Source organism: Ruditapes philippinarum, unplaced genomic scaffold (genome assembly GCF_026571515.1).
Source record: "Ruditapes philippinarum isolate M1 unplaced genomic scaffold, ASM2657151v2 ctg378_1_1_1_1, whole genome shotgun sequence".
NCBI lineage: Eukaryota > Metazoa > Mollusca > Bivalvia > Venerida > Veneridae > Ruditapes > Ruditapes philippinarum.
Window position 1 is genome coordinate 27978 of NW_026862585.1, and position 141834 is coordinate 169811.

The 141834-nt window shown below is 31.9% G+C and overlaps 6 protein-coding genes across 9 annotated transcripts; 3 read left to right on the forward strand and 3 right to left on the reverse strand.

Annotated features, from left to right (window-relative positions):
* Positions 1 to 54393: 54393 nt before the first annotated feature.
* Positions 54394 to 63372, reverse strand: LOC132719490 (tRNA (adenine(37)-N6)-methyltransferase-like). 2 transcript variants are annotated; one of them, XM_060703259.1, is made up of 4 exons: positions 63275 to 63372; positions 61737 to 61923; positions 60861 to 61018; positions 54394 to 55360 (listed from the first exon to the last, which is right to left on the reverse strand). In XM_060703259.1, exons 2-4 carry the CDS (start codon positions 61919 to 61921, stop codon positions 54525 to 54527), a joined length of 1179 nt encoding a protein of 392 aa, XP_060559242.1. In that variant the 5' UTR covers positions 61922 to 61923; positions 63275 to 63372; the 3' UTR covers positions 54394 to 54524. The 2 variants fall into 2 exon arrangements, with proteins under 2 accessions (XP_060559242.1, XP_060559243.1); XM_060703260.1 differs by having other exon boundaries at positions 61895 to 61923; positions 63275 to 63352.
* Positions 63373 to 63503: 131 nt separating this feature from the next.
* On the forward strand, positions 63504 to 80827 carry LOC132719493 (pentatricopeptide repeat-containing protein 2, mitochondrial-like). The gene is made up of 9 exons (XM_060703263.1): positions 63504 to 63644; positions 66659 to 66754; positions 69279 to 69408; positions 71161 to 71281; positions 72862 to 73035; positions 73366 to 73479; positions 74570 to 74659; positions 79847 to 79951; positions 80391 to 80827. Exons 1-9 carry the CDS (start codon positions 63581 to 63583, stop codon positions 80622 to 80624), a joined length of 1128 nt encoding a protein of 375 aa, XP_060559246.1. The 5' UTR covers positions 63504 to 63580; the 3' UTR covers positions 80625 to 80827.
* Positions 80828 to 84340: 3513 nt separating this feature from the next.
* On the reverse strand, positions 84341 to 96985 carry LOC132719492 (uncharacterized). 2 transcript variants are annotated; one of them, XM_060703261.1, is made up of 9 exons: positions 96839 to 96985; positions 92402 to 92497; positions 91966 to 92095; positions 90718 to 90838; positions 89369 to 89545; positions 88087 to 88200; positions 87109 to 87201; positions 84974 to 85078; positions 84341 to 84575 (listed from the first exon to the last, which is right to left on the reverse strand). In XM_060703261.1, exons 1-9 carry the CDS (start codon positions 96924 to 96926, stop codon positions 84357 to 84359), a joined length of 1143 nt encoding a protein of 380 aa, XP_060559244.1. In that variant the 5' UTR covers positions 96927 to 96985; the 3' UTR covers positions 84341 to 84356. The 2 variants fall into 2 exon arrangements, with proteins under 2 accessions (XP_060559244.1, XP_060559245.1); XM_060703262.1 differs by lacking the exon at positions 96839 to 96985 and adding an exon at positions 93031 to 93416.
* A 704-nt stretch (positions 96986 to 97689) lies between these two features.
* Positions 97690 to 119876, forward strand: LOC132719494 (probable ATP-dependent RNA helicase DDX49). Its single transcript, XM_060703264.1, has 11 exons — positions 97690 to 97861; positions 99826 to 100035; positions 101247 to 101368; positions 101800 to 101978; positions 105134 to 105274; positions 108362 to 108514; positions 113587 to 113684; positions 114080 to 114154; positions 118131 to 118219; positions 118828 to 118899; positions 119592 to 119876. Exons 1-11 carry the CDS (start codon positions 97750 to 97752, stop codon positions 119784 to 119786), a joined length of 1446 nt encoding a protein of 481 aa, XP_060559247.1. The 5' UTR covers positions 97690 to 97749; the 3' UTR covers positions 119787 to 119876.
* A 4604-nt stretch (positions 119877 to 124480) lies between these two features.
* On the reverse strand, positions 124481 to 128805 carry LOC132719495 (cartilage matrix protein-like). 2 transcript variants are annotated; one of them, XR_009624238.1, is made up of 6 exons: positions 128550 to 128805; positions 127332 to 127962; positions 127029 to 127109; positions 126156 to 126761; positions 124961 to 125804; positions 124481 to 124889 (listed from the first exon to the last, which is right to left on the reverse strand). XR_009624238.1 is itself a non-coding variant. In XM_060703265.1 (5 exons), exons 1-5 carry the CDS (start codon positions 128565 to 128567, stop codon positions 125209 to 125211), a joined length of 1932 nt encoding a protein of 643 aa, XP_060559248.1. In that variant the 5' UTR covers positions 128568 to 128805; the 3' UTR covers positions 124481 to 125208. The 2 variants fall into 2 exon arrangements, 1 of the variants encoding a protein (XP_060559248.1); XM_060703265.1 differs by having other exon boundaries at positions 124481 to 125804.
* A 4807-nt stretch (positions 128806 to 133612) lies between these two features.
* LOC132719496 (collagen alpha-4(VI) chain-like) lies at positions 133613 to 136834 on the forward strand. The gene is made up of 6 exons (XM_060703266.1): positions 133613 to 133762; positions 133882 to 133927; positions 134144 to 134544; positions 134841 to 135015; positions 135321 to 135935; positions 136253 to 136834. The coding sequence occupies exons 1-6, from the start codon at positions 133709 to 133711 to the stop codon at positions 136258 to 136260; spliced, it is 1299 nt and encodes a 432-aa protein (XP_060559249.1). The 5' UTR covers positions 133613 to 133708; the 3' UTR covers positions 136261 to 136834.
* The last annotated feature ends 5000 nt before the right edge of the window (positions 136835 to 141834 follow it).

The window sequence follows — 141834 nt, forward strand, 5'->3', positions numbered from 1 at the left end:
TCAAGTTTAAAATTTTCAACAATAAAAACTTACGTCGTATTGTGTTTACATCAGTGCCCCATTTATCATTCTTTTATGTATGAAATAACGTCAGCTTGTTTATGAATGAGTTGTTTAGGCCTACTTAGGATGACGTCATTACGCTGCTTTCGGATTGGCGCCGTTTTGTCAAATATTGGATCAAATATGTGGCGTCAGTGTATGTGAGATATTATTTCGGTATTGTATGAAAAGAAAACATTATCAGAACTAAAATATTTTTAAAAATGCTTTTTATTGTTGCTTTAAGAGGCTTTGTAAACTATATAATCGAGGATAAAAACATATAACAGTCGCATATATAAGTAGTCCCTTACCGGTGTTTATTGGCAGTTTAACACCGGTTTTTTTCCTTCTTTGTCTATAGTGACAAAATCACGTGGAGTGATAGAACTAGAAATATAAATACGAAGCGAGTATATACCTTAGTAAAGTTACAAATCTAACAAGTTGCGGCTGTAAGCAATGGACAAATGTCTTGCATTATATTGCTAGATGATAAATATTCCCCTAATTCCGGAGGTTTATTGAGTTATCTTCCCAATCATTGAAAGAACGCAGAATTCTAGTTTGTGGGTGAATTCTTCAACGTAATTTGTTCTTTGATTTATGTTGTCAGATGAAATGTGATTTCTCTCAAAACATAGAATAAAGAATTAATACACTGTTGTATAAAAATAGTCCTGTGTGAATATATAAGAACAACTGTTCCGATTCTTATATTTTATTAAGGCTAGATAAATAAGACTTTAAAAAGCCTTACATGATTAAATAATTAGCTTTGAAACACCATATTTAACAAATCAGTTAAAATGTCCTGCAAGAAATTGTGAAATACCATTACTAAACAGATATTTTTTACAAAACATAAGTTCTAAAAAAGTACAATTTGCATTTACTAATATCATATTATTATATCTACGCCCATGGGTTTATCTAAATTCACTGAAGTTATCAAATTCATCAAACATTTGACTAAAATAAAGTTATTAAATGATAAAGTGGTTCAGTTTTATACAGTTTTGTTAACAATTACTGTATATAGTAACAATTAAGTTTAATCCTCTACAAATGAAACAGTTAAACAACACTAGTTCCCTCCAAGGCAACATAAAAATACATAATATTCTACATAATATTATTATTAACATGATTAAAGGCAAGCAACCTAATCCTTCAAATTACAGAGGGATAACTCGAGATCTTGTTAATGTGGTAGCTCTATACGTTATAGCATTAATTTATTTTGCAAAAGTGGTAATGTTCTAGATGATAATGTTAAAAGATAAACACGTTGTACATTGTACTAAATATTGCATATTTTTCTTTAACGCAGTTATTCAAAAAGAATTGTCAAACAGTTCAAAACTCGTTTGTGCTTTTGTAGGCTGATTTACCTATTTATATTTTAATTTTTAATCAATCAATAAACTAGACATTATTTTATACTGTCATTCGTTATTTAAGCAAATATGCCATTCTTTACATGTAACCATCCTTTTTATACTAAGTCTTGTAAATGGTCAAAGGTATTGTTTATTCCAATAGACCTGAAACTATTTTAAAACATTCGTCGTAAAATCATAGTCAACACTATTTTGCTTAGCATCTGTCTCACCGAGTCGTTAATTTAATTTAAAAGAACTGTTAACAGTCTAATTGTAAAAACATACTTTGAATGTGACCATGTCTGTCATTCCATCAGTGTTGAAGTCTCTTAGTATGAATCCAATTACTGGAGGATTTACTAGACAATATTCTGCCTTCGATCAGATATGGAAGGCGTGTGACAATTTTCAGATATAGAAGGTGTTTGACAATTTTAATGTTTTCAAAATTAAATAGTTGCAGTCCTGGGTACATGTATTTCAATGACATTTTTCACGGCACTGTTTGAATTTAACATTTGTGGTAGTTTGTTCATGGATATTTATCAAATATTTCGTTCCATATATGTCTACTTTTACATTTATTTTATATTATTCAAACATTTTAATTACTTTTGGGAGTATTCCTAGGCAACTAACAATTATAATCATACATATTCCAATTGACAAAGTTTCATTTCATCAACAAGAACAACATTATAGCTGTTTATTCAACATGTTAGTATTACAATGTTGTCGGCTAGAAATTTTCTAACAAATAAATTGTTTATGTTGACATCAGAACATTTTAACACAATTCCGCGAACTTCGAGGACCATAGCATTTTAGTAACAAATTTATTGTTTTTAGTAGAAGCTTGCGAAAATTCTGTTCAATAGCGTTGAAAAAAAGTTGTAATAAATGAAAGGCAAAAAAAATTACGCATAGCATGTTATTATTATCAAATTTCTATTAAGTATTTTTCAACTTATTCGAAAACTTTAATAATTCGTTTTTAATGATATGATTGTGTAACACCAAATGCAAATGTTAATTTCTAATTTCACGTATAATGGACAAAGACGAACAGAAAGCTGGCCTCATCTATATATCATGCGTGTAAAAACTACGAATTATTTCGTTCTAATAGTATGCTGTAATATTCTTTTTATGAATTGTCTTGAGAAAATCTAAATCTGATCTGAGCAATACGCCATTGAATTTAAAGATATTATTTCAAGATTTCATAATAAGAAATCAGTGTTTGAGAATTAATCTTTACATACAAAACTTTATAACAGATGTTTAATATTAGTTGATTTATTACGTCAATTTCAGTAAATAATATTTTATTGGAGACAAAATACCCTAATGGTTAACAAGTGGTCCCTGTCGTCAAGCTTAGAATATTTCCTGTCTGTGTCGTTTTAAGTAAAGATAATATACAACCTATAGGTACAAGAATAGTCTAATGATACCTATATGGACATGTCTGTTCGACAACTTATAAAATACCTGATTCAAAAATAGCTTCAAATATCTAATGTTTTGATCGTATTGTGCCATAAAAAAACTTTACTACATGTAGCATGTTTAATATACTAAATAAAGATGATTGTGAAATCAATGAGACGATGGCATTAAACCAAAAACGAAATATTAGATAACAGATGAGCTACATATCTATGAAGAATTATATCAATTCAAAGTTGATAATAACAGACAGTACATATCATAGATTTATATTTATAAATCATCGTTAATGCAGTCTTTAATCTGAATCGTTCATATATGCTCAGTACATTCTGATTTAATGAACGACATTGGAATTATTTCCAGTTTATTTAAACCACAAACAACAGTATTTACTGTCGTATCTGACATTTCGTCTGATCATGAGGATTTAATATTCAATTTGATAGAATGGCAAAGTATAATCTTGTAAATAAGAATATAAAAATAGTTTGTGTATGGGAACAGTTATATTTCGGCTGTTGCACGTATCGTTAAAACGTTTATCATGTGTAATTGAGGCTAACAAAAATTTGCATAGTTCTTTTTGTTTTGTTTTAAGGTGCGCCAATACAATTTAGTGCATACGGCGCCGAGACAGGTAAGATGATTTTGGCCAAGTTCAGTTGTTATAAACTTAACGTAACACTAGTGATCAAAAGCAACTCGCCTGCTGGAACTAAGAGATGCATAGATTCCAATAATTCAAACTCATTCAGTCGCAGCTTAGACCACGCAGAAATTAACAGTGGATGCAAGTGGATGCAATCTAATGCCCTCAAATATTAAAGTCAATCCCTCAGCCTTAAAGGCTAACTTGCAAAGTAAAAGACACATTATAGCTTATGTTCTTATTGCATGATTATTTAAATGTCTTTTCCTTTTGCGTTTTTTTTGTTTCTCTTCTTTCAATATACCTTGTCAAACGTGTTTGAAACGCATGTTTAAACACATAGTTATATATGAATTAGTACGATTCAATACTTGGATATAAAACTGTGTCCAAAAAGCTTTCTTTCACACTTTCTCGTTCAAATTTGAATTGTCTAATGAATACTATATACCAAACATTATTTCAAAACTTTTCAAACCTATATATAGAAACTTCAAAAATGTGTTATAAATTATTACTCATACAACTAAATCGTTCATTAGAATGTTGAAGTGTAGTAGAAATCCCTCTAAAATACCCTTAAGCATTCAGAAGTAAAGTCTTACATTAATTATATAATGGTTTCCGTTTCACCTAACTATGGAAATGTTAGCTGTCTAGACAGATTGTTGTTAATTTATTAGAATGTTTGAAAGAAATAATCTTGCGAAACCTTCTTGAATTAATAAGCTTGTATAACAACATTTGTAGGGGAAATTAATGTCTGGATGTTAGCATATCTGTTTGTGCTTTGAATAATTTTGCTTCTAGAGCAGTCTTCTGAGTAATGTTCCTAAATGTAATGGCATCACTGCATCATAACATCTTTAACGAAACTAAATGAGTCAAAGAGTAGCAACAGTTATGAAATGTAACAAATAAATAAAGTGGTGTATTAATCTCAATTTTTTTTAAAGAAAATATTAACTTTGTGTGCCTCATCACCTCATTGCCTCATCAATGTCGTTCAGTATTATAAATAGACGGATTCAAGTTAATTTAAAATAACCATATCTCAAACAGTTTATTTTTGTCCAAGAGGTTCCATAGAAACAGCAAATATTTTCGTACCAGATATCAGAGAATACTGCTCCGACTTTCTTTAGGGACTGAACCAAGCTAAATCAATAATGGTTATAGGCTTAATAAGGGTCAATCCAACTTTTCAGGCACTGAAAGTACAGACTCCGGACAAGACCTTCCATGTCTTTAACTCACTGCGTAATCGCTATTTGAACTGATCCGAAGTAAATGAATAGCTAATAATGCAATTTATACTTTGAATAAAATATATATTTTGAATGGCTAATAGTTCTATGACCTTTACCATTCCGAGCACACTAATAAGCATTGTGTGGCTTTTTTCTATATAAACTTATGAAGATAACGGACAAAAAATAAAATACAAAACAAATAAATGTTCATCACAATATTATATAAAATACTAGGCAACAGACAAATTGAACTGAGTGCTTAATCTTCTATCCAACTTTAATACCAAGCTTTGCTAAAATTCTGTTTATTGTGTATTTTCCGAAAAATCAAAAACGAACATTTCTATGTGGTTGATCCTTTAACTTTTGTACAATTGTAGGTTGGTTTCTATTTATGCATTAATCGTGTGGAAAACAAATTAATTTGACTACGAATTTATTGATAGTACGCACTGATGAATAATTTATTTTCTTCTGTAAGTTTTATGAAATATCCTATTATTCATGGAAAGATATTATGTCGAGTTTGTATGCGTGTGAGGCATGTCAATATATCACTTTCATTGATGTTTGATATTAAATGCTGTCAAGGAAAACATCATCATTACAAAGGTTTTGGTAAAAAACGTTCAAACAAATTGTTGTCGTGTTCAATACATTGACTTTTACTGCTTACATTCTATTATTTGAAACATTTTGCTGAATTGGTTAAATGTTTGTGTTTAGTTCACAAATGTATGGAGGTATTTTATACGTTTAAAAGAAATTTAGCAAAGAAATAAAGTATTGTCTCATCCCACCAAATTGTAGTCTTGTTGAAAGATCTGAATTACGTAGAACGTTTGGTTGATATTTTTGTTGTTATTCATTGGGGGTGGGTCGTGTCCTTCTCCTAGATCAACACTTATACCCACTTTTTACAATGACAATATATAAGGACAGATTACAATCAAATGAATAACTAGTTGTCACTTTTCTGCCTTTGATATATTCTAAGCCACTTCATCATATTAAAGATTTGAATGACAACATGATTAACTCTGAAACAACTATATAATTTTATGACTTTGATAATTCGTGTTTTTACATTTAGGGGAGTTCCGCTAATTTAAAGACAGCCTTAACATAATAGCATCCATCCATCGGGCCAACATTACATAAAAAGCAGAATATTATCAATACGATTATTCTTATATAATATTTAATAAATAATATAATAATTTTCTTGGAATAAAGAATGACTGGGCGGATACGGCCTTCAAACTATACATTTTCAATAACCAGCACCTTTAATTTGGATGGATAGCGTCCTCACATAAAAGAATACAAAAAAAACAGAATGAATTGGAAATCATTGCTGTGGTGGGGGTGGGGCGGGCGTCTTTATAGCCTGATTACATATCCTATTTATCTACATACTAAACAAAAGAAAATCATAATAAGTACTGTAAGAAATAGCTAGACGTTAAAGTACATGTTTTCCCCCTAATTCAAGCGATTTACACGCCATACAAAATGACAAGTAAATCGATTCCTGTGCATTATCAATAACGCGATCATTATATCATACTACATTTTCAGACGCTTTGAATGACGAGGGAATCGTTGCTATATATTAAACCAAGAGCCTCTGTATCCGGAATCTAATGCGGCATTTTAAATTATCATTATCATTCCACGTGAATTAGATGGCGTGTTCAAATAATGACTTTAGGAATTAAGATAAGCCTGTATATGTAGAAAAAGACAAAGTTCAGTCGGTTGATGTTTAAAAGATTCAAGTATCTTTAGCTGTGAATAAATATTACATTCCGTCAGATTAACTGTCTCATAAATCTGACATGTGCTTTTAACTTCGTCTTACAAATGTAAATTAATTCATAGTATGACACACTTTCAACAAAACAATAAGCAATGAAATGTGTCATTTATCAGCACGTCATATCATTTTATTGAAAGCTTAAGAAAGATGTCGTACCATTGAATTAAACAGAAAAAATCTTTCAACAGAACTGCGTATATTTGTACCTCTCAAATTATTTTTAACATTTAATTAAAAAATGTCATTCTCACTTTAGTTACTTAAGATATGTAATATTTGAATATACAATATCTTGTTTTTATACGTTTTTACACAGTCACCTAGCTATAAATGTACGTTCATTTTACGGGCAATGCAGAAAACTTATCAGAGATTTATATATTGCGTGGACGGACCTTTCAATAAGTAATCGACAGATTGATATAAAATGGCAGTGTTGTTGAAATATCAAAGGAATCAAGTTTGTTATATTTCCAAAACATTTAATAGCAGTACTGCTATCTGTCTAGACCAGCTTCTGCAGCTTAATCAGGCAGTTATTAACAGATGATCTCATGAACGTATATAAGTTGAACTCGAAACTTTTAAATTTATGTCAGATCTTGACGTCTCCTCGAACATGATTCGCTCATACATGTTAGATATGCTGAAGATATTGCATGACTTTCAACAATTTTGGTTTTGAAATGATACTAGTTTTGAATAAGACAATTTACAAAATAATTACTTTATGTAATTTCATATTATATTGTTAAATATTTGCACTAGAAATATTACATAAGGTTAAAAGAATTAGTAAAGCACATCACATGTCTTGTTTGAACAGGCATGAAATTAAATATTCTAATAAAGTTTATGCTTAATACTCAATATATCTCTACATGTATATTTATTTGACACCCTATAAAATATAACTAATGCACTTTCAGTGGTAAAGAAATCACTATTGGATGCAATCATCAATTTAGCCTCGTTTTCAGAGTAAACGTCCGTATCAAATACATATAACAAGCCATCTAGCCCCGTTGTCGTTTTGAGAATCAAATGCATGTTTTAATTAGAGTGACAAAGTTTTGTCGAAATGCCCAAAATGAAAGTGTGAAATAAAAAAAATAAACACGCTTGGGAACAATTAATTTAATGATTCTGTAGCTGCAAAACCTATATAAGACACGGCGTTCGTCCAATAATGTTTGACAGCTGTGAACTTGTCCAACATAATTAAGTATTGCACTCAACAATACTATACTCATAATATATATCCTAGATCTCCTGAATATGAATTTCATGAATCTTGTATAATAGAAAAATATACAAGATCAGATTTTATCTCATTTTTACTTGCAGCAAATAAGATATTAAGCAAAAAAAAATATGTTATCTTACATAACTGCTTTTAAACTTACGATATATATACTTGCGAGCATATACCTCAGTATAAATAAAAATCTAACAACTTGAGGCTGTAAGCACTAGAAAAATGTCTTGCAATATATTGATAAATATTCCCCTAGTTCCGAGGGTTAATTGAAATATCTTCCCAATCATTGAAAGGACGCATAATTCTAGTTTGAGAATGAATTCTTCAACGTAATTTGTTCTTTGATTCATTTTGCCAGATTACATATCATTTGTCTCAAAACATAGAATGAAGAATGAAGAATTACTTCACTGTTGTATAAAGTTAGATTTGTGTGAATATATAAAAACATCTGTAACAGTTGCGAGACTAAAATTTAATGAAAGCTAGATGAATAAGACTTGAAAAAAGCCTTATATGGTTAAAAATTAGCTTTGAAACTCCAGTTAAAATTTTCTACAAGAAATTGTGAAATATAATTACCAAAAAGATCATTTTGTACACCATATATAAGTTCTAAAAAAGTACAATTTGCATTTACCAATATCTTATTATTATATTATGCCAATTAGTTTAATATCTTAATTCACTAAAGTTATAAAATTCATCAAACATTTGACTAAAGTAAAGTTATTAAATGATTTGGTTCAGTTTTATACAGTTAACAATAATACAGTAAAAATAAGTTTGATCCTCGACAAATGAAACAGTTTAACAACACTATTTTCCTAAAGGCTACATAAAAATACATAAAATTCTACATAATATTTTTATTAAAGGCAAGGAACCTAATACTTCCAATTTCAGTGGGATAACTAGAGATCTTGTTTATGTGGTAGCTTAGATTTATTTTCCTTTTAGTTATCGCATTAATTTATTTTGCAAAGGTGGCAATGTTTTAGATGATAATGTTTAAAGATAAGCACAAAGTGCAATGTACTACATATTGCATATTTTTGTTACATGGAATTATTCAAAAAATATTGTCAAACAGTTCAACACTCGTTTGTGCTCTGTAGACTGGTTTTCTTATTTATATTTTAACTTTAAATAAATATAGACATTATTCTATACTGTCATTTTTTATTTAAGCAGATATTCCATTCTTTGTATGTATTTGTGATATTTTGGCCATCCTTTTTAAATTATCTAAAGTATTGTTTGAAACTGATTAAATATTCGTCCTAAAATAATAGTCAATAATCTTTCGCTTAACATCAGTGAAAGTCATTAATTAAAAAAACTGATAACAGTCTAATTGTAAACAAAAATACTTTGAATGTGATCATGTCTGTCATTCCATCAGTAACGCAGTCTCTTAGAATGAATCCAATTACTCGATGATTTACCAGACAATATTCTGTCTTCGATCAGATATGGTAGGCGTGTGACAATTTTAATGTTTTCAACATAAATAGTTGCAGTCCTAGATACATGTATTTCAATGACATTTTTCACGGCACTGTTTGAATTTAACATTTGTGGTACGGTGAAATATTATTTGTTTATATCATTTATCAAATATTTCGTTTTATGTATGTGTCTCCTTTATTATTTATTTTATATTATTCAAAAATTCGAGTTATCTTTGATAGTATTCCCAGGTAACTAACAATTATCGACATACGCATTCCTTTTGACAAATTCATTCAAAAACATGAACAACATGGCTATTTATTAAACCTATATTAAATGCTGTCGAGCGACTAACTTTCTAACAGATAGTTTATATTGACATCAGAACATTCTAACACAATTCCGCAAACTTTGAGGACCATAACATCATAGTTACAAAATTATTGTTCTTTAAGTAGAAGCTTGCGAAAATTCTGTTCAAAAGTGTTGAAGAATTCGAAGTTTTAATAAATTATAAAAGGCTAGAAAACTTACACATAGCATGTAATTATTATCAAATTTTATTATCTTTTTTTTCAATTTATTCGCAAACTTAAAAAATTCGTTTTTAATAATATTTGTAACACCAACTTTAAATTTCAAATTTCACGGTATAATGGACAAACAAAGAGGAACAGAAAGCTGTCCTCATCTATATATCATGCGTGTAAAACCTACGAATTATTTCGTCTGATATATACGTTAAAATACTCTTTTTATAGATTATTTTGAGAAAATCTAAATCTGATCTAAGCAATTCGCCATTGGATATAAAGATATTATTTCAAAATTTCATAATAAGTAATCAATGTTTGAGTATTAACGTTTACATACAAAACTTAATAATTATTGTCTAATATCAGTTGATTTATTAAATCATATATTTCATATGTAAACATTTCTACATACAGCCTGTTTAATATACTAAATAAAGATAATTATGAAATCAATGAGACGATGGCATTAACCCAAAAAAGAAATATTAAGTAACAGATGAGCTACATATCTATGAAGAATTTTCATTCCAAAGTTGATAATTACAGACAGTAGATATCAGATTGACATTGGTGTGCATATTATTATCTCATTCAGGTCGGCAACCCGCCATACAAATAGACAAGTAAATTGATATTTATAAATCATCGTTAATGCAGTCATTATTTTAAATCATACATACCTCACTACATTCTGACATGGAAATCATTATTAAACAAAATATGTTAAACCACAAACAACAGTATTTGGTGTCGTATCTGACATTACGTCTGATCATGAGGATTTAATATTCAATTTGATAGAATGGCAAAGTATAATCTTGTAAATATGAATATAAAAATAGTTTGTGTATAGAACAGTTATATTCCGGCGGTTGCACGTCTCGTTAAAAGGATTATCATGTGTAATTGAGGCTAACAAAAACTTGCACAGTTGTTTTTGTTTTGTTTGCTTTTACGGCGCACAAACACAACTAAGTGCGTATGGCGCAGAGACAGGAAAAATGATATTAACCAAGTTCAGGTGTTACAAACTTACCGCAACACTAGTGACCAAAAGCATTCACCTGCTGGAACTAAGAGATGCATTGATTCAAATAATTCAAACTCATTCAGTCGCAGCTTACGACCACACATAGATTAACGGTGGTGCAAATATGATGCCTCAATCCTAAAAGGCAATCCCTCAGCCATAAAGGCGAACTTGCAAAGTAATAGAAACATTGCAGCTGATGTTCTTAATGCAGGATGATGTTAATTTCTTTTCCTTGTCTTATACGTTTTCATGTTTCTCTTCTTTCAATATTCATTATCAGCCTTTAAAACGTGTTTGAAACGCATGTGTAAATACACAGTTATATATGATTTAGTTAGATTCAATACTTGGAAATAAAACTGAGTCAAACAGTTACTAGCTTTCTCTCACACTTTCTAGTTCAAATTTGAATTGTCAAATAAATATTCTATCCCAAACATTATTTCAAAACTTTTCAAACTTATTTTCAGATACGTCCAAAATGTGATATAAATTATTACATACAGCTAAATCGTACATTTGAATGTTGTATTGTATTAGAAATCTCCCTCAAATACCCTTTAGCATTCAGAAGTAAAGTCTTACATCAATCATATAATAGTTTGCGTTTCATCTAACTATGAAAATTAAAGCTGTCTAGACAGATTGTTGTTATTTTATAAGACTTTTTTAAAGAGATAATCTTGCGAACTTCCTAGAATTAATAAGCCTGCATAACAACGTTTGTAGCGGACATTAATGTCTGGATGTTAGCATATCTGTTTGAGCGTTGAATAATTTTGTTTCTAAAACAGTTTTCTGAATATTGTTCCTACATGGCATCACTGCTGCATAACATCTTCAATGAAAATACATGAGTCAAAGACTAACGTCAGTTTTGAAATGTAACAAATAAATGTATTGATATATTAACCTCATTTTTGAAAAAAAGAAAATATTAACTGTGTGTGCCTTATCGCATAATGATGTGGGTGTGCATTTATACAGTTCTGTGACACGAAGCTATATTTTACATAACCTTAATTCAAGGACAGGTAAGAAACTATAACGTACTTTTCAAGTTTGACGGGTAACGGAAATAATGTGTGTACAGTTGTCAGCCTTATCTTTAAATTTTATTGGAAAAAGCGGCTTTCATTTTATATTGGAACTACCCTTAATGGTTACATTTATTTATTAAACCTCGCTTAAACACAAAAATGTACACCGGTTATATATATTTTATTCGGACGATTTTTGGAAGTATATTCGGATTAACTTTTCTTACATTAATTTTCTATTAATTTTAATATTGCCATTGGATACAAAATTACAATAATTAAATGCGAAACACAATCTCAAACTATTACTGTAATCATGGTTCGTGGAATGGCAGGAACATTTCAAAAATCACTGCCATATAAATTAATTTGCAGATGTTCCCAAATTCCTAGTGAGAATGTGTAATATTGCTTCAGCCGTTGCTGAAGAGCGATAGCTTGCAGGTACAAAAATGGTTCATGAACTATATGTAGCTCAATCAACATTTATAAATTTCCCGTTTTGGACGGGTTTTTTTGCATTGTTATATATAAACCTAGCTATTCCTTGTTTTATATTTCACTTATCTCCTATCATATCAAATAAAAATTTTAAAAAAACAATTCTGAATAACCTCATTAATCATTTGCTCTATAGATTTAACGAACAAATAAAACATTCTTAGTTCCAAATGTCCAAAAATAACTGTGTACTAGTTTATGCATTAACCTTCGCGATAAATTTCTAATAACGTCATTATAATACTTTTAATCGACATTGGCCAGAGAGATTTTAGTAAAACAATGAACATATTCAATACCAGCTATCTGGGATATCTGCGAGAATGAAAATGTAACGGTCAGTGCGACCCGACTTTTTACAAGGACATAACTAAACAAATTAAAATATCTTCTCCCAAACAATACTTTATTTTAACGTTTACTGAAAAAATGTACTAAGTGCCATACGTTTGACAATTCTGTGCACTTCCATGTCGGTCACTTTTATAAACGGATAAATTCACTACTTTAAACTTACCATATCTCAAACAAATTTCTTACTAAACGTTTGTCCTAGGGGTTTAACAGAAACAGCAAATATTTTCGTACCAGACATCAAAGAATACCGCTCTGATTTCCCACAGGGATGGACACAAATTAACGCACTAACGGCTGTAGACTTAATGAGGGTCCATCCACCTTTTCAGGCACTGCGAGTACAGACTATATGCCCTTAAACTCAAGCAACATCGCGTAATCCCTATTTGTATTTACCCGCAGTAAATGAATACAAAATTTCGATTGGCCATTAATGCAATCGTATGAATAAAAGAAATATTTTGAATCGCTAATGTTTCGAAGACTTTAACCATTCTCAGCACACTAATAATCCTTTTGTGATATGTGTTCATATATAAACTTATGTAGATAACGAACAAAATAAATACACAAAAATAAATGTTCATCACAATATTATATACAAAACAAGGCAAACACATGTTGAACTGAGTATACTTATTCTTCATAGCAACTTAAATATCAAGCTTTGCTAAAATTCTATCGTTTGTGTATTTTCCGAATAACCAAAATCGTGCATTACTAGGTTGTTGATCATTTTAATTTTATACCATTGTATGTTGGTTTCTATTTATGCATTACTCATGTTTACGAAATGGAGAACAATTTGATTTGGCTATGAATGTATTGATATCGGGCACTGGTGAACACTTTATATTCCTCTGTAAGTTTTATGAAATATTTTGTTATTCATTATTCACGTTTGTTTACGTGCGTAACATGTCAATATATCACTTTCATTGATGTCTGATATTGAATGTTGTCAAGGAAAACATCATTATTATCAGAGTTTTGGAAGAAACGCTCAAACAATTTGTTAGCGCGTTCAGTACATTGACTTTTACTGCTTACATTTTATTATTTGAAGCATTTTGCTGGATTTGTTAGAGATATCTGTGTTTAGTTCACAAATGAATGGAGGTAATTAATACGTTAAGATGAAATTTAACAAAGAATAAAGGATTTCCTTATCAAAACTAACCTTAAATACGTGTTGGAAGCTCTGAATTAAAGTACCGTACAACGTGCAGTTGAGGTTTTTGTTGCTTTTTGGGGATAGGTTGTTTTGTTTCTGTTTTTCTGTGTTGTTGTTTTTGTGTGTTGTTGGCGACTTAGTAACTCGTGGCCACGACATAGTATCTCGTGCGCACGAGATAAATAAAAACACACACATGTCACCTTTGTGCCACCGTCAATAATGATTCTATTGGACTCGAGCTGCAAAACCTATATAAGACACGGCGTTCGTCGAATATAGTTTGACAGCTGTGAACTTGTCCAACATAATTCAGCATTGTACTCAACAATAATTACTATACTCATAATTTATTTCTTAGATCTCCTGAATATGAATTTCATAAATCTTGTATAATGAAAAACTATAAATGATCAGATTATTTCTCATTTTTACCTGCTGCATATAGGACATTAAGCAAAAAATGTTATCTTACATAACTACATATAAACTTACGATATAAAGCGAGCATATACCTCAGAAAAAATAAAAATCTAACAACTTGAGGCTGTAAGCACTAGCAAAATGTCTTTCAATTTATTAATAAATATTTCTCTAGGTCCGAAGGTTAATTGAAATATCTTCCCAATCTTTGAGAGAACGCAGAATTCTAGTTTGTGGGTGAATTCTTCAACGTAATTTGTTCTTTGATTAATTAAGATGAAATATCATTGCTCAGTAAAGTAAGAATGAATAAGTAATACACTCTTGTATAAAAATGGTCTTTTGTGTTGGTTGATATATAAAGAAAAACTTTTTTATATTGTATGAAAGCTAGATGAATAAAATTGGAAAGAAAATGCCTTATATGGTTAAAGAACTAACTTTGAAACACCATATTAAAATTTTTAACAAATCAACAATGAATTGAGAAATAACATAAAAAATCATATAATGTTTTACTCCATTAAGTATTAAGACACATAAATAGGTTCTAAAAAAGTACATTTTGAATTTACTAATATCATATTATTATATTATGCCAACCAGTTTAATATCTAAATTCATTGAAATCTCAAATTGATTAAATATTTGACTAAAAATAAGTGATAAAATAATTAAGTGGTTCAGTTTTATTATGTAATGGTATGTTCTGTTCTGTTATTTTTGTTTGATTCATTTTTATTTCATTATTTCTTTAGAAATATGGTGACTTCTCATTTATTACATTTTTGACGAATGTTTCGGTCATTGATTTGGACGATAAATGTGTGATTTTTAATTAAAGCTAATTATTACACATTTTACATGAAAATAATGAGTCTAATGTTCAGTATAAGAAAGCAGAGTTCATAAATGAAATTCTATTCATATTAACATAATTACCTTAATACATTTTGGGTTTAAATTTAAATTAACAATGTATAATATGATATATATATCTTAACATAAAATTAAAAAGGCTGCCTGCTTTACAAGAATGATGCAGCATGCCCATTTATAAATTAACACATAAGAGACAAATCGCAGTGGTATCTGCACTATGTAACCGAAAACAGCAATAGTACAAAATCAGTTTTCTGTTAAAGGATATAACACCTTATATCGGCCTTAATCGTCTAATAACAAATTATTTGCACACAGATGCCTGAACTAATGGAATTGCCTTCCAAAGTTCTGTTCTAAATGAAAATAATTATTTCCATTTTCCTCATCTTATTTTGAATTTTACAAAGACATGATATTCAAGAGAGAAGTTTAACAATGATGTACAAAGGGTATAATATGAAGCGCACTATTGGCAGACACTCCAAATTGTGAGATGTGAGATGTATAATGATATATCTAAATTGAAAAATGGTATTAATTTTTCTTATCCATTCATTTTAATATTGCCATTGGATACAAAATTAAAATATTGAAAGGAAATAATTAAATGCGAAACACAATCTCAAACTATTACTTTAATAATTTTTCATTGAATGGCAGGAACATTTCAAAGATCACTGCCATATGAAAAATTTCAGATGTTTTCCTAAGGCCCTTTAATGTAAAATGGTAATATGCTTTCAGGTTGCGGAAAGGTTACATCGAAGGTTACAGAAAGCAGGCTCATAAGCTTAATGTAGCTCAGTCAAATTTAAAATATTTGCCGTCGGGATGTTTGTTTGCTGTATATTAAAGGGTACTAAAACGGTGAATAAATCTTACTACGTCATTTTAATAGCTTAATTAAAATGCCGAACGATTCTATTTTGAAAGTGTTATAATTATGATTTGTAATATATCTATTTCTGCATAATCCGTGTTAAGGCAATGTAGGGTAAAATCCCCCGTACATCTTTAATCTAGTATAATTACAAACTTAAATATCATTTTTTATGTTTAATTTAAATTTACTGGCAATTAAGGTACTTTAGTGGCCAGACATTTGAAGTTCCTGTCAAATTAAGTCGCACTTTAATAACGCGGCAGTTCAAACTTATCTAACATAACGATATCTCAACAAGTTTCTTTTGAAACGCTTGTCCAATTTTATAGATCGCAGATTTATTTTAGAGAACAGTTTTATTCTACTCAGGGGAATCAATGTTATGCACTACGGATAGTGCAATTGAAGTTGCATGTACCCCTAGTAGAAAAGTACGGACCCCGGAATTAACTTTCTTTAACTCAAAGTAATATTTTAATTCCGTTTGTGGGCTGACTCTATAAATAATCAATTCGATTGCACAGAATGCAATCCTTTGCCTTGAAATTAAAATTTCTTTGGCTAAATTATAAGACTTTTTACCATTTATATGTACACTAATAAGCATTTTGTGACTCTTTATTTAAAAATCAGTTGATATTTAATACATTTGTTATTTACTAAGTAGACGAACATAAGGTTTGAATACACTAATGAAGTTCATTTACAATATTATGTTCAACGGAAGCAATCCTATTTTGAAAATGAGTTATTATTCTTGTTCATGTTCTTTAAATTTCTTATCAAGTTTCAAAATTCTGTCTCTGTTTATATCTGAATAATCTAAAATTCCATTTTAATTAGTTCCGCCCTTGTTTTTCTTTTAGTACTGAAGTTTTTTATCTTGGCATTAAGCTTTTTCTGAGATTGATGAAGGCAATTGAAGTTCCTGATAAAATGTTGGGCACTGTGAACACTTTATATTCTTCATTCAAGTTTTATAAATATCCTTCATTCAATTGTTAAGTAACGTGAAGGTTGGTTGTACGTTTGCGCCATGTAATTATAAATCACTTTCATTGAGTCTGATTTGAATTTTGTCAAAGAAATCATTATTACAAGGTTTGGTGAAAAAAACGCTCTCAAACAAATTGTTGTCGTTGATCAATACATCGTCTTTTACTGATTGCACTTTCTGAACATTTGCAATAGTTGTCCAAGCATAATTTGCTAGTCAACAGTTAAAATTGCGTCCGATTATTTTATATTTATTGGTACTATAATAACCTTAAATCGTTAAGTTTAGTGTTATGATGGTGTTAATTAAGGGCAGGTCGTTTTATTTAGTATAATATTTGTTCATGTTCTGAATTTCATTGATAATTTTAGGTCGATGTCCCTTTAATAGCAAATAAAAAACTTAAAATTCTCTTTTAACAATTTCTATCGTACTAAGTGCCAACTTGAGAGTTTTTGTCTTACATGTGGGCACTTTTGACAAAAACAAAATAATCTAACATAAAGATATTCAAAAAGTTTTTTTTGAAAGTTTGTCCCACAGGTTTTCAGAAAAAGAATTAAAAATTTAAGAGAATCAGTTCTGACTTTCCTAGGGAGGGAAAACAAAAAGTTATCACTAATGATTTAGGTTAAGGGTTATCGCCCTTTCAGGTCTGAAAATACCCCCCCCGGACTTACCTTTCTTTAACTACGCAAATTAGTTTAATTCCCATTTTGCTGATCCAAATAAAAGATATAAATTTTGATTGGCCAAAAAACTTTTGCGTTAATAACAGTATTTTTTTTGGCTAAAGGGGTATAAAAACTTTTTCCATTTGATAACCCTTTTAAACATTTTGGACTCTTTATTTTAAAAATAAGCGATTAATATTGTAACGGCAGAAATAAAATACACTAAATGAAGGTTCATCACAATATTATATTCAAAACGGAAGCAACCATATTTTGAACTGAGTACTTATTCTTCTTCATGTTCTTAGTAACATTCATATCAAGATTTCCCAAAAATTCTGTCTTTTTGTTTATTTTCTGAATAATCAAAAATGTCCTTTACTAGGTAGTTGATGATTTTACTTTTGTACTACTGTTAGTTGGTTTCTATTCATGCATTAATCGTTTTTACGAAATTAAGAACAATTTGATTTGACTACAAAATTGATTTTGGGCACTGATGAACACTTTATATTCTTCTGTTAGTTTTATGAAATATCCTATCACTCATGGAAAGATATTCTGGAAGTTTGTTTACGTTTGCGCCATGTCAATATATCACTTTCATTGATGTCTGATATTGAATGTTGTCAAAGAAAACATCATTATTACAAGGGGTTTTGGGAAAAAAACGCTCAAACAAATTGTTGTCGTGTTCAATACATCGTCTTTTACTGATTGCATTCTATTATTTGAAGCATTTTGCTGGATTGGTTGGTTCCGACATGAATAGAGTTATATAATACGTTTAGGAGATTGTCTTATCCTACCAAATACTAGTCTTATTGGACGATCTGAATAACCTTAATACGTTTAGTTGTTTAGTTGTTGGGATGGGGTTGTTGTTATATAGCGGAGTAGGTCGTGTTTTGATTTTTGTTTTTTTTATTTTGGGCGTGTTGTTGTTGTTGTTTTTCTGGAGGGGGGTGTTGTTGTTTTTTTTTCTGTTTATGTTATTTTTTGTCCTTTGATGTTTCTGTTCTTTCCCTTTTATCAAAATTAAACAGGTCCTTAACAATACTGATTCAAACACAATATATATTTTAAATCATGAACTAACTTCTCCTAGATCAACACAATTGATTTGCACACAGATGACTGCACTAATAAATGGTCTTGCCTTCCAAGTTCTGTTCTGAATGAGAATAATTATCCTCATTTTATATCGAATTTAACAATAACATGACATTAAAGAGAAAAGTGTTTTATTTACAGACACTTCGAATTGTTAGATTTGAAATGTACAAAAGAACTTCCGACTTCCAAACCACACAAACCTTCCAAATTTTAACATATTTTATTTTAATCCTTTACATATTTTCAACTGTAAATATTACCAGTATGCTCGGGAAAATAAAATATTCGAAACCTTCTCAATAATATTTTAGTTTTAAGAATATTCTATTGTTTTTTAAATACATTATGTGCGCATAACAACAATTGTAACAAACGCCAATGTTGTGAAGAACAAGTTTTAGCAACTAGAAGATAAGTCACATAAATTGAAACAATAATCGTTTGTGCATTGTATAACAATTAGGGGTAATACTGTGGAGCACTCGCATTTCAATAATGTTAAACGCAACACAAACATTAAAATACCTACACTACAACATTAAAGACAATACCACTGAAACAGCTGAAATTTGGAGCTATATTAACTCATTGTTAAGAGGCAGCAAGTAGTGATATTATTTCTAACAGTTAAATAGCCACATTAACATGCTCACATGACAAGTTAAGAAAAACACAAATACAAACACTTATACACGTCACTGTAGTCTACTTGTTAATTATTGAACTGAGAATGGTTTTCTTCTAAACAATAGCTAAAGATTATCCTCTTTGTACGAGTTCCCGACAACAAAAGCTGTTGTGAGCACACTTCCTTGATTTGGCTTGATCAATGGCATTTAATAATAAACGAACTATTAAATAACAGATGAGCTACATATCTATAAATAATTATATAATTCCAAAGTTGATAACATTAGTGTGCATGTTATTATCTCATTCAGGTCAGAAACCCGCCATACAAATAGACAAGTAAATTAATATTTATCATTGTTAATGCAGTCATTATTTTAAATCATTCATACCTCACTACATTCTGATTTAATGGACGACATGGGAATTATTTCCATAAAAAATATGTAAATATGTTAAACCACAAACAACAGGTTTTGGAGTCGTATCCGACATTTTGTTAGATCATGGGGATTTAATATTGATAGAATGGCGACTTCTAATCTTGTAAATAAGAATATAAAAATATTTCGTATGGAATCATAGCGAACAGTTATATTTCGGCGGTTGCAAGAAGCGTTAAAAGGTTTATCATGTGTTCCGAAGGCTAAACAGCTTGCAACGTTTTTATTTGTTTGTTTTGTTTGATTTTAAGACGTACACACACAATTTAGTTTATATGGCGCCGAAACAGGAAAAAAATTTTGGCTAACCTCTGGTGTTACAAACTAAAAGCAACAGTGCTCAAAACCAACTCACCTGCTGGAGCCGAGAAATGCATAGTGTCCAATAATTCAAACCCATTTAGTCTATCTTACGATAACGCAAAGATAAGCGGTGGCTGTAATTCTGATGCATTAACCCTTAAAGGCACCCCTCAGCCACAAAAGTGAACTTGCAAAGTTAAATATATATATACATATTCAAACGCTTGTTGTTTAAAAGGCTGATAATAAATCTTGAAAGAAAAGAAACACAATAACGTAAAAGTAAAGGGATTCATTATCAGCCTTTAAAACAACACGCGTTAATAAACACATATTTGTTTATTATTTCGTCAGAGTCAATACTTAAAAATAAAATTGTGACCAAATGGCTTTGTTTCACACTTTCTCGTTCAAATTTGAATTGTCAAATGTATATCATATCACAAACATTTCAAAACAATTTCAAACCTATATTCAGAAACCTCGTAAACATGATGTAAATTTTGACAAATACAGCTAAATCGTGCAACTAAATGTTGTATTGTAGTAGAAACCCCTCTCTAATGTCGTTTAGCTTTCCAACGTTAAGTTCTAACAATAATCATATAATAGTTTCCGTTTCACTTATAATTAACTATGGAAATTTAAGCTGTCTAGACAGATTGTTCTTATTTTATTAGACTGTTTTAAACAGATAATCTTGCAAACCTCCTGAATTAATAAGCTTGCATAACAACAGTTGTAGCTGATATTAATTTCTAGATGTGAGCATATTTGCTTGTGCATTGTATAAATTTGGTTCTAGAATAGTGTTCTAAATAATGTTCCTAAATGGCATCACTGCTGCATAACATCTTTAATGATCATAAATGAGTCAAAATATGAAACACAAGATCATAGAAGGGCGGTGTTCAATGGATGCCACCCCTTCACAGCTCAGCAACATAGGACCAACGGCAAGGAGCCCAGCAGGACATCAAACAAAAGCAGGAAAGGGCACAAACATTTCCAGTTTGTCGGGTAACGAAAATAATGAAATACTTTTTACTATCTATTAGCTTAAAATGACATAGATTGTTCTGTTTAAATTCATAATTAACTCTGGCATGCATTCATTATTAGACATTTATGTAATTCAAATGTAGTAAAAATTTAGGGTCACATGTTAAAAAAATGCCGACAATTTTAAAACCATTCGAGCTAATAAAATGTACTTTGATTATAATGGGTAATGTACTGCTTTTAGCTGTTGTTGTTGTTTGTTTTGGGGGATTTTTTGTTGGGTTTTTTTTTGTCATTTCTTTTTGTAATATTTTCTTGGGTGAAAATGTGGTGTAAAGTGACCACTGATTAATCTTCACTTGAAAAGTAGCACCAGCAGTTGTAAACCTTAGCTTTTAGGTTGAAATAATAGTTAAAAAGCGGTGTTCATTTGATATTGGAACCGGCGCCCTTATTGTTTTTATTTTATGCATGAAAACTCTGAACCAGTGTAGAAGCACCTCGCTCATTTTAAATCAATTTCCATTCTTCCTAGTCAGCGAATGGTAAGTATAAACTTTTGTTGTTATTTCATGAGAAAATTACGATTTTATTACGAAGGGAAAGTGCACAATATATTCCTAATCAATATAGTCTGTCTATAAAGGATATAATGCTCTCCTTTTATGATATTCTAAAATTACTTATAAATGTGTTGCATTTCAGATATAAAATGTATTGCAGCGTGTACCGAACAGTATTACATATTCAATGTGCTATAAAATAAACCATTAAACACAAAAATGTACACCTGGTGTATATAATTGTTCTCGGGATATTTATAAGTTTATCCGTATTAACTTTTGTTACAGACATTTTCCATGAATGATAACATTGTCATTGAATACTAAATAATGCATAATATAAACAGAAACAATTAAATGCAAAACAACAATCTCACACTATTACTGCAATCCTTCGAAATATATATTCCAGGAATCAACTAATTTTAACAAAACTATCCTTGACTTATATTACTATAAAACTTATTGGCATTTCTTAGGTCACACTCATTACTTTACGTAGGGGCTATACGGCACTTTTCGTGGAATTGCACGAAAATGTCACTTAGAAGGTTTCAAGATCACCATTGTATGAACACATCTACGGATGTTTCTAAATTCCAAATTAATATGAAAATGTTTAAAACTCAAGCCAGTGCTGAAGAGTGTCAACAGTAGTGTGCAGGTACGAGTACAAATACCGTTCATGAATCAGCCCAATCAAACCGAGCGTGCAACATTTATAAATTTGCCGGTTTGGACGTTTTTACATTGTAGTATATAAACCTTGCTATTCCTTATTTTCTTACGTTTATGTTATACTTATCTCCATCATAAATAAACATTTTAACTATACAATTGTTAAAACCTTCAAAATAATTACATCAATCATTGCCCTGTAGCTTTTAATCAACTTTGACCCGAATGGTCTTACTTAAACAGAAAAAGACATGTCCTGTACCAATATAAAATACTCTTATCTTAAACGTTTACTGAAAAATATAAAACGTACAAAGTGCCAGAAAATTTAGATTTCTGTTCACTTCTGTATAAACGGAAGAGCCAAACATATTTAAAATAATAATATTTTAAACCATTTTTTTATTAAACGTTTGTCATAGAGGTTTCACACAAAACTAAATAACTAATGGCTTTAGGCTTTATGAGTGTCCATCCACCCTTGCAGGCACTGAAGGTACAGACCCCTGACATGTCCTTTAACTAACGCAACACTGTGTAATCCCTATTTGTACTGATCCGTAGTATTTTCAGGTGAATATACAATTTCGATTGGTCAATCATGCAGTTTATGCTTTGAATAAAAGAAATGTTTTGTTTGGTTAAAAGTTCTAAGATTTTGGCCGATTCTGTATAAACTTATAACTTATCTGGTGCCTTAAGTTTATATAAAAAGCGGAGACAACACATTTGAAACTGAGTACTTATTCTTCTTAGTAACTATGTTTCAAGCTTTGCTAAAATTCTAAATTATGGTTCATCACATACATGTATATCACATTTATATTATATACAAAACGGAGGCAAACACATTTAGGGTTGAGTACTTATTCTTCTTAGAAACTTTAATATCAAGCTTTGCTAAAATTCTGTTAAATGTGTAGAGGTAGTTGATCATTAACTTTTGTAAGTACTATTGTTAGTTGGTTTCGATTTATGCATTAATCATGTTTACGAAATGAGAAACAATTTGATTTGCCCACGAATTTATTGGAATTGCGCACTGATGAACACTTCCTCTGTTAGTTTTATGAAATATCATATTATTCATGGAAAGATATAACGTCGAGTTTGTTTACGTGTGCGGCATGTCCATATATCACTTTCATTGATGTCTGATATTGAATTCTGTCAGGGAAAACATCAATATAATTTTGGAAGAAACGCCCAAACAATTTGTTGCTGTGTACAGTACATTGACTTTTTGACTGCTTACATTCTATTATTTGAAGCATTTTTGGGTTGGTTAGATGTTGGTGTTTAGTTCACAAATGAATGGAGGTATTTTATACGTTTTGAAGTTTTTCAAAGAAGAGTGAAGGATTTCCTTATCCCACCTTACCTTTTTTACTTGTTGGAAGATCTGAATAAAATTACCTTAGAACGTTGAGGTTTTTTGTTGTTTTTAGGGGGTAGGTGTTTTTTGGGGGGTGGGGTGTTGTTGTTGATTGTTTTCTTATTTTGTTCTGTTTATGTTATTTTTTGTTCCTCTTCTTTCTTTTTTATCAAATAAAAACTGATTACATTTTCAAACAATATATTTTAGAAATTATGAACTACCTACCCCTAGATCAACTCTTGAACCCATTACAATGACAGATCTCAATCAAATGAATTACCAGTTGTCACTTTGATCTTGAATATATTCTGTCATTTCATCATATTTAAGAGAGTTGAATGACAAACATGATAAACAATGCTGCAGCTAATTCGTGTTGTACATTTAGGGGAATTTCGCTGAAGACAGCGTCAGTTGTATCCATTCATCGGGCCAACATTACAAAAAAGTGCTTCTTATATTAGCAAACTGATTAAAACATAATATTTTTGCGAGTTGAGATTTAAAGGCAGTTTGAGCTCTACGTACAGTATATATTATTAGACGATATTTTTCGTCGAATAAAGAATGACTGGGCGGGAACGCCTCTCAATAACTAGCACCTTTAATTTGGATGGATAGCGTCCTCACATGAAGGAATACAAAATCCATGATTGATGGATGGGGCGGCGTCCTAATCGCATGATCACGTATGTCCTTTTTATCTACATATTAGACAAAGAAAAACATAAAAAGGACAAAAAAATTAGCTAGACGTTAAAGTATATTTTTTTCTAATTCAAGCATTTGATATGCCATACAGAAAGATGAGTAAATCAATTTCTGTACATTATCAATAACTGGATCATTATATTATACAGATCATGTTTACTACATATTCTGACGACTTGAATGACAAGGGAATCGTTTTCTATGTTAAACCAAGGGTCTCTGTATCCGGAATCTAATCCGGCATTTCGATTTATCATTATTATTCAACATGAATTGAATGACGTACTCAAATCCTGAATATAAAAATAAAGATAACCCAGTAAGCGTGAAAAGGGACATAGATGTCTTACCATTAAATTAATCATAAAAAAATTTAAACAGAATTACACATAATTGTACCGCTCAAATTATTCTTAACATTTAATGATAGCAATGTTATTCTCACTGTTTTTTATGTAAACATATAATACTTGAAGATAGAATATTTTATTTTGGTATTCTTACACTTTTTTCCAGTCAACTAGCGATAAATATAAGTTCATCTTACGGACCCTGCAGAAACCTTATCAGAGATTTATATATTGCGTGAACATATATTTTAATAAGCACTGTAATTGACAGATTGATATAAAATTAGACAATGGTAGTGTAGTTGAAGTATAAGAGGAATCAAGTTTGTAATATTTCCAAAACATTTGATAGCAGTATCTTTAATTGTCTAGACCAGCTGCTGCAGCTTAATCAGGCTGTTATAAACTGATGACCTCGTGGACAGCCTTAAATTAATAAGCCTGTCATAGGCAGATATATCTAATTTATTTATGTCTTGATCTTAGCACGTCTCTTCGAACACTTTATTATTCCGTTCCATATATGTATACGGATCAGTTGACTGGAATGATATACTCATAATATATTTCCTAGATCACCTGAATATGAATTTCATAAATCTTGTACACTGTTGTATAATAAAGAAATACAAATGATCAGATTATTTCTCATTTTTACCTGAAGCAAATAAGATATTAAGCCAAAAATGTTATGTCACATAACTGCGTATAAACTTACGATATAAAGCGAGCATATACCTCAGTAAAAATAAAAATCCAAAAAACTTGAGGTGGTAAGCACTGGAAAAATGTCTTTCAATATATTGCACGATGATGAATATTCCTTTAGTTCCGAAGGTTAATTGAAATATCTTTCCAATCATTAAGAGAACGCGGAATTCTAGTTTGTGGGTGAATTCTTCATCGCAATTTGTTCTTTGATTTATTTTGTCAGACGAAATATCATTTCTCACAAAACTTAGAATGAAGAGTTAATACACTGGTGTATAAAATAGTTTTGTGTGTTAATATATAACATCAAGTGATGTGCCTTTTATATTTAATGACAGCTGGATGAATGAAATTTAAAAAACGGCCTTACTTTGAACGCAAATCTTTTGAAATGTAATGTTTTACACCATTAAATGTTAAAGAAACAGAAATATGTTCTGTCAATATCATATTGTCATATCCCACTAGTTCAAATTCATTGAAGTCTCAAACTCATCAACATTTGACTAAAATAAAGTGATTAAATGAAGTGGTTAAGTTTTGTAATGTTATGTTATGTTAAGTTATATGGTAACAACTGAATTCAATCCTCGGCATACCAATTACAGAACATATTAACATCGATCTACCAATGGATTGTTGATCTATTTTAATTTCTTAATTTCTGTGGAAATATGGAGACTTGTCATTTGTTACATTTTTTGCCAAATGGTTCGGTTAATTAATTTGTATATTAAATGTGTAACTAATTATCACACATTTTAAATGAAAAGAATAAGTTTAATGTCCAGTATAAGTAAATGGAATTCTATTCATGTAAACATAATTTCCATACTAATGAGTTTAGATTTCAATGAACAATGTATAATTTGATATATATCTTAACATAGATTAAGAAGCTGCCTGCTTCACTAGTATAGAAGTAGCATGCCTATTTATAAAATGTTCAACAGATAAGAACCAGAAACAATTTTACAAATCACAGTGGTATCTGTACTATGCTACTGAGAACAATAATTGTACATAATCAAATTTCTGTAAGAGGATATAACTTCTTATATTGTCGTTCATCGTCTCATAACAATTGATTTGCACACAGATGACTGCACTAATGGAATTGGCTTTTAAAGTTCTGTTCTGAATGAGGATAATTTACTTTCATTATCCTCATTTATATCGAATTTTATTAAAGAGAGAAGTGTATGATTTACAGACACTTCGTATTGTTAGATTTGAAAAGTACAATAGAACTAACTTGAAATTTTACACTCAGTCTAGCTTGGTTATATAATGGCTTCCAAACCTCACATAGTTTTTAACATATTTTATTTTAATCCTTTACATAATTGTAAACTGTAAATATGACCAGTATGCTCGGGAAATACAATATTCGAAAACTACTAAATAAAATATTTTATTGCTTTTAAAATACATTATGTACGCATAACAATTGTAACAAACGCCAATGTTGTGAAGAACAAGTTTAAGCAACTAGAAGATAAGTAACATAAATTGAAACAATAATCGTTTGTGCATTGTATAACAATAATGGGTAATACTGTGGAGCACTAGCATTTCAATAATGTTAAGAGCAACACAACATTTAAATACCAACACTACAACATGAAAGACAATACCACGGAAACGGAATATTCTGCCATTGTAGCAAGGCAGAGGCTGCAAATAGTAATTATAGATGAATATTATTTCTAACAGTTAAATAGCCACATTGACATGCTGACAATACTGGAGACACAAAGCAGAAATTTACTGGGCGGCTGTATCAATATAATTTCCAAGTTATTGCTCACATGACAAGTTATGAAAAACATAAATACAAACAATAACACACACGTCACTGCAGTCTACTCGTTAATTATTGAACTGATAATGGTTTTCTTCAAAATTAGCTAAAGATTATCTTCTTTGTACGAGTTCCCGACAAAAAAAATCTGTAGTGAGCAAATTTCCTAGAGAGCATATTTCCTTGATTTGGCTCGATCAATGGCATTTAATAATAAACGAAATATTAAATAACAGATGAGCTACATATCTATAAATAACTATATCATTCCAAAGTTGATAATCACAGACAGTACATATCAAGAATTGGCATTAGTGTGCATGTTATTATCTCATTCAGGTCAGCAATCCGCCATACAAATAGACAAGTAAATTAATATTTATAAATCATCGTTAATGCAGTCATTATTTTAAATCATTCATACCTCACTACATTCTGATTTAATGGACGACATGGGAATTATGTCCAAACAAATATGTTAAACCACAAAGAATAGTTTTTTGAGTTGTATCCGACATTTCGTCTGATCATGAGGATCTCTTATTCATAGCATGGCGAATTCTAATCTTGTAAATAAGAATTTAAACATATTTTTTGTATGGAATCATAGCCAACAATTATATTTCGGGGGTTGCAAGAAGCGTAAAAAAGTTTATCATGTGTTCTGAAGGCTAAACAACTTGGAAGGTTTTTTGTTTGTTTGTTTGTTTGTTTTGATTTTAAGGCACACAAACACATCCTAGTTTATATGGCGCCGAAACAGGAAAAATATTTTGGTGTTACAAACTTAAAGCAACAGGACTAAAAACCAACTCACCTGTTGGAGCGGAGAGATGCATAGCGTCCAATAATTCAAATCCATTTAGTCGCATCTTACGATCACACAGAGATAAGCTGGCGCTGTTATTCTGATGCATCAACCCCTCAGCCACTAAAGTGAACTTGCAAAGTAATATGTATATGTATATATATTCTTATTGCAGCATTACTTTTACGTTATTTTGTTTCTTTATTTTCAAGATTCATTAACAGCCTTTTAAACAACACGCGTTTGAAACGCATGCATAAACATATATTCTTTTATTATTTAGTCAGATCCAGTACTTAAAATTACAATTGTGACCAAATGGCTTTGTCTCACACTTTCTCGTTCAAATTTTAATTGTGAAATGCATATCATATCAACAATTTCAAACCTATATTCAGAAACCTCCTAAACGTGATGTAAATTATAACAAATACAGCTAAATCGTGCAACTGAATGTTGTTCCTCTCAAATACCCTTTAGCTTTCAAAAGTAAAGTTCTAACAATAATCATATAATGGTTTTCGTTTCACTTAACTATGGAAATTTAAGCTGTCTAGACAGATTGTTGTTATTTTATTAGACTGTTTTAAACAGATAATCTTGCAAACCTCTTGAATTAATAAGCTTGCATAACAACATTTGTAGCTGATATTAATTTCTAGATGTTAGCATATTTACTTGTGCATTGTATAAATTTGGTTCGAGAATAGTGTTCTAAATAATGTTCCTAAATGGCATCACTGCTGCATAACATCTTTAATGAAAATAAATGAGTCAAAGTGTAATGGCAGTTTTTAAATGTAACAAGTTAATGAATTGATGTATTAATCTCATTTTTTTTTAAATGTTAACTGCGTGTGCCTTATCGAGTAATGTTGGACGAATCGGGTGAATTTATGCAGATCTATAACACGAAGCTTCATTCTTACATAACTTTGATTCAAGGATTGACGTACTTTTCAAATTTGTCGGGTAACGGAAATAATGTGTGAGCAGTGGTCAGCCTTATCTTGAAATAATATTGGAAAAAGCGGCACTCATTTTATATTGTAACCGCCCCTAATGGTTACATTTTATTTATTAAAACTCTTAACCAGTGTAAATGGCAAAAGCAACTCGCTAAAACTCAACTATGTACACCGGTTATATATATTTTTTCGGAATACTTTTAGAAGTAAATTCTTTGATGTCTGGTTCGAAAATATTTGCTGTTTGTGCAAAATGAATTAATGAACATTTCACAGATCACTGTCATATGAATTAATTTGCAGATATTTCCAAATTCCGTGTTAATGTGAAACTGTGTAATACTGCTTCAGCCGTAGCTGAAAAGCGATAGCTTGCAGGTACAAATATGATCCAATAACTACGTGTAGCTCAATCAACATTATAAATTTGCCGTTTTGGACGTTTTAACATTGCTATACATAATCCTAGCTATTCCTTATTTTATATTTACTTATCTCCTATCATATCAAATAAAATTTTAAAAAAAAACAATTCTTAATAACCTCATTTATAATTTGCTCTTTAGATTTACGAATTAATAAAACATTCTTAGTTCCAAATGTCCAAAATTACTGTGTACTACTTTATACATTAACCTTCTCGATACATTCTTACAGCGTCATTATAATACTTTTAATCAACATTGGTCGGAGAGATCTTAGTGAAACATTAAAACATATTCAATACCAGATATCTGAGATATCTGCGTGAAAGAAAAGTTTACGGTCAGTGCGATCCGACTCTTTACAAAGACATAGCCAAACAAACTTAAAATACCTTCTTCCAAACTAAACGTTAAGTGAAAATGTACTAAGTGTCAGACATTTGAGAATTCTGTCCACTTCTATGTCGGTCACTTTTATAAACGGATGGATTCAAACTTATCTAAAATAACCATATCTCAAACAATTTACTTATTAATCGTTTGTCCCAGGGGTTTTACAGAAACATCAAATATTTTTGTACCAGACATAAAAAATACCGGTCTGATTTTCCACAGGGATGGACACAAATTAACGCACTAACGCCTGTAGACTTAATGAATGTCCATCCACCGAGTACAGACTACGTGCCCTTAAACGTACTGATCCGCAGTAAATGAATACAAACTTTTGATTGGCTAATAATAATGCAATCTTATGAATAAAAGAAATATTTTGAGTCGCTAATATTTCGAAGACTTTTACCATTCTCAGCACACTAATAATCCTCTTGTGATCTTTGTTCATATATAAACTTATGTAGATAACGAACAAAAATAAATGTTTATGACAATTTTATATACAAGACAAGGCAAACACATGTAGAATTGAGTGCTTATTCTTCTTGTCAACTTAAATATCAAGCATTGCTAAAATTCTATTTTTTGTGTATTTTCCGAATAATCACAATCGTGTATTACTAGGTTGTTGATCATTTTTAATTTGATACTATTGTATATTGGTTTCTATTTATGCATTACTCATGTTTACGAAATAGAGAACAATTAGATTTGGCTACGACTTTATTGATATCGAGCACTGGTGAACACTTTATATTTTCTCTGTAAGTTTTATGAAATAGCCTATTATTCATTATTCACGTTTGTTTACGTGCGTGGCATGTCAATATATCACTTTCATTGATGTCTGATATTGAATGCTGTCAAGGAAAACATCATTATTACAAGGGTTTTGGAAGAAACGCTCAAACAATTTGTTGCCGTGTTGAGTACATTGACTTTTACTGCTTACATTCTATTATTATTATGTTAAACCAAGAGCCTCTGTATCCGGAATCTAATGCGGCATTTTAAATTTTCACTATCATTTTACATGAATTGAATGGCGTGTTCAAATGATGACTTGAGGAATAAAAATAACCCTGTATATGTAGAAAAAGACAAGGTTCAGTCGGTTGATGTTTAAAAGATTCAAATATCTTTAGCTGTGAATAAATATTTCATTCCGTCAGATTAACTGTCTCATAAATCGGACATGTGCTTTTAACTTCATCTTACAAATGTAAAGTAATTCACAGTATGACTCAATTTCAACAAAACAATAAGCAATGAAATGTGTCATATATCAGCATGTCATATCATTTTATTGAAAGCTTAAGAAAGATGGCTTACCATTGAATTAAACAAAAAAATCTTTCAACAGAAATGCGTGTATTTGTACCTCTCAAATTATCTTTAACATTCAATGAAAAAAAATGTCATTCTCCCTTTAGTTATTTAAGATATATACAATATCTTGTTTTTATACGTTTTTAAACAGTCACTACTTACAAATGAAAGTTCATCTTACGGGCAATGCAGAAAACTTTTCAGAGATTTATACGTATTGCGTGAACGGACCTTTTAATAAGCACTGTAATCGACAGATTGATATAAAATTGTAGTGTTGTTGAAGTATCAAAGGAATCAAGTTTGTAATTTTTCCAAAACATTTTATAGCAGTACCTCTATCTGTCTAGACAAGCTGCTGCAGCTTAATCAGGAAGTTATAAACAGATGATCTCGTGAACAGTCTTGAATAAATAATCTTGTCAAGGGCAGAGGTATCTAGGATATTAATGTCTAAATCTTAGTACGTATCCTTGGACAGTTTATTATTCCGCTCCATATCATGTATGCGGATCAGTGGGCTGGAATGATTTTGCATGACTTAAATGTATCTTTCTGAATTTGAAGCTTGAATTATTACTAGTTTTGAATGAGACAATGAACAAAATAATTACTACATGTAATTTCATATGCTATTGTTTATAGAAATATTTCATTTGGTTCAAGAAAACATTTATTATCTATACGGATCAGTGGATTGGAAAGATATTGCATGACTTTCAACAATTTTTGTTTCTGAACTTGAATTTTGAAATGATACTAGTTTTGAATAAGACAATTTACAAAATAATTACTATATGTAATAAAAAAAATGTGTAATACTGCTTCGGCCGTTGCTGAAGAGCGCCAGACAATAGCTTATAAGTACAAATATTGTCCATGAACTAGCTCTATCAACCATACTAACTCATTAATGACTATAGGCTTGATGAGGGCTTATCCGCCGTTTCAGGCACTGAGAGTACATAACCCGGACGTTAACTCTATTTAACTCACGCAACCCATTTTAAGCCCTATTTGTGCTGACCCGCAGTAAATGAATACAAAATTTTGATTGGCCAATAATGCAAAATTATAAATAAACGAAATATTTTGAATGGCTAATATTTCTAAGACTTTCTATCGTTTGTGTATTTTTCGAATAATCAAAATCGTGCATTACTAAATTAACTAAAACTAAGTTGATCATTTTACTTTTATACTATTGTAAGTGGTTTCTATTTATGCATTACTCATGTTTACGAAATAAAATACAATTTGATTTGGCTACGAATTTATTGATATCGCGCACTGATAAATACTTTATATTCTTCTGTAAGTTTTATGAAATATCCTTTTATTCATGGCAAGATATTATGTGGAGTTTGTTACGTGTGAGACATTTCAATATATCACTTTTATTGATGTCTGATGTTGAATGCTGTCAGAGAAAACATTATTATTACATGGGTTTTGGAAGAAACGCTCAAACAATTTGTTCCCGTGTTCAGTACATTGACTTTTACTGCTTAGATTCTTATATTTAAAGCATTTTGCTGGATTGGTTGGATGTTTGTGTTTAGTTCACAAATGAATGGAGGTATTTTATACGTTTAGAAGAAATTTATCAAAGAATAAAGGATTTTCTTATCCCACCAAATACTAGTATTGTTTGAAGATCTGAATTACAGTAGAACGTTTTGTTGATGTTTTGTTGTTATTTAGTTGGGGTTGGTCGTGTTTTGGTTTTGTTTGTTGTTTTTTTTTGGGGGGGCGGGGGTTGTTGTTTCTAAGGGACGTCGTTGTTGTCGTTGTTGTTTGTGTTGTTTTTTCTCTGTTCTTTCTTTTTTATCAAAATAAAACAGGTCCTTATCATTACTGGTTCAAACACAATATATAGTTTTATTTCTGAAATCATAAAAAAACTTCTCCTATATCAACACTTGAACCCTTTACAATGACAATACTTAATGACAGATCTCAATCAAATGAATTACTAGTTACACACTTTTCTGCCTTGGATATATTCTATGCCACTTCATCATATTTAAGAGTTGAATGACAACATGATTTACTATGAAACAACTGTTTAATTAAATGACTTTGAAAATTCGTGTTTTACATTTATTAGAATTCCGCTAAAGACAGCACTAACATAATAGCATCCATTCATCGTGCCAACATTACATAAAAAGCAGAATATTAGCAAAATGATTACTCTTATATAATATTTGATAAATAATAATAATAATAATTTTATTGGAATAAAGAATATTTGGGCGGGAACGGCCTCCTAAATATACATTCTCAATAACCAGCACCTTTCATTTGGATGGATAGCGTCCTCACATGAAGGAATACAAAATTCCTGATTTAATTGAATTACTGTGATGGGGGTGGGGCGGGCGTCCTAATCGCCGGATCACAAATCCTATTAATCTACAGATTAGACAAAAGAAAAACATAATAATTACTATAAGAGTAAACTAGACCTTAAAGTACATAATTATTGTGTTTTTGACCTGCCGGAGTTATGTGTCATGGTGGTCAAAAGCATTAAATTTGAAATTTAAAATACTTAGAGACATAAGTTTGTGCTGGAAATTGATATACTAGTGCATAAATATATGACCTTGGATTGGGAATATTTCGGAGGTAAGTAAGTGAACAGTACTGCAGAATTTAATGAAGTAGCAAAGACAAAGGGATTTATAGCTTCAGGCGCATTGGCGCGTATACGCTGTAGATGTAATAGTATTGAAGTGGTTATAAGTGGATAATAGGCTTAATATATAGGATTTAGTCAGATTTGTGGATTTATTTCGCAGTAAATGGTATATCCATTTTGATACATTGACTGATTGATTAACTGTTTTCAAACTAACATCGCCCTTCGGTCTTAGTTATTTTATGTAAAATTGGACAATTTTGATTATCGCTCACCTCCCTCTGTCCGGTGGATTCGTCACGCTTGAATGATTTCATACTATAGTGGTATTCAAAGCGAAATCCAGAACAAAATATAATAGATCTATATTATAAAGGGATTTCGATCCGGCAATCATTACTGGTTCACAATGGCTCAGACAGACAATTCTAATTTGACCCGGAAATCGATAGATGACGAGACACAACTGCCCCAGGACATGGCTAGTCGGGACTACGTTTCAGATATGAGTAACCAGAGCGTTGCTATATGTACCGGCGCGGATAAAGCTGCGCAGTCGCAGTCATTGATATCCGGCGAATAAAGGCAGAAAACGGCGTATATCGGCGGATAGTTCCAAATCTCAATGCGTGAATGTCAATGAAAATGAGTGTGTTGTCAAGGCGACAAATCGACTCGCGAACGAAATGTCAAAAATGACAAAAGGAGTGTGTGAACTCCAAAAATAGAGTCTAGTTTTGAGCAGAAAATCAAAGAGAGTGTACACAAAACAATGTCACCCGAAATAGAGAAAGTTAAGAAAGAATAAAGAAATTCAAAAAGTTTGATCTGAAATTTAAGACATGCTCTTAAAAAATAAAACAAGTTCCGAACACGAAATGGAAATAGACTCAACAACTGATCTTCACGACAAGTCACTGGATATTGTCATAAGAAATTTTCCAGAAAGAACGCCCAAAAATACAAAACAACTCGTTGAAGACATGTTCGAAGACGGAATGAATCTTAGAATCAACGTAGAAAATGCCGAGCGTAAAGCCCAAATCTCAATAAGAGATACTGGAGTAGTTATTGTGCAATTAGGTTCAGAGGAAGATAAAATGGCAGTTATGAGAACTAAGAAAAGTCTGCGAAACGATAGAAAATGCAAAATTGTGTACATTGATGAGCTCAGGTCGATTGAAGAAAGGAATATAATCTCAAACCTTAAGGCGATCGCAAGTGTTGTAGGTAGAGATAGGTTGTATGTGAAGGGTGATAGGATCTACGCATATGAAAGTGTAAGATCAAATAAGTACCGTGAGGATGATTGGCAAGATGTTAGGTACCGTAACCGTCGTCTGACACAACGAGACATATTAAACGAGCACAGAGATTATAGAAGATAGTATAGAGAATACGACGAGTCATATGGCAGGAGATCACATGATACCAATAGTCAACGAAATGGTAGATTTGAAAGAGATATAAACAGTTATGATTCCCGCAGACCAGATCGCTTTTATGATAGATACTAGGTCAGGTGCGGGTTTTGGAACCCGAATAGTTTTAGCAAAGATATGAACTCAGAAAACTATATATTGAGAAAACAGTGTCTTGATCATCTGAAACTAGACATGATTCGCATCGCTGAATCGCATTTAAAGAATAATGACATCTTCCATATTGACGGCTATAAATGGTACGGAAATTACCGGAAATCAATACACAAACGAGCACCACATATTAGGATGTTTTTGAAGAAAGCTTTATATGAGAGATAAAACATTGATATACTTGACAATGAAACTGAAGATATACTTTGATCAAATTTGAAAGACACAATGTCGAATGAAAACATGCGAATATATGTATATTATCTTCCCCCGTCCAACTCGACAAGAGCAGTGAATGTAAATGAATTTTTCGACATATTACTAAGCCAAACATATGAATATCACGATGGTGTTTTATTGACAATTGGCAATTGTAGGTGACTTTAATATTCGTATTGGCGAGCATGAAGACTACATAGCCGGAGTTGACAATATTCCCGAACGAGATGTTGTTGATTACAACTCGAGCCAGTACAGTGTCGCGCTAATTGATTTTCTTCTTATCAGTAATATGTGCATATCCCAGAAACTTTACCCGGAAAGATTTTACAAGTGTATCTTCAAAAGGATTGTCGGTAGTCGATTATTGTAAAAAAAATTGCACTGAATGCAAAAATAAGTATAAACGAAAATTACTGAAAGAATATGTTCAATCAAGAAAATTATTCGATAAAAATGTGCAGAAAAGAAAAAAGGAATATTGAGAATATTGGTATGAAACGCAAGAAAAAATATTAGAATCTAGCAAAAGTTAAAGCTCAAAAGACTTTTGGGAAACGATTGGCAAGGTTGGAATCGCGTCAGAACGAACAAATACGATTCCTATGGAAATTGAACGAACTGATGGAGCATATAGCACATCGACTCAAGAAGTCCTAAACAAATCGAAAAATGCGTTTAAAGACTTATTCAGTGGCGAAAATTAGCCAACTAACTATTCTCCAAAATGAAAATTCATTTACAAATACTCATTCAAAAATTAATGACGGACAATGCCTTAATGAAGGAATAACTATAACAGAAGTTGAAAATGCTATCAAGTCACTCAACAAAAACAAAGCTGTTTGACAAGACAATGTCTCCGCAGAGACCATACGAAATTTGCCCAGCATCGATTTACTTCACAAGCTGTTTTGTGCGTGTTTTGCATCAGAAAAAATACCAAACACGTATCACTCCCGTGCTTAAAATCCCATCCGCAAACAAAAGTAATCCAATCAATTATTGCGGAATTACAGTGACCTCAGCAGTATATAAGGCATATTATTCGGTGTTGAATAATAGGCTCGTTGAATGGTGTGAAAGAAATGAAGTTATATCAAACTCACAAATCGTATTCAGCCAAAATAGGAGTACAATTGATCAATGATCTACCTGAAAGCATTATTAGTTGCAGGAAAAAAAATAAAAAATCAACTTTTATGTTACGTCGATTTCAGTAAAGCCTATGATATAATCGATAGACAAATGTTATGGAACAAAATAGAAAATATGGGAATCAGAGGAAATATGCTAAACGCAATTAAATCATTATATAAAAACGTGAAATGCGCCGTATGAAACGTGTCAATAACTATACCATGGACTGGTTCAACGTTGATATTGGTTTAAAACAAGGATGTCTCCTATCTACGACGGCCTTCAACATGTACATAAATGACTTGAGTGTAAAGCTTGATCATATGAATAGAGGAATAAAAGTCGATGGACAAAAATATATGTCACCTATTATACGCCGATGATTTGGTGTTTATCGCTGAAAATAAAATAGAACTTCAATCGCTTATGAATGAGCTTGCAAACTGGTGTATTGAGAACAGAATGTGTGTAAACATTGACAAAACTAAAGTCATGCATTTCCGTAACCTATCCATCCAGAAAACAGAGTATAAGTTCACCTTAAATGGTAACGAATTAGACTGTGTAGCGCAATATAAATATCTCGGATTGATGCTCAATGAATCTTTAGATTACGCCAAAATAGCAAATTACGTTACTCAATTAGCTACTCGTGCTCTCGGTCTAATTATCAGTTAATTCAAACTAATGGGTGGAATGCCGTATGCAGTTTATACTAAATTATACGACAGTAGTGTGTGGCCAGTGATCAGTTACGGAGCAGCAATATGGGGAAACCGAGAATACTCATGATCAACGCAGTTCAGTTCACCATCGTGTCTGCAGATTCTTCCTTGGTGTAGACAAATATACTCCGAACGACGCATTTACAGGCGACATGGGATGGCTCCCCCTCGGATAAGACAATGGCGATCTACACTGACTCGGACATTGATTTAGGTTAAATAATATGCAATCGACAATACTAATTAATCAGGTATTTAAATGGTCATATAATATACGAAACAAAATGAAAAATTGGTGCTATGATATAGATACAATTACACAAAAGTGTCTTGATAAATCTTTAATATTAAACAAATACTATAGTCAGTCTGAGAGATCAAATTTAATGAACTCATTGCAAGACAAACTGTTTCTGGATTTCAAAAATGATTAGTCAACGAGAATAAATTCAACTACTCGTGTTAGCGGATGAACAAAAGGCAACAAACAAAGACAATATAAACTATTTAAGAAAGAATATAAAACTGAACACTATGTACAGTCTGAAATAATAAAAAGACATTATAGCGCATTATCCAAATGTAGATGTGGAGTTGCTCCTCTAAAAATTGAGACTGATCGTTATGAAGCTTTACCAGTTAATGAGAGAATATGTATTAATTGTAGTAATAACATTGAAGATAAGCTACATGTCCTTGTTTAATGTCCACTTTATTCGCAAATAAGAGAGGCGCTTTATATCGACATATGTTAATTAATGACAGATTTTTCTAATGTATAGTGATAATGAGAAATTCATATATTTGCTATCTAATGAAAATATTGATAAATATTCTGCCAAAGTCTGATTTGATATATTATTTGTGAGGCGCAATTTACTATATAATGGCTAATTTTTACTCTGTACATATGTATCATAGTCAAAATCCGAATAATAGTCAGTATGCATTTGTTTTATATGTGCAATATATGTTTAATTGCCACCACATATTTCAGCTTTTAATAATATTTTAATATCTTAATATTGTTTTTAAATGGTTTTTTTTTATTTATGATCATGTTCTTAGTCTCTCATAACTCTTTTAGAGTGGTTTTGTACACGTATTTCTTTTATAGCTTTGTTATATTTGTTAATGTTTGTACAAAAGTGAGACTTAAATAAACATAAACAAATTGACTTGACTTGTTTCCCCCTAATTCAAGCGATTTACACACCATACAAAAAGACATGTAAAAGATTCCTGTACATTATCAATAATGTTGATCATCATGATATCATACAGATCATGTTTATTACATTTTCTGACGCGTTGAATGACAAGGGTATTTTCTCATATGTTAAACCAAGAATATCTGTATGTATTTGGAATCTAATCCGGCATTTCTAGTTATCATTATTATTCAATGTGAACTGAATGGCGTGTTCAAATTCTGAATATAAGAGTTAAGATAACCCAGTAAGTGTGGAAAAAGAAATAGTTCAGTCGGTTGAATTTGAGAAATTTCAAGTATCTTTAGCTGTGTATAAATATTACATTTCGTCAGATTAACTGTCTCTTAAATTTTACATGTGCTTTTAACTTCATGTTACAAAAGTAAATTAAGTCACAGTATGACTCAATTTGTACAAAACAATAAACACTGAAATGTGTCATATATCAACATGTCATATCATATTATTGAAAGCTGAAGAAAGATGTCTTGCCATTGAATAAAACAGAAAACAGAAATGCGTATAATTATATCTTCCAAATTATTCTTAACTTCTAATGAAAACAATGTTTTTTCGCAGTTATTATGTAAACATGTAATACTTGAAGATAAAATATTTTATTTTGGTTTTTCTACACTTTTTTCCACAGTCAACTAGCGATAAATATAAGTTCATCTTACGGACCCTGCAGAAACCTTATCAGTAATTTATATATTGTGTGCGCAGACCTTTTAATAAACACTGTTATTGACATATTGATATAAAATTAGACAATGGTAGTGTTATTGAAGTATAAAGGAAATCAAGTTTGTAATGTTTCCAAAACATTTGATAGCAGTACCATTATCTGTCTAGACCAGCTGCTGCAGCTTACTCAGGCTGTTATAAACAGATGATCTCGTGGACAATCTTAAATTAATAAGCTTGTCATAAACAGAGGTCTCTATGATATTTATGTCTAGATCTTAGCACAGCTCTTCGAACACTTTATTATTCCGCTTCATATCATGTATACGGATCAGTGTGCTGGAATGATATTGCATGACTTAAATATAATTTTCTGAATTTGAAGTTTGGATTACTACTAGTTTGAATGAGACAATAAACAAAATAAAAACAACATGTAATTTCATATGATATTGTTTAATAGTTGTTCTAGAAATATGTCATTTGGTTCAAGAAAACATTAATTAAAACATATCACAGTTCTTTTTTATAAACGAGTATCAAATTAAACATAATAATGATAGTATGCCAAAGACTCAATAAAATATTATCTACATGTATATTCATTTTTTACACCTTATAAAATAAAAGCAATTTCAGTATTTGCTCCCCAACGATGTTCCAATATCACTATTGTATACAATCATCGGTTTAGCTTCGTTTTCATTTCCAGAGTCCAAAACGTCCAAAGGTTCATATAATGATAACTTCTTATTCTTACCTCTAGTATATAAGATATAAAACAAAATAAGTTGTAAACTTAATGCTTGCTGTAAACTGCTTTTAAACAGGAAATATAAATATGAAGCGAGCATATACCTTAGTAAAGTTACAAATCTTACAACTTGAGGCTTTAAACACTGGAAAATGTCTTACAATATATAGCTAGATGATAAATATTCCCTTAGTTCCGAAGTTTAATTGAATTATTAAAAGAACGCAGAATTCTAGTTTGTGGGTGAATTCTTCAACGTTATTTGTTCTTTGATTTTGTCACATGAAATGTCATTTCTCTCAAAACATAGAATGAAGAAAAAATTCACTGTTATATAAAAATAGTCTTGTGTGAATATATAAAAACAACTGTTGCGATTCTTTTATTTTTTAAAGCTAGATAAATAAGACTTGAAATAAAACCTTATATGGTTAAAGAATTAGCTTTGAAATATTATATTTAACAAATCAGTAACAATGTTCTGCAAGAAATTTTGAAATACAATTACTAAACATATTATTTTTTACACCATATATAAGTTCTAAAAAAGTACAATTTGCATTTACCCATAACATATTATTATATTATGCCCACCAGTCACTGAAGACTCAAATTCATCAATCATATCAATCATGTGAATAAAATAAAGTTATTAAATGATAAAGTTGTTCAGTTTTATACTGTCATGTTATTATTACAATTATACAGTTACAATTAAGTTTGATCATCGACAAATGAAACAGTTTAACAACACTAGTTCCATCTTGTAAATGTGGCAGCTTAGATTTTTTTCTCTTTACGTTATCGCATTAATTTATTTTGCAAAAGTGTCAATGTTTAAGATGATAATGTTAAGAGATAAACACGTAGTACAAAGTACTACATATTTTTGTTGCACGCCGTTATTCAAAAAGTATTGTCAAACAGTTCAAAACTCGTTTGTGCTTTTGTAGACTGATTTACTTATTTATTTTTTAATTTTCAATCAATATAGACATTATTCTATACTGTCATTCTCTATTTTAGCAAATATTCCATTCTTAATATGTATTTGTGATATCTTGGTCATCCTTTTTATACTTGTAAATGGTCAGAGGTATTGTTTATGCCAATAAACCTGAAAACTGATTAAATATTCGTCTTAAATTCATCGTCAACACATCAGTCTCACTAAGTCGTCAATTAAAAAAACTGACAACAGTCTAATCGTAAAAAATACTTTGAATGTGACCATGTCTGTCATTCCATCAGTGTTGCAGTCTCTTAAAATGAATTCAATTACTCGGGGATTTACCAGACAATATTCTGTCTTCGAACAGATATGGAAAGCGTTTGACAATTTTAAGATATGTAAGGCGTTTGACAATTTTCAGATATGGTAGGCGTTTGACAATGTTTATGTTTTCAACATTAAATAGTTGCAGTCCTGTGTACATGTATTTATATGACAGTTTTCACGGCACTGTTTGAATTTAACATTTATGGTAGTTTGTTCATGCATATTTATCAAATTTTTTGTTCATATATGTCTACTTTCACATTTATTTTATATTATTCAAACAGTTTACTTATCTTTGGGAATATTCCCATGCAACTAACAATTATAGACATACATATTCCCATTGCCAAAGTTTCATTTCATCAACAAGAACAACATGGCTAGTTTTTTTTTTCAACACGTTAGTATTACAATGTTACCGGTGAGTTATTTTCTAACAAATAAATTGTTTATGTTGACATCAGAACATTTAAACAAAATTCCGCGAACTTTGAGGACCATAACATCACATTAACAAAAGTATTCTTTTAGTAGAAGCTTGCGAAAATTCTTTTCAATAGTGTTAAAGAAGTTTTAATTAATTAAAGACAGGAAAACTTACACATAGCATGTACATGTAATTATTATCAGATTTCTATTAACTTGTTTTTAATTTTTTCGCAAACTTTAATAATTCGTTTTTAAGGACATGTGTAACACCAACTTTAAAATTAATGTTCCTTTCTAATTTCACGGTATAATAGACAAAGATGGACAGAAAGCTTCCCACATCTATATACCATGCGTGGAATAACTACGAATTATTTCGTTCTAATATATATGGTATAATAGTCTTTTTATGAATTGTTTTGATAAAATCTTAATCTGCTCTAAGCAATACGCCATTGAATATAAAGATATTATTTCAAAATTTCATAATAAGTAATCAGTGTTTGAGAATTAACGTTTACATACAAAACTTTATAATAAATGTCTAATATCAGTTGATTTATTACGACAATTGCAGTGAGCAATATTTAATTGGAGAAAAAATATCCTAATGGTTAACAAGTGATCCCTGTCGTCCAGCCAAAATATTTCCTCTCTGTTTCGTTTTAGGTACAGATAATATACAACATATAACTATAGGTCCAAGAATTGCCTAATGGTACCTACATGGACATATCTGTTCGACAACTTATAAAATGTCTGATTCAAAAATAGCTTCCTGTAGTTTATGTTTTGAACTCAGACGAGATTGTATTGTTTCATATAAAAACATTACTACATGTAGCCTGTTTAATATACTAAATAAAGATAATTGTGAAATCAATGAGACGATGGCATTTAACCAAAAAAGAAATATTAAATAACAGATGAGCTACAAATCTAAAAAGAATAATATCATTTCAAATAATAACAGACAGTACATATCATATTGACATTGGTGTGCATGATATTATCTCATTCAGGTCAGCAACCCGCCATACAAATAGACAAGTAAATTGATATTTATAAATCATCGTTAATGCAGTCACGCGCATTATTCTAAATCATTCACACCTCACTACATTCTGATTTAATTAACGACATGGGAATTATTTCCAAACAAAATATGTTAAACCACAAACAACAGTTTTGGGAGTTGTATCTGACATTTCGTCTGATCATGAGGATTTAATATTGAAAGAATGGCAAAATTCTAATCTTGTAAATAAGAATATAAAAATATTTTGTGTATGGAAACAGTTATATTTCGGCTTTTGCACGTATCGTTAAAACGATCATGTGCAATTGATGCTAACAAAAACTTGCATTGTTGTTTTTGTTTTGTTTAGTTTTACGGCGCAACAAAACAATTTAGCATATGGCGCCAAGACAGGAAAGATGAGTTTGGCCAAATTCAGGTGTTTCGTACATAGATGCATATATTCCAATAATTCAAACTCATTGACCACGCAGAGACTAACGGCGGATGCAAATCTGATGCCTTAACTCTTAAAGGCAATCCCTCAGCCTTAAAGGCGAACTTGCAAAGTAATAGAAACATTACTGGGGTCCTACATATTACCGGACAAAATATGAAGTTTTTTATCTGTAACTTTAATTTTGAATAATAAAAAAGAATGGAATTTTACCCAAATAATTTTGTAAAAAAATTGTGTTGACAACTCAATTTACCGGACATTGTGTTTCAATTTTTTTAAAGACGTGAATTGAAATTAATCTTTCAATAACCAGCAAGGAAACTACCACTATTGAATGGCAATGTTAAGATATTTGAAAAGCCCAGTATGTCACTAGAAATAGACATGGCAGTCATGCCTGTTATGAAGAGGCCAATATATAGGGTGAAAATGAAATTAACACTATTAACTCAATTAACGTATTGATCCTTCATGATCCTTAAAAGTATGAAACATTTTAATATTCAAATGGCATTCTTTTCTTCTGTTCTTTGTCAAACAGTTTCCTTTTGGTCATCATATGTAGCATGTTACAAAAGCCATAAAATCAATTTCATTTACATTTTATGTATAATTTCCTCCCATGGGCGACACCCGTTTCCTTAAATGTTTTTTTAAATTTACACTTCTTTGTAAAAGACAACAACGAGATACTGTTAAGACTAAATTTAAAATTACTTTTATCATTTAAATATGTAACGATTGTCTCTTGAGGTAACATTGAAAAGAATTAAAAGAAAAACCTATCTAAAAAAAAACATTAAGGGTCTCCATACTTGGGATTATTCCCCCGCATGACCAAGTCATGAAATAACTAGTAAACAAAAGGGCATGTTAGGAGATAAAGAACTGAATCAACAATATTTACCTGAGAGTGGTTTTGTTGTTATTTACTTTGAAATAGAAAGTGTGTGTACAATTCAGAATGTATGATTTTTTAATCGAAGCAAAAAATAAAGCACTATTCAGCAGTAATAGCTTTTGTCCGGTAAACTGATTGTCCGGTAAATATGTCGGACCCCAGTACAGCTTATGTTCTTAGTGCAGGTTGATGATTATTTCTTGTCTTATACGTTTTTGTGTTTCTCTTTTTTCAATATTTATTATCAGCCTTTGAAACGTGTTTGGAACGCATGCGTTATTATATGATTTAGTTAGATTCAATACTTGGAAATAAAACTGAGTCCAAATAGCTTTCTCTCGCACTTTCTCGTTCAAATTTGAATTGTCAAATGATTATTATTTCCCAAACATTATTTCAAAACTTTTCAAACCTATATTCAGAAACGTCCAAAATGCGTTATAAATTATTACTCATACAGCTAAATCGTACATTAGAATGTTGTAGTGTAGTAGAAATCCCTTAAAATACCCTTTAGCATTCAGAAGTAAAGTCTTACATTAATCATATAATGGTTTCCGTTTCACTTAATTTTGGAAATTTAAGCTGTCTAGACAGATTGTAGTTATTTTATTGGACTATTTGAAAGAGATAATCTTGCGAAACGTCTTGAATTAATAAGCTTGCATAACAGCGTTTTTAGCGAATATTAATGTCTGGATTTTAGCATATCTATTTGTGCTTTGAATAATTTTGCTTTAGGAACTGTTTTCCGAATAATGTTCCTAAATGGCATCACTGCTGCATTACATCTTTAATGAAACTAAATGAGTCAACTAGCAACGACAGTTGTGCAATGTAAAAAATAAATGAATTGATGTATTAATCTCAATGTTTTAAACAAAATGTTAATTTTGTGTGCCTTATCGCATAATGTTGCACGATCCGGATGCATTTATGCAGTTCTATAACACGTCGCTTCATTTTTACATAAAATTAATTCAAGGATTAGTTAGAAATTATAGAAGTACTTTTCAAGTTTGTCGGGTAACGGAAATAATGTGTGTGCAGTTGTCAGCCTTATCTTTAAATGATTTTGGAAAAAGAGGCGCTCATTTTATATTGTAACCGCCCCTAATGGTTACATTCTATTCATTAAAACATTAAACCACGGTAAATGGCAAAAGCACTCCACTTAAACATAAAAAATGTACACCGGTTTTGTTGTTGTTGTTGTTTTTTTTTTCTTTTCTTTTTTTGTCGGAATTATCGGAAGTATATCCGTATTAACTTTCTTACATTAATTTTCCATTTATTTTATCATTGCCAATTGATACTAAAATAATATTTGACTGAATAATTAAATGCGAAACACAATCTCAAACTATTAATGTAATATTTTTTGTGGAATTGCAGGAAATGTTCGCAAAGAATGTTCAAAGATCCCTGCCATATGAACAAATCTGCAGATGTTTCTAAATTCCAAGTAAATGTGAAAATGTGTAATACTGCTTCAGTCGTTGCTGAAGAGCGCTACACGATAGGTTGCAGATACAAATATGGTCCATGCTCAGTCAAAATTAATAAGTTTGCCGTTGTCGACGCTTTTTACAATGTAATATATAGAAACAATAAAACATATTCAATACCAGATATCTGAGATATCAGCGTGAAAGAAAATGTTACGATCAGTGCGACACGACTTTGCTGTGTGGCAGCTGTAAAAAGTTGCCCCGTACTTCACTTCAGTGTTGTTATATTTTTCTGGTCTTTCGGGATCATTGGTGCCAGCACTATTAGGTGTTGAGAATTGAGTACCGCTCAAGCCGGTGCTAGGGGACGTGAGGGATGTTGCACTTTACATTATCCCTCAGGTACAGACTTAATCAAACCGAGTCTGCAATTCTCTTGTAATTTTGTTATGATTAATGCTTCCGAGGGATCACTTTGCATCCAGATTTTTATACAAGGACATAATCAAACAATCTTAAAATATCTTCTTCCAAACAATACTCTATCTTAAATGTTTACTGAAAAAATAAAACGTACTAAGTGCCAGACATTTGAGATTTCTGTCCACTTCCATGTCGTTCACTATTATAAAAAGACGGATTCATATTAATTTATAAGAACCATATCTCAAACTGTTTTCTTTTGTCCCAGAGGTTTCATAAAAAACAGCAAATATTTTCGTACCAGATATCAGAGAATACTGCTCTGAGTTTCCTTAGGGACTGAACTAAGCTAACTCAATAATGGCTATAGGCTTAATGAGGGTCCATCCAACTTTTCAGGCACTGAAAGTACATACTCCGATGTCTTTAACTCACTGCGTAATCCCTAATTGAACTTATCCGCTGTAAATGAATAGCTAATAATGCAATCTATGTTTTGAATAAAAGATATATTTTGAATGGCTAATAGTTCTATGACCTTTACCATTCCGAGCACACTAATAAGCATTGTGTGGCTTTTTTCTATATAAACTTATGTAGATAACGGACAAAAAATAAAATACAAAAAATGAATGTTCATCACATTATTATATACAGTACAAGGCATTTTGAACTGAGTACTTATTCTTCTAATCAACTTTAATATTAAGCTTTGCTAAAATTCTGTTGTTTATTGTTTATTTTCCGAAAAATCAAAAACGAACATTTCTAGGTGGTTGATCCTTTTACGTTTGTTCTATTGTAGGTTGGTTTCTATTTATGCATTAATCGTGTGGAAAACAATTTAATTTGGCTACGAATTTATTGATAATACGCATTGACGAACACTTTATATTCTTCTGTAAGTTTTATGAAATATCATTTTATTCATGGAAAGATAATATGTCGTTTGTTTACGTGTGAGGTATAATAATATATCACTTTCAATGAAGTTTGATATTGAATGCTGTCAGGAGAAAAAACATCATAATTGCAAACATGTAATACTTGAAGATAAAATATTTTATTTTGGTTTTTCTACACTTTTTTCCACAGTCAACTAGCGATAAATATAAGTTCATCTTACGGACACTGCAGAAACCTTATCAGTAATTTATATATTGCGTGCGCAGACCTTTTAATAAGCACTGTAATTGACAGATTGATATTAAATTGGACAATGGTAGTGTTATTGAAGTATAAAGGAAATCAAGTTTGTAATGTTTCCAAAACATTTGATAGCAGTACCTCTATCTGTCTAGACCAGCTGCTGCAGCTAAATCAGGCTGTTATAATCAGATGATCTCGTGGACAGTCTTAAATTAATAAGCTTGTCATGGGCAGAGATCTCTAGGATATTTATGTCTAGATCTAAGCTCGTCTCTTCGAACATTTCATTATTCCGCTCCATATCATGTATGCGGATCAATGGGCTGGAATGATATTGCATGACTTAAATATATTTTTTTCTGAATTTGAAGTTTTGGTTATTACTAGTTTTGAATGAGATAATAAACATTTTTAATATATTGTTTAAAATTTGCTCTAGAAATATTTCATTTGGTTCAAGAAAATATTCATTAAAACATATCACAGTTATTTTGTATGAACGAGCATGAAATAAAGCATATTATTTTCATAGAATGCTAAAGACTCAATATATCTACATGTATATCCATTTTTCACACCTGATAAAATAAAACCGATGCAATTTCAGCATTTGCCCCACGTGATGTTCCAATAGAATACACTTTCTTCGTTTTCATTTTTCGGAGTCCACAACGTCCATATAAAATCCATATCGCAATTCTTATAGCATGTGTATAGCCTCATTGTCTTTCCAGAGTCCAACAGATTCATATCCATACCACACCCCATCTAGCTTCGTTTTAATTTTTAAGTGTTCAAAAATCCATATCAAATTCTTTCTGCTAAACCTATATCAGACTCGGATTGCGCCTCGTCCAATATAGTTTGACAGCTGTGTACTCGTCCAATAGAATTCAGTATTGTACTCAACAATGTTTAGTAACCTCATAATCATAATGATTATGTTTCTTAGATCTCCTGATAATATAAATTTTATAAATCTTATAAACAATAAAATATAATGATAAGATAACTTCTCTGTCTTGCATCCAGCATATAAGATATTAAACAAAATTAGTTGTAAACTTACTGCTTGCTAAACTGCTTTAAACTAGAAATATAAATATGAAGCGAGCCTATACCTTAGTAAAGTTACAAATATAACAACTTGAGGCTTTATGCACTGGAAAAATATCTTGCAATATATTGCTAGATGATAAATATTCCCCTACTAGTTCCGGATGTTAATTGAAATATCTTCCCAATCATTGAAAGAACGCAGAATTCTAGTTTGAGGGTGAATTCACGTAATTTGTTCTTTGATTTATTTTGTCAGATGAAATATCATTTCTCTCAAAACATAGAATGAAAAATTAATACATTGTTGTATAAAAATAGTCTTGTGTGATTATATAAAAGCAAATGTTGCGATTCTTGTATTTTATGAAAGCTAGATAAATAAGATTTGAAAAAAAAGCCTTGTATGGTTAAAGAATAAGCTTTGAAACACCATATTTAACAAATCAGTTAAAATGTTTTGCAAGATATTGTGACACCATATTTAAGTTCTAAAAATTTACCAATATAATATTATAATATTATGCTCTAAATTCACTGAAGTTATCAAATTCATCAAACATTTGACTAAAATTTAGTTATTAAAATTTTAATGATAAAGTGGTTCAGTTTTATACTGTAATGTTAACAATTATACAGTAAAAATAAGATTTCATTCTCGACAAATGAAACAGTTTAATAACACTAGTTCCTTCCAAGCTACATAAAACTACATAATATTCTACATGAAATTCTTATTAAAGGCAAGCAACCTAATCCTCCAAACTACAGAGAGATAACTCGAGATCTTGTGTTAACTAATGTGGTGGCTTAGATTTTTTTCTCTTTATATTATCGCATTTATTTATTTTGCAAAGGTGGCAATGTTTTAGATGATAATGTTAAGAGACAAAAACGAAGTACAATGTGCTACATATGGCATATTTTTGTTGCACGCCGTTATTCAAAAAGTATTGTCAAACAGTTCAAAACTCGTTTGTGCTTTTGTAGACTGATTAACTTATTTATATTTTAACTTCTAATCAATATAGACAATATTCCATACGGTCATTCTTTATTTAAGCAAATATTCGATTCTTTTATGTATTTGTAATATCTTGACCATCCTTTTTATACTTGTAAATGGCTAATGCCAATAAACCTGAAACTGATTAAATATTCGTCTTAAAATTATAGTCAACATTCTTTCGCTTAACATCAGTCTAAGTCGTTAATTAAAAAAAAAATGGTAGTGGTCTAATTGTAAAAGATATACTTTGAATGTGTCCATGTCTGTCATTTCATCAGTGTTGCAGCCTCTTAAAATGAATGCAATTATTGGAGGATTTACCATTCGATCAGATATTGAAGGCGTTTAACAATTTTCAGATATGGAAGGCGTTTGACAATTCCAATGTTTTAAACATTAAATAGTTGCAGTCCTGGGTACATGTATTTCAATGACATTTTTCACGGCACTGTTTGAATTTAACATTATTGGTAGTTTGTTCATGGATATTTATCAAATATTTCGTTCCATATATGTCTACTTTTACATTTATCTTAATATATTATTCAAAAATTTCAACAAGAAAAACATGGTTGTTTATTCATCATGTTAGTATTACAATGTTGTCGGCGAGTAATTTTCTAACAAATAAATTGTTTATGTTGACATCAGAACATTTTAGCACAATTCCGCTTACTTTGAGGACAACCATAGCATCATAGTAACAAAATTATTGTTTTTAGTAGAAGCTTGTGAAAAATGCTCTTTAATAGTGTTAGAGAATTCGTAGTTTAATTTAGTAAAGGCAAGAAAACTTACACATAGCATGTAGTTATTATCAAATTTCTATTACCTGTTTCATTTTATTCGCAAAATTTAACACCAACTTCATTTTTTTTCTAATTTAACGGTATAATAAACAAAAAACTCCTCTCCATTTATATATTCTGCGTGTTATTACGAATTATTTCGTTCTGATATATGCTAAATATCTGCTTTCCTTCTTGGTTTAAACTACATGTATTTTGAGAAAATCTAATCTGCGTACAACAATACGAAATTGAATATAAAGATATTTCAAGAGTCCATAATAAGCAAGCAATGATTGTTTGAGAATTAACGTTTACTTATAAGACTTTATAGTCATTCATCAGTTGATTTATTACGAAAATTTCAGTAAAATAACATTTTATTGGTCCTAAAATATTGAAGAAAAAAATCACCAATGGCTAACAAGTGGTTCCTGTCTTCAAGCTCAGAAAATTTCCTTCCTTTGTTTCATTTTAGATACAGACAATATGCAACCTATAATTAAGTGACATTGTAGGCTCGTCCAAGAATAGACTTTTCTACATGTAAACTGTGCTAAATAAAGATGATTAAAGAATCGTTTTAGAGACGACGACCTAAAATGGGTACATGTTTCTGATTTTTACTTTAGAGCAAAATAAATCACTGGCATATTGTTTTAATACTTCGTATTCAATTGAAACATACCGTACTATTAAAATATGCTGCAACTCTGTATATATCGCTTCACTGTAATACTGTAGAAGGGAATAACCTTAGTTATAATAACTCTAAACAGTGTGGGAATTAACTTCCCTTTCATTTAGAAACTGATGAAGTTTGAGAGTTTAAAATGAACAGAAAGTGGTTTCATATTCACGTTAGACGGTGTGGCCTTCACCTTTGATCAACATAGTCAAATACAATAAGAGAAATTTATCCGATAAGGGTAATCAAAGCCATGATCTTTGATGTCTCTGTTTCAACAAAGCCAATGTGTACTTTATCTTTATTATTCATTACTTAATTCTTTTTTATCTGCAATACTTTTTCACCTTGCACATTTTTATCTCTTTGTCACAACTAAGCAACTCGTTATATCAACAGATCGATAAGCTTTCCCTCGATATAGTAATAGTAACTACATATGTAGTTTATAATAGTATACACATGAAACACAGGGCGGTATCCAGAAATTTTTGGCTGTGGCGCCTATGTTTAAAATGGCCAAACTCCCTTTTTACGTGTGGTCTGGGGGTCCTCACCCAGGAAAAAAATTAAAAACTGCATGTTAAATGGTGGCTTCTGGTGCATTTATGTGCACATTTTGAAATGGAAGTGTCTACATACTTTGTTTAACAGATAATAACAAGAGGGCCATAATGGCCTTACATCCCACATCTAAAATCAATTGTGGGAAGAGGTCATAATGTTTTAAACAAGCTTTCTTGATGTCCATTAGACATCCTATTTTGACCATAAGTGGTCTACAAAATATCTTAGCGGTAGGATTTACAGTTATGGAGAAGAAGATTAAAATTTTAATGTTTATCCTATTTAAATCTCTGTAAAATCAATTGACATATGTGACCAGTCAAGTTTTGCCCCTAGGGTCACGATCTAAACAAACAACGTAGGAAAGTACACCTTTTGTAGTTTTAAAGTTATGTCGCTGGAAAAAATTCAAAATGCAATAATTCCAAAATTAGGCAAGGCAGAGTTACTGCATGTTCTTTGCACTGCACTTCTAATCAATACAATCAATAAGCCTACAAAGTTTCTTGTTGATACCTCTTATAGTTTCCGAGTTATGTCCCGGACAAAGTTCAAAATGTAAAAATGAAAAAAGGGCAATAACTACAAAATTTGGCAAGGCGGAGTTCAAGTGCACTGCACATCTACCCATTGAGATCCATCTACCTACAAAGTTTCATGTTGATATCTTTTGTAGTTTTAGTTATTTCCCGGACAAGAATTTTTTAAAAGGGGAGATAATTAAAAAATTGGGCTTAATAGAGTTATAATTCTTTTGCACTGCACTTCTACTTAATGAGATCTATCTACCAACAAAGTTTCATGTTGATATCTCTTATAATTTTAGAGTAATGTCCCAGACAAAGTTCAAAAAGTAAAAATAAACAAAATGCAATAACTCCAAGATTTAGCAAGGCAGAGTTATGATTATTGTGCACTAAACATTTACCCATTGAGATATATCTACCTACAAAGTTTCATGTTGATATCTTTTATAGTTTTACAGCTATGTCCTGGACAAGATTTTTCTAAAAGGGGAGATGATTAAAAAATGAGGCTTAATAGAGTTATGGTTCTTTTGCACTGCACTTCTACGCAATTAGATCTATCTAGCTACAATGTTTCATCTTGATATCTCTTATAGTTTTAGAGTTACATTCTGGACAAAGTTCAAAGTGTTAATATTAACAAAGGGCAATAACTCCAAAATTAGGCAGAAAAGAGTTAGGGTTCTTATGCACTGCACATCTAGCAATTGAGATCTATCTACCTACAAATTTTCATGTTGATATCTCTTATAGTTTTAGAGCTATGTCCTGGACAAGATTTTTCTAAAAGGGGAGATAATTTAAAAACTGGGCAAAATTGAGTTATGGTTCTTGTGCACTGCACATCTACCCATTGAGATCTATTCACCTACAAAGTTTCATGTTAATATCTCTTATAGTTTTATTGTTATGTCCCGGACAAGATTTTTCTTTAAGGGGAGATAATTCAAAAACTAGGGAAATATAGAGTTATGGTTCTTTGACACTGCACTCCCCCTCATTGACCTCTACCACTGTATGAAGTTTAAACAAATTATCTCCAAGGGTTTTCAAGTTCTGCTCCTAACGAGACAACGGACGGACGGACAAGGTGGCGACTTAATGCTCTCCCTTCGGGAAGCATAATAAAAGTGATCCAAGTTTTACCCTCTTATATTTAAATTGTGACCTTGTCACAATTTAATTATACGAGGAAGATATCCACTAGACAATCAAATATCTAAGCTCCAGCAGGCCTCAAAGTTAGAGAGAACATTCTTATAGATTTTGCTTTTGGTTGTAATGGCAACCAGACTTCTGCATGGAATGGAACGACTTAGATAGGGTTTTATGGAAGGAACGTTCCTGCCAAATTTCATCAACATTGGACCAGTTATAACAGAGAAATTGTTTAATAGACTTTTTTAATGGAGGTATGACATACCACAGAAATCGAATGGTAGCACTCCTTAAAGCTCACTTTGGCACTTTGTAGAAGTATGTAAAGGCCCCACAATGTACATTATTCAACCCAAAAGGTTAAGAAGTTCTCTGTACAGAAGTACATGTACATAATTGGGTCATATTGGGGTTAAGGCATTTTTGACTGAGCTATAAGTCATACTACTATATTAGTGGTTCCCAGACTATGATATGTGCAAATAAATTAAACTCAAGTTCATCTAGATTCACACAAAATAATTAAATAAAATGTGTTTTCTAAAGTATAAACTTAGTGGCCTTCATGGAAGGTCCGATACCAGCCCTACATTTAAATTTTGTTGAAAGCTGCAAGGTGACAATACTTGCCAACTGTCTAAGCTCTGGGCATAGAAAGTTATGAGGAAATTTTGTTAAAGTTAGTTTCCTATACAAGTTTTATTTAAGAGATCCCTAGAGTTGGGCAACTTTTTAACTAGGACATTGATTTTTGTTACTTTTGTCTACACCTCATACATGTAATAGACAATGTGATATGTCAGTTATCTAAGCTCTATGACACAAATTTCATATGAACAGTTTTAAATGCATTCTCTTGTACAGGTCTATGTTAACTAAGTGACCTTCAGTGCACAATCTATTCTGAACACAGTAGCATTTAACATTTAAGTAATTATTTTTGCAAAGGACAATACATGTAATTCATACAACCTGGGTATTTCATACATTCTATTTGAAAGACCCTGATAAAAGCAAAATAGTTTAACTCTGTGCATTGTTACAACTGTAGTTTTTGAGAAAAAAAGAATTTTAAAGATTTCATTTTTTAATGTGTATCATACTGTAACAATTAATATAAAGTTTGTAGCAGTTCATCAAAAATAAAAACAACGATATTAAAGAGCAGAATAATATATTAAAGAACAAAATGCCTGGTTTTCAACTTTTCAATTTATCTACCTGTCCAACAGGTTTAATTCTAACAATTTCAACAAGATTTACATCAAACCAACATGTTATATGCAAAACATCCAATGTAAAGTAATATAAACTGTCCGAGCACTGTTTCCGTCTATATGTTGATCTTGGATCTTGATGTAGGATGTCAATTATCGACTGTTTTGCTTGAGAGAAACTCTTCAAACATTGAAATTTAAAGTCTGTATCAACATCTTCACAGCTGAAGAGCTTCAGTTGTTCTTCTGCTGATGGTGTAAATCTAACTTCCAAAGATGTAACTGGTGAATTTGTAATCCAATCTGCAGTGCAACATTTAATATCAGACCTTTCAGTCCCACTATTTTGTTTTTCCTGTCTAGGTTCCTCAAGTTTACTAGCAACATTTGTATTTCGATTCTTTATCACTTTATTACCATCACTTTCATCCACAGCTGTAGGACAGAGTTCTTGTTCTTTATCTATGTTTAAGCAATTATTTTCAAACTTATGTAAATTCTCAAGTTCTTCACTAGCTCTAATTAGGTTTTCTGAATCTCCAACATGACAGTTTAATTCATCATGAGAAAGTTCTGTCTCAGCTGGTTTATCTTCAGGTTCCATATTATCAAAGTCTTTTCTGTTCTCAGTTTCATCTTTTATTTTGGTTTCTGACTGCTGACTTGTCATACAATCGTTTACTCTACCTTGTTCAGACACAGTTTCATCTATCTCATGTGACAGTAAAACTGGATTATCATACATTGGTATGAAGGGTTTCAAATCTATAATTGGTGTTCCATCTAAAATATCTATTCCTGATACAGTTACAGTTGATCCTGAAACAAACAAAACACAATAATTCTATAATAAACATATTAATATATTATTAACAGGTGTTTCATTATAATAATATTAACTAAAGGTGTTCTATTTAATTAATACCTGCTACACGATGTTATTTGTATTCATTTTCAAGTCATTATGACCTCTATAATTGCAAAGAAGCCCTTAATCTAGGTATTTCAAAATCATAAGTTACTTAAAAATTGAAACAGAACATGTCATGATTTTCAGAAATCTCCCAACTAAAAACAATTTCTACCAGAGACAATATCATAATTTGTACAAAACATAAGAAGGTTATTGGGTCACAAACATCAAATTTGGATTTCATACACATGAGTTATTGGTGGTCCAAATTTTAAGATCGTGAAAATGAGATTTGTGTATACATACATGCCCCTGAATGCATGCAATTTAATAAACACCATCCAATCAATCCACATAATTTTAAATGTGTAATTTATTATCTAAAAGAAACAAAAATTTATAAATAAAAACACTGTTAAAACTAAAACAAGAAACATGGCAATGCCATGAAACCAGGTTTTCAATTATCACCATTGTAGATAAATATGTTGTATTTGAAATACAAATACAAGCAACAAACAATGTAACTATGTGCAATGTAAAACATGAATAATGTAGGAGGAATTGCCACAGAGGAAGTGTTCACTATAATTATATTCTGTATAAGGAAAAAAAACAAAGGGCCATAATAAAATAAAAAATTATTCAATCCCAAAACCCGACAATATGCTCCAGGGCACTGGATAAAAAAGCTACTGTGAAAGTTTGAACAAAATCCGTTGAGAAATGTAGGAGTTCAGCACAGAAGAATTTTTTCACTATAAATTCTGTATAAGGAAAAATAACAAAGGGCCATAATTAGGTCAAATATTATCCAATCACAAAACCCCGATAATGTGCGCCAGGGCACTTGATGACAAAGCCTCTGTGAAAGTTTGGTCAAAATCTGTTGAGAAATGTAGGAGAAGTTGCGCATGGTAAAAATTGTTCACTATATAATCTGTATAAGGAAAAAAACAAAGGGCCATAATTAGGTCAAATATTATCCAATCACAAAACCCCGATAATGTGCGCCAGGGCATTTGATAACAAAGCTTCTGTGAAAGTTTGGTCAAAATCTGTTGAGAAATGTAGGAGAAGTTGCGCATGGTAAAAATTGTTCACTATATAATCTGTATAAGGAAAAAAAACAAAGGGCCATAATTAGGTCAAATATTATACAATCACAAAACCCTGACAATATGCCCTAAGGCACTTGATGACAAAGCCTCTGTGAAAGTTTGGGTCAAATTCCGTTGAGAAATGTAGGAGGAGTTGCGCACAGAAAATCGTTCACTATATATCCTATATTGGGGAAAAAAACAAAGGGCCATAATTAGGTCAAATATTATCCAATCACAAAACCCCGACAATATGCGCCAGGGCACTTGATGACAAAGCCTCTGCGATAGTTTGGTCAAAATCCATTGAGAAATGTAGGAACAGTTTGGCACAGAAGAAGTTATTCACTATATATTCTATATAAGGAAAAAAAACAAAGGGCCATAATTAGGTCAAATATTATCCAATCACAAAACCCCGACAATATGCCCCAGGTCACTTGATGACAAAGCTTTTGTGAAAGTTTGGTCAAAATCCGTTGAAAAATGTAGGAGGAGTTGCGCACAGGAAAAAATTGTTTACGCCCGCCCGCCCGCCCGCCGTCCGCCCGCCGACATACCTCAATCTAATAACCAGTTTTTTCCTTCGGAAAACCTGGTTAATAAGTGTAATGATTGGCTTAGATCACTCAGCTTTATTTCTAGAAATGGTCATAATTCTCCAAAGTAATTGGGTCAGATTAGGGCTTGGTCCATTTGAAAATGCAACATGCAAGTTCAAAACATTGTAATATCAGAGTATATCATTTTTACTGCCATTTTTGACCTTGACTCTTGACCTCAATCTCAATAGAGGGCACCTACCAGTGAAATCTTTGGACTGTGTGAACAAAGACAGACAACAGGCCACCACAAAAAAATATTTACAACTCTTTTTCGCTAAGGAAACAGCACCTTCAGCACAGTTGAGTTGAAAATGTTAAACAAGAGGGCCATGATGGCCCTAAGGTCGCTCACCTGTATATAGCCCCCACACACCCATAAGAAGATGTTCGATGCTAAACATCTAAGCTCTAGCTCATTGGGCTTTTTAAAAGAAGATTTTTTTAAGTTTTTACTATACACATATAGTTAAAAACAATGACACCCCTGGGGCGGGCCAGTTTTGACCCCAGGGCTTTTATTTGAACAAACTTGGTAGACACTTACTGGAAGATGTTTCATGCTTAATAAATAAACTCTAGCTATTTGGGTTTTTTCAAAGAAGATTTTAAGTTTTTGCTATACACATATAAGGAAAATCAATGACCCCCGGGGTGGGGCCAATTTTGACCCCAGGGCTTTTATTTGAACAAACTTTGTAGACACTCACTAGAAGATGTTTCATGCTTAATATCTAAACTCAAGCTATTTGGGTTTTTTCAAAGAAGATTTTTTAAGTTTTTGCTATACACATAATTATAAGGAAAATCAATGACCCCCGGGGCGGGGCCAATTTTGACCCCAGGGCTTTTATTTGAACAAACTTTATAGACACCTATTAGAACATGTTTGATGCTAAATATCTTAGCTCTAGCTCTCTGAGTTCTTTAAAAGAAGATTTTTTAAGTTTTTAATATATGCATATAGGGAAAATCAATGACCCCCTGGGGCGGGGCCAATTTTGACCCGAGGGCTTTTATTTGAACAAACTTGGTAGACACCCATAAGAAGATGTTTCATGCTAAACATCTAAGCTCTAGCTCATTGGGCTTTTTAAAAGAAGATTTTTTTAAGTTTTTACTATACACATATAGTTAAAAACAATGACACCCCTGGGGCGGGGCCAGTTTTGACCCCAGGGCTTTTATTTGAACAAACTTTGTACACACTTACTAGAAGATGTTTCATGCTTAATATCTAAACTCTAGCTATTTTGGTTTTTTCAAAGAAGATTTTAAGTTTTTGCTATACACATATAAGGAAAATCAATGACCCCCGGGGTGGGGCCAATTTTGACCCCAGGTCTCTTATTTTAACAAACTTGGTAGACACTCACTAGAAGATGTTTCATGCTTAATATCTAAACTCTAGCTATTTGGGTTTTTTCAAAGAAGATTTTTTAAGTTTTTGCTATACACATATAAGGAAAATCAATGACCCCCGGGGCGGGGCCAGTTTTGACCCCAGGGCTTTTATTTGAACAAACTTGGTAGACACTTACTGGAAGATGTTTCATGCTTAATATATAAACTCTAGCTATTTGGGTTTTTTCAAAGAAGATTTTAAGTTTTTGATATACACATATAAGGAAAATCAATGACCCCCGGGGTGGGGCCAATTTTGACCCCAGGGCTTTTATTTGAACAAACTTTGTAGACACTCACTAGAAGATGTTTCATGCTAAATATCTTAACTCAAGCTATTTGGGTTTTTTCAAAGAAGATTTTTTAAGTTTTTGCTATACACATATAAGGAAAATCAATGACCCCCGGGGGGGGGGGCCAATTTTGACCCCAGGGCTTTTATTTGAACAAACTTGGTAGACACCTATTAGAACATGACTGTTTGATGCTAAATATCTTAGCTCTAGCTCTTTGAGTTCTTTAAAAGAAGATTTTTTAAGTTCTTAATATATTTTTTTATGCATATATAGGGAAAATCAATGACCCCCTGGGGCGGGGCCAATTTTGACCCCAGGGCTTTTATTTGAACAAACTTGGTAGACACCCATAAGAAGATGTTTCATGCTAAACATCTAAGCTCTAGCTCATTGGGCTTTTTAAAAGAAGATTTTTTTAAGTTTTTACTATACACATATAGTTAAAATCAATGACACCCCTGGCGCGGGGCCAGTTTTGACCCCAGGGCTTTTATTTGAACAAACTTTGTACACACTTACTAGAAGATGTTTCATGCTTAATATCTAAACTCTAGCTATTTGGGTTTTTTCAAAGAAGAGTTTTTTTAAGTTTTTGCTATACACATAATTATAAGGAAAATCAATGACCCCCGGGGCGGGGCCAATTTTGACCCCAGGGCTTTTATTTGAACAAACTTGGTAGACACCTATTAGAACATGTTTGATGCTAATATCTTAGCTCTAGCTCTTTGAGTTCTTTAAAAGAAGATTTTTTAAGTTTTTAATATATGCATATAGGGAAAATCAATGACCCCCTGGGGCGGGGCCAATTTTGACGCCAGGGCTTTTATTTGAACAAACTTGGTAGACACCCATAAGAAGATGTTTCATGCTAAACATCTAAGCTCTAGCTCATTGGGCTTTTTAAAAGAAGATTTTTTTAAGTTTTTACTATACACATATAGTTAAAAACAATGACACCCCTGGGGCGGAGCCAGTTTTGACCCCAGGGCTTTTATTTGAACAAACTTTGTACACACTTACTAAAAGATGTTTCATGCTTAATATCTAAACTCTAGCTTTTTTGGTTTTTTCAAAGAAGATTTTAAGTTTTTGCTTTACATATATAAGGAAAATCAATGACCCCCGGGGCAGGGCCAATTTTGACCCCAGGTCTTTTATTTGAACAAACTTTGTAGACACTCACTAGAAGATGTTTCATGCTTAATATCTAAACTCTAGCTATTTGGGTTTTTTCAAAGAAGAGTTTTTTTAAGTTTTTGCTATACACATATAAGGAAAATCAATGACCCCCGGGGCGGGGCCAATTTTGACCCCAGGGCTTTTATTTGAACAAACTTGGTAGACACCTATTAGAACATGTTTGATGCTAAATATCTTAGCTCTAGCTCTTTGAGTTCTTTAAAAGAAGATTTTTTAAGTTTTTACTATATGCATATAGGGAAAATCAATGACCCCCTGGGGCGGGGCCAATTTTGACCCAGGGGCTTTTATTTGAACAAATTTGGTAGACACTCATTAGAACATGTTTCATGCTAAATATCTTAGCTCTAGCTCTTTGGGTTCTTTAAAAGAAGATTTTTTAAGTTTTTACTATATGCATATAGGGAAAATCAATGACCCCCTGGGGCGGGGCCAATTTTGACCCCAGGGCTTTTATTTCAACAAACTTTGTATACACTCACTAGAAGATGTTTCATGCAAAATATCTAAGCTCTAGCTATTAGGGTTTTTTAAAAGAAGATATTTAAAGATTTTTCTTTCGGTTGCCATGGTTCTGCATGGAATTAAATTCTTTGAACAATTTTTTAAGGTGACCACCAAAGGAACATTCCTGTGAAGTTTGGATGAAATTGGCCTAGAGGTTTATGAGGAGATGTCATTTAAAGTAAAAGTTTACGGACGACGGACGGCGGATGGACGGACGCCGGACGAAAAGCGATCACAAAAGCTCACCCTTTCACTTTGTGACAGGTGAGCTAAAAAGCAATATCAGAAACAAACCTTTTACACCTTCAATCTTTGCAAGGGTGAGTCCAATATTATTAGGTCTGTAAGGCGACCTTGTTGAGAAGACACCTGTTTTCTTGCCATTCATTCGAGGTGGCTTTACCTTTGCTTTTGAATGAACATTGCTGTTTTTGTGAAATATGAACATTATCCTGAAATAAAGTTCAAAAGATGCAAAATGCAATAAAAATATATTTTTCCAACAAATTATGAAAACATTTTATTCTTAAAAGAAGTTGTTTTGTAGGAAGTTTTTTCTGCAAATAAATGCCATTTAAAGTTAACAGAAACTCAGAAAGCAATTCTTAGCCTCCAGTTATAATTACCTTACACCTTTAACAACTAAAATGATATGGTTACATTTTATAACTTGTGACATTTCTGGCTATCAAATAATTATTAACAGACATTCTATTTATATAAGATCATTTCTAAATATCACCACTGCACATTTGTCTTAGGCACATGTAGGCTAAGAAAAAATCTATAGATGTACCACGGTAAGTTTGTCTTATGTACATGTACATGTAGGTATAGACAAAATAATATGGATGTTCTACTATACATGTACATTGCATAGAAAAATCTATAGATACACCACAGTAAATTTGTCTTAGGCACATGCAGACAAAGACAAATCTATAGATGTGCTACTGTACATTTATTTTAGGCACATGCAGGTAACCATATAGAAAACTCTATAGATACAAGCATTAGCTGAAGGTATGTTTCTGAATCACCAGTAAATAATCATCAAAATTATCACTAAAGGAACAATTATAATTAATCCAATATATACTTGTTTGTGATTTTTCTATTTTAAAGTGGTTTTCTACAAAATAGTAATTTTATATAGTAACATATTCATACCACACATGACTAAATTGCTCAAGTCCTTCAAGGGAATGATCAGGGTTGTTAAAGACATTTTTGTCTATTGTAATCTCTCCAGTGACATGAGGACAGATAATTGGTTGTCTTGGAGTTCCATTTTTGTACAAAAATGGTGATCTCATGTAACCAATTACCTTTAATCTGTAGCTTTCTTCTGCCATTTCTGAAACATAAATGTGACTATTTATAGCGAGCTTTACGTAACGTGAGTACCTGCTAGATATTGATGGTTTTGAAAACTTTTGTCCGAAGTACCGAATTGACACATTGCAACTTTTCGAATTACAAGATAATGATAAAAGCCGAGGTATTCTGATTGAAAACGGAAGCATAGACTGGTGTCCTGCACACTTATTTGGGAACCATAATAGGACAGGGAGCCAGAATAAACAGAAGCAGTGTATAAAATACCGAATGACAATTTTAAAACGGAAAATGTAAAATAAAAATGAACGATTATTATATACTATTTCATGGTAAAAGTAAATCGAGCTCGCTTTGAGGCTTTGCCTTTTTCATATTATCAATTTATGTTATTGTTATGTTATTGTTGTTGTTTTTGTTAGTTTGTTTTGTTGAGATTGAATCCCACCATAACAGACAGAAATGGTCATATGAGGCATATTCTGGTACCACTTGGTGCCGCCTGAGGAATTACAGGGCCTTTTTACCCTTCTTTGCTGTAGCCTGTATCAGGCTACTTCCCCAAGCCAAATTACTACCTTTTTTCCCCAAAAAACAGTCTAAAATTCCCCTTCTGGCAAATATTTCCCCTTTAACTGAAGAATAAAACTTGTAAACAAACTTTCTTGTTTAAAAATAGATAATTGTTTTGTCCAATGAAAGCTAATAATTCAATAACGCAATACAGTGTAAACTGATAATAATGTACCCTCTGAATCAAACCAAGAACCCTCACATGACCAATGTAAAATACTATAAATAGGAAATATGAGTTAATATAAAGGGGCAATAAATTGATCTGTAAAAAATGTCTTTTACTCCTGTTGGACAGAAAGCTTAGTACTATAGTAAACCTTACATGTGATTGGAGGAAGATATGCAAATAAATTATGATATTCCTCTGAAATGTGTGAAAATATGATATTTTCCCCAAAAGTGTGAAAATCACGCATTTTTTCCCCACAAAAAGGGCTAGGGCGCCTTCCCCAAAACTAGTGAAAAGGCCCTGAATTATTATCGCCATGCCAAAAATTGTCATTTTGATCTTTGGAAGAAACATTGTGATATTGTTAGACAAATCAATGTTCTCGTAACAGTCATCTTACTTTTTGAAATAATAAAATTAAAAAAAATATATCAAAATCTTAATGAACTTAGAAATAACTGCGTATTTAGTACTGCAAAACCTCTTAAATTTAAAGTCAAATTTGTTCTGACAAACATTCTATTTTTTACATATCTTTTGCAATATAATTGCATAAAATAGTCATCAGAACAAAATCACTTCAGATATATAATTTTACAAACAAAATATGATAATAAATAATAACCTTATAATTCTCATCTACATTTCTTGCGATCTTCACAAAACATACAAATTACAACTGTCCGTCTCTAGTTGAGGTCAGACTAATCTATTGATATTCTCTGAGACACGCTTAATAAAAAATCGCATAAAATATACCCAATGAATATTTTCATTTGAAATGTGTGATATTTCTATTGTGATGATATGACTGACTTATTAGCGTGATAAGCAAATTTTTGTTTTGTTTTTTTTCTACACAAAATGACAACGCGACTCAAAAACGTCCAAAAATTTAGATTAGTCTGACCAATATTTTAAGAGCTGAAAGATGTTAAAATTTTGTCGGCGTATCCTGTATTCATGGACGTTTATAACACCATCACATAACAATGGTATTATCATGACCCAAATTATTTATTCTTTCCTAGCATATTTGATTCCTTATTTCTTTTTATTTCGTGACAGAAACTATTTGTTATACATTTTCGCGACACTGAATATGTAAAAATTCTAAGGTCAGATCACTGCATCGATTTTCCCGTAGTCCTGAATCACAGGTACTTGAAACAAACTATTTTTTATGTTCTATATAGGCTATATACTATAATTAGTCTTATTATAGTATATAGCCTATATAGAACATTAAAAATAGTTTGTTTCAAGTACCAGTGTCATGAATCAGATTGCTATATTTCCGTACAGTTACATTATCATAAATGCCAAATATTCCTTTAATATATGTTAGAATTGAGTATTTATGCTCTAGATTACATTTAAACATCACATCCAATTTGTCATCGCATTGTACAGATACTTGTAATTAGTTTGACTACACATCATACCACCTGATGTCCCATTTGAAGTTTATTTTTCCCTGCACTTTTTGTAAGAAGTCAGTAGCAATTTCATTATTTGTAAATATATGTGTCAAATAAAACTATCCAATTGATTGGTACTGAAAGTCATTTTGGCCTAAGTAAAATGGTAAAAATAAATTTGCATAAAATCAAACTGTATGTTAAATTGTCATAAAACATTAATATGAAATTAGGCAAAGCCTATGAACGGGGAAGTCGTTAAAAAATCCTTTCATTCTTTCCGTTTTAAAGGTGTCATTCGATATTACATACACCGCTTCTGTTTTCACTCGAAACACTCGACGATTATTACTAATCCGAAAAGTTGAGATTTGTTCCGTTATGGGAATACCCCGCCTATTATCATTGACATACATTGTAAATGGCGGCGCCCGACTAGAACTGACACTGAAAATTTTATTGATAGGTATAGAATTCTATATATTTTTTAAATGTTTTTTATTTGATTTTCTTTTAAATATTCACGTGTAGTCTATAGCCGGGCAAGCCAAAGCCCGGACCCGCTTCGCGGGCCCGGTCTTTGACTTCCCCGTATGATTAGGATGCATACAGTTTGCTCCTGAAACTGCCTCTCACACATCAAACATTATCCCAGAAGAAAGTAATCCTATAAATATGATAATGCTTTGAGATATTTTTGCTTCTGGGAAAAGCAGAAGTTGGCCTTGACTTTTATAAACTATAACAATTAGCCCGTAACGTCTGATATATTGGACTAAGAAAAAATTATATACCCAGGCAGTAGGACTTCTATATAGTGGGGGAGAATGTCCTAGTATAGTAATGTTAAGCAAAATCTGTGCTAGGAATTAAGTCCCCTTCAGACTGCAACTTTTTTTCTAAACGTGTTTTCACAAGTTATTATTACTAAAGTATTATTGTTATCAAATATACATCATTTTTGTGCCCCCACTTTAGTGGCGGGCATTTAGATTTACCCTTGTCCGTCCGTCCGTCTGTTCTCTTTTGTGTCGCACGTAACTCAAAAAGTATTTGACCTAGAGTCATGAAACTTTACAGGAATGTTGATCAGCATGTGTAGTTGTGCACCTGGGTATTTTCGTCTGGATATTTTTAGTATTTTTAGAGTTGTTGCCCTTGACTTAGTAAAATTTTGCAATTTTCAACTTGTGTCGCATGTAACTCAGAATGTATTTGACCTAGAGTCATGAAACTTTACAGGAATGTTGATCAGCATGTGTAGTTGTGCACCTGGGTATTTTCGTCTGGATTTATTTAGTATTTTTAGAGTTGTTGCCCTTGACTTAGTAAAATTTTGCAATTTTCAACTTGTGTCGCATGTACATGTAACTCAAAAAGGATTTGACATAGAGTCATTTAACCTTACGGGAAGGTTGCTCAGCATATTTAGTTTTGCACCTGGGGTTTCACTTGTGGATTTATCCAGTATTTGTAGAGTTATTTCCCTTGACTTAGTGAAAACTGTTTCATTATGTTGTTATTTGTTCCTTGAGTGCTTGAGTTAGAATCAACCAACTTTACAGGAATAATGATCAATATCACTAAATTACAGGAATAATGATTCACATCACTGTGAAACCTATGCACCTGGGACTTTGCATGTGGATTTTTTTCAGTTTTGTTAGAGTTATTGCCCTTGACTTACAGTAGTATAAATTTGCAATTTTCAACTTGTTCATGCATAGCTCAAAAAGTATTTCACTTGTAGGCCTGAAAGTTTACAAGAATGTTGGTCAGCATGTGTACTTATGCACTTTGGGGTTTGCTTGTGGATTTATTCAGTATTTGTAAAGTTCTTGCCCTTTACTTAGTAAAATATTTTTAGTTTTCAAAAAATATTTGACCTAGAGTCATGAGATTGGCAGAACAGTGGCACAGTGGGGGCACCCATGTGCTATGGACACATTTCTAGTTTAACCTCAATCTCAATTACACAATGCAATATCTGTTTACTCTGAGGCCCAATCAACTTATATTTGGTTAATTTGACTTCACAGAGATACAGTGGTGCCTATTTGTCTTATTTTGGAAAAGATTTTACTTTAGACCTGTCTGCCTCTAGGGTCAATATGACTTGCTACCCCAGAGACATGCTTTATATAAACAATGCCCCAAACATTAAGTCTTTTATTGTGAAGTTATGTTTTGCCAAATCCATCATCTCAAAAAAATATTTTATACCTAGATGAGGGGATTTTTTTTTCTACAAATGAAATTTGCCTTAAACATGTAAAAGACAATGATCTAGAAAAAAAATGTTTTCCTGATTATACATAGTCCTACTGTCAAAATAAAATATTAGTTACAAGTTGTTGGTAGTTTTCTGCCCTTGCTAATAACACAAATAGTTAGATTTTACACCTGCATGTGTTCCCTGCAGCACCAGAGACTTGCTCTGTATGATATTTTAAGTTATATTAAAACAAGACTTATCTCATGTTCATATATCATATTTAGCAACATAAACTTTTGTTGATGCTTTTTTATAGTCAATCTGAAGCCAAATTCTGCATGTTGAGAGTGTATTTAATATTTTTACATTTCAGTTATAAAAAGATACCTTATTAGCCCAGGTCCATTAGGCCTTGTTCAATTTGATGAAGATCGAAGGCTTTGTAGAAAGAAAATTTATCACATGAAAGGTATTTATGCTTGTTATTTATATCTTTTTAAAGCTACACTAAATAAATATGTAAAATTATTTTGCCGTCGGCCTAAAAACCAAGCATTCTACAGATTCATTAACCTTTTTAACAGTATTGTTGTAAATCTCATCAAATGTTGTTCATAAATAAGGATTTTAAACGGAAAACCTCATGGTAACACTAAAGTTTGTATATGAATTTTAACATGCAAATGAAGATTATAATCAGCTTGTGTATGCGCTACGTCACAGTGTTATAACTGCTGTCCGGAACACAACAAATATGAGATTTTCTTGTGAAAACACATTTTAACCGTTTAACTTCACGGTGCACTAGGCCTGAGGTTCAGTAAAAAGTAATCATCTCATAAAAAAAGATTGAATTTGAATAAAAACATCCGTTACAATGCGGAAATATACCGTTAAGTTAGGACTGCTACATATAGTCATGTTTGTTGATTTAATATTGATGTACGGATGATTTGAAGGCGGAGTTTATCATGCAAACAGATATTGTACTTCCGATTTTGCCACAATGAGGTTGTCCATTTTTTTGTGCCCCCACGTTAGTGGCGGGCATTTAGATTTACCCTTGTCCGTCCGTCTGTCCGTCCGTCCTTCCGTCCGTCCTTCCGTCCGTCCGTTCACTTTTGTGTCGCACGTAACTCAAAAAGTATTTGACCTAGAGTCATGAAACTTTACAGGAATGTTGATCAGCATGTGTAGTTGTGCACCTGGGTATTTTCGTCTGGACATTTTTAGTATTTTCAGAGTTATTGCCCTTGACTTAGTAAAATTTTGCAATTTTCAACTTGTGTCGCATGTAACTCAAAAAGTATTTGACCTAGAGTCATGAAACTTTACAGGAATGTTGATCAGCATGTGTAGTTGTGCACCTGGGTATTTTCATGTGGATATTTTTAGTATTTTCAGAGTTATTGCCCTTGACTTAGTAAAATTTTGCAATTTTCAACTTGTGTCGCACGTAACTCAAAAAGAATTTGACCTAAAGTCATGAAACTTTACAGGAATGTTGATCAGCATATGTAGTTGTGCACCTGGGTATTTTCGTGTGGATATTTTTAGTATTTTCAGAGTTATTGCCCTTGACTTAGTAAAATTTCGCAATGTTCAACATGTGTCGCACGTAACTCAAAAAGTATTTGACCTAGAGTCATGTAACGTTACAGAAATATTGATCAGCATGTGCAGTTGTGCACCAGGTATTTTCGTCTGGATTTATTTAGTATTTTTAGAGATATTGCCCTTCACTTAGAAAATTTTTGCAATTTTCAACTTGGATTTGACATAGTCATTAAACCTTAAAGGCAGGTTGCTCAGCATATTTTAGATTTGCACCTGGGGTTTTGCTTGTGGATTTATCAAATATTTGTAGAGTTATTTCCCTTGACTTAGTAAAAAGATTGAGAGAACAGTGGCGCGGTGGGGGCACCCGTGTCCTATGGACACATTTCTAGTTATGCTTATAAAACTCATTTTGGTTGTCTGGACACCAAAATAAGATCTGGAGTCGATATGAAACCCAATTTATTAATGAAATGTCGCTATTTCTGTTTTTATGAAATTTATTTAATGTAACTTTAAGTCAAACTATATTTTAGTTTGTATTTTACTCTTCCATTTTATTTATTAATAGGCAGTAAACAGCTAAAAAAAATGTCTAACAATATTTCTATAAACTTTCTTTCTTTCTTTACAATAAATGAATGGATAGATACATTTTATCAATTATGAAATATGAGATATTAAATTACTGTAATTACTGTAAGAAACTGGTCATAAATGTTTGTATTTCAGAAGTTAAGAAGGATCTGTAAGCCTTATAGAGACTTCACTTTTTACTAAGTCAATAGGATGCCGGGGCTTAAGATCTCATACTTGAATTTACATTACCTGACTGTATTTCTGACAATCTTCATTTTAGATTAGTAATACATGTACTTGTTAAAATAAAATTGTTAAAGTTCTCTGCTCATGCACTATAAATGCTACTTATTAAATTTGTTTAATTAACGTCTTGTGATATGATAATAGACTAACATAAGTCATTAAAATTGTTGCCTTGCATACTTACAAGGATGTAAAAGAAGATATGCTTTCAGTACAAAATAAAAATATGCTTTGAGTGTCATGTCCTTAACACTGTAGATTTTAATGTTTGAAAAATGTTCCATGTGTGGGGCTGTATAGAAATAAGGATTGCTAAAGTTATTCCAGTCTGCTTAACAAGATGGCAGTCTGAGCTAAATATTCTTTAAATGATTTTTCATCTGCAAGGCAGATTCTGTTGATACTTTATATAAATGGTTCTTATTGGTTCTGTATAACAGAAGCTCTTTTCTTCCTCTCTATTGTTAGTACACTGAAAATGTTAAACAATAATACATCTCTTCATTGGACAAGCGACTTTGAATCATCATCTTTTTATTGTTTTGTCTGGTTGTTATACTTTTAATATTTGACAATATCTTAAATAACAGCCTTTTCTTTTACTCTTTTAGATCAGTTTTTGAGAAATTTGGGTGAAAAACTTGGTGATGGGGAGTATATATTCAAAGAAGACGTAGCAGCACTTTTGTATTTGACAGATAAAAATGATGATTTTGATTTCGTTTCAGAAGTTATACGAAGGTACATTTTAATTTCTCTTTCTTGAATTTTATACATGAAAGTATATTTGCTACATCCTTTAAACTGTTAAGTGTATAAGCAATAATGAATCTGCTGTAAGAATGCATATTATTGTGTATTGCTAGATCAACCAATTTTTCAGTTCACCTGAGATGGTTCAGCTGAAATAAGGCCCAGTAAATTTCAATAAGATTCTTTCCTTTGGTCCTTTATACTTGCTTTGTTATTTACTATCTTAGGAGGCACAAACCTGCAAAATGATTTCAGATACTGAAATAACTTGTTAGAATAAAAAGCATCCTGAAGATTGTTGGTTCTCCCTATATACAGTACCGTGGGGTATCAGTAGTCACAATATTATATACCAGGGGTGCGTTTCACTAACGTACTTACGTTATCGTAACTCTAGTTTGAACATAACTTTTTGCGTAAGCAGAAGTTACATATTTATTTGAGTTTCACTTAACTTTTGTAGCTATGTTTTTGCGTAGGATTAAACGTAAAGTTACGCTCACTTATTGCTGGCATAAATTGCACGTTCTGTTAAGTGAAACACAACTAAGGTAAATTTACGTTTTGCGTAAGTCCAAATTTACGTAAAAAGATATGCTTAACTTACGGAATATTAGTGAAATGCTTGCCAGATCGGTAAGTTAATATTTGACTTTGAAAGTTTCCAGATCCTACTCTATATAGCTCCAAGATCAAGGTCACTTCAGAGACAAAAATTTAAAGCTTGGAGTCTATTTTTCATGATGGTTCCATAAATGAATTATTTGCGGATACATTTTGAAATTATTTAGTAGAAATGTCATAGATAATGTGTTACAATTTAGACCCAGATCTTTATGATGACATTGACATGTCTGTCACATAAATCTTGTTTCTTTGTCCATGTCCATGTCATTATGGATGGACATTCATGTCTCATGAGTATCTATAATTTCTTCTTTGGACAATTGTCGTATGAATCAGTTTTACATTTACATTTGTATAATAATATTATGTATTTAATACTTTGAACTCACTTAATTTCATGGGCATGAAATTTTGAAATGGCTTTTTCCTGGTTTCTTAAATTTGTGCATTGTTTATTTTTGCAATAAAAGTAAAATGCAAATTATGTAATGCAAGATAATATTACAGCAAATGAAATGATTTTTTTTTTATCTAAACTATCGTGGGTTAACCTAACCACACAAAACTATGAAAATTATAGGCCAAAAATAAGTATGATTTTGCAGGATAAGTTTTGATATAAGACTACAAACCATTTGCTTCTAGCATAGAGAACCGCCTCCATGGTCGAGGGGTCAGAGTCGATGACTTCTAATCCAGTTACCTCTCTGGCGTGGGTTCGATCCCCGGGTGATGCTTTGGTAGTTTAGCGCGGAGGATTAGGTAGTCTAGTACTGGTGTAACTCCAGGAACGATGGTGAGGAAACTACCAGCCTATATGACTGAAATACTGTTGGGAAAAGGCCTAAAATGAAACAAACAAACAAACAAATCTAGCATAGAGAAGGTTGGTGGTTATAATCAGATGCTTGCACAGAAGAGAACTTTAGGTCTTCCTCCAGTATCAAGCTGAAAAGTCATCATCAGACATGAACAAAAATTAAACAAAACATACAATATAAAAGCCACAAAAGTTGTTTTGTCCATGTTATTTTCCTATTTTTGAAGTGCTATAATGACATGAAGATGAAGGAAATTATTAAAAAAATTTTGTAACATAATTTTATAATGCAGGTATCAAAAGCTTGTGAAGAAGAAAACATTCATTAAGGAGTATCCGGTTGGAGCTGTGGTGCTGCAAATGTTATATATTAATGAAAGGGAGGATCTTGCATTTAAAATGTTTTTACATGAAGTAAGAAACTTTAGCTTTTCTAATTTCAGTTTAAAGTCGAATATCATTTATTGAAGCTAGTTAGCCAAGGGATAGGAAATTAACATGTTGAAACTTGAATTTTGTTTACCTATCAATTTCAATTTGAATGATAAATTGAAACAGGACTGAATATAAAAAAAATGAATTGTTAAATATTATTGATAATTTAAGTATCTTTTATCATTATGACTTACAATTTTCACTCTGCTTTTCTTATGCACATCTTCATAGGGATATTGTCACTGCTTTGATCATCTAAGCAATGGGACCAAACTAACAAGGGGACCATCTAACAGGGAACAGAACAAAATAACAAGGTCATGGTCCTCTGTACAACAAAAGAATGGCCCTTAAGGCAACAGCCCATTCAAGAACCTAGATTAGATTTAATATCCATATAATGGTAATAGAAAAAAGATTCATTTCATAACAGGAGAATAAAAGGGCATGTTTTTTTTAAGTTTAACAAAAGTAAATAGCCAAAGTAATTGTCTCTAGGTCCATTTTAGAAGAACTTATATCTTTAAGTATGTCTGTCACTAAACTCTCACTGAATTAGCATTCTTTGGCTTGAATTCATGTAAAATTTATAATACTACCAAGAGTAGCTGTGTATATTAGTAACATTTTTCACAAAGTGATCGAGGCCACTTTTATTCATTTTCAACTGTAAATTTTATCAGCATTATTTCTCAGCATTCTCAACTGATTTTGATTGAAGCTTCAGTTGAAGCTTAGCTTCCTGTAAGGAATGTGCATATTGCTGCTGTCTTACTTTGGTTAAACTTTTGCACGGAAGTTGATGTCTCCAAAAGGAAGTCAGTGTCCAAGACTCTAGTATGGATTTTGACAGAATAATTGCCCTTTTTGAACATGAAAAATTCTACATTATCCAGGTTCTTGTTTTACTATGAAGCACTGAGAAAAGTCTAGCATGTTGTCCTACTGATAGCTCTTGTATTATTTAAAATTTCATTAGATTAGTTTATACAGAATTTATTTTAGTTTGATTTTGTAGGAAGCTTTTAACTTATTGATGTACTTTAGGTTCTGTTCCTGAAATTAATTTGTGCTAAGCAGTATATGTAAAGTTTCCAGCACAAAGAAACAACAGCTTGTCCCTGACATGTTAGAACCAATATGACCAGCAATCCCTAACATGTTAATATTTTACTACAAACTTTTAATTGTGTGGCCAAATCATCAAGTATGATTTTTCTTCAGAATCATTTTTCCAACAATTAATTGCTTTAGTTTATAGTTTATACCAATTTATTTTAGTTTGGTTGTGTTAAAAGCTATAAGTTTATTGAAACACTCTCAAATCCATTCCTGGAACCAACTTGCACAAAGCAAAATGTGTAAAGTTTCTTGCTCATTGAAAAAACAACAGCTTGCCCTTGACTGCGTATGAACCCACACATTCAGCAATCCTTAGATTACTAGTCCCTCTTGTAAATTACACTGCCACCACAATTAATTGCTTTGCCTCTACAAATATTGAAATGAGAAAAATGTGAAATAAATTTATATAAAAATATTTTATATATACTTTTCAGGAGAAAAGTATTAATTCATTGTATAGACACCGTGAATGTTTCATGATAATGATGGACATGCTGTATGAAAAAGAACAATTTGAAGATATCATCTCATTGATTTACACATGTGAAAACTACATTGGAAAAATGCCTGAGATAGTTAATATAGTGCTGGCTTCCTTCTACAGGATGGTATGATATTGATTTAACTAATTTCCATTGAAACTACATTTGTAGTTCCCATATAAAAATCACAGTTACTTTAAATTACTTTTTAATAAGGTGACTTACCTTAAAATAGTTCAAAGTTGTTACACTCTGCCCAAATGAATGGGGGATTGATAATGAATTTGGTTTTAAATGCATTACTTTCCATAGCAGAACACCTTTTTGATAACTGATAAAATAATAGTACATGATTAGATGGCTTCTCGTACACACTATTGATACTTGAAGTGCACATTATGTTTATTCCATTATGTTGTGCATAGTGTATTCACCAAACCAGATACTTTCTTTCAGAATTCAAAGGAATCTTTGCAGCAGATGTTGAATTATCTAAATGAGTTGACAAACGACCCTTGGCAGTTGTCAAACAGATGTGCCATGTTATGTTGTATGTTAGCTTACAAGCAGGTAAATAATTACAATAATTTATTTAAAAAAAATTAATTTAAGGTGTATTTTATGGGCCAAATCACAACCTTGTCCATTAAACTAAAGTTGCTGAAATTCTTTCTTCTGGCAATTTTGTGTTTGAATTCAGCCATGGTCTTCTGTAACAAGTAGAAGGTCGCCTACAGAAGGCGGCACCATTGACAGCTGCATTTAACAATTGATTGATTTTATTGTACCGAGTCATTATGAATGTATATGATAGTCATAGGAAAAAATTCTCATGAAGAACTTATAATAAAGAACCTATTATGAAGAATTTAAGAACTCATTATGAAGCACTTATCATAAAGAACCTATTATAAAGAACCTATTATGAAGAATTTAAGAACTCATTATGAAGCACTTATCATAAAGAACCTATTATAAAGAACCTATTATAAAGAATTTAAGAACTCATTATGAAGAACTTATCATGAAGAACTTATTATAAAGAACCTATTATGAAGAATTTAAGAACTCGTTATGAAGAACTTATCATAAAGAACCTATTATAAAGAACCTATTATGAAGAATTTAAGAACTCATTATGAAAAACTTATCATGAAGAAGTTATTATAAAAAACCTATTATAGCGAACCTATTATGAAGAATTTAAGAACTCATTATGAAAAACTTATCATAAAAAACCTATTATAGAGAACCTATTATGAAGAATTTAAGAACTCATTATGAAAAACTTATCATGAAGAAGTTATTATAAAGAACCTATTATAAAGAACCTATTATGAAGAATTTAAGAACTCATTATGAAAAACTTATCATGAAGAGGTTATTATAAAGAACCTATTATAAAGAACCTATTATGAAGAATTTAAGAACTCATTATGAACAACTCATCATGAAGAACTTATTATAAATAACCTATTATGAAGAATTTAAGGACTCATTATTAAGAACTATTCATGAAGAACTATCAGAATTCACTTGTACATTATCCCCCTGTTTATGATGAAATGTTCAGTTTATGATAACTATAGTTAATCCCACTAGTAACTAGAGGCTGGACTGTGAATATGCTTTTTTGTTTACCTATATTTTTATTTTGAAGGGAGAAATAGAATTAAGTTTAGAAATGATACAGTTGCCGATCTTTGAAGTCAATCGGAAAAAATTAGTCTCTCCTATTGATAATATAAAGGTAAATTTTATTCTTACTATTTGTTTTATCTCTCCATGAACTGTGAATTAAATAATTATTATATGCCAGAAGGCAAATGTTATACTCTGTAACTGATTGTTTATCTGTCAGTCTGTCTGTTTTGTATCTGTTTAAGCTCAAGGTTAATAGTTTGAACAAGTGGTTTTGTGTCCCTTTGATCTGTATCTCTCAATTTTTTTTAAGGAAACTTTAAAGTTTTTCATTGTCACAGTATTTATAAAAACCATATTTCAGTCTCCCACTTCTTAAGGGTTGAGTTGGTGCTGGTATGGTACCACAAAATCCGAACGACCATCAAATCTTGAAAGCATCTAAAACACTTGATTTAGTGTTTTTCTTTATAAAGTGGTTGATAATCAAACTGTCAGGCCTTATTTTGTGTCGCCTTGAAAAAGGCGACATATAGGGGTTACTTTTGTCGGCGGTGTCGGCGTCGTTGTCGGCGTCCCCTAAAGCTTGTCCGGAGCATAAGTCAGTCATTATAAGTCGGATTGACTTCAAACTTGGTATGCATGCTTCTTATAATGACCCGAAGTGCAGTGCACAAGAACCGGTACTCTGCACTTCTTATTTTTTGAGTTATTGCCCTTTGTTAATTTTCATACTTTATTTTTGTCCAGGCCATTTCTCCTAAAGTATAAAAGCTATGGACTTGAAACTTCATAGGATGATAGATCTCATTAAGAAGAAGTGCAGTGCACAAGAACTGGAACTCTGCATTTCTTATTTTTTGAGTTATTGCCCTTTGTTAATTTTCATACTTTATTTTTGTCCATGCCATTTCTCCTAAAGTATAAAAGCTATGGACCTGAAACTTCATAGGATGATAGATCTCATTAAGAAGAAGTGCAGTGTCCAAGAACTGGTACTCTGTATTTCTTTTTTTTGAGTTATTGCCCTTTGTTAATTTTCATACTTTATTTTTGTCCAGGCCATTTCTCATAAATTATAAAACCTTAAGACTTGAAACTTAATAGGATGATAGATCTTATTGATAAGAAGTGCAGTGCCCAAGAACTGGTACTCTGCATTTCTTATTTTTGAGTTATTGCCCTTTGTTAATTTTCATTCTTTATTTTTGTCCAGGCCATTTCTCATAAATTATAAAAGCTTTAGACTTGAAACTTAATAGTATGATAGATCTTATTGATAAGAAGTGCAGTGCACAGAAACTGCTGATCTGCATTTCTTATTTTTTGAGTTATTGCCCTTTGTTGATTTTCAAATTTCATTTTTGTCCTGGCCATTTCTCTTAAAGGCCTGGGAACAAGTATAAAAGGCAGACAAGCAGAAAAATGGCCACTGCTGTTGAACTCTGTATGCTGTCTGCTAGCATAATCAGAGAGAGATAGAAAAATGAAATTTCAAAATTTAGAGAGACATACCTCATATTATTTGCTATAAATTGGCACATCACTTCTTTATCATGTAAGCAAAATTCCTTGAAAGTTACAAATCTCTGTGATACTTAGAAGTACTACTTTTAAAAAATCTTTTTTTGAAAACAGTTAAAAATTCAAATTTCCCAGTGTATTTGATTGACAGTTGCACAGAGGTTATGACCTTTCTCTCAGCCAACTACATCTCTCTTGGTATAAACATTCTCACAGTAGAGTTTGACAGATGGCCGGGAAATAAATACTAGGGCAATAAATACTACCAGAGAAATACTATGCAAGCAATGAATTTGAATTTTTATTTATTGGTTGTGTTATATTCCATCCCTACAATCATGAATTTATTAACTTGAAATGACATCACTATAAGTTAATTGTTGATATATTGATAGTTTTGTAAAAGAAACATTCAAATTTTTGTATCACCCAAATGTGCATTACTGTCTATTCCCACAGGTAAACGTTGCGTGGCCATGACTTACACTATAAAAAAAAATTATGAAAAATATAATTTTATAATTTTTTTTTAGGGTTTTGGGTTGTAGAGGGGGAACGGGGGTTTAGTGTAAGTCATGGCCACGCAACGTTTACCTGTGTCTATTCCCACAAGTGGCCCATGTATGGTTCACCAACTGGATTCGGGAACCACTCCCTCACAATGTTTAAAACACATTTCGGTATAATATCACGCCTGTGCCACACATATTTTCTAAATCGCCTGTCCCCTTGTAAATATAAATATATGGATACTATCTACCGGCTGCGCAGAGTAAGACAACAACATAGGCAATAAATAAAACAATATACATTGTATTCAAACTAATGGATCATAAGTGATTTGTACATATTATGTGAAAATAACGATAGGTTTTGTGTACACTGTTTCCTAATAGAATTCATTGAAAGTGAAAATGAAACAAACATTTAATATTTTTAACTTACTTTTCATAACCAAAATTTAGTTCAAAAATAAGTTTTGCTTCCCAAAAAAATAAAAGAGTCAAGTGGACAAACAGCTAAATATAAGTTATATTTTTTTTTATATATTCAAGGCATTTCTAAACAATTAGTATTTACTGTTTTTATTTACTGACTATCACCAATTTCATAAATTATACTCTTCATTGTAAAAATATGTAACTGCAATATACATCCTGACAGCACTGCTATTACCTTTTCATCAAATTGAAAAATCATTACCCCCCAATAAATACACAACTTCTTTATCTCTTCTGAATGCTGAACTCTCCTATACTATTGCAGACCACATGTTTATATTTACAAGCATGCTGACCTCAGGTCATGATAATAAAACCCTGCCTCTTGTACCTAATATGCTTAATGGCCATCCATACGGATATCTGAGTTCACACTCCCCGGCCTTTAAACTATATTGTTCACAAGGCGACACATCTGACTCGCGGAGTTCTAGTTTTATTATATAATCAGTTGAATTACTTTTTATGTTTTAAACTTAATGTTTTTAATTATGTCTACTACAAAAACATTTATGTTGAAATTCTGATGTAAATGAGTGCAATACCTGACCTCTTTCATTAGCTATAATCATTTGCAGAGTAAACGATACAACTCTCAAAATTTCAGCACATGCTGCTGGAATATTGCATATTATGTTGAAACGAAACAAATTTAGAACAACCAAGCAATTATCTGGATTGAATTCAAATAATACATATCTGTCAGACACATGGTACTATAGCGAGGACAATTTAGGCATATCCCTGTATTGACCTCAAATACAAGTGGCTACAATTGAATAAAAGAATTGAGTACAAGAATTGAATACAAGAATTGAATATACACATGTAAACTAGTTCTTCAGTTTTTAGTAAAACCTAGCATTACTAAAGTTCAGGGTATCTAGCTTTAAAAGTGTGAAATTTGTATGGAAAAATGTTCAAATTAAGTGTCCAATTGATGGCCCCTGACCAGTATCATTTTTAGCTCACCTGTCACAAAGTGACAGGGTGAGCTTCTGTGATCGCTTTTCGTCCGTCGTCCGTCCGTCATCCGTAAACTTTTACTTTAAATGACATCTCCTCATAAACCACTAAGCCAATTTCATCCAAACTTCACAGGAATGTTCCTTTGGTGGTCACCTTTAAAAATTGTTCAAAGAATTTAATTCAATGCAGAACTCTGGTTGCCATGGCAACCTAAAGAAAAAATTTAAAATATCTTCTTCTAAAAAACTAAAAAACCCAAAGAGCTAGAGCTTACATATTTGGCATGAAACATCTTCTAGTGAGTGTCTACCAAGTTTGTTCAAATAAAAGCCCTGGGGTCAAAATTGGCCCCGCCCCAGGGGGTCATTGATTTTCCCTATATGCATATAGTAAAAACTTAAAAATTCTTCTTTTAAAGAACCCAAAGAGCTAAAGCTAAGAAATGTAGCATGAAACATCTTCTAATGGGTGTCTACCAAGTTTGTTTAAGTAAAAGCCCCAGGGGGTCATTGATTTTCCCTATAGGCATATAGTAAAAACTTAAAAAAATCTTCTTTTAAAGAACCCAAAGAGCTAGAGCTAAGATATTTAGCATGAAACATGTTCTAATGGATGTCTACCAAGTTTGTTAAATAAGAGCCCTGGGGTTAAAATTGGCCACGCCCGGGGGGTCATTGATTTTCCTTATATGTGTATAGCAAAAACTAAAAAAATCTTCTTTGAAAAAAACCAAATAGCTAGGGTTTAGATACTAAGCATGAAACATCTTCTAGTGAGTGACTAACAAGTTTGTTCAAATAAAAGCCCTGGGGTCAAAATTGGCCCCGCCCCGGGGGTCACTCATTTTCCTTAAATCTGTATAACAAAAAGTTAAAAAATCTTCTTTGAAAATTTAACTCAAATAGCTAGAGTTTAGATATTAAGCACGAAGCATCTTCTAGTGAGTGTCTACAAAGTTTGTTCAAATAAAAGCCCTGGGGTCAAAATTGGCCCCGCCCCAGGGGACATTGATTTTCCTTATATGTGTACAGCAAAAACTTAAAAATCTGCTTTGAAAAAACCCAAATAGCTAGAGTTTAGATATCAAGCATGAAACATCTTCTAGTAAGTCATTGATTTTCCTTATATGTGTAAAGAAAAAACTTGACCAGCTAGACCTTAGATGTTTAGCATGAAACATCTTCTAATGGGTGTCTACAAGGTTTGTTCAAATAAAAGCCCTGGGGTTTAAACTGGCCCCGCTACGGGGGCCTATAGACTGTACAGGTGAGCGACTTCAGGGCCATCATGGCCCTCTTGTTTTGTAAGAGATATTATTTACTAGTAAATGAATTCCACTGATGTTCAAACCTGGCAAAAGCCTAAAAACATGAAATTTATTTTTCTAATAGATCAGCTGGAACACTTTAAAATAGATAGATAAATTATGAATAAATGAAAAAATATACTCAAAAATGAATTGAAAATAATAATTATTGAGTGAAAAGTGTTGCACTGCTTTTCAATTTTGTGTCATTTTTTTGCAGAATAATAATTTTTGAAAAATGGGATGAGAGAATTATCTGAATTTTTTACAAACAAGACAAATATGCACTTTTCAAACAAAAGCTGTTGTTACAGCAAATATTTTTTAACATTTCCCCAGAAAAAACACACTTTTGCAAACATATATGATTGCAAAAGGCCACTTTCTGTCAGTCACAAATTGATAATAATGCAAATAATATCCTCAGACAGTAGTGAAGTTGTACAATTGACCAGACAATGTTATAGCTATATAGTGATTTCTATCTGTATTTCAGATACTTGCCTACATTGAATTAGGGAGGGTTGAAGATGCTGTAGAAATTCTGAAGGATGCAATGATCAATTACCCACAACCTGCCAATCTTTTCTTTGATGATGTTGTAAGTACTTATCATCTGGAAATGTTCATGTAAATATAGTATACATTGGCTCATGTGAGTAAGTGGCAATGTAACTGAGTCGTTAACATGTCAGACTAGTAATCTAATGATTTTGGGCTGCATGGGTTCCCACCTCATTAAGGTTAAGTTGTTGTTTCCTTAAGCAAGAAAGTTTATACTCATTGCTTATCGCTGGTTGATTCTTGAAATGGATTAAAGAGTGTGTGTTTATAAGCTAATAACTACTTATACAATAGAACTAAAATAATTTCTGCATAAACTAAGAGACATTGGAAGGAAGTTATTTGAATTGTTAATAGTTTGTATAACTAAGTTTATTTCCTGTACAAAATACTGATAATAAAAGAAAGTCCAGATTAAATTTGAATGTAAAATTATTGAAAGATTGGTTAGTGATAATTTCCACTTTTATTTTCAGTTAACAGTTTTGGAGACAGCAGTTCATGAACTGGGTGATAAAGAGTTCGAAGCAACATACCAAGAAATTTCATCTTCTTTAAGAGGATCTGGATTTGTTTTTCCATCACTCCTAGAACATTACATACTTCGGCCAATCAGTTTTAAAGAATTTAGTAGATTATGTGGTGCTAACAATATTTATATGAAACACTATAGGCAATCTAAAGAGCGGAGTTACACAGACTTAACCTGATGTTGTTATCTTTGCATGCTTTAATAACTTGATAAAATGTTATATTTTAAGCTTTATTGACAGCTGAAAGTATTGAACATCATGGAAAAAGTGTCCACAAGCCATGCACATTTTGTAATTTTGTGCATCTAGCTCTTGTTAGCTCATAAAAAACAAAGATTCGGGGTGAGCTATATATTAGGGGAGATGCTTTGTGGTTTGTTGTTATGTTCTCATCAAAGTATATGTAAATTAAAAACTGTGTGGCAGCTGTTTAGAGGTGCCACAAACTTTATCTCAGTGTTGTTTTTTTCTCTGTCCTCCAGTCCATTTAATATGTATACTTTACAGAAAAACACAGTCTATTATGTGAAACTACAATGTCTAGAGGCTTAGATATTTAGCTACAAAATTGACATTAATAAATGCCCCCTCAAGGGTCATCTGATTTGTATTGACTTGTATAGGAAAATCCATAAAAGACATATTGTGTGAAACTATAACGCCAAGAGATAAGATATTTGATATGTAGCCAATGTCTTGTGAACCTTCATAAAACTGATTAATCATGACCCTAGGGTCAATATTTGCCCCACTCAAAGGCCACTTGATTTATAGAGACTTGTAAGGACAAAGACATTCAAGTCTTATTGTGTGAAACTTCAATGCCCTAGCTAAGATATTTGTCATGAAGCGTTGTCTTATGGACCTCTACACAACTGTTATAAACTGTTCCTTTTAGTTAAAATTGGCCTCTTCACTGGGGCCACTTTAATAACAGTTATATAAAGGAAAATACATTTAAGTCTAATGCTGTGGAACTATTTGGCATGATGCATTGCCCTGTGGACCTCCACAAAACTGATATGGATTAATCATGCCCATTGGGTCAATAATGGCCCCACACCTGGGGTCACCTGAATAATATAGACTTCTGTAGGAAAACTCATTTAACTCTTATTGTGTGAAATTACAATGCACAGAGCTTAGACATTTATCATGTACCATTGCATAGTTGACTTATACTAAAAGTTCTTTGAAATATGATGCTGGGATAAAAATTAGCGCCACACTCGTCGTCACTAAGTTAATGTAGACTCATATTATAAAAAATATATCTTTAAATTTTTTACTTGTAAACTTAAAAAGCCCCTTACCAAAGATATTTTGGGATGTTGCATCAATTTGTAGTCATCTACATTTATAAGTTATATTTATCATTAGAATCATCAACAATATGAAAATTTAAATTATTAAAAGACAATCATCACTATGAGAAGCAGCAGTATGAAAACCATACCAAAATCATCACAATCAATGTATTTCTGTTTATCATTATCATCAATTACAGCTATGTTGTCAATAATAAAGATGACCAAAGAACCCTTTTTCTTTTCAATATTAACAAGAGCTGTCAGTAGGACAGCACGGTCGACTATTCTAAGTGCTTGATAGTAAAAGAGCCTTGATAATGTTAAATTTTCTAAGTTCACCAAAGGGCTAATCTTTTTTTATAAATTCATGTTATAGGCCTTAGAGAGAGTCTAATTATACAGTATTGGCTTGACTATTTGGAAGGTAATGTCATTAGGGTGTTTTATTGAGTATAATAATACTAATTACCTATGAATACATAAATTTGACAGAAAAGGTACAAAGGCTTATTATTAAGATGTTTTATCAAGTAAATCACTGCTTTATTATTATGAATGCATAAAATTGTCCCAAAAAAGGCACAAACCCTTCAGTAGTTATGGAGATAACAGCTTACAAGTAAAACTTTATCATAAATTTCTAAGTTGAAAAGGGGAAGAAAAATCAACCTAAATGCAAGATAGAATTATGGATCTTTGTCAGTGACCTACAATTCTGACCCTAAATGCATATGTGAAGTTTTAAATAAATATCTTTAATAGTTATTGAGATATGTAAAACTTGCATGTAAACATTAACCAAGAGACTAAGTAGAAAAGGGGATATGAATCAGCCTTAATGCAAGATAGAGTTATGGAACTTGGTCAGTGACATACAATTATGACCCTCAAATTATGACCCTAAGTACATATGTAAAGTTTCAAGTAAATATCTTTGAAGACCTTTAACCAAAATTTCTAAGTTTCAAAGGGGCAAATAATTCTGCAAATATTGCAGACAGAGTTATGCAATTTTGCAAAATCATGTACATTGTTACTATAAAAAAGTGTTGTAAATTTCAATTGAATATCTCAAGGAATAATTGAGATATTTGACTTTACAAAAAATATTTAACCAAAATTTCTAAGTTTCAAAGGGGCATAATTCTGTCAATATTGTAGACAGTTATCCAACTTATCAATCTGATGTACCTTGTTACTATAAATAAGTATTGTAAGTTTCAATTGAATATCTCAAGCAATAATTGAGATATTTGACTTTACAAAAAACTTTAACCAAAATTTCTAAGTTAAAAAGGGGCATAATTCTGTCAATATTGTAGGCAGAGTTATCCAACTTGTCAATCTGATGTACCTTATTACTATAAATAAGTATTGTAAGTTTCAATTGAATATCTCAAACAATAATTGAGATATTTGGCTTTACAAAAAACTTTAACCAAAATTTCTAAGTTAAAAAGGGGCATAATTCTGTCAATATTGTAGGTAGAGTTATCCAACTTGTCAATCTGATGTACCTTGTTACTATAAATAAGTATTGTAAGTTTCAATTGAATATCTCAAGCAATAATTGAGATATTTGACTTTACAAAAAACTTTAACCAACGCAGACACGGACGCCGACGCCGGGGCGACTACAATAGCTCTCATATTCTTCGAATAGTCGAGCTAAAAATGACCATCATTATCATCCTTGCAATCAGTCTACTTTTTTAAATAATAAAGATAACCATTATCATCATTATATGATGCAACAGCAGGATGACATTCATAATCATCGCAATAATCACCAAGTGTGAAAGATGGTCAGCCGGACCTTTTCTTGAACCAGGGACCCTTGATATTCTTTGCTGTGAAATTTCACTAATGACTCTTTCTTGTCAAATTACCAATTGGTTTTCAGTCGATATAGAAACCACAGTGCTGCATTGAATGACATGTATGCCACTTATAAATTTTCATGCAAGGAAATTCAAAATTCCTTTCATTCATTGATAGATTTTAGAAGAAAAAAAACTTTGTACAAGTGTTCAACATTAATTAAGGTAACATGTAGCCCACAAAAATAAGATTTCAAGATGAGTAAAAAAAATAACGCTGCAAAAAGTCAAAACTCAAAAGGGACAAGATACGTTTGTGAATAAATAGTTGCTTTCTTATAAACAACATTGTTAATATTTCAAAATACATCCGTGAATGGCAGAACACAGCCATTCATGAATTAAGATAATATATTTTGGTTAAAATCTTACTTTGGCTTTGACATTTGGGCTGCAAACCTGTGTCTTGCATGCAACACATTTTTTCAATGTGTCACACATGTATACAAAATTCTTTCAAAATCCATCAATTAATGAGAAAGTAATAGACTGAACATAACTATCTTTTCACAATTATATCACAATTATATCATCACTTGATATACAAGTGTGGCTTTGACCTTTGAGATACTGAACTGGCTCATGGAACTGGCACAACCTCTTAATGTTGCCCACAAGTATGTTGAGTTATTTTATCATCAATTCATGAATGACAAAAAAATACATTGTCCTGTAAAATTGTCATGTTAAAACAAACTAATACTATAAGTACATTATATTTAATTCTTAAAATCATTTACTTTTAAAATATTACTTTCCCTAATATCATTATTACATAAGAAATCATATTCTTTAACACTTATATTGTTAAATAAATATTGTTCAGTGGTAATTTTCATAGCATATCCAGATGCTTTCAATGATCTTGTAATTTCTGCGCATTTCCTGTCCAATAGTTTATTTCCTGCCAATTTGGTTTGTGTTGTCAATTCGTTTATCTGAAAAAAGAAAAGTCATTCATGCTTTAAAAGACATTTTCAATGACTTTATCTTCTATAAATACATTTGATCATACAACATGATATAATGAAAGGAAAACAGATTTACAAAAAAATCTAACAGTATAATTAATTAATGAGCTGTTCTAATTCTTTAAAAATTAGTATTGAAAATCAGTTCTCTTTTTGCTAATTTACAAAGTTAAGAATGTATTCTCAAGACTTCCGTTTCCATCACAAACCAGGTTCAATGTTAATCTGGATTTACTTGCAGTTATACAGGTATTTTTTACATAGGATGGATGAACAACCTATAGCAATTTTACTTCCAATAAATATCTGTTACTCACGCTATCCAATGTATACTTTAAATATACTTCAGAAACTGTTATACTTACAACATCATCAAAGATAACTGGGAAAGCATTCTTGTACATGCCAAATATACTCTCAACCATGCCAACAGCCTCTTCAATCCTCCCTAATCTAATGTAGGCAAGTATCTAAAATAAAGAAGAAAAAGTGTTAGTACATCCACAAGGGTATTAATATCCAAGGTTTAATTCTGATAGTCTCTCAAGAAACTTCAGATCATTTTATAGTATGCAAATCCAAAAGAGCCATATTTTACCCAATGAACATACTTTACATAAAAACATGAAGCTTCAGACAAAAATTTAATTGCCTTGTTTTACAAATTATAAGATGTAACTACTAAAACAAAGTAAGCAGTCAACCTTGTCATAGCTAAAACATGAGACTCATGACAGCCCTTTGCTGCTCACCTAGGTCTGTGCAATTTTGGCCCAAGGTTTGTAATTTCTATTACTTTTCTATTACTTTTGTAGAGGACCATAAGATATTACAACACGCCAAATGTGCCATGTCTAACCTTTGCAGCTTCTGATGAGATTTTAAAAGTTTCCATTTCAATAAAATAAAGTAACTCTTGGCAACACTGTTTTGTTCTATATAAATTTGTAAAGAAACAGAAGGTTATGCTACATACCAAATATCTCAGTATAGGCATTGAAGTCTGTGAGAAGAAGACATTCTATAGATTTTGATTTTAAAGTCAATTTTTAAGTACTATTACTGACTTAAACCATTTTTGTACATGTAAACACATTTTGCAGAAGACCTAGGGTTTTTCCTGCGAAATTAGGTCAAAGTTTGAAGATCCTGTATGTTGTAATTGAGGTTGTATACCTTGTGTGTATTTGAGTTTATTTATACTTGCCACCGGTTGCCCATATGGGCGAGTCCTCCAGGAGAGCATTAGTCATTTTATACTTTTGGAGGATAAAGCAAGATACAGATACAGAAAGAAGCCTAATTCCAGAAGCTTCCCCTGGTTCTTTAACTGCTAAGTGTTTCAGTACTCATACACAGGACCTCGATTTAAATTCTCATCAGAAAGACTGATTAGTAATTTTTAGTTGGCCAGCCAGGAATATTGTTGTATAACATATGAAATTATATATATGTATATAATTATGCTTATAAAACAATTTTCAAACATCGAAGAATATGTTAAATATGCACTGCAAATATTTGTACGCATAATATGTAATCATTAAAATATATGCATTCATTTCTTATTGAAAAATTTGACTAAGACTTCATTGACAATAAATTTTTTATTACATCCCTTTATTTACATGAACTGTTAAATTTGGTTATATCTTTATAAATAATTCTTTTTGGAACTTACACAAATGATAAATCTTAATTTGAGCATCATATTCATGATATAAAACCATAAAACAAGAGCGATCAGTGATCACATGTGTCGCCTTATGATGGCCAATTTCATGTTGGGACAATTTTTGTGACAGACAGACAGTGCACAACTAGACTTGGTACTGATTATTCCTGTAAAGTTTGGATAAAATTGCACCAGTAGTTTATGAGGAGTAGTCCGGACAAGCTTTCGAGTATCTGGCAACACACAGAAAAGAAACACCTTTTTATCAAAGGGCCATAACTCTGCCAAAAATCATTCAACCGGAAAACCCGTGCAATATGCGCAAGGACTTGAGCTACAGATCAATCCTGTAAAGTTTCATTGAAATTGCATTAGTGGTATAAGAGAAGTAGTCCGGACAAACTTTAAAAATAAAAATTATTAAAGGGCCATAACTCTCATTGAACCGGAAAATGCTGACAATATGCACAACTAGACTTGATACTGATCATTCCTGTAAAGTTTGGATGAAACTGCACCAGTAGTTTATGAGGAGTAGTCCGGACAAGTTTTGTGACGGACGGACAGACAGACGACGGAGAAGTGATCCCTATATGTCGCCACTACTCCGTAGAGGTACGACGGAGAAGTGATCCCTATATGGCGCCACTACTCCGTAGAGGCGACACAAAAATGTGTTGCATCTTGTAACATGTAATTATAAATTAGGTCATGATGTAAGAAATTATAGATGCAAGCAAAACAACAGCTGAATCATGCACCTTTTGTGCTGAGGTGAGCTAAAAATATTAAGGAAGGGGAGATAAATAAAACATAACAATTTACCTTCACATTTATTATATGAGATGTGTAAAATGATTCCTGTTTGACAGTAAAGATTGGCAGCTTTATCATTTCCAGCATTACTTCTATTTCTCCCTGTAATATAAACATAACAAAATTATTCGTTGACTTGGTATCCACCTCTGTATAACACAAACAGCTGTCAGTAGGAATGAGTGTTCAACTGTTCTCAATGCTTGATAGTTAAACAAGAGCTTGAATAATGTAAAATTTCCAAAACTCTAAGGTGGCCATAATTCTAACAAAATTCTTGTTAGAGTTATAGCCCTTTGTTACTGAACTCATATTTTGCTCTCAAATGAGTGTGTGAAATTTCAACCCATTCCCTTCAGCAGTTTTGGAGATACAAATTAGCATGCAAAATCTTAACCAAAGCTTGGGAGAGCACAATGGCCTCTACCTATTCTTTGAGTAGTTGAGCTATAAGCTAGGCTGATGCTATATAGTATTGTTGACCTCTAACCTTAAAATTGTAGTAGTACATATAAATCAATACATATACAGCATATACAATGTTGTTTCTTTATTTGTAATAAAACATACCCACAAAGCTGAGGTATTGGACATAAAACAGCTTTTACAGTAAACGATATTTATAAAATAGGACGTTAAATTTATCAGTAACTGTTGGTCATTCATCATAAATGTATGCTGCTAAGAATTATAATTACATGTATTGATGTTTAATGTTGTAATACATACAATTTATGCTCTAATTATTACATTCATTGAATCCAATTAGACCATGAATGAACATACATGTATATATAGTTAAATTCTACATCACTATTAATAGGACCACCTCTATAAAGGCCATTTTTCAAAAGCAACTAGAGATAAGGACCGCTAATTTGATGATGTACACAGAAAATCTAAAACTTGTGAACTTTTTAATTCCATTCACCCCCAAAATATATACAAAATATTGTTTGTGATTAATTGTATAATGTAATAATTTACCTGTTGGTAAGCTAACATACAGCACATTAAAGCACATCTGTCTGTTAACTGCACACTGTCTTTTGAGAGTTCACTCACTAATGTCAACATCTGCTGGAAAGATTCTTTTGTATTCTGAAAAAAAAAGGAAAAAAATAAATCAAAGATTCAATGCAGCAGAATCAGAACTTGTGTAAACTTATTGCATGCATTTGCTGCTCTAATTTTAATATTAAACAAGAAAATATGTTTCTTAAACATATTTGTTCCACAAAAGCATAAAATCATTGCCATCCAGCAACTGTTTGATAGTCTTTATCATAATTAACACAATGTAAATATGTAAAATTTGAAGTCTTAAGTACGAGTAAAATTTGTGCATTGTTCCTAATTGCAATTTTTGATGAATAGAAGATCATGGCCCTCAATTTTCTTATGGAATGAATTATTTGTTTTGTTTACAGTAATAACCACTAATCCTAATCTAGTTGCAGGGAGCAACATAGTGACAGATGATCGGTCATGATCCAGTCATTATATTACTTGTGCAGTAATGGAAAAAGTCCTTCTAAACTCAATAGGAGTTAATTAGTTATTACACAAAGGTGACATATATGTCTCCCTTCATGGACATGATAACCAATTCAGACATAAATTCAGACATAACTACCTTCACGTTTTTTTTTATCAAGATTTGTCAAACTTTCCTGAAAAGCAGTCTTTATCAAAGATGTAGATAACAGAGATAAGCAGCTCCTATATACACCATTGAAATATCACTCATGTCTATCAAAAGGTGAAAAATTAGGCATTTTGTAGCAAGTAAAACTTAATGGATGTACATTTGATCCTTTTATATTATACACCATGTTTAAGTTAAATCTTTTATCTATGGCTGCATGTTAAAATATTGGTAACTTTCCAGGCCCTTAACTTAGAAAAACATAGTACAACATACCCACTGAGCCATTTTAAATATATTAATTTACTGATTTTGATATGTGGTTAATAAGTTTTACTTGCTACAAGTTTTAAGTTTAGCAGGCACGCATGATATCTTAACTGGCTAGGAAGTCGCCTATCTCTGTTATCTACTGTATGTCTCTGTCTTTATTGACAACTTTAAAACAGATCCAATATTATTACTGTTTTGAGACAAACTGATGGTTAATGAAATTTAAGAAAGAAACAAAATAGCTACAGAACTATTTCCTTGCTGATTCCTACTAACATATGGTCCCACTCCTGGGATGTCTACATAAGACTGTGACCAAGGAAAGGGAGAGAATCAACAATATCTTACCATTTTGTAGAGTGCTGCCAGTGCTAGTAACATTAGCTCCGGGTATTTTTTGTCCAGGAAATTTTCACAAGTCAAAATCAGGTTAACAACTTCTTCATATAAACCACATTCAAATAGCATGTCCATCATGATCAAAAAACATTTACGAGATCTACACATAGGGTTTACAGTATTTTTCTGAAATGAAAATAAAATATCCAAGTAGCTAACACTTAAATGTATCTGAGAATACTGCATGTCTGTAACGTTGATTTTCATTGGATAATTGTGGTGTTTATATAGTTTTATACATACATTATGTACAGCTGCTATCAATTCATTAAGAGATCTTACTTTTTCCCTAAAAAAGTTTGCTTAATTTGTTATATATATTCCAAACAGGTAATAATATGGCGGTATATAGACAGTTGTTTGCAATGTAACTCTCACCTTTGACTCGGGTAATATTTTCAAAATACCATTTATATAGGGCTGAAGAACTTGTCAAAAACTTTATAACTAACAATGAATTACATTGAGATTTTTCAGATTACAAAACAATTTGGCCATGATGATGTTAATTAAAATGGCTCACCTGAGACCTTTTCTTAGTATGGATGAAAATTATATGTACCATTCAGTAGCACATGGAAATATTTAGGGATGTCCATAGTCAAAATTGATTTACAGAAATATTTAAGGTTCTGAGGAAAATATTTTAACAGGAAGGTATTTTAACAGTCATTTTTCAATGGAAGTCTAGATTGTATTTCCCAAAGTATACCTCCGTTCTTTTTCATTCAATTGCATTTTTTGTACATATATTCCAGCATACAAGCATATTTATTAAGTGACTACATTTTGCCAAGAATGATCCTGAACTCTCATAGAGTCTATAAACATTGCATATTCATATATCCATTAATTATTATTTTACAGTCAAGGCATCTTAATGTACAAACATCTGATGTGAATCTCTACAGGACACTATCAATCACATCATCCATGATTTATTTAATTCTTCATACCATTATTGTCATGCAACGGCAACACTGGAATCTGTTATTCATATAATGATTAATAATTTATATTGTTATATACAGTCAGTCCTATTTCAATGTCAACCAGAGAGCCATGTTTGCCCTAAATTGTTCACCTGAGTTCCTGGATAAGATTTAAATGCTTAAATGCAGAAGAAGGTCACTGGGATATACTCAAAGTCATCTATATATCCATTTTTGATATTACACATACATGTGGTTAAAAAAAAAGTGGGTTCCAATCAGAAACGGACATCATGAGATCAAGAAGCTTATCAACACTTTGAACTCAAGTAAGGTAAAAATAAGAAAGAAGATAAATTTTCTTACATCATTTAAAAACCATTTAAGTGCTAAATCCTCCTTCTCAACAATATATAACATTTGTAGCATCTTAATTCCAAGTGGGAAGCGTATCTTTAATTTGGCCTTTTCCTGGAACTCCTGATACCTGCAAAATACAATTTTAATTTACAAATTTATATGATTATAAAACAAATTTAGTCCCACAACTCCTATGTTAAACCCTATATGCCAAGTTACATGAACATCTAAAATTCACTTTCAATAAGATCATGGCTTATAGAAATATCCCTCAGAAAGTTCAAAAATCAAAGCAGATGAATGATGGCTCAAACCACTGACCTACCTTTAACTGTGACCTTGACCTTAGTTAAAGCAGAGAGCCTGTAATATACATTCACTTGACCTAAGCACCATGACCATTTTTGAAAAGGTTCAAATATTTGAGAGCAGATTAAATTTGCTTGCTTAAACCTTTGACCCTAAACTCTGACCTTGACTTTCTGAAATATGTGTTCTGCGCATATTATATCAAAGAGATAAATATTTGAACCAATTATCATTTTCACCCCTTAAGCAGTTCAAAAGTTAGAGAGTAAACTAAAATTTGATCTCTCTCAATCTAGAGAGTAAACTGAAATTTGACCTCTCTCAATCTTGAATCTGACAACATGTAGGCTCTGTCCTAAATGAGATAAACATTTGACACAGGTATCATCAATAATCCCTCAAGTTGTTCAAAAGACATTAATTGCTATTTTCAACTTCTTACCAAGAGCTGCGACAATCACCTAGAAGTTGGGCACCGAAACCTGTGACAAAAACACTAATAAAATACTTTAAGAATTTCAAAAGGTTCAAAAGATATAGAACAGAAATACATGAATCACAATTTAACATCAACTGCCCACCATATTCAAATTTCAAGCCCAGTGAATTAAAGACAGTCAAGGTCATTGTAATTCCAAAAACAATAGGGTTCATCTACTGGTCATGACCAATCTCCATACCAAGTTTGAAATTCCTAGACCCAGGGGAACTTAAATTATTGATGGGCTATGGATCAACTAGACAGACAGACATGTGTAAAGCAATATACCACCTCTTCTTTGTAAAGGAGGCTTTAAATAAAAGTTTTGGTGGGGAACCTATTTTGGCATACAAAGTATTTGCGATCTTGACCTTTTACCCCTTGCTCCAAAAATCAATTGGGGTCATCTAATGGCCAAGACCAGGCTATGCACTTGTGAAATAGAATAGGAAATTTAAATATACCTTTGTACAACTTTAAGCACTAAATCAAAGTCATCATCTGGTTCTGTTAGATACAAGAGTGCTGCTAAGTCTTCAGTGAGTATATACTGCCCATGATTAACTTGTGCTCCCAAACGATTCAAAAGCTGACCTGGTTTTGTAAAAACAAACGTTGTCAACAACAAAAATTTAATCAAAGGTTTTCCACAACAAAAAAAATAATCAAAGGTTAAAGTTATATCAAAGTGAAAAAAGTAGACCATGATGACCCGGCCTATATGTCACTCTTCAAATTAAATGTATGCTTTGCATACTATGAACTTTACAAAAAAACGTCAATAAAAAACAAAAAAATTAAAGCCATTTACATGCTCTTTTGATGGAATTATATAATATTGTTTATTTTGAACTAAAATACAATAACTGATAAAAAAAAACAACTATTCAGTGTAATTACCTTTCTTGTGGTAACTATTCTTTTTCTCTTTCATTCGCTCAAGGTTAAAACTGTCAAGATCTAATGTCTGTGCATTAAATAGATATCTTCTCAAAACTGAAATGTAAATATTTTTCTTTAAACATGCAGCAAATTTTTTTGTTGAATCCACAATATCCCCAGCAGTAACTCTTACACATGTACATCTCAAATTCACAGGAACACAGGAGAGGAATGTCATATGGCAGCACATATTCAGATCATCTACCATCTAAAGTTACACATTGTAAGTCACATCTTAATAGATATCTTTTTATATTATGGATGTAACTTAAAAATATTATCTTAAATTCCACAGAATATGCTTGTATAAAAATCAGCCTAAGTATTTTTTTAAATTCTATGCATTAAAGCCATAAAATTACTTAATCTAGTAATATAGGTCAAAATTCTGATAATTAAATAATTTTTCATCGCATTGCCTTCTTATCTGTACACCGTAAGGTGGAATTAGTGGAAAACCCTTTAACAGGCCTCACATGTTAGTATTTTTGCACATGTGCACAAGGATGGAATCTTCCGAACTAAACAAGGTCACATTTTGACAATGCACAGGTGAAATGATTTAAAATGAAACTTTTTATATGTACTGCCGACTGACATTTAGATTTTGTCTCGTTTATGCATCTGCTTGATTTGATATCAATTTGAACAATGCAAGTAAAAATCATTAGTGTTTAAACCAAAATATGGGTACTGCTTCTGTACGGAAACTGCTAGCATGCCAGTATGGACTTCAATGCAAATTGAATTTGATGTAAATCATATTGCCTTAATTCTTTAAACTATCCAGGCTTTATAGTACTCCCAGCTGGTACCCGCAGTGTCCTTGCCCATTCCGGTGTAATCAGAAAATGTGTTTCTTTACGCACTGAACACCACCAATTATCTGTTGAAAGTGGAAGTGCTGCCTTTTGAATTAGGATAGAAATAGCTAGAAATATTTTCATTTCAAATAAATTTCTGTCATTGATAGGAAAATCCAAAGCTGCCCGCATGTGTTGAAAATACTTCTTTATTTTACCCAATATTTACCAATTTAAACTGATAATTACATCTTCGGACAAGTGAAGGTCGTCTGCGGAATCTGTAGTGACGTCATTTTCTGATAAAATAAAAATACTAGGCAAGGACACTGCGGCTCTACCGACTGAGCTATCCGGCCGCTTATCACACCAATTCCCCTTAATAGTGATCAGTTCTGAACCTTGACATACTAGCTAGTACATGTATTATGACTCTCAAATTTTTTATTTCAACATAAAAACAAAGTAGATATTTTTATCACTCTCAAGTGTTAGAATTTCGCCATATCGACAGAATGTATGTAACAACATTTGAGAGACATAATACTTATATCTTGTCTATATGTTGAAATCCCAACACTTGAGAGACATAATACATAATACATTTATATCTTAATATCTATATGTTGAAATCCCAACACTTGAGGGTCAGTATATAAAAATATCTTGTGTTGACATTTAAATCCCAACACTTGAGAGACATAAAACATATATCTTGTCTATATGTTGAAATCCCAACACTTGAGAGTCATTATACATATATATTGTTTATGTGTTGAAATCCCAACACTTGAGAGACCTCATACATATATCGTGTCAATATGTTTAAATCTTAACACTTGAGAGACATAATACATATATCTTGTCTACATGTTGAAATCCCAACATTTGAGGGTCATTATAGAAATATCTTATCTAGATGTTAAAATTCCAACACTTGAGACATAATACATTGTGTCTATATGTTTAAATCCCAGCATTTGAGAGTCATAATACATATATCATGCCTATATGTTGAAATCCCAACACTTGAGAACACTTAATGAGTCATTATAGACGTTTTTACAAGACATATATGTTTGTTCAGCAAAATAAAATGTAAATATAAATGTAAGTATTTAATTATACTTCGTTTCTAATAGATTATTTACAACTATATCGCCAGTGTTATTTTACTTTATGCTTTTTTGTCCGTTTTCTTTCTTTATCGTCCGTGGGTGTCCTATATATGCATGTAAGAATAGTTTAAGATGAAGACGTAAAAAGTCGAACTACCCCTACCATTTATTGCAATATTTATATGAAGAAAGTTATTTTTGAAGGATAATGGAGAAACAAACATGAATTATCATATAAAATATAAATGTATCTATAATAAAACGTAACAAGAATTTGTAACAGAGTTACCAACGTCCCCCGCCCCGGGAGTTTTATATGAAGCATAAAATTGTGCTATTTCAAAAGATTGAGGTATGGATGTCAGGACATTCAGTTCAAAATTATGATCAATGCTAGATCTGCAAATCTAACAATATCTAACAATAAATTTGTTAAAAAAATAAAATGAAACACGGAATTTAAAAATCTATCATGTTAAGCTTTGACCTCTAAGTGTGAACTTGACCTTGGAGGTAGGGGAGCAGGTGTTGTGCATGACATAACGTCTTATTATTGTGACTATTTGTGCCAAGTTATTTCAAAATCCCTTGAACTATGAAGAAGTTCTAGATTCAACACAAAATATACCCTATAACAGACTATGTTAATTTTTGACCTCTAAGTGTGACCTTGACCTTGGAGGTAGAGATGCAGGTGTTGCGCATGACACATCCTCTTATTATAGTGACTATTTGTGTGAAGTATTTTCACAATCCTTTGATCTATGAAAAAATTATAGACCTGACACAAAATATACCCTGTAACACACTATGTAAGTATTTGACCTCCAAGTGTGACCTTGACCTTGGAGGTAGGTGACCGGTTTTTGCTCATGACACATCATCTGATTATTGTTAACAATTATGGCAAGTATTTACAAAAGTCCTTCATAGATAAGAAAGTTATGGACTGGACATGACATATACCCTCAAATAGACAATGTTGACCTTGAATGAACAAGTACGACCTTGACCCTGAAGGTACGGGTCTGGTTGTTGCGCATGACACATCGTCTTATTATAACAAACATTTGTGCCAAGTTATCTCAAATTCCTTTGATAAATGGCAAAGTTATGGACCGGACACGAAATATACCCTGTAACAGACTATGTTAATATTTGACCTCCAAGTGTGACCTTGACCTTGAAGGTAGGTGACTGCTTTTTCCGCATGACACATCGTCTGATTATTATGAACAATTATGGCAAGTATTTACAAAAACCCTTCATAGATAAGAAAGTTATGGACCGGACACGAAATATACCCTGTAACAGACTATGTTAATATTTGACCTCCAAGTGTGACCTTGACCTTGAAGGTAGGTGACTGCTTTTTCCGCATGACACATCGTCTGATAATTGTGAACAATTATGGCAAGTATTTACAAAATCCCTTCATAGATAAGAAAGTTATGGACCGGACACGAAATATACCCTGTAACAGACTATGTTAATATTTGACCTCCAAGTGTGACCTTGACCTTGAAGGTAGGTGACTGGTTTTTGCGCATGACACATCGTCTGATTATTGTAAACAATTATGGCAAGTATTTACAAAATCCCTTCATAGATAAGAAAGTTATGGACCGGACACCACATATACCCTCAAATAGGCAATTTTGACCTTGAATGAGCAAGTGTGACCTTGACCCTGGAGGTAGGGGTCTGGTTGTTGCGCATGACACATCGTCTTATTATAGTAAACATTTGTGCCAAGTTATTTCAAATTCCTTTCATAAATGACAAAGTTATGGACCGGACACGAAAGTGTGACGGACGGACAGACGGACGTTCTCACAGGACGTGTTTGTGGGGTTATTCCTTTGATCTCTTAACCCCACAAGAGCAAATTTTTTAACCCCATAAGAGCATTTTTAACCACATAATACATGTCTCTACGGAATGAACCCCATACAGAGTGCCTGTACATAAACCTAAACCTCATAATGTAGCTCTCGTCTGCTCGGACAGACGGACGGACGGACAGACGGACGGAGCCTATTTCTATATCCCCCTTTTTTCTTCGAAAAGGCGGGGGACAATAAAAGTGACATAAAATTAAATCTTTTTTTTTTTAATTCTTTCAAAGCACTATTAACTAAATTTATCAGATTTCGATTATCACGGATTTTAATTGTAAAATAAAACACAAGCTACCATCGCCAAATTAACCATCTGCTATTTATATCGTCCGTGTTCGCTCTTTCTCTATAATTATTGTGAGTATTTAGACTGTGCCATTGTATACACTCAAGTGTTGGGAGAATTTGTTCCTGACGTGTTAAGATATAGCCAATTCGGTGCAAGTCTATGGAAAAACAATAGGTTAGTCTGACCAGGATGCCATACCCTCGCGAAAACATATTTCAAATCATTCTGATACATATTAAAATTTTACAGGTCACAATCGGCTATTTATAAATGAATGACATTACCTAACGTCAAGGAGGTGTAATGTCCAGAAACCGTTTGCATACATCCCTTTGTCCCTAAAATTAAAACATTCCGGCCAATTTTCCACATGTCTATGTGTATGTTTACATTTGTTTTCGGTCTCCCTAATTACCGACAAGAACCGCCAGGAACCGACAAGAACCGACAAGAAGTAAAAATGGGAAAATACGAATTAATTTCACTTATTCATCATTTAATAATAACAATTCCTAATATTTTTTAACATAAAAAACATAATAAACTCGTTCTGAACCATGTTTATAGGCAAATTATGAAATATCTATACCGACAAGAAGTCAGTCTCATTTTCTCACCGTCAAGAACTCGGTCATCTTCGTATTATTGATATTACATAAAGAATTTGTGTATCAGTGTTAAATCCTAATTTATTTTTATTAAGTTTATGTTGTATTATGAATAATAATTATTATGTTAAATGTATTCTAATTCAATTAAGAATATCATCATTAATGAATGACCTTATGATACCGACAAGAAAGTTTCATTATTGCTTTCAATGGCGTAGGTTTTTAAATGTGTTCAAATAATTTATTGTCAGCCTATATTCAATAAATAATTTTAAAACATTTCGTTGTCATTGATTTCAAAATATCCTGCATATAATTTAGGCAATATGGGGGGTAATCCTCTTTGAAGTCATTTTGCAAAAAATTTGGTTGGCTACCACTATAACAGGACCATTTTTATGTGTCAGGCATTTCATTCTGCTAGAAAAATCACCTCTTTAGCATGAAAACTCAATTTTAAGGTAGGATTAGGGACCATTTCTTATAATGTAAGTCTATGGAAATATCAATGTGAGTGTCTGACCTGAAGAACAATAACTCTGCAGGGAATGGTGTACACGCGGATGTAAACAAAATAGAAAAAAATGGATTTCGAAGACTTAGGACTACACGACTGGTTATCCAATCAGTGTAAAACAATGGGACTTAAAAAACCTTCCGGAATCCAAGAAAATTGTATTCCTCACATATTGAAAGGTATGCATTAAAACAGTTATTTGTATAAATCATATGATTTCGCGACTTGTTTTTTTTTTTTTTGTTTTTTAATCGACTTTCTCACTGAGACGTTTGACGCCCAAGTTTTTCACTACATTGTGACATATTTATGTCAATCTGTTATTCAATAAATTTGCGTTATTGGGCATGGCATAAAAGATTTGAAAGTGGCTAGCCGTACGGGCCCGTACTAAATATATCCCGGGACAACCAATATTCAATCAGTTAAGCTGTTGGAAGGGGAAATTATACTTTAAATTTATTTTAGCTATTAATGCATCTATTAACACTTATTCATTTTCAGGTTGGTACATTTTCAACAAGTCTTGATCTTTCTTAGAAATTCAATAAAAACAATATGACCCACTCGGGTTACTCCCTGGAATATTTTAACCCAAATTCAAACAGCAGGCTAATCACCATGGAAAATTTGTTAAAGATAAATCAGGGCCACTAAAAATTGTATAAAACTTCACGATAGTCTATTCAACAATTTTCAACAGTTTTTTCAAGATTTTAAAAAAACTTACACTAAATGTTATAACATATGTACAGCACAATGCATTGGTATGACTAGTGTTAATGTGTTTAAAAAGGCAGTTAAAGGTGTCACTTCTTAGTACACTATTTGGGGTGCAAAATGATAAATGCATCCAATCTTTACAGCTATTTTACCTTCCCCATTTTAAAATATTAGCAAATATGGAAACTTGTCTAGATCTGCCGGCTGGTATCGCTTACAAAACAATTATTCTACAATCATCACATGAAAAAATTTGATAACAATATAAGATTTTATTAATAAGGACCCCGTGTAAAGTCTGATGAATATTTAGTGGTACATCATATAAATAAATGTTTTAAATACACCTAGGACTGAGGTACAAATGGTAAAACTCTTTAGCCAATACTTTATAAAAAATTAACTTGCTTAGAAAAAATTTTACCACTATTTTAAACAAGTGACTATATTGATATAGTGAAAGTTGGACAATTTATATTGTGTCACTTAAAACAAACAGTTTCTTATTGTTTTTCTGAAAACATCTGACAATTAATCAAGTGTGGCATTTCTGCAAGTTTTGAAGTTAATACAACATGTGACTTTATGCAATTTAGTCAGGCATGACATCAGTGCCACAGAATTAAGAATGTGTTTGAATTTAGGTTGTGATTGAAAATTGGTTGTTTCGGGATATATTAGATCTATATCATTTTTTTATTTTTTGTTTGAGATGAAGGTAATTGAATTAAAAGCATGTACTAACTATTAACACATGTTTAAAATGTAAAATACTACAGTTTACATGGTTTTGAGAGCTAGGAGGGTTGTAGAGTGGGTGAGGGGGAGTGGGGTTGGCCCGGGGGTAGTGACCAATCAACGCGCCGAACACCTATGATTGTGAGAGCCTTACCATAATTAACCATATTGAAACTATACATGTTAGCAGCATTACAATTTATGCATCACCGGAAGACGAAATTTTAACACACTAAAATTTGCATATGCAAGTTAAAAAGAGTAAAGAATTTGTCTTATAAATTTAGTTACAACAATCTTTCAATTGGCACAAGTACTGCATAAAGATCTGAGATTGTATGGGATTTCAGATTTCTGAAACTAATAATGGCACTAATATTATATAAATATATATAAAAGGTAAAATAATATCAAGTAATTTTAGGCTATTTTTCTTTGTTTCAAAAATCATACATCGATTTCTTTCACAAAATGCTTTAATGCCATCATACTGCCATTTTTCCAGGAAAATATGATGTCATACTGTACAACACAGTATGTTGTTCATTTTCTATCCCCAAAATTAGTGGTGCACCCTTAACAGAAACACATTTGATAAATGTATCTCTAGATTTATTCCATTTACTCTTTATAGAACAATTCATTTGATAAGATCATGATGTCTTTGTATGACTGATTGCAGGTGAAGACTGTATTGGATGTGCTAAAACTGGAAGTGGTAAAACTGCAGCATTTGCTCTACCAATCTTACAGAAATTGTCAGAAGATCCATTTGGAATATTTGCTCTTGTGCTTACACCAACTCGTGAACTGGCATTTCAGATTTCGGAGCAGTTTAATGTTCTAGGAAAACCAATTGGTGTGAGGGTATCTGTGATAACAGGTGGTCTAGGTAACAGTATTTACTGTAGTTATAATAATAAAATAGATGTTTGTCCTGTTATAGCTTGGATTTAAAAATTATATACAATAAAGCCTTTCTTGCATATACAACTTGATTTTCTAGTGCTTGCAATAATGAAGGAAATGGTACAATTTTGCCACGATAATGAATATTTGTACATGTATGTCCTACTAAAAGAAAATACAGCTTGATCAAAGATGTTGCATTTTTACTCTATTATTAATACATGTAATTATGTGACATGGCCAGAAAAACAATCATTCGCTGGCTGCAGATTCAGAACAGTATCTCCTGCTGTCTTTAATTCAGAAGAGCCTGGTAACATTAACCATTTAATTGGCCTTAAGTTGGATATTGTCTGTAAGCAGCTGTTGTCAATATAGCCTTAAGAGACTTAGATTTTGAAGTTGAAGTTTTCATTATCCTATAAGCATGATCTATCAAACTCTAAGGTCAGTAATTTTCTTTTATATTCTTTATTTTTAATGTCAAATTGAGATTGAATTTGATGCATATTTGACAAGAATATACCCCCCCCCCCCGCCCCCCAAAAAAAAAACACAAAAAAACAACAACAAAAAAACAAACAAACAAAAAAAAACAACATTGGCATTGTCTGTGAATATGAAATATTTACACAAATCTCTATCAGACTTAGTACAATCAAGAGGATAACAAATTTTGGCATTGTAGGATATATACAGGCACGTGGAATGTGATTTACCTGTAGGATATACGGCAGGTGGAATGTGATTTACCTGTAGAATATACAGCAGGTGGAATGTGATTTACCTGTAGAATATACGGCAGGTGGAATGTGATTACCTGTAGGATATACAGCAGGTGGAATGTGATTTACCTGTAGGATATACGGCAGGTGGAATGTGATTTACCTGTAGGATATACAGCAGGTGGAATGTGATTTACCTGTAGGATATACAGCAGGTGGAATGTGATTTACCTGTAGAATATACGGCAGGTGGAATGTGATTTACCTGTAGGCTATATGGCAGGTGGAATTAGATTTACCTGTAGGATATATGGCAGGTGGAATCTGATTAACTTGTCCAAAGCTACAACCTAGGAAGAAGTAAGTTCGTCCAGCAATTATCATATTTGTAAAAGCTGCATTCTAAAAGTATAACTCATGTAATTGAAATGACTGAAATGCTATTTAGTTATTAAGTTTTAAATTTCAGATATGATGCAGCAAGGATTAGATTTGGCTGTGAAGCCACACATTGTTATATCTACACCAGGTCGGCTTGCTGACCATCTTGAAAGCTGTGATACATTTAGTCTGAAAAAAATTAAATTTTTGGTATGTATCAATAATGTATAATTAGGCAAAATTTATTAATAGTTAAAATTCATACTGTCTAGTAAGGTTTTAGATAACATGTCTGATTTCAATACCTCGCAAAATTTAAAATGTCCTAAAAAAATTCCTAATCTTATTAAAAGTCCATCCAAAATTTTTGTACTAACAAACAAATCTTTGTTTGTTCTGAAGTTAATTGATTATACTCGATTAGTGGACACTATTATCTGTACCATTTCATTTTCAAATACATCTATGTGATTTTTTTGTGTATGCCTTCCAATTAGATAGAGGATATGTTAAGCATATCAATATTAGTTTCTTGCCTTATTGGCATTTCTTACTATGATACATGTTAGAAAAGCTTGGGTATCAATATTTCTTAATTTATCTTACTATATACAGCCTTGTATATTTTGTGATGGTTGCAGGTTTTAGACGAGGCAGACAGATTAATAGAAGATGACTATGGTGAACAATTAGAGACAATATTTAAAGTATTACCACGGAAACGTCAAACTTTGTTGTTCAGTGCCACAATGACAGACACATTACAACAGCTCCAGGAAGTTGCTCTTAATAAACCTTTCTTCTGGCAACAACCTTCAGAGTAAGTGCTTGTTATCAAAAACTGCCAACTTACAAAATGTACATGTATCTTCAAACTTTTTGAAGCTGCAGACCTCAAAATAAGGAAACAAAAGTTAGAAAATAAATCTTCACAAAAAAGAATTGAGAGCTTGTACCTAAGAGAATAAACTTTATACTAGAAATTTTGAATGTCACCATCTAAATGCTAATTACATGTAAAACTTAGTTAATTGAAACTGTGCTGTGAAAAGAATATAAATGTAGGACCATGCACTTGATAAACATACTTTGCCCTTTTCCAAACACCTTATGAATTGGTTGTTCATCTCTAAATTTTTCTGTAGCAGTAGTAAAATGATGTTTTATTCTTCTTGATCCCCTTTCTGAGCATTGCTAAAGGTTTACGAAGACAATCAAAGTATGACTACCAAGGTATTTGTCAGAAATGACATGTTCGTACATGTAGTGAACTGTTTGTTTATTGTGTCGCCTCTACGGAGTAGTGGCGACATATAGGGATCACTTCCATGCGTCTGTCTGTCCGTCTGTCTGTCCGTCACAAAACTTGTCCGGACTACTCCTCATAAACTACTGGTGCAATTTCATCCAAACTTTACAGGAATGATCAGTACCAAGTCTAGTTGTGCATATTGTCAGCATTTTCCGGTTCAATGATTTTTGGCAGAGTTATGGCCCTTTAATAATTTTTAATTTTAAAGTTTGTCCGGACTACTTCTCTTATACCACTAAAGCAATTTCAATGAAACTTTACAGGATTGATCTGTAGCTCAAGTCCTTGCGCATATTGCACGGGTTTTCCGGTTGAATGATTTTTGGCCGAGTTATGGCCCTTTGATAAAAAAGGTGAATTTTTCTGTGTGTTGCCAGATACACAAAAGCTTGTCCGGACTACTCCTCATAAACTACTGGTGCAATTTCATCTAAACTTTACAGGAATGACCAGTACCAAGGGTAGTTGTGCATATTATCAGCATTTTCCAGTTCAATGATTTTTAGCTCGACTTTTCTATGAAAAGGGGAGCTATCCTACTCGCCCCGGCGTCGGCGTTGGCGTCACACCTTGGTTAAGTTTTTCGTACCACCCCACTTTATTTCAGAAGTATTACAAGTATGGCTTTGAAACTTACCATACTTGTTCACCATCATAACCTCCATCTACAGACAAGAGTACATAACTCTGTCAAGGTTTTTGACAGAATTATGGCCCTTTTTTGACTTAGAAAGTGTATTGAGCTTGGTTAAGTTTTTTGTACCACCTCACTTTATTTCAAAACCATTGGAGGTATTGCTTTGAAACTGACCATACTTGTTTACCATCACGACCTTCATCAACAGACAAGAGGACATAACTCTGTCAAGGTTTTTGACAGAATTATGCCCCTTTTTGACTTAGAAAATACATTGAATATGGGTAAAATCCACTTATTGCCTTAACCCTTTGAGATATTGCTTTGAAACTTTTAATGCTATTTCACATCATTACCCCCATCTGTACGCAAGAGAAGGTAACTCTGTCAAGGATTTGTTTTAAAAATTAAGGCCTTTTATCGACTTAGAATCTTGGTTAAGTTTTTAGTACCAGTCCACTTTTTGACTGAACTGTTTGAGATATTAATTTGAAAGTTGGAATACTTGTTTACAATCATGATTCCCAAACATGTCCAGGAGAAGGTAATTCTGTCAAAGATTTTATTTGAATTATGGCCCTTAACTGTCAATGTTTTGTATTACTGCAAAAACTTTTTTTATTGGCAAGCAATAAAAAAGTCGAGCGCGCTGTCTTACGGACAGCTCTTGTTGTCAGAGTTATGGCCCTTTAATAATTTTTATTTTTAAAGTTTGTCCGGACTACATCTCTTATACCACTAAAGCAATTTCAATGAAACTTTACAGGATTGATCTGTAGCTCAAGTCCTTGTGCATATTGCACGGGTTTTCCGGTTGAATGATTTTTGGCCGAGTTATGGCCCTTTGATAAAAAGGTGTTTTTTCTGTGTGTTGCCAGATACGCAAAAGCTTGTCTGGACTACTCCTCATAAACTACTGGTGCAATTTTATCCAAACTTTACAGGAATGATCAGTACCAAGTCTAGTTGTGCACTGTCCGTCTGTCTGTCCGTCTGTCACAAAATTTGTCCCAACATGAAATTGGCCATCATGAGGCGACACATGTGATTACTGATCGCTCTTGTTATAAACCAATATTTTTTCACAGTATGGTTACAATCTACTAAGTATACTGTTACACTCTGACCCACACATCCCTCACTGCTACTCAGCATGCCCATTCACGCACTACAGTGCATAATTCACGCACAAAATTCTAGATGCACGCATAAAAATTGTAAGTAGGGGGTACATGCACGCAAAGTGAAATCGTCGGAATGAATGTTTGGGATAGCCTAATTTGCATATCAACTAAATGTTGTTGCCATCTACCAATGGTTAGGAACAGTCTAAACCCGGTCATAATTGCATGTCTGCTTTCAAAGTCATCTCAGTCTGATTCGGAAATATTTTAGTCATGTTTTGATGTCGCTGTTCTGTCTTAAGAAAAAAGTTTTGGATATTTACAACTTCCAAAAAGTATTTTGTGTTCTCTAATGATCAGCAAAAAGTTATTTACTTTATTTTTTAACAACTACCTTCAATTGTGTCATATTGAGATTTTGAAATAAATGTACATAATTTCGGATATACAAAATTTTGTTTATGGGTAATAATCGTATGGACTTAACAAAATACCAATGATTGTAATGGCTGTTATATTGCTACCTTAAGTGATGGGTTTGTGTCTGTGTTAGTGGGTAGTAATACTTAGAGAAACAGCTGTTCATTAATATCATGTTGACTAAAACGTTCTTACAAACAAAAACATGTTTAAACATATGACTATGTGTACCCCCAGATTTTGAAAACTACCCCCAATTTTCAATAACAGGGGGTTCAAGTACTCTTACGTTTGAAATTGAGTGGGCATGCTGGCTACTGTTTGAATTACTAAGCTTACAGTAGGACCAGTTTCAAAAGACATCTTTGTAACAGAATGTTATATAATAGAACAATTTGACTGTATATTTTTGCCAAACATTTCACCAATATATTTCATAATGATATTGTGGTGATATGCCTAATAAATTCATGTATTATCAGAATTGCGACAGTTGAGCAGTTAAAGCAGTATTATGTATTGATGTCAGCTGATGTAAAGGATGCCTACATGATGCACGTGTTAGACATGTACTGTGAGGCCCACCCTAAATCTTCAATTATGATCTTCACATCAACATGCAAGTAAGTTTGATAAAGTTGTAGGTAATTTGTTTCACCAATATACTTTTTATGAATTAACTTTTAAATTTGATAATGATCTATTATCGCAACTCAACCGTATTTACTTTCACCCGGATGTATAGCTTAAAAAGTGTTGAAATCGCATATAAGGCCACTCTTAAAAAATTATCTGTTTGCTATTGCCGGCCGACCTTGCGAAAAAGCCCCGACTCAAAAGTGTTTTTTTTTCAGCTTAAAAAAATCAGAATTTTTCTTATTTCCGCCAAATCAGCCAAGGCATTCGACCCAAAAAATGCCCTCGAAAACAAAAATAAATTCGGAGGAAAATCACACATTTAATATGTAAAGTAACGAGTGATCATTCACGAGGGCATTCTGTGCATAAATTAGGGTGTTACTATTTAAAGTATTTACATAAATAGCAACCAACCAGGAAAGGATATTTTCCTTAAGTCACGCAGTACTGCATGTGCGCGGCAATTAAGTTGAATTTACTAATAGTAGAACGTTTCAAATTAAGGTGTGGAAACTGGATTAAAAATAATGTTTGTTCAATTAATGAATATTTGTTAAGCATTTATATGGTCACTAGTTTACCATGTGGTAATTTTAATGTGCTTTGGGGTACATGTTTGTTTGTTTATGACTGCAGACACAGATTAAATACTTCGCCCAAGCAATAAAACATTTCTGGTAGCAGCGGGGATTCTGTCATAAAATTGACCGAAAAAATAAATTTTGGAAGCTGTAGTCCTTTCATATGCATTATTGTTTTGATAGCAGACACAAGTATTGCACAATATCTTCAAGATCATAAAAATGTAAATAAAATATCACAATCAAAATGCTTTTACGATTCGATTAATAATATGTCAATAATTGACACAATAAATATCCAACATTTTTTTTTACTTGAGCAATAATTAAACATGTGTAATCATTCCTTGACAAAAAGAAATGACAGTTTTTTTTCTGATATATAAAAAAGACGTAGAAGTCAATTGAGTGTCGGCACTTCTTTGATGATTCGGCAACAACTACAGGTGTGTAAACATCAAAGATTCTTCAGAAGAGCCGACCAGTCATTTGTCAGAGGTCATTACGTGTGTAAATTTTGTATCTATCATTTAACAATGGAAACATTATATTCCTTTTATTTATGGATGCTACTTTTTGCGCGAGTGTTTATGTGTCTTTTAGCGTTATGGAATTTCAACAATCGGCGATAATTTTCGGTAACTAACAATTAAATATTTTAACATTTCTAAAACAGGGGTGCAAATATCTGCCATTCAGATATTATAGGAGACAAATCTTGGGTGTGTAATTTTTTACAGACGTGTGATTAATTGAGTAATGATCAACCAAGAGAGTGAAATGTCCCGGTGATCCACTATAATTTTTCCAGGTCAACTGGAATATTTACGCAGGATTAGTTTATCACTTCGGTAATTTGACCATGCTTTAATTTATGTCCACATAGTCATTTTTTTATTTCATGTTATGATCCCTAGTGAACATGTTTTTGATTGTTTTTGACTGTCTTTTACATGTCAGTTTTGTCGTCGCCGATGATGATAGTGTGTTCCAAATTTCCACAATCTGCTACAATGTACTAAGCGTATTAACTTACGTTTCGTAAAAATCATATATATAAAAAAAAAGAGAAAAAAAAAGTCCTCATAACTCTGGGTCGGCAATAGCAAACATATATATTATTAAGGATGGCCTAACATATGGTCATTGATGCTTGTGATTATATTTTTATATACAATTATGATTAGTTATCTAGACTCAACTAAGCACAAATTATTTTCACCCTGATAAAATATACATAATTATACAGTAAGATTTGTAAAATGTAAGGTATATTTTTACAATGAATTCCACAAATTTTCATGTTTGCAATTATCTTCTACTTTTCTATTGGCAATGGAGAGTGTATTGCGCTAAAATGTTCATGATGTTATTCTTGCACATTCAAATATGGATTAGCTTCAGTGAAATAATAATTTGATGGTAAAACGATAAAAAAAAATCACAGTCTACTTTAAAGTATGCGGTAAAATATGACTGGAGTGCTCAAGGTCAAGTGGATAATGTAGCTGACTTTAAAGAACTTACCCCTCACCACTGTAGGTTTGAATCCCTCTTTCATTTATATGAGGAAGCTATCTAGCTTGCTTACAGAACATCCGTAATTCTACATGGGTGCTGAAATAATGCACAGAGGGAGGACACCTGAGGTCTTCCTCCACCAGTAAAGCTGGAAAATCACCATATGACCTTAGCTATGTTGGTGAAAAGTGACAATACCCCCAACCCCCAGAACAAAACTATGTTGGTGAGAAATGACAATACCCCCCATACCCCCAAAACAAACTATGTTGGCGAGAAATGACAATACCCCCCAACCCCAGAACAAAACTATGTTGGTGAGAAATGACAATACCCCCCATACCCCAAAAAACAAAACTATGTTGGTGAGAAATGACAATACCCCCCCCCCCAAAACAAAATTATGTTGGTGAGAAATGACAATACCCCAATACCCCAAAACAAAACTATGTTGGTGAGAAATGACAATACCCCCCATACCCCAAAAACAAAACTATTATGGTGAGAAATGACAATACCCCTCATACCCCAAAACAAAACTATGTTGGTGAGAAATGACAAAACTCCCATACCCCAAAACAAAACTATGTTGGTGAGAAAATGACAAAACCCCAAACCCCCAGAACAAAACTATGTTGGTGAGAAATGACAATACCCCCAACCCCCAAAACAAAACTATGTTGGTGAGAAATGACAATACCCCAACCCCAAAACAAGACTATGTTGGTTAGAAATGACAATACCCCCCAACCCCCAGAACAAAACTATGTTGGTGAGAAATGACAATACCCCCTATCCCCCAAAACAAAACTATGTTGGTGAGAAATGACAATACCCCCATACCCCCAAAACAAAACTATGTTGGTGAGAAATGACAATACCCCCATACCCAAAAATCAAAAAATGATCAATCTTGATATCATATAGATTTATATTATAAGGTAAGTCTACTTTATTTTCCTGTTTCAGATATACACAGATACTGGGCATGATTTGTCAGGAGCTAGGGTTTGATTGTGTAGTTCTCCATTCTTTAATCAGACAGAAAGAACGTCTTGCAGCTTTAGCCAAGTTTAAATCAAACCAAGCAAAGATTCTTATTGCAACTGATGTTGCCTCCAGGTATTGTACTTCACATGGTTTTTGTGTCACCTCTACAGAGTAGTGGCGACATATAGGGATCACTTCTCCGTCGTCCGTCCATCTGTCCGTCACAAAACTTGTCCGGACTACTCCTCATAAATTTCTGGTGCAATTTCATCCAATCTTTACAGGAATGATCAGTACCAAGTCTAGTTGTGCATATTGTCAGCATTTTCAGGTTCAATGATTTTTGTCAGAGTAATGGCCCTTTAATAATTTTTAATTTTAAAGTTTGTCCAGACTAGTTCTCTTATACCACTAATGCAATTTCAATGAAACTTTACAGGATTGATCTGTAGCTCAAGTCCTTGCGCATATTGCACGGGTTTTCTGGTTGAATGATTTTTGGCCGAGTTATGGCCCTTTGATAAAAAGGTGTTTTTTTCTGTGTGTTGCCAGATACACAAAAGCTTGTCCGGACTACTCCTCATAAACTACTGGTGCAATTTCATCCACACTTTACAGGATGATCAGTACCAAGTCTAGTTGTGCATATTGTCAGCATTTTCCGGTTCAATGATTTTTGTCAGAGTTATGGCCCTTTAATAATTTTTATTTTTAAAGTTTGTCCGGACTACTTTTCTTATACCACTAATGCAATTTCTAAGAAACTTTACAGGATTGATCTGTAGCTCAAGTCCTTGTGCATATTGCACAGGTTTTCCGGTTGAATGATTTTTATGCTCCCCGAAAAATTTCGGGGGAGCATATAGTCGGCGCCTTGTCCGTCTGTCCGTCCGTCCATCCGAGCAAACATTTGATTATAATGAGCTTCATTCCGTAGTTAAAGAAAGAACAAAAACTCATAAAATTCAAATTAAGAGCTATTTTTTTGTTTTTATGAGCTTATTTTGCTTATGGACGTTGGTCCAGGTGGTGTTTATGAGCTGATTTGCCTCACAAACATCAAAAGTTGGTACGTCCGTCCGTCTGTCCGTCCGTTGTCTTGTCCGGAGCATAACTTGAAAACCCTTGGAGATAATTTGTTGAAACTTCATACAGTGGTAGAGGGCATCGAGGGGGAGTGCAGTGTCAAAGAACCATAACTCTATTTTGCCCGGTTTTTGAATTATCTCCCCTTATAGAAAATCTTGTCCGGGGCATAACTCTAAAACTATAACAGATATCAACATGAAACTTTGTAGGTGAATAGATCTCAATGGGTAGATGTGCAGTGCATAAGAACAATAACTCTTTTCATCCTTATTTTGGAGTTATTGCCCTTTGTTAATTTTAATACTTTGAACTTTGTCCGGAACATAACTTGAAAACCCTTGGAGATAATTTGTTGAAACTTCATACAGTGGTAGAGGGCATCGAGGAGGAGTGCAGTGTCAAAGAACCATAACTCTATTTTGCCCGGTTTTTGAATTATCTCCCCCTTATAGAAAAATCTTGTCCGGGGCATAACTCTAAAACTATAAGAGATATCAACATGAAACTTTGTAGGTGAATAGATCTCAATGCGTAGATGTGCAGTGCATAAGAACAATAACTCTTTTTGTCCTAATTTTGGAGTTATTGCCCTTTGTTTATTTTAATACTTTGAACTTGAACTTTGTCCGGAACATAACTTGAAAACCCTTGGAGATAATTTGTTGAAACTTCATACAGTGGTAGAGGGCATCGAGGGGGAGTGCAGTGTCAAAGAACCATAACTCTATTTTGCCTGGTTTTTGAATTATCTCCCCTTATAGAAAAATCTTGTCCGGGGCATAACTCTAAAACTGTATGAGATATCAACATGAAACATTGTAGGTAGATAGATCTCATTGAGTAGAGGTGCAGTGCAAAAGAACCATAACTCTGTTAAGCCTTATTTTTGAATAATCTCCCCTTTTAGAAAAATCTTGTCCAGGACATAGCTGTAAAACTATAAGAGATATCAACATGAAACTTTGTAGGTAGATAAATTTCAATGGGTAGATGTGCAGTGCACAAGAATCATAACTCTACCTTGCCTAATTCTGGAGTTATTGCCCTTTATTTATTTTTACTTTTTGAATTGTCCAGGACATAACTCGGAAATCATAAGAGATATCATCAAGAAACTTTGTAGGTTGATAGATCACATTGATTAGAAGTGCAGTGCAAAGAACTGTAACTCTGCCTTGCCTAATTTTGGAATTATTGCACTTTGAACTTTTTCCACGGACATAACTCTGAAACTACAAGAGGTGTACTTTCCTGTGTCCAAAACCTATTCGGGGAGCATCACCCGGCTCAAACCGGGCTCTTGTTGGTTGAGTTATGGCCCTTTGATAAAAATGTGTTTTTTTCTGTGTGTTGCCAGATACGCAAAAGCTTGTCCGGACTACTCCTCATAAACTACTGGTGCACTTTTATCCAACTTTACAGGAATGATCAGTACCAAGTCTAGTTGTGCACTGTCCGTCTGTCACAAATTTTGTCCCAACATGAAATTGGCCATCATGAGGCGACACATGTGATCACTGATTGCTCTTGTATTTAATAAAAGCTGTGATTGTTGCTGAATTTAGGTAACAAATTTGTTTTGTTTAGAATTTGGAAATGTCACTTGTTACTTTTATGGTGTTATTGAGCAGTAAATAATAAACAGCCAGATTCGACTACACAAATGTGTATCAATACTGCTGTAATGTCCAAATAATCATTACTGCTAATATTTTTAGAAGATGTAACAATATTGCTCTTGTTGTTAAGTAGAGACAACAACATTCAGTCTTCTCACTTTTGTTTGATAAATTTTTAAAACTTTAAAACTATGTTCTTTGTGTTATTATCAGCGATTTAAATTAAATGCCATTTGGAGCTGTCATCAGTAGAAACAATATTGATGTATTGTTGATATGCTCTGCACTGAATCAATGACAGCTCTGATTTCTTCTACAATGGGTGTTTTAAATGCTTTAATATGTATAGAATGAAGTGTTTACAAATGGTTGATACTAGAATAAAATCTATGAACTTTCTCACTAGTAGATTTCTGTAAAGTAAATAAAGTGTGCTGTAGTTAAGTATAGGAATAATGATTGTTTAATGTTACATATTGTTGTATGTCGGAATTATATATGTCCTGTTTTTGTTGTTGTGTAAACTTCCAGTAAGTTTAAAAATGATTTATGAATGTTGAAACAATATAAGTTCATCTACAGATATTGTAGAATCTGATAAAAAGATTTGCAATATTTACTTTCATCATTTCAAGTATAATATTACTTATCTTTTAATAAGTTCTTATACTTGTTATTGTTAAAGTGACATTACGCCCATTTTTACAATGTCACGCTGAGCTAAATTAGTTGTATTTTTCAAAGTTTGATATCATAAAAGCGATTAAACAAAAATTGAACATTCTAACACTATCGTAAATTTTTCTATATAAACAAAGAAGGCCCGAAGCATGCATTATTCTACAACAATGCACTCGCCTTTATTATTATCTCCCTGTGTATTCTCACATTGAGGGCGCCATTTTGTTTGAAAAATCTGATAAATAAAAACAATTTTTTGTCGAATTTTGTTGTTAAAACTATCTAGAATGAAAGAAAATGGTCTAAGAAAATGAATCCGAACACCAATATCTTTAATTCAGTCATAAACGCTGTACAGACGTTTAAAGTGTTGTTTACGTGACGTCACAGTGTAGCGCCAAACAGCACGTGCAAAACAATCAAATCAAGTACGCTATTTTAATGTCGCAAACCAGTTAAGTTTGACATTTATTTCACTTTTAACCGCCTCCGTGGTCGAGGGATTAGAGTCGATTACATCTAATCCAGTTACCTCTCTGGCGTGGGTTCGATCCCCGGGAGATGCTTTGGTAGTTTAGCGCGGAGAAAGGTAGTCTAGTACTGGTGTAACTCTCCAGGAACGATGTTTAGGAAACTACCCGCCTATATGACTGAAAGACTGTTGGGAAAAGGCGTAAAATGAAACAAACAGACAAACAAACAAACTTTTAATAATTTGTTTTTCGCTTGAAAAATTATAGTGTGAAATAAAATAAACAAACAAAGTTTTATGAAAGTTTTCAAAATTAGTTATTCTCAAAATGTTTCTACACATGGTAGATTTAGCGACAGTTTTTTTCAACCCACTGGAACAGCCTTTAAAGAAGGTGAAAAAAAAAATTTAACCACCAAACATAAAGTCCAACTTTATAATAACTTTATGATAAAAAATCTATTTTTTCTTGATGTGTTAAAATGGAAATAGATATTAATTCTTTGTGCATTATTGTATAATAATGCACGTTTTTCGTTCAAATGCTTTGTAATTAATCACATAGGCCTATCGGCCTTCGTGATTATATTACTACGCATTTGAACTCAAACTGTGCATTATTCTACAACAATGCACTCAGAATTGATATCTATTTCCTAATTACCAACATTTAGGATAATATACAAAAACTGCCTAAAATATTAAATTACTGCCCCACTCTTTTTATAAACTGAACATTACTGGTAATTTCCGAAGGATGTTTATAGAAAGTTTTGTGTGTCACGAGGGTTATTAATTCGAGGGTTATTGCTTATGCAGGTTATGTTTAGTATAAAATTAGAAATAAAAGTGACAAAATGTAAGGTAACTGTATATTATATGAATACTCACCATTTACCCTTGAATGGACTTACTGTCACTTTAATGATTGTTTGTAGACTTTGTAAAGATTACAAAACCATGTGGTTACTGTGAATACATGCACTTCTTTATTAAGATACATACATCTGAACCAGGGTAATATGATTATCGAAGTAAATCAAATTTTAGCATTTTTCATAATAAAAAACATAATGCTGCAATAAGTACAAAAAATCATTAAATTTTAGTGTGGTAGCATGGCCAAGTGGTTAACTTATTGGACTAGTAATCAATGGATTGCTGGCTGCATGGGTTCAAGCTCATCAGGGCAAGCCATTGTTTCCGTGAGTAAGAAACTTTACACTTGTTGCTCAGTACTGGTTGGTTCCAGGTATAGATTCGAGTGTTTCAATAAGCTAATAACTTCCAATACAGTTGAACTAAAATAAATTAGTATAAACTAATAATGTTCTATTTTACAGAGGATTAGATATCCCCATGGTGGACCTCATCATAAACCATAATATTCCTAATAAACCCAAGAATTACATACACAGAGTTGGCAGAACTGCTAGAGCAGGTATAACTATATAAATATTTTGGTTAGGGTAAAATAAAGCATTGAACGAATACAAAATAGTGTAAATCTATTTAATTTAGTTTGATTGTGAAGATGGTGTCTTTCAAGAAGACAATATGGGGTTTGCACAGGTCTTGAAAAGTTTGAATTTAGTTGACAGATTTCTGTTTGGACCCTTCAATACTACAGTGCCCTTTGGGATTATTTAAGGCATACAAATGCAGTTCAGTAACAGAGACTTTTTAGTAATTAATTAAGATAATTTTCTAACTTCAAGGTTTTGAAAACAGCCAGTATGGGCAAGGTTTCTTAGTTATCTGTTTTAACATTTGAATTTCAGTAAATATATTAGAGATAATTTGTTATTCATATGAGATTTGTATATTTTTTTACAGGTCGTGGGGGAACTGCTGTATCCTTAGTAACACAGTTTGACATAAAACTGGTGCATGCCATAGAAGCAGAAATAAGTAAGTTTGTTGTTGAGTGTTCAGATAAAAAAAAACAAAAAAACAATACTATTAATGAAGAATTTTATCATGGAATATGTAGAACTATTGATGTATATAGATTCATTTATATACACATTTTCTTCTTTAATTTTATTGATACGGTCTTACAGTGTTGAGTTTAAACATATTTATTTTAATATTTTACATTATATTACATTTTATATGTATATAATTGTTACATAAATTGAAAGGGATTAGAACAAATGAAAACTTATATAGTTTCTACAGTGTTTGATACCTAACCTTGCCATTCTAATAAGCACAGTATAGTCATTAACTGAACATAATTTACTTGAACACATCCATTTAGTAAGATTGTTTATGACATAAAGATTGGCTATATCTGTATTGTCTCGGACTCCCAAAATGTTTAAATTTGTTAAATTTGTTCAAGTGTTATTTTTATGCCTCTTAGCTGAAAGAAGTTGTATACTTTAAAAATAGTGCACATTTGTAACAGCTTTTTTAATTGGATAATTGTGACGCTTATATTACCTATATATACAGCTGCTGTCAATTTATTTTTCGTAAATAAAGACAATATGCTGAAAGGTAATATAGCCATGTATAAATGGTGGTTTGCAATATAAACCTTGCCTAACAGCTTGGGTATATAATCTATCTATCTTTTATTCTGAGCCATATAACCAATCAGGCATCTTAAGGTAGAACGCGACACTTTGCGAACTTTCGATTAGCGTCTTGAAAATTGGCATGGGAAAAGTTGACCATATTTCTGATTAGGTTCCGTTGATTTTATGTCAATAGTTTCAGCCAATTTTTGTTCACACGGCGTCAAAGTTGACCATCAAAGCCCTTTTTTAACATGACATTGTTACGTATCCTTGGCAACTGTTATGGGTATTTCAACGCCATTGGCGGACAAAATATCTTAAATTCTACAACATCCGACGTATATTATTTTTTCCTTTAAGCTGATATAAAATTTATCGTTTTACGCCAAATTTTTTTGAAAAATGAAAAGAAAATTGTTAATTTTGTGTAAAATTTGACGTTCAGTTTAGACGCATTTTCAGCTTTAAATTGGCTTATTAAAAAATTCCTGAAATAAATTTTTGATTTTTTTCTTTAAACATACTTTAAAATGTATACTCAGTCTAAATGACTAAAGAAAATAGGGGGTTACCAACTCAATTTTTTCGGTACACGTGATTTTATTTCCCCCACCCCTTTGGATAAAAGTCACGCTATCACGGGACTTTAGTTATTTTTATGTCATTAAAACGGAACTTTACGACATTATTACCACTGCGGAAAATATATGGATACAATAAAGGGTATGGAATTCCGAATATTATAGATAGACAGACAAAAATAAGTGAAATTTGAATACTTAGATGTATGGGACCGTATATTATTCAATAGGTATGACTAATATACCGTGATCCGTACACGCGTAAGATACGGGAACTTTGTATGATGTCCGTTTTTACTAAATACGTATTTTTTTTAATAAGAAGGTCAGATATTACCAAAATATGATTTTTTTATTCTTGTAAATATACATTTTGTATATAAAACTGAGAATAAGGATGTACTTCAGAATGACCCACTTTCTACAAGAGGAAAGAAATAATAGTCTGATCTGACATTTGTCAGTATTACGTTTAAATAGTAAAACTTTGAGTAAAATGTAATATTTCCCTGTTTTATTAACATGTCAATTGCATATTGATTTAATGGTCAGTGAAGAGAACATATAAAACATCGACAGATCCTCGACAGTGCTCGTAGCATGTACAGACAAAAAATGACAATATTTATTGAAATATCTTTATTTTCTATAAAGATTTACAACGCAACACTCCTTTGTGCAGTATCTAGCTCAGGACCGCCTGGTTCGCTATATATGTTCTGCTAAACATCTGCAGAAGTGTATTTACAGCGTTTCATAATATTTCATGTTTAAAATACTGTTTTTAAGTTTTACTGTTCAAAATGAATTCTACCATAAATTTGGCCATACAGTGAGCAAAGACCGATTTGATAGTGATTTTTTTAATACAGCATTTATAGTGAATCCTTAAACGTTATTTTTAACATTATGATATTCTTAAATGATTAGCAAAATGAGAAAAAAATGTATTAAAGATGTTTATTTACTTGTAGAATCGAACGATCCAACACCCACTGAGCTAACGTTTCAAACATGACTGTTAAGCTTATATAATTGATTAAATTTCATTTATGAACCGTATATATTTTAATTTGGTTATATTTTGCACAGTTATTTAGCATATACTCTGTCAAATTGTTGTAATAGTTTTTGCTTACTAATGAAATTTAAATTCTGGTTTTTAATAGGTGAAATAAAAATTATGAAATACATATCACTCTCAGTATATCACTCATAGTGTGGGTAATACAAAATGTATAGCTTTGCAGAATTTTTTGTAGACTACATATTAATTTATGATCAAATTTCCGTAAATTTCTAAATTTAAATAAAAATATATAGTTGCTTATTGTTCCTTATGGCATATTTCTCGATTCAAGTTTATTAATTTTAATGTATTACAATATCAAAAAGTTACACCGCAATGATAACTCTCTGCTGTATTTGTTTGCGCAGCTTACGCGTTGCCATTGAACGCCTGACGTCATTTTCTGTACATTCGTCTGTTTACACTTCCATATGAAGTTATTAATCATGCTTAAAAACAAGAAGAAAATTTGTTTGTTTTTCTTACATTTTTTTTCAGCAAAACTAAACGTCAAAAATGGAAAGGCGATAATAAATTCAATAAAATTGCACTTTGACGGAGCCCATGATAGTTAGACAATTGTTACATATCTCACTGCTGACAGTTCCTTTTTGCTGAAGTAACATGTTATATTGAAATGTACCTGTATTTAGACTTTACTAGCCTGGGTTCCAGTCTTTGCTTCTGTTCAGAAAATCAAGTATATATCAATCAGAAATTGTGACGTGCTGGTACAAAATAGCGCGTATGTTATGAATAAGCAAAAATATCAATGCCTAAATCCCAGGCTAAGATTTTGAATATAAATATGCTCTTCTCATTTTAAATTTTAAGCATTTGCAATGGAACATTGTTGTTGTTTTTTCATATGTATAAGTAAAGCTCTAGAACAATTCTCCTAATAAGCTGAACATTATTGTCGCACTTTGAAGTCCCAAACCTATCTGCATACGTTGAATTTCGTTACAAAAATACTCAAGGTGCATACGTCGAATTCCGTTGAAAAAATACTCAAGATGTGGGGGAAATAAAATCATGTGTACCGAAAAATTTGAGTCGGTGACCCCCTAATTTTTAGCTCACCTGTCACAAAGTGACAGGGTTAGCTTTGTGATCGCTTTTCGTCCGGCGTCTGTCCGGCGTCTTCTGTCCGCACTACCGAATAGGGTTAGAGGGCCATCTAACTGTAAACAGAACAAAAGAGAACAATAGAGTTCATTCCTTAACAATAGAGTAAGGGGCCATTGGCCCAAATGTTAAACAATAGAAAATAACAATAGAAATGTCAAATGTTGCACAAAATTGACAATTTTCTTTCCATTTTTCAAACATTTTTCGGCATAAACGATAAATTTTATATCAGCTTAGAGGAAAAAATAATTTATGTCGGATGCTGTAGAATTTAAGATATTTTGTCTGCCAATGGCGTTGAAAAACCCGTAATAGTTGCCAAGAATACGCAACATCATGTTCAAAAACTAGCTTTGATGGTCAACTTTGTGTAATTTATTGCACAACAAACCATCTTCTTATAACCCGGATGTTCAGTTAGTTAAGATCAGGCAAGAAGTGGTACATATTTAAATAGTTTACTTACTTTCAATGAGATTATGTGAAACAGATTTGAACATCTTGTCTAGAAGCAGGAGGGTGAAAAATGGGACAGGTTTTTATAAAGTTATTTACTTAAAATGTTTTAATGTTTTCAGATACAAAGCTTGATGAGTACCCAACCCATGAGAATGAGGTTATGAAGATATTAACAGAAGTAGCAGTAGCACGTAGGGAGGCAGAAATTGTATGTGTATTCATATTGTTATCATATATAGATTTGTTGGCAATTATTACCCCTTAACCTGAAAGAAACGAAAAGTGACATGACTTTAAGTATTTGCCACCAGTATGGAGCTTTGCCAGATTGCACTTTCATGCAGTAAGACCAGTGTCTATGCTCTTGGTAACTCATTGATTGTATTTTGATAATTAAATCCCTTAAAGTTTGAATTGACAGTTCCAGTTTCAAAGCAAGGCAAATTCATTACACAAATCCCGCAGTTTAAGTGTTAAGGAGGGGATTACATGGGCAGGAGGTTGATTTTGTGTCACACAGCAGTTTCTCAGGGGATTAGTATTTCTTTGATTTGTTGTGGTCATTGTTTCTACTAGGCGACAACACATATTTGTAATTAAAAATGGAGGAATGAGGCATGTATAAATGTCACCAGAAATGACACGTGTCTTGTTTATTTGTGATACACAGATACATTTGACATAGTTTGAAATATTTGTGTCGTTTTGTGAGGAAGAATTTCATGACAGAGTTTAATATTTAAGTGTCAACAATTTTCAAGTCTGCAATTTGTTTCAATGACTTGATTTGATTGTTGAAATTTTTATTGTTAACAGAGACTTGATGAAAGAGATTTTGGCCAGCAGAAAGAAATAAACAAGAGAAAAAAGTTGATTCAAGAGGGAAAGGTTGGTAATACATATAACATTAGTATTAATTTTTCAGTTGTATACATATTATATTAATATACAGAATTTTAGTAAGATTATGTAGGAAGGTATAGGCTTATAGGCACATTCTCGAATCTGTTCTTGGAACTAACCAGTACTGAGCAATGAGTTTTGAGTTTCTTGTTCAAGGAAACAACGGCTTGCCCCTGAGAGAGTTTGGAACCAGCGCAACTAGAAACTATTTATTACTCGGGCAGCTAGGTGAGGGTTATATATGCAAATAACCATTTACTGTATATGGGCCATATAACCTGTCAAAAATCTTGATAACAAATGTAAATGAAAATGGTATGATAAGTGAAAGTGGGTCAATTTTTTCTCAGTTCTCAATTTATTTTGTTTATTATACAATCCATTTCAGTCCATAGAGGAAGATAGTGCCAATCATTGCATTGTATTTGTTATATGTTGTACTTTTTGTCATATAAGACTTCATTAATCATATTTAATGTCACCTTAAAGTTTCAAAAATTTTGCCTTTTCACTCATCAAAAGAAAAAAAATGTATGGTTTTAAAAGTGTCCAAACTGAAAGACAGACAAGTCGGTTTTGTTTTTCATATGTATAAATTTTAAATCATAGAGTAGACACTGGTTATTGAGGAATTATGATTGATAATTGTTCTTTAGTTCAATGCTTTGTATTTTAAGGACCCAGAGGAAGAAGAGAGAAAAAGACAGAAATTGATGAAACAAAAGTTTAGGAAACACAGAGCAAAACTGAGGGAAAAAGAAGAGAAATTGAAACAGAGAAATACAGATGATCTGCCAGAGGCATCAACATCATCTTCCTTGTACAGAGAACAAAGACTTAGTAAAACACAAGTTAAAAACTGTAGAATCTGAAAAAAGTCAAGTAAAGAAAGACTTGAAAGAAAAAGTAAAGCGCAAAAATGTGAAAATGAAATAGAGGAGTTCATTAAAAAAAATTATTAACATGTTTGTTTTCATTGCGAGGTCAATTTTTAGCTACTGCTTTGAAATTGCTGTTTGACACTTTCACAACACTTATAAAGCCGAAAAAGTTGCTATATGTAAATGACAGCTCCTGTATTTTTTTGTGACACCTCTGTTTGATAGAAAGGCTGCAAAACCTGTGATCCGGTCTCAAAATGCAAGTTTAATAAGTTCTGTCCATTGACTTGTCTTAAGTGCTCACATTTTGTTGGAAACCATATTAATGGCACAAATTTATAAAGGTTCACTAATCTTTGTTTTAAGAGTCTAAATTTCACATCACTTAGATATTAAAATTTTGAAATGTGCTTAAGCAGGAAGACATGGAAATTAGTGGTTCATAAATATGCTCTTTTTTTCTTGTTTGGGTTTTTCAACGCACCAACACTGTAAAGGTCATATGGCGACTTTTTCATTTCTTACTGGTGGAGGAAGACCTAAATTACCCCGCTCTGCATTATTTAAGGCACAAGTAGCCCCCCCGAGTAGAACCACCAACCTTCCATAAGTTATCTGGATAGCTTCTGTGGAATTTGAACCTACACCGGTGAGGGGCAAGTGGTTTTGAAGTCAATGACCTTAATCCCCTATCATAAATGCTACCTTAAACTAGGTCTGTAATATTTTCAGTTTGACCATGTTATTTCAACTTTTCACTATTCAAACATAAAGAAACTGTTGAAATTTTGTTAAGTTCTACAAAGCTTCTTTTATTGATGTTAAACGTAAATGCCAAGCATGTTAAAACTCAGATAGGCTATGGTGTCTGTCACATATTTGGGTAGTAATTATACCCCCAAAAACGAAGTTTGGGGGGGTATATAGGAGTCACCCGGTGGTCGGTCGGGCGGTCGGTCGGTCGGTCCAGACGTCCGTTGCATTTTCCTTGTCCGGACCATAACTTGAAAACTAATGGTTGGAATTCAATATAACTACATACAATGGTCAAGCACATTGAGAGGAAGTGCAGTGCACAAGAACCATAACTCTATCTTGACTAATTACAGAGTTATTGCCCTTTGTTACTTTTCCTTGTCCGGGGCATAACTTGAAAACTACTGGTTGGAATTCAATACAACTTCATACAATTGTCAAACACAATAAGGGGAAGTGCAGTGCACAAGAACCATAACTCTATCTAAAGTAATTACAGAGTTATTGCCCTTTGTTACTTTTCCATTGCTTTCTTTTGTCCGGACCATAACTTGAAGACTAATGGTTGGAATTCAATATAACTACATACAATGGTCAAGCACATTGAGAGGAAGTGCAGTGCACAAGAACCATAACTCTGTCTTGACTAATTACAGAGTTATTGCCCTTTGTTACTTTTCCTTGTCCGGGGCATAACTTAAAAATTACTGGTTGGAATTCAAAACAACTTCATACAATTGTCAAACACAGTAAGGGGAAGTGCAGTGCATAAGAACCATAACTCTATCTAAAGTAATTACAGAGTTATTGCCCTTTGTTACTTTTCCATTGCTTTCTTTTGTCCGGAGTATAACTTGAAGACTAATTGTTGGAATTCATTATAACTTCATACAATGGTCAAGCACATTGAGAGGAAGTGCAGTGCACAAGAACCATAACTCCATCTTGACTAATTACAGAGTTACTGCCCTTTGTTACTTTTCCATTGCTTTTTTTGTCCGGTGCATAACTTGAAGACTAATGGTTGGAATTCAATATAACTTCATACAATGGTCAAGCACATTGAGAGGAAGTGCAGTGCACAAGAACCATAACTTCATCTTGACAAATTACAGAGTTATTGCCCTTTGTTACTTTTCCTTGTCCAGAGCATAACTTGAAAACTACTGTTTGGAATTCAATACAACTTCATACAGTTGTCAAGGACATTAAAAGGAAGTGCAGTGCATAAGAGCCATAACTCCATTTTGACAAAATACAGAGTTACTGCCCTTTGATACTTTTCCTTGTCTGGAGCATAACTTAAAACGTACTGGTTGAAATTCAAAACAACTTCATACAATGGTCAAGCACAAAAAGAGGGAGGAAGTGCAGTGCACAAGAACTATAACTCCATCTTCAGTATTTATAGAGTTATTGCCCTTTGTTCCTTTTCTTTGTATTTCTGGATTTATTACAGAGTAATTCAATAAAACTTCTTCAATGGTCAACCACATTTAAAGGAAATGCAATATACAAGAACCACAACTATCTTTAATTGCCCACAACCATAACTCTATATTTCAATTCTTTTACAAGGTATTCTGTTACTAGTAACATCCTCATTTCCGAAGCAGTCTTGTGGGGGTATTAATCACATTTAGTGATAGTTCTAGTTTTGTATTGCAATGAATGAGCAATAATTGATTAACTGAAAAATAATTTTAAGACAAAGGAAGAATATAAACAGAATTGGTTTTGATAAGCTTGTTTTTTCCTGGAAAAAACCAAGCTATTGATACAGTCATGGTATCTTTTCCTGTGCATCAGCTATCAAGAAACATTGGTCATATATTTTTGTGTCCCCACTTTAGTGGCGGGCATTTAGATTTACCCTTTTCCGTCCGTCTGTTCTCTTTTTGTGTCGCACGTAACTCGAAAAGTATTTGCCCGAGAGTCATGAAACTTTACAGGAATGTTGATCAGCATGTGTAGTTGTGCACCTGGGTATTTTCGTCAGGATATTTTTAGTATTTTTAGAGTTATTGCCCTTGACTTAGTAAAATTTTGCAATTTTCAACTTGTGTCGCATGTAACTCAAAAAATATTTGACCTAGAGTCATGAATCTTAACAGGAATGTTGAACAGCATGTGAAGTTGTGCACCTGGGTATTTTCGTCTGGATATTTTTAGTATTTTTAGAGTTATTGCCCTTGACTTAGTAAAATTTTGCAATTTTCAACTTGTGTCGCATGTAACTCAAAAAGTATTTGACCTAGAGTCATGAAACTTTACAGGAATAATGATAAGCATGTGTAGTTGTGCACCTGGGTATTTTCGTCTGGATATTTTTAGTATTTTTAGAGTTATTGCCGTTGACTTAGTAAAATTTTGCGATTTTCAACTTGTGTTGCATGTAACTCAAAAAGTATTTGACCAAGAGTCATGAAACTTTACAGGAATAATGATAAGCATGTGTAGTTGTGCACCTGGGTATTTTCGTCTGGATATTTTTAGTATTTTTAGAGTTATTGCCGTTGACTTAGTAAAATTTTGCGATTTTCAACTTGTGTCGCATGTAACTCAAAAAGTATTTGACCTACAGTCATGAAACTTTACAGGAATGTTGATCAGCATGTGTAGTTGTGCACCTGGGTATTTTCGTCTGGATTTATGTAGTTTTTTTAGAAATATTGCCCTTGCTTTAGAAATTTTTTGCAATTTTCAACTTGTGTCGCATGTAACTCAAAAAGGATTTGACCTAGAGTCATGAACCTTACAAGCATTCTTTTAGTTTTGGACCATACGCTGCTTTTCATGAAATGACACGGAAGTGTCGCATTGAATATTCATGATAACCGCCGTATGAAGACATCTACGGATGTTTTTAAATTCAAACTTTTACCATTACCATATGATTAACTGTTAAAACATTTTTAATTTTGTCGTTTGGACTTCTTTAGGGATTTTTCTCTGTTTTTCTCTATTTTGTACTTTGTATAATTGCCAGAGAAATTAGACTAATAGAAATTAGACTGACAAATGCGTCTAAATCAGATTTTCTCGCTGTTCGATGCTATGACATTGACTTAAAATCTCTTGTTGCTAGGTACTGAGTTTTTTAATCTTGCCAGACAGTTTTATTTCTGTCACTTGATGAAGATATTCTGCTGGCTGTTCATCGGGACTGAAGTAATACACTGTCTTCAATTTTAGTCAATTCATCATAGTCGCCAATCAGAAAAAGTTTGTACACCAAATTGGCTCGATATTGTGAGCCACAGTCTCAGACCTTTCTCCGCTAGTAAAGCTAGAAAGGTGCTGCAATAGTGCTGCAATATGACATTTACAGTATCAGTTTAGCTTAATCATTATCTTCCACATAAATACATGTATGCTAAAGTATACGACTGACCTTTCATAATAATCATCTTGAAACTTGTAATTGATGTAAATTTGAAAGCCTTAATTACGATAGACCGGCAGGGCCATTTCATCTTCATGAATTCACAATTTAAACTTCGTGAATTCCCATTTTCAACATACTTATTGACGAATTCACGATTTCAGCTTCATGAATTCCGGATTTCAACTTTACGAATTCACGATTTCAACTTCATAAATTCACGATTTCATCTTCACGAACTCATGATTTTAACTTCATGAATTAACGATTTCAAATTCACGAATTCAACCTCGTCAATTCACGATTTCAACTTGAAATCGGGAATTCGTTAAGATGAAATTTGGAATTCATGAAGTTGAAATGTCCCCACATGTCTTTTGTACTTAATAGCCGATATTATCTTCACACTAAATCAACAGTTTCTGGATAATTTCCCAAAGACAAGTTTTGAAGAAAAATAGAATCAAAAGAACGTTTGAATTATATACATCTATGGATATAACTTTGGCATTATGAATTTTTAAAAATGAATACATGCAAAATGTCAAATTTAATATAATGTTTATTGCACATATATATATATATACACATGTATGTTAAATACAAAATATTTTAGAAATAAAATTTACTTATTTGAGACAATAAGATACAATGTTAGAGGTGAAAATAGGTGCATGATTGGTTTTAAATGATAAAACTTTAACATGCATTGAATGACAAAAATTTTAAGACATTTTTTGTCAGCAAAAACCAATTGAAGGGTCACCATCATCATCATCTGTGTCTTATATTTTATGTTGTACTATATCATTAGCAAACATATATTAACAATTTCCGTAAACAAGTTAGACTATTACTTTTGTTGAAAAAAAGACCGATTTGATGATGAAAGTGCCAACCTGACATTTTGTGTAAAACACCAAAGCTGGTATGACATTTCATGTAAGACAGACCTTTGCATACATGTCTGACATTTCATGTACAAAAAAACCATAACATGTCTGTCTTTTCGTGTAAAACAGACCTTAACATGTAAAAGACATACCTAAATGGTAAAATGATAATGGACGGAAACTTAAAAATTAAGATGAATAATATAAAATATCTTCAGAAATATACATAAAACATCAAAACATCTGTATATATTCTAATAACAATAACAGCTAAAAATTGCATAACACACTGAACTGTTATTATATGTTATGGTTGTACATTGTTTTTTGATGTTATTATATCAGTAAAAGTTTTGTTTAATTTTTGTCTAGTTACAGTTTAGACTGGTATCACATAATCAACATAGTCCAAACTGTAGTCAAATGAATTGAGAGTAATGAAATAGCACAACTGATTCAGGAAGTTATTTGATGTCGACGGCAAATCGTTGTAAGAATTAACGTGAAGGAATTTATTGCCATGAAATGTCCTGGAAAAGTCTCTAATTGTTGGACTGTTTCCAATGGCTACAACAAAAACATCAGAAGACGTGGACAAATCTTTAGCAGCTCTTAACGCACTGCCGTCAACGGAGTTCATATCAGAGTCGATGAACAGGATAGATGATTTAGAGGAATCGGACCTACCGCCATACTCTGATGAAAACCCTGTACGTTTTACTTTGTTGATAAGGTCGGAAAATGTGGATACACCAATACTTGTGAAATCTGCAGCGGAGAGTCTATTGCTCAATTGAAAGTTTCCACCAGAAGGGCAGTTGTCTGTGATTCTTCCGATGTGTAGATGTTTTGATGAGATATCGAGATTTGATACGATAGTTGCTATAAACATGGAGATCGCCTCTGATTTTTTAGGTCCGAGAGCACTGGAGTCGTAAACAAACATCATGTCCGTATTTCTCTTAACCAGGCATCCTGTAACATAAAACAAAATGAATGTCAAAACCAAGAAAAGAGCGTTAAATTCGAAATCATCGTTTAATTTGTTTGTTTTTTTGTAAACTGGTTTAAGATTTACTAATTAAGGTCATTATTAATACATTATCATAAAATATCAGTAACTTTATTGTATAGTAATTCAATATGAAAGCGTTATAACATGTTGGAGTCATTAAGATATTTATTTTTTAAGTTAACCAATAATTGAAGTCACTTACACATGCTTTACATAACCATTAACTATATTGTACCCTAAAAAGGAATTGAATGCGTTTTGACAAAGTGGAGTTTTAAAATTAGAAACAATGATAAAGATATTAAACTTACTCGGCTGATCATTTGGTATTTCTTTATTTTCATCTGGTTTAGCCGAACAGGTCTTTATGGCCAGCAAGTCTTTAATTGTTTCAAGCGAGTTGAAATCATTTACTTGGAACACGTAGTTGTCATCAGGATTGCTAGCAATATTCTGTATTTCTAGCAGATCAATTCCGTCTCCAATTCCAATTGCAAATACTTTAATACCCGCAGCATGAGTAAGGAGCGCTTCCCGTCTGGTTAAGTCTTCGTTTGCCGACAGTCCATCTGTCAAAACGATTGCGATTTTGACAACTCCAGGACGATTGTTGTCCCGTCGGAAACCATCCTGGCGAATCATTTTAAGAGCTTCAGAAGTAGTGGTACCTCCGCCTATGTGGTCAATATTTCTTATTTTGCTTAGAAGCTGTCGTTTATCGAGAGAATTTTCAAGCGGTAGAATCATTTGAGACATATGACTGAAATTTATGATTCCAACACGAGTTTTATCGTTTGAAATATCAAACAGCTTTACTACGCTTTGTACAAACTGAAGCTCTTTGTTGAAGTCTTTACTTGTTATACTGCCCGATGAGTCAATTACAAAGAAAACATCAGCAGGTTTTCCGCCACAATCTACAAGAAAGACGTTAGATTTTGTCAACAGGTGTTACAGATATTATAAAATATGAAGTTAATTTCTCCCCTTAAAGAAACGCATTTAATGAAAAAAAAACATTAAGACCGTCGAATGTTTGACGATGTATAGATTAATACACAATAAGTAGGACTTTTTTGAATTCTTACCTTACTTATGGTTAAGAAGTTGTGGACGTCATAAGCCTTTAAACTATTTAATGAAAATAATCGAGAATATCGTAATAACTATTCAAGGAGACATACTTTTCAAGGACTGGTCTGATGGTATATTCGTCGGCTCAGTTGTGACGGGAACTGGTATAATTGTAGGAGTCCTTTCTGTAACTAAAATGAAATACAAAACATGTAATTATAACATATGAATCAACATAATTAAGAGCTACGTTTCTGGTGTAAACAAGCTTTACAATTTCAATTTGTAAGACAATAAAGAATTCCTTAAATTCAACTTCAAAGCAAAACGTTACTCAAAAACCTTTATTATGACCTTTTTAAAGACCGCAAAGAACGGACACTACGTAATTGTTAAACACCAAAAGGACTTACCATCACACGCTCTGCTGGCCAGCTTTTGCACAAGTGTTTTATTCAATGCATTGAAATTATCAACCGTGTAAAGATACTCGTCATCTGGATCACTTGCTATATCGGCTAACTCTTGATAATCAAGACGCCTTCCAACACCAAGAGCAAATGTTTTGATGCCACTGTCATGAGCTAGTTTTGCTGCTTCTCTTGTTTCTATGACGTTTTGTGATCGTCCGTCTGTGATGACCACAGCAATACGAGAAACTCCCACCCTACTTCTATCATCATCTGTAAACATAGTTTTCACAGCCGTATCAATTGCCTTCCCAGTTTTGGTCCATCTCCCTCTTCTATGGTCAATCTTTTCCACTGCTTTTACTAGTCCATTGACGTCATAGTTATTATTCAACTGGATTTCTGGCCAAACATCATGTCCAAAAAGTAAGATGCCAACACGTGTTTGAGTCGGTCCCTGTCCTATGTCAAAATTTTTAACCACGTTGGCGACAAATCTTGTTTGTTTTCTAAAATCATTAAGCCATATACTGTTTGAAGAATCCAAGATAAATACGATATCTGCAGGCTTGTTTGTACATCCTGTCAAAGGCACTGCTGTTACTCCACTGACTGCCAGACACACTAGCCCCGACTAAAATATGTAAGGGAACACACATTAATCAGTGCTTTTAAACGACACATTTTAAGCAAAACGTTGCTTTATTAAATCAGATATAAACTAAAGAACATCAATTTTACTTTAAATTCAATTATCAAAACAATAAATTTCACGATTAAGCAAAATATTTACATTTTCTACTTTGAAGCTAGGACTGAACATATATCCGTGCATGGAAAAACGAGTTTAATTAGCTATTACAAATTTAATAATTTTAATTATGACATATTTCTGATAATATCAATTATATTATTTTGTTATTTTGGTGTGAATATAAGTACAAAAAATATATTATATAAAAAGGAATTATTTATTGAATTAATCTATTTTTATACTGATATTTTCGTACGAAAAAAAAGATTATATGTGTGATTTGAATTGATCTGAGCTTAATATAAGTGGTCACTATAAACTCATTTAATCACATTAGAAAACATTTAAAATTTAAACAGTACATCCGATTTAAAAATAAGCAAAAATCGTGATAAAAAATTCCCATATACATATATTCAAATAATTTCTATATTTAAATTTCAAAAAATGAATAAATTAACTCTTACCACAAAAATCAAAATCATTTCAATAGTATCACGATTTCTTTCCTTTCCCGTACTTTAGATCTACTATTCCTATTTTAGATCACGTCAAGATCGGTAAGTATTACGATCTGTATGTCTAGTAATCACGTCTGATCAATTTATACTCTTCTCTTAAGTGGCTTGAATAATTTCTAATTCCTCACCCACTCTCATCTCATAGTTAAGATACTTTAGTTTATTCGTATTCGAACTTTGAAAGGTGAAGCTGAACAAAGCACGTATTCATTATAAGTCATTGATGTTGATATGCGCGCATCTGTTGTAACCACAAATTGCTATGATACATAAAATACATTATACCGTACAGCATTTCAACATTCGTAGCTTAGAAAAAAACATTCACGTATAAAATTTGAAGCATCTGAAGTGGTTAATACTCAAAAAGCATCTTGAAACATGATGAAAAAATGTAACTGAGAATTACTAAAGACGTAATTTTCATTCAGGTCGTTTGAGTTTGATTGTCCACTCATACTCCACTTGTAACTTGTTTTTGTTGTTTTGATCAGTATCAACTATGTAAAGTTGTCGTGTGACAGTAATAGACAAGAAAGGTAGGACCAGACAACATATCGTTTGTAATATAGTGGTGTACGTGCAAAATTTACCGTTTTCAGGATACAGAAGGGAGGGCTTTTGTAATTACTGACTTACCGCCTGTTTAAATTATAATTTCTATGCAATCTTCCTGCAAAACGTTTTAAGTCTATACATACATTGATCTTGTTTGTTAACTGTCTCGGTACTATGCCGTCCCTATTATTTTCGGCGTATTTGCCATATGGACGGCTTTTGAATAATTATTATATACTAGCAGATTTGGAAACATATATAATTATTATAATACTAATAACAAATAATAATAATTATATTAATTAATAATATAGTAATTTCTTAGAAAATCTTCTGGCAAATAGATGATCAATAAATAAATAACCCTCTGGCAGCGAAAGGGTTAAAATCATAATAATCATACTAAAATCTACTGATTTGCAATTAAACGAATCTTAATTAAAAACACACTTTTGACGTTCTGTAATTAATGGTTATTCATTAATATATTCATAATGTACATATAGATCATATTATAAAAGTTTCAAACCAAAGCGAATATTGCGAATGTATTTTAAACATTTGTAAGTTTTCAGTAAGTTTCTCTAATTGTGGTCAGTATAAAATCTATTAAATAGTTGATCTATCCTTATTATTATAACGAGTCGACAGGGAAAATATTCAAGTACTTGCTAATTTTCTAAATAATAAAACCAGCAAACGAAATATAGTTTATACGGGGCCCCCAAGATTTAGACCTTACTATCTACACAAAAAATACTTACCTTTGTTTCGCATATTTTTCCGGTAAATATTAGAGCTATTATTTTAAAAAAAATTAAAATTACAAAATGATTTTTTTCTTCAAATTTGTTAGTTTTTGTAATATTGACGGTTTTACATCAATAACTTTTGAAACTAGTATTATTTACGATAATTATATGTAACATGTTTATAACAACATACATATAGTCTCCTATATTACTTTATAAGAATGACCATTTACAGGTATTTTATGTTTTATTTAATGTGTACTTGTATTATATGTACATGTATTGGATGAGATTTAAATAAACTAATAATAATAAAAAGAAAAATATGTTTACGTATTGATCTTTGTAAAATTGCATTACATATATTACAGAAGAACGCAAGTTAAATTTCCTGTTGTGAAAAATTCCGTTATGTACTGTTAAAATACAGTTCAAGTTTTCATTCATATATATTTTTAACAAAATATTTTATAAAATAACCCACCGATATTTATATTGCAAATTTTACTGTAATGATTTAGAAATAATTAAATTTTATTTCCGTTGCTTACTAAACGGCAGCTGCTCATTTGGAAAAACAATTAAATTATATTTTAAGCATGAATTAATTTCACCACAAAGTATGTGGAATGTGTACAGACTAAACCACAAATGTAATAATTACTATAACATTTCCCCTTTTTCATATGAAAATTAATTTTATTCATGATAATGTGAAATATTTTAGATTGTGAAATAAAGGAAAGATTATCCGGCCATATGAACAATACCTGTCATTTTTTATTTCAAGAAGTTAAAAGCATATTGATTTTACCGAAATGAATTAGTCTTACAATTTATATAATATAATATGTTAATAAAGGGAGTTTATATTGATTGTCTTTTCAACTTTGAGAAAAATGTAGTTGGATTTTAAGAACAGTAAAGATATTCACTGTTCAAGTATTGATTTACATGTTATTTGCAATGTATTTCTGATTTTGTAGTATTTATCAACATATTTCTACAACGTGACTAACGCAGATTTAATCTAAATTTTATTTAATTTACATCAAAGTGCCGTCTGTAATGCTTTGAGTACTTCCTACATTCATTTGACAATATTTCAGTTTGATACATTAAGTGTAAAATCATAATTTTTCATAATATGTTTCTTCTTTTTTCAATCTATGACAGAAACATTTAATAAAACATGCATATACTATTTTTCACATGTGAAACAAGAGCTATATTTCTTCTTTATCACTCAAAAGAAAGAAAACGTAACCATTTATTATGCGTGTTTTTTTTTAAATCAGGCAGGGTGCATGGTTTATTATTACACTGCTTCAGTTTAAGTGAGGTTTTATGCTTTTGCTATGTTATAGTGTTATAGTAAAATACCTGTAATTTGATGTTATAAATATTTTTGGCCATCATTTGATCTTAATACCGTAAATATGACACAGAATTCGGAAAGATAATCACATTAAATCTATTATGAACAGTACATCTTTGAAGAACGTTATTTACTATGACATCATGTAATAGACATGCGTTTTATTAGACATAGAAGTTGAGTAATGTGTTTGTTTTTCTAATCATTATAAACATGCCATGAGTAAAAGATTGATTTATAACCACAGAACATACCAGCGTGAAAGAAGGGTGATTCATAAAACCAGCGATCAAATATGTACACAGAAATATATCGAAACAACAGAAAAGGGATCGACAGAAACCTAATTTTGTTAAAGACGTATTAGTAGCAATCATTATGTCACTTTAAAAGAGCTTCACTGCATATGAGGTCCAAAAGCCTAAACTATTATATTTGAAAATCTTAAACAGATCAAGTGGAGAACTTAAAACTGAAAAGAAAAATGCAAAATATATTAATGAAATATGTGCAGATTGCAGAATCAAATTGAAACTCGATATTTTGTGCGATTATGCCCGATTGAAATCGCTTCCAACCGTTTAAACGAGTGTCGTTATTACGAAATGAAGGGTCTTTGATCATAAAATATAAGTAAAAACAAACCAAGATGAATCAAACAATGTGATACACAGAAGAAGCAGATCTAAAAAAATTGTTAGGGAGTACAAAACCGGTTGGTAGTTAAACCTCATTTTTTACCAGAAATGTCGTGAATATAATATAGGGCCTACTACATGTAACATTATCGACATACCTCTCGTAATATTACATCATTTGACTGTATTTTACTTAATATAATAAAGAAAATAAAAAGCGACCAATCGGTTTCTAAATGAATATATTACTATTTGTTGGTCTTAATGAAACACAGATGTCAGCAGATGTTTTTTTTCTGATTGCACATCACATTATGCTACATTATAATGTCGCTGAATATTTTATGTTGAAAACAATAAAATGAAATGCATAGCAGAAAACGGATTTTCCGTATATTGAAAACAAATCAGACATAAAATGCGTATAAAATGAGACATTTATTCAAATTAGATTGAGCAAAAATAACAAGATGTTTACTAATGGATTAACCAAAAACGTATTACATATCATCTTGTATGTAAAATATCCATCGCGTTTCCATCACAACAGTAATAAGCACAAACTAATATTTTAACGGTGATACTAAAACCATCAAACCAAAACAAAACTTCTAACTTATTCAGACACGAATAAAAAATATTATTCATTTACACCTTGATTTTGGAAATTGACCCAAACTTAATAATACTTAACATATATAAATGCAAATGCAGTTCAAGAAAAGTAACAACATTTCATTCTAGAGTTAGTGCACAACATGTATATCTATTTAAAAATATTCATGAATCAAATAGGTAAAGAGACAGTAATTATACTTTTACTAGATAAGCTAAGCAATATGAAAACAGAATGATTACATACATACACATACAAGAAAGATTTTTACTACTTGTTGTATGAGGATAGATTTACAAAACAATGTTGAGTTTCTTCAATTTCATTATTTCCGTATTACAAGTATCATATTTGCTAATATATAATACGGACATGCATTTTGCTCTTTTTAAAACACATGGCAAACCAACGACTTTTTTTTTATATAAATAACCCAAATTTTCAAAGATTGTAATAACGCCCTGTCTACTAACTATGGTTTGCCTCAAATATGCATCTCTTAGATCAGCCATAGATATTATTAATGTTGCAATATTCAAAAAGCTTTTTTTAACTTTGATGTCAGAATCGTCAACCACGCATTATTTATAAGTAGGTCACGACCCACTGACCATGGTTTGCCTCAAATATGCGTCTTCTAATCAACCATAGATACTAATTCAATAAGCTTATTTTGTTGCCCACCAGCGCATTATTTATAAGTAGGTCACGACCCACTGACCAATATATATATTCTTAGCAAATTGGCATGCGAATAACAAGGAGTGATACATTAAAGTGCAATGAATAATCGTTTTTTCCCATTAATTTGCTAGATAATGACAACTTAAAAACCGAGCCATTGTCAAGTGATACTTAAAAAAGTTATAAATAATAAATTTTACAATTACGGAAACTCTCATTTACGTGTTTGCATTTCTACTTGAGAAATCGAAAATTACCTTATAAGAGAATAGTCGGGATTTTCCGCCAACACTCGAAAATAGTTGACATTCCAAGACGGTGAATTCATTCCCACGGCCCTTCATTCATACTTTATGAATGAAGGGTATATAAGCCGTAACAAATCTGATCGAAGCCATTAGACAAAACACTGTCAATTACAAACATTAACTTAGTCAAAAATAGATATTGTTCAACTATCTCAGTAGAGAAAGTAAAAAATGGGAATGGCAACCATGTATTGTAGAATTGTTTTAATTATGATGACCTATTATGTAAGTATCATTCTAAAATTAGTTTATTTTGAATTTTTTGAGCATTTTCAATTATTATGAAATGTTTTTTATATTAATGTTGACATGCTTCACATAAAACAAACTTTGTTATTTTACAGGTTTCAAATTATGAAGCTGCACCTTCAGAACTGATAGGTGGAGATGGTACGACATTTAATTATTTTTTAAACATATTTCATCTGTTTCTTTTAAATGCATGCATCATTAGGAATACCATAACTTAAACAACACTAATCATTAAAAGAATATATGTAATATACCGTTTGTAAATTACATCAAGAGAGCGTTTGCAACGAATTAAATACGTTTAGAGCTTAATATGAATATGTAATAATCAAAATTTATCTGAATCTATTTTAGTATGTGGGGCTAAACCGGCGGAAATATATTTCCTGCTTGACTCCTCTACGAGTATATGGTCCGTAGACTTCAAAAAACAGCTAGAGTTTGTTAAAGCCGTTGTAAACACCTTTGAGATTGGTCCAGACAAAACAAGAATTGGTGTTGCTTCTTTCTCATACACATTTCATGAACATTTTGGGCTTGATCGGTACAGTAAAATAGAAGAAATAGAAAATGCTGTCAAAAGAATACCACAATATATTGGCGGGACTCATACCGACAAAGCTTTGAATGGCGTCTTGAGTAGAGGTCTCAGCAAGGATAAAGTTCGCAAAGACATTGCAAGAATTCTAATTGTTCTGACGGATGGAGCATCTTTCAATGCCAAGAAGACCAAAGACATGGCACAAAAAGTCAAGGTAATGAGTGAAATAATTACATTCTAAAATTCATAAATATGTAAAGTCTCATAATGTATAACATCTATGAAATAGACTAGCGAAGTACTAGCGAAGACAATCAAGCATTGTATCTTTTAATACTGTTAAAAAAACTTAAAATACATGGAGAATATGGACTCTTGAAATTAAAAAAGTAAATAGAATAAATCATTGAAAGGAATATAATAATCGTTTATTTTATGGTTATTGCTAGCTACATTTAGGATAATATAATATCACTCTTGTATTTTATAACTATGTTTTACCTTTTCCAGGACGAAGGTATTGTCGTTTTCGCTGTTGGTATAGGCTCAAGGACAAATAAAGATGAACTTGCTGCTATAGCAAGTACTCCTAAAAATCCCGATGACAAATACTTGTTTGAAGTTGATAATTTTGATGATCTAGACAATACTGTCAAAAATAAGTTAACAACCAAGGCTTGTGAAGGTAAATTCAGCTAAATAAGTAAAACAAGAATATCTCTATCCTTTACAAGTGAATTTTTAAAATTTTCTTTTTAAAAACATTTTTCCATGTAACTATGCTTTGGTTAATATGTATGTAATATGAAAGGTTTCTTTTTTATTTTATAAAAGAATATTAAACATTAAAAGGGTATTTTACCTAAAAAGCAACCAATTTCAATCAATAAGCGCAATATTATTCATATGTTTCTGTTTAACTTTGATTATCTCAGACACGGAATGACTATTAAGTTAAAACTAACATATTCATTTTTATATGTTTTAAAGTTAAAGTTGAAGAAGAATCAGTGGAAACCGAGAAAGAGGATCAAAAGGATGACAATTCAGGTCCAGAATGTGGCAAACATAACATAGCCGATGTGATGTTTGTAGTCGACCCCTCTGAAGTTGGTTCATTTCACACAAAGCGCATATATGATTTCATTGGTAATGTTGTAAACGATTTCAATATGGGAAAAGACAACATACAGGTCGGATTAGAATCCCAAAACTGTGGTGCAGCAAATATTTCTTTAAATCAATACAACAACAGCAGAGATCTAGCAAAGGCATTTCGCTCTACAAAAGTATCCCAATTACCAGATATGCTAAAACGGTTAAGGACCCATTCTTATACGAAAGAAAACGGTGGAAGAAACATTGCAAGACGCATGGCTGTTATTTTTGTAGACGATAGCTTGTATGACAAGAAAACCGTCTTAGATGAAGCAAGAAGAACAAAACTTCAAGATGTTGAATTGTTTGTGGTTGCAATAGGCGATAGTGTTGATGATGAACTGAAAGCCTTATGTAGCAGCCCAGTTGAACGGCACATCATCCGAGTACCTTCGTATCAAGAGTTGATGGAATCTAAACCACAATTTATGAAGAAATTCTGTCTTGGTATGTATTTATTGACTTATAGAAAATTTTTAATTTTTAAGATAAAAATGAGATAACAGTAATAGAATAATTAGAGATAATAACGGGAATAAAATATTAAACATAGAATGATTATGGATTATTATGAAAATGATATTTCAATAATAGAATAATTCTGGTGTGTAGACGTGAGTTATTGAAAAAACGATAATATATTTAGTAATTTAAACACAGGAAAATGATAAACAATTTATGTGTTTTGTAAGGAATGAGCTCATTCAGGAGTACATCGAGCAACAAATAAATTTTCAATATAATCCTCATTTTCTTTTTTTCAGGTCTTTAAATACTTCAAGAAATAAATGATATCCATTGCGGAGGGCGTTTGCGGAATTTGGAATTAAAATATAGAACATAAAAGTGCTTTGGTATAACAAGAATTTAAATGCTATTAGAACTAATCGACACTAATGCGCATATTCTTGATGGTTTTGTCCGAATTAGATAAATCAATTGTGTATTCAAAGTAAATGACTTAAAAAAGAACATTGGAACATAACTTAAACTATAACTTAATCTGATTTACGTAATAGATCTTTGAGTTTGGAATTCAGAGTGGTTTTATACTACATTTAATTGGAAGAAATGCTTTATGAAAAAAGTATGATAGCAATGAAGATTTTATAATGTTTGCATTATATACATATGTTTTACAATGTTTTAGCATTGTTTTCTGATATATTTTTAGATTGTTAACATTTAATGAAATTGTTATCGCTATTGTTTTGTATTATTTATTATATTGATATTGAATAACTGCTTAATGCGAGGATTTGTGTTAGTATATTTATAAAGTCTATTTGTGTTATATTCGTTAAAAGATTATGTATTTATAATTTATTTTGAATAAAACAAATTTTAGGAACGTTTTGATTTCTTTTTTAACAATCTTTGCTGAATATCTTTGTATCTTTATGCATCAAAGAGACGATTACAAGCAATATATACATTTGTATATAAAGCTTTAACAATGCTAAATATTTTAAATGTACTCAATCATTAATCATTTTTGAGACAATTTCAAAACATGTTCTGACTGAAAAGCGAATAATATAGACCATGATCTGACAGCGCGAAAGTACTGGCTTATCGTAGTCTGAGCTGGTTGCATTAGTAGAACCTACTGCCACCAAGAGGTTATTAGGTGTTAATCATATGATAGCTTTGAGCATAAATCTCGCAATGTTGTTATATCTTAATCACGAGATGCTGATGATTTCAAATCCCATGACAATTGTTTTTCTTTTTTTTAAATAAATATCATGGCACCGTTACGTTTAGATGGCTTGGCGTTGTGAAGTCGAGATCACATAACAATGTTAAGTCCAAATCGTGCGCCTTTGTAAAGTTTATACCAACACAAGTAAACGAGAATCCACACCGATTTTTCAAATCCTATGAAAGAGGAACTTCCAAAGTACGAGTACACTGTACCTCTAATTGCGCAATTTCAGACACAGATTTAGGTAAAAAACAGCGACTTTATACACATCATTGCTTTATGAACTTACCATATTGCAAAAGTAAACATAAATCTGTCAAATATCAATGAGAACCATAAAACGTACGTCTCTAGACATAATTAATTATTTGTAGAATTAGATAATTAGATAATTGCATATTGACTTATATAATGCTAAACAGCTTTGTTCAAGTAAACATGCAGTTAACTAACTTGATGCCAATCACTGTAAAACAGTAAACCCGGTATACCCTCTCAAGAAACACATGCTTCTACTTCAAGTTATTACAACATGCGACATTCGGGTTATTTTGGTATTGATGTAAATAGGTACATTAGACAGTAACACTTACATATGGATTTTGTTTAAACGTTTTATGTAAATGGTTCTATTATTATGAAATATTCGACCACAAAAATGTAAGACTTTCGAGCTAAAGTATTTTAAGTTCATTTAATAAATAAATACTAAGTAACCTGATTTTGTAAAGAATGCATGCGCTTAAATGTTGAATATTGTTCATATTCACCAGATTTTGAGGAAATATTGACATAAAACTTTCAAAAGGAAAATCACAATAGTGATTTCTTGATCTGTCAATAAAAAAGTTAATTGCATTTAATTCGTACTGGCAAAATAAAGAAGGGCAATGAATGAAGTTCAAATGTAAAAGACAAAAGGAATCATTTGAAGGATTATACAATCATTCAACAACGAAAATTCTCGTTTTTAATAGGCTAAGCCTTTCATGTATTAGGCTTGTAAAAGCTGATACATGTATTCTTATGATAAAAACGTCACTGCCGCAAAATGATACGTAAATATCTGGTCAAATATATCATTGAAATAGAAAAAAAAATCAGATCAATACAAAATTTTTAATTAATGTGCGCTCTACATGCGGTTAAAATTGAAAAGAGTGTATTAAATTCTTTGTCGTTAAACTTAATATCGATACTTGCAGAATGTTCATGTACAAAAAGAAACATTTATTCTACTTTGATAAATTAACATTCGAGGAAAATTACTGAATCAAGATAATTCTTATGTTATAGTTTAGTGATTATTGTAGATTACCGGTACGTTAACTATATTATGCTCATTTTTTATTTTTGTAACCGCGATTTATTACGAGACGACAAAAAAAATCTAATATGGGAGAGTGTACATGTAAATGATTAAGACATTTTGAATATTGTAATTTAACGTTGAAGCATACATTAATCTGCGATAGTACAGAAAATTAAGCAGTTTTATAAACAGTTGGTTGGTTATAAATTGCTATAGTTCTAAATCTGTCTTACACGGCTGCTGATAAAACATGAATCGTAGATATTTTATAAGTGATAAGGACCTTACTTGTTTAAATCTTAAAGAATTTCTAATTAAGCTCATTAGTTTGAATAAATGAGTAATTAATGAGGTTTTAAAGAATGAAAACATTGTTTTAAGCAATGGAATGGTATCAAGCATCTTCTTGTATCTCGTTATATAATTAGATTTAAAAGTAGATTATCATTAAAGGAATCATAAAGTTTTCAGAACTTTTAACATTTTCAAATCAATAATGATTCTGTTTCATGAGTATTATAATACCCTAATGGCCCTATTCAAGCAGCACTTTTCTTAAATGATAAAATCTGACAACATTTTTTTTTGTAAATTTGAAACTTTATGAAACGTAACAGTAAAAAAAACCTTGATTTATTTGTTCAAAGCTGTACTTTTGTAAATCATCATTAAATGTCTGCAATGATTTTTTCACCCATATTTTTGAATTCTAATCGAAACAGTTCCTTTTTGTTACTTACTTCGTTTTATCTTGTATGAATAGATATTTTTCTTTTGGGTGGTAATGCACACGTCTAAAACAAAGGCTCTTCGTTCTAATGCGGAATAAACTATCCAAGTTTATTACTACAGCATATGTTAATATTAAAACCATTTTTTCTTTATCTACGTATATTTCACAGAGCAGCAACACAATGATTATGATTCAGCTCAATTCACTTCATAAAGTACCAACATAAATATTTGTTTTATTATGTAATATGTTTTGCATTGTTGGCGAGGTAATATTAATGTAAGCAATAATAATAAAATTAATAGCATTTTTATGGTCTGCCACCATCAGTTATGATTGTATGAAACTCTCGTTAACATTTTTATTGAGTCATTTTCTTTCGTATTAATATTTTTTACAAAATGAAAGCATCAAATAGGTTTTAGTTTGCAAGACAAACAACTTAATTTGTATTTTGTTTTCATTAGCACGTATTTTTATATCAACTCAAAACTTGATAAAAATCTCAATAAAAATGCTCTCCATTTGCTTGTATTTATTTAAACTAAATGTCGACAGGCATGGATCTGTTTAAGGCCCATTATGCACCAGAAATTATTTTATTTTTCTTTCTGAAAAACTTCCTGTTTTCGTCTTCGAAAAGTTACTCATTGCCCAACTATTTGTAGCATGTTTCGCTTCTGTTGCTTTTTGAAAATAATGCAATTATAGTATTAAAGTACTGTGCTTACATGTGTACATGTGTTTACTTTTATGACAAATAACTTCGTTTGCATTGCTACATTCTTACATGCTCTATAACCATTATTCAAACAAAAAAATCATTTTGTCTTTTCTAAGAATTGAAAACTGTTTTGTGGGCCACAAATAATGGTTTTGCTTTAATTTTGTCTGAATACTATCAGTTGAAGGAGTCCTCTATTTTCGTTTGGTTTTTTTATTAATCGTTCTCTCTTAGTTTTCTTTTTTAGAATTTATGTCATCACTATCATCTTTATTTTTTGACGTTTCTCTCTATATTTATCTGTCTATCAATGCCACTAACTTGAGTGTTTCCAATAAAACTTTTTTTATTTAGATGTACTCAATGTTTTCTTGTTTGATATTCTAGACGATGTAAGATCCATAAACAGCAGTGAAACAACACTAATTTTGAAAATAAAATACTCGATTTATTTGAGTCTATTCATTAGAGATAATAAAAAATGCAAATTCTCTCAATACGGTATCGCTAATTTAAGCGGTTTTCAATTTGCAACAGTTACATGCACTAAATGACATCTTATAAAATTCCTATTAAGCATTTTAATAGTTAACGCTGTTTAATCAGATGTGATATATTTCTGAGTTCTTAAAAAAAAATCAGTGTTAAGTTTTAGATGCTATTCCCTAGTAAGTTGGTTTCAACTACATCATGCATTAACCTCTGATGTTTATGACTAGGTTTGAGCTTGTAACTTTTTGAATGATAATTAACGTTTACATGCTAGACAACCTTCAAAGTTTAATTAAAGCACAGAAGGCGCTGAATTTGTTTGGGTCTCAAAATGTAAGAAAAGTACAGGTTGTGAGATTATAGTGCCACCAATGCTTTCTAGCGTTTTAATTGAAGTAAATTGGCTATAAGACTTATTGCAACACTGATATTCAATCCAATGTTTATTTGACTTAAACAATTTGAAAAAAAAAGAGTTTTCCTTTACTGGGATTTGGACTCCAGACCTCTCGCTTCCTAAGCGAGTGCGAAAACCCCTCAGCCACGGTGAATTTATGTGTGAACGGCCTGAAGAAAACAATATTATTCTAAATTAGGGCTTGTAACGACTTTAACTGTTGTTTAACACAGATGTAAATAATCCTGGAGCTTACTATAAGCATGTATATTTATAAAGAATCAAAGGGCTGCAAGTTCTGTGGTATTTTCTGATCTTTGCAATCTAAATCGTACTGTATATCTGTATGTATTTTCCTGTATAAGTTTATTTTTATGTACTATAATTCATCTCGCAAGGCACCAGAGTTTGATACATACGGAATTTTGCATAACTAGAGTTGCATCAAAAAATCATTTATGTTCATTTTTTACGACAGCCACACTTTATCCTTGCATATCATGACTACTTTCTTAACAAAGACAATTAAAAAAGAATTTAAAAAAAAAAAGTTTTCCTCGACTGGGATTTGAACTCCAGACCTCTCACTCACAAAGCGAGTGCGTTACCCCTGCACCACTGAGAAGTTATACAAACAGTCTGAATAACATCAAGTCATTCTAAATTAGAACTTCCATTGCATTTCGGTTTGTAATCCTTATTAATTACGAGGGCTTATGTTCTGGATAAACCTGTTGTTTAAAATTGAAGTAAATAATTTAGCGAAAACCTTCTCGCCTAAACAGTCCGACATGTAGAATCTATATATTCCACTACTCCGTTTGTGTAGTATTCGGTAATTGACATCGCTAAACTTAGTATTTTCATTGATAAAATCATATTCATCCGCGTAATTTGTGTTTGTGCATTTATTGACAATTCTATAAGCCAACGCTATTTTTAAACTTTGAATGCGTTGTAATTTGTTGGATACTTGTAAC

What these genes read in the sequence shown, in the direction of transcription:
- LOC132719495 (XM_060703265.1), bottom strand. An exon ending in ATCAGACCAGTCCTTGAAAA is followed by an intron (nt 126,762 to 127,028) that starts GTATGTCTCCTT and finishes TCTTTCTTGTAG; the next exon opens with ATTGTGGCGGAAAACCTGCT. An exon ending in AATACCAAATGATCAGCCGA is followed by an intron (nt 125,805 to 126,155) that starts GTAAGTTTAATA and finishes TTTATGTTACAG; the next exon opens with GATGCCTGGTTAAGAGAAAT.
- LOC132719494 (XM_060703264.1), top strand. Translation starts at nt 97,750, where the DNA reads ATGGATTTCGAAGACTTAGGACTACACGACTGGTTATCCAATCAGTGT. An exon ending in GCAACTGATGTTGCCTCCAG is followed by an intron (nt 108,515 to 113,586) that starts GTATTGTACTTC and finishes TCTATTTTACAG; the next exon opens with AGGATTAGATATCCCCATGG. An exon ending in TGGCAGAACTGCTAGAGCAG is followed by an intron (nt 113,685 to 114,079) that starts GTATAACTATAT and finishes ATTTTTTTACAG; the next exon opens with GTCGTGGGGGAACTGCTGTA.
- LOC132719490 (XM_060703259.1), bottom strand. Translation starts at nt 61,921, where the DNA reads ATGGCAGAAGAAAGCTACAGATTAAAGGTAATTGGTTACATGAGATCA. An exon ending in GAGCAATTTAGTCATGTGTG is followed by an intron (nt 61,019 to 61,736) that starts GTATGAATATGT and finishes ACTTTATTTCAG; the next exon opens with GATAATGTTCATATTTCACA. An exon ending in AAAGATTGAAGGTGTAAAAG is followed by an intron (nt 55,361 to 60,860) that starts GTTTGTTTCTGA and finishes TGTTTGTTTCAG; the next exon opens with GATCAACTGTAACTGTATCA.
- LOC132719493 (XM_060703263.1), top strand. Translation starts at nt 63,581, where the DNA reads ATGTTAAAATTTTGTCGGCGTATCCTGTATTCATGGACGTTTATAACA. An exon ending in AACACCATCACATAACAATG is followed by an intron (nt 63,645 to 66,658) that starts GTATTATCATGA and finishes TTTACATTTCAG; the next exon opens with TTATAAAAAGATACCTTATT. An exon ending in GAAAATTTATCACATGAAAG is followed by an intron (nt 66,755 to 69,278) that starts GTATTTATGCTT and finishes TTACTCTTTTAG; the next exon opens with ATCAGTTTTTGAGAAATTTG.
- LOC132719492 (XM_060703261.1), bottom strand. Translation starts at nt 96,926, where the DNA reads ATGTGGAAAATTGGCCGGAATGTTTTAATTTTAGGGACAAAGGGATGT. An exon ending in GTGCTTAAAGTTGTACAAAG is followed by an intron (nt 90,839 to 91,965) that starts GTATATTTAAAT and finishes TGTATTTTGCAG; the next exon opens with GTATCAGGAGTTCCAGGAAA. An exon ending in CTCATATAATAAATGTGAAG is followed by an intron (nt 85,079 to 87,108) that starts GTAAATTGTTAT and finishes TCTTTATTTTAG; the next exon opens with ATACTTGCCTACATTAGATT.
- LOC132719496 (XM_060703266.1), top strand. Translation starts at nt 133,709, where the DNA reads ATGGGAATGGCAACCATGTATTGTAGAATTGTTTTAATTATGATGACC. An exon ending in TAATTATGATGACCTATTAT is followed by an intron (nt 133,763 to 133,881) that starts GTAAGTATCATT and finishes GTTATTTTACAG; the next exon opens with GTTTCAAATTATGAAGCTGC. An exon ending in ACATGGCACAAAAAGTCAAG is followed by an intron (nt 134,545 to 134,840) that starts GTAATGAGTGAA and finishes TACCTTTTCCAG; the next exon opens with GACGAAGGTATTGTCGTTTT.